At 45.9% G+C, this 135233-nt stretch overlaps 10 protein-coding genes across 13 annotated transcripts; 9 read left to right on the top strand and 1 right to left on the bottom strand.

The window, feature by feature from the left end:
* The first annotated feature begins 864 nt into the window (after positions 1-864).
* On the top strand, positions 865-10772 carry wdtc1 (WD and tetratricopeptide repeats 1). Of its 3 annotated transcripts, none has more exons than XM_015975916.3 (16): positions 865-1005; positions 1435-1510; positions 1580-1663; positions 1785-1831; positions 4294-4405; positions 4528-4715; positions 4835-5017; positions 5092-5186; positions 5897-6012; positions 6097-6172; positions 6255-6351; positions 6437-6607; positions 6689-6924; positions 7231-7399; positions 10064-10256; positions 10343-10772. In XM_015975916.3, exons 2-16 carry the CDS (start codon positions 1463-1465, stop codon positions 10538-10540), a joined length of 2013 nt encoding a protein of 670 aa, XP_015831402.3. In that variant the 5' UTR covers positions 865-1005; positions 1435-1462; the 3' UTR covers positions 10541-10772. The 3 variants fall into 3 exon arrangements, with proteins under 3 accessions (XP_015831402.3, XP_015831403.3, XP_015831401.3); XM_015975917.3 differs by having other exon boundaries at positions 867-1005; positions 1373-1510; positions 7234-7399; XM_015975915.3 differs by having other exon boundaries at positions 867-1005; positions 1373-1510.
* A 40925-nt stretch (positions 10773-51697) lies between these two features.
* LOC107378714 (transmembrane protein 222) lies at positions 51698-54998 on the top strand. Its single transcript, XM_015949066.3, has 6 exons — positions 51698-51863; positions 52038-52122; positions 53012-53043; positions 53127-53223; positions 53304-53434; positions 54043-54998. Exons 1-6 carry the CDS (start codon positions 51745-51747, stop codon positions 54125-54127), a joined length of 549 nt encoding a protein of 182 aa, XP_015804552.1. The 5' UTR covers positions 51698-51744; the 3' UTR covers positions 54128-54998.
* Positions 54983-57667, top strand: LOC107378713 (trophoblast glycoprotein). Its single transcript, XM_015949065.3, has 2 exons — positions 54983-55242; positions 55956-57667. Exons 1-2 carry the CDS (start codon positions 54983-54985, stop codon positions 56917-56919), a joined length of 1224 nt encoding a protein of 407 aa, XP_015804551.3. The 3' UTR covers positions 56920-57667.
* A 970-nt stretch (positions 57668-58637) lies between these two features.
* On the top strand, positions 58638-61847 carry kdf1a (keratinocyte differentiation factor 1a). The gene is made up of 4 exons (XM_015949062.3): positions 58638-58951; positions 59139-60169; positions 60541-60615; positions 61221-61847. The coding sequence occupies exons 2-4, from the start codon at positions 59158-59160 to the stop codon at positions 61304-61306; spliced, it is 1173 nt and encodes a 390-aa protein (XP_015804548.1). The 5' UTR covers positions 58638-58951; positions 59139-59157; the 3' UTR covers positions 61307-61847.
* Positions 61848-62971: 1124 nt separating this feature from the next.
* On the bottom strand, positions 62972-64498 carry nr0b2a (nuclear receptor subfamily 0, group B, member 2a). Its single transcript, XM_015949064.3, has 2 exons — positions 63525-64498; positions 62972-63439 (listed from the first exon to the last, which is right to left on the bottom strand). Exons 1-2 carry the CDS (start codon positions 64057-64059, stop codon positions 63174-63176), a joined length of 801 nt encoding a protein of 266 aa, XP_015804550.1. The 5' UTR covers positions 64060-64498; the 3' UTR covers positions 62972-63173.
* A 7257-nt stretch (positions 64499-71755) lies between these two features.
* On the top strand, positions 71756-79915 carry gpatch3 (G patch domain containing 3). Its single transcript, XM_015949060.3, has 7 exons — positions 71756-72165; positions 77575-78032; positions 78116-78293; positions 78668-78727; positions 78802-78923; positions 79438-79565; positions 79654-79915. Exons 1-7 carry the CDS (start codon positions 71781-71783, stop codon positions 79835-79837), a joined length of 1515 nt encoding a protein of 504 aa, XP_015804546.1. The 5' UTR covers positions 71756-71780; the 3' UTR covers positions 79838-79915.
* A 251-nt stretch (positions 79916-80166) lies between these two features.
* Positions 80167-83067, top strand: gpn2 (GPN-loop GTPase 2). The gene is made up of 5 exons (XM_015949061.3): positions 80167-80925; positions 80995-81151; positions 81292-81452; positions 82422-82552; positions 82741-83067. The coding sequence occupies exons 1-5, from the start codon at positions 80506-80508 to the stop codon at positions 82811-82813; spliced, it is 942 nt and encodes a 313-aa protein (XP_015804547.3). The 5' UTR covers positions 80167-80505; the 3' UTR covers positions 82814-83067.
* A 3573-nt stretch (positions 83068-86640) lies between these two features.
* On the top strand, positions 86641-101476 carry arid1aa (AT-rich interaction domain 1Aa). Of its 2 annotated transcripts, none has more exons than XM_015949059.3 (20): positions 86641-87604; positions 89548-89766; positions 89846-90439; positions 90518-90613; positions 91309-91558; positions 92477-92566; positions 92642-92815; positions 93318-93630; positions 93708-93853; positions 93938-94023; positions 94113-94322; positions 94425-94629; positions 94754-94889; positions 94973-95142; positions 95223-95397; positions 97348-97473; positions 97922-98012; positions 98216-99059; positions 99179-99309; positions 99397-101476. In XM_015949059.3, exons 1-20 carry the CDS (start codon positions 86708-86710, stop codon positions 101242-101244), a joined length of 6801 nt encoding a protein of 2266 aa, XP_015804545.3. In that variant the 5' UTR covers positions 86641-86707; the 3' UTR covers positions 101245-101476. The 2 variants fall into 2 exon arrangements, with proteins under 2 accessions (XP_015804545.3, XP_015804544.3); XM_015949058.3 differs by having other exon boundaries at positions 94736-94889.
* Positions 101477-103797: 2321 nt separating this feature from the next.
* On the top strand, positions 103798-106113 carry pigv (phosphatidylinositol glycan anchor biosynthesis, class V). Its single transcript, XM_015949057.3, has 3 exons — positions 103798-104003; positions 104143-105309; positions 105383-106113. Exons 1-3 carry the CDS (start codon positions 103935-103937, stop codon positions 105668-105670), a joined length of 1524 nt encoding a protein of 507 aa, XP_015804543.3. The 5' UTR covers positions 103798-103934; the 3' UTR covers positions 105671-106113.
* A 1073-nt stretch (positions 106114-107186) lies between these two features.
* Positions 107187-117124, top strand: zdhhc18a (zinc finger DHHC-type palmitoyltransferase 18a). Its single transcript, XM_054740457.2, has 9 exons — positions 107187-107633; positions 107763-107923; positions 108187-108336; positions 109952-110089; positions 110176-110227; positions 111831-111933; positions 112003-112115; positions 112190-112298; positions 116598-117124. Exons 1-9 carry the CDS (start codon positions 107401-107403, stop codon positions 116928-116930), a joined length of 1392 nt encoding a protein of 463 aa, XP_054596432.2. The 5' UTR covers positions 107187-107400; the 3' UTR covers positions 116931-117124.
* The last annotated feature ends 18109 nt before the right edge of the window (positions 117125-135233 follow it).

Genomic DNA, 135233 nt, shown 5'->3' with positions numbered 1-135233 from the left:
GATTAACAAACAAATAAAAGGGAAGCAAATTATTTCAGCTGATAAGGAAACAATATTGTAAAACTAAAAATGTACAACAACGGGCACGTTTAAATGGTATTCAATCCTGCACTTTGAATGTTTCAGGTGTTAAAAATATTCTAATGTTCTTCAAAAATCACACAAAAATAATTATGATGAAATTATTGGTTAGGCTATACTAACCAGCTTTCGCAAATTTCTTTGAAAAAGGATTCGCAAACTTTCGGGTTAATCAGTCAGGATTTTTAATAGGTCCTTCATACATTTGACCTTTGTTACAAGAGTATGTTTAATTTTCTTTAATATAAAACAGTTTAAACAAATTAAATGTAACCTTAGGTGACCTGGTTCCAAATTTGTCATGTCCATGGGCTTCTACAGATATCACACATGGGTAAATATTGGTGTGCATAAAACTGTGCTATAACAGAAAATCCGTAGTTAACAACATTTAATCCAATTGCTATTTAAACGTAACAGGAAAATTTTAAATAATTAAGATTTTCCTAATATTAAGAAACAACATCTAAATAAATAAATACACCAGCAACTGTTTGGTGCAGTCCCTATCATTATTTACCCTTTTGCTGAATGAGGCATCATTAAAAATGAATAAACTTGGATAATATTTGGTCTGATAGTAGTTCATCTTTCTTTTCTTTCCTTTTTTCTTTTCCATCAATGTCTTTTCCTATACTGTTTCCATGTACTTCATAGTGGACATTGAGTCAGTTGTGTATCTTGGCTGTATTGTTAAATAACCAATATTCTAAATTAAAAAAAAAGTCTTTTATACTTTTATTATGAAACGACGACCCGGAAGTGTTTCTTGTGTTTTTGCTGGTATTTGTCTTTAGGGGGAGGAGGTTCGTTATTCAAGTTGAGTGTTTGCATGAATCTTGTCAACAAACTCAGAAAGTTGTATTTGCGAGTGTGGCCAGATGGACGTTTCTTGACAGAAGCATTCACACTTCGAGGAAAGCGGTGAGATTTATTTAGCTGTCACATATTCTAAAGGAATCGCTGCAGGTGTTTACGTAGCACGAAGTGGACGTTTTGTTTAGCTAGCGAGGTACCACCAGTACGCTAACGGCAGGTCTCTGAGGCCCGGTCGGTAGGCTGCTGAGGATTCAGGGAGGCTAGCATCGCGTTGACGTCTAGATAATTATTAGTTTTCTGGCAAACAGATAGTTGTTCTGACTAGCTGCTATGCTAACAGTGGCTAATCAGCTTGGGTGCACACTGGGGTGAGCAAACAGAAAAACTAACGTTTATGTTTTTACTCACAATCCAAGTGCTCATCATGTGTCACGGATGAAATATTCAGCTTTAATAATTTAAATGTCTTCAGAGCTGAGTCTCATAAGGTGGAGTAAATGTCATCTGAGCTGTGACCCCGCTGGATTCTTCCAGAACGGACTTTTTGTTTTGAAGTGAGGCCATGAGTGCTGTCAACATCACCAGAGAAATCCTACACAGGCAGATCAGGGTGAGGAAAGAAAGCACGGTGTGTCCATGAGAAGAGCTTCTGTGTATTGATCTTGGTTCACGTCTTCAGGACAAGAGAGCGTCTGGATTTCAAAGGTTCTACCATGTGACTGACCCTTTCATTAAGAGACTTGGGCTGGAAGCTGAGCTTCAGGTCAGTGATCACAGAGATTTATCCTTTTCCCTCTTCTTCCTCCCAAAATGTCTTAGTTCTGAGCAGTAATGAAGCTGTAAAATGATACTACTAGGGTCATTAACCGTAACTGTGTCCACAGGGCCATACCGGCTGTGTGAACTGTTTGGAATGGAACGAAAATGGAGAGTAAGTCTGAAGAGCCTAAAACTTTACTTTGGCCACATTATTGACCCTTTGCACCGATGTCACCTAATCACGTGGGTCCACCATGGTGGACGGCAAAAGCATGTAAACAGTGAGCGACACGATTACTAAACAAAGGGAAAAGTAGAGCCTGAAATTGTTTTTGCGATCAAAACAAAAACAAAACTCGTCCAGCATTCCTTCAACTAGTCCATGCCCAGTTCAGTTATCAGAAGAAGTTGCACATCTAGCGGGGGCTAATATGGGCCATTCCCATCTGTACCTGGTCGGCTTGGCCCGGATAGCATAGCTTGCTTACATTATCTTGGTGGCCTGCCTTTTTTCAGGGTGCAACAAGACTGTTTTTCAGCCCTCTTTCTGAGAGGGTCTGCTTCAGGCTGACCAGGGCCAACACTCCCCCTGCTGACAGCAAATTCACACCTTCCATTAGAGCAAGCCTCTGATTGGTGGGTCGAATCAGCCCACATGGGCTTAAGGCATGCTCAATTCATTATCATTCATTATCATGCTGATTACATAGAAGCTGAAAATGTCTCTGACTGCATTCCTTGCATACCTAAGCAAGGATGTGTGGAATCAACCGGGCCAGGCTGGGGCCGACTGGAGCTATCCGGGCAGGGCCGACCAGGTACAGATGGGAATGGCTCATAGAGAGCGGTATGTTAACTAGCTTACCAACGTTAGCTTACGTTCTCTCTGCAGCTGTTCATCGATTCAATTCAATTCAAAAATACTTTATTAACCCCAGAGGGAAATTGATTGTTGTAGTAGCTCAGAATAATAATAATAAAGTCATCAAAGAGTTGTTGTATATTACAATGGCTGTTGGCAGGAAGGATCTCCAGTAGCGGTCAGTGTTGCAGCGAAACTGAAGAAGCCTCTGACTGAAGACACTCTTCCGTTGTCGGACAGTCTTGTGAAGAGAGTGCTCAGGGTTGTCCATCATTTTCTTGATTCTCTGGAGAATCCTTCTTTGCATTATCTCCTCCAGTGGTTCCACAGTCGTCCCCAGAACAGAACCAGCCTTTTTATTAGGCTGTTGAGCCTTTTCAGGTCCCTGCTTCTGATGCCGCTACCCCAACAGACGATGGCTGAAGAGATTACACTCTCAACAACAGACTTGTAGAAGATCTGCAGCATCTTGCTACAGACACTGAAGGACCTAAGCGTCCTCAAGAAGTGCAGTCCGCTGTGTTCCTTCTTGTAAACGGCTTCGCTGTTCTCTCTCCAGTCTAGTCTGTTGTCCAGGTGAACTCCAAGGTATTTGTATTCCTCAACCACCTCCACTTCTTCTCCCATGATGGAAACACTGTTTGACTCCAGCCTGTTTCTTCTGAAGTCTAAAATCATCTCCTTTGTTTTGTTCACATGTTGCTGACTTTGCCTAAATTCGCCCCTCTGGATTTATAACTTTATGTTATAAACAGCGTTTCACTTTACACCAAAGCTGGTTGTTAAAAAGTCCGGATCCCTACCAGCTTCTGTTGCTGGTGGTGTTACCGGGTCCAGCTGCTGCTCTCACACCGGAATGAGAAGATCTCTGAATGCCGACGCTCATATAAATAAATAAATAAATAAATAACGTCATTTTAACACACGTAATCATACATCGGAGCTTTAATATTGTTAATAATTATCTCGCTTTACACTACAGAGGACGGAGCGCAGCCTCCATGGTGAAATACCCATCCATCAGGATTATCAATAACTAGTATAAACACATCATTTATCCTTGTCCCTGTCTTCCTCGTGAAATAAATGAACGTTAATCTTACCCGATAAAAACATGTTCGCTGCAAATCTGAGGCCTGCTAGTCCGCTTGATTGATCGCTGCAGTTCATCTCCGTCCTCAGTCTCCATCAAAGTTATTAAAAAGAAAAAACGAGTTGCGTTTACGTCCTTGTCTCTTAGTGCAGCCGACCACGCAGCAAGCTAAAACCATTTTACTGTCAAATCAACCAAATAAAAGCCATAAAGGCTACAAACTGGCTTGTTTAGACTAGCTTCACTGGAGTGTCTACGGGTGTAAACGGTCTTTTTGCCGTCCGTCATGGCGAAGGGGCGGTCTCATGAGTGGTGTGACGTCACGTGCAAAGGTCAATAGCATCCTGTGTTGCTTTACTTTTGCTGGGTTTGGTTTGGTTTGATTCTTCATAGATCGGTACACTTGATCAGTTATGGATTATCAGTTCTGATTGCCAACAAAAAATGTTAACAGTAGTGGGGGAAGTTGGTTTATAACACAGTAATCCAGTTAGTTAAAGTCAGGACAAACTATGTTTTTTTTTTTGTTTTTTGTTTTTTTTACACAGAATAAGATTTAAAATGCAACATTATTTTAGTTTGAGTTCAACCCTTGAATTATCTTATTAGTTCTAAAATAATATTCAACCAGTTGTTTTCAATGAGCTGAACTTGTGCTTGTAATCCTCTTTTTATTCAGTCTGCTGGCTTCGGGTTCAGACGACCAACATGCTATCATTTGGGATCCATTCAAACACAAGAAGCTTACGACTATGCACACAGGTCACGCTGCTAATATATTCTCTGTGAAGGTAAGGAGGAGGTTTTGGAGCATTGGGGTGATTTTGTTAGTGCGCTGTGAGTTAGACTGACGCCGTGACAGAAATAAAACGAATACTCGGAGGACTGTTTGTTTCTGTGTCTGTCCTCACAGTTCCTGCCACACTCTGGGGACAGGATCCTGATAACGGGTGCAGCCGACACCAAGGTCCACGTACATGACCTGACGGTGAAGGAAACCATCCACATGTTTTCAGATCATACCAACAGAGTTAAACGCATTGCCACCGCCCCCATGTGGCCCAACACCTTCTGGAGTGCTGCAGAGGACGGCATCATCAGGTGAGACCCCACTGCTGCCCATTGCCATGTTTTTTTTTTACACACAAGTATCACAAGTGATGCTGGTCGTGAGGATTTTGCTTCATGCTTATACCGTTTATTTTGCTTCCTACCCACAGACAGTACGACCTGCGGGAGAACAGTAAGCACTCTGAGGTGCTGATCGACCTGACGGAGTTCTGCGGTCAGCTAGTCGAGGCTAAGTGTCTAGCAGTCAACCCGCGGGATAATAACTACCTGGCTGTGGGAGCTAATGGCCCCTATGTCCGCCTCTATGACGTCAGGATGATTCACAACTACAGGTTGTCGTTCGTGACGTCGTACCAGTGTCATATTAACACTTCTGCGTTGTAAACCTGTTCTGCTCCTCACACAGAAAATCACTGAGTCAGAGCACGTCGGCTGCTGTGCACACCTTCTGTGAACGGCAGAAGCCCATCCCAGATGGAGCAGGGCAGTATTATGTAGCAGGTAAATGGCTTAGCTAACAGAAAGGTTTAAAAGTTAAGCCTGGTTCATGCTTCTCCGTCAGCTCCGCAAGGGAGAGACACGCACGGATTGACGGAAGCGTTTTGCTCTCATACTTCTCCGTCTCCTGGAGAGCGTTGCAAAGCAATTGCCCGGCAGGACAACAGAGGGCGTAGCGCTGTTCTGTGGTATCCTGTCATGTATCGGTCCAAGATCGTGTGTTTATATTGTGTTTTTTGTGTATATAAGAGACTTTTAACACGGACAATTTGTCTCTCATTCTCCCACCGCTTCATGCGCTCCCCACCTCTAAACCCACGTTTCCTGTCATTTCCGTCCACAAATAAAACGCTTGCTGCGCATCTTTTCACTCCTCCAGTCACGGGAGAATTAAACATTCATATTTTTAGGTTTTTTTCGCGAGGTATTCTTCAAGCTTCTCCGTGTCTGCTGCTAGTTATCCTCGGCTCTCTTTGCAATGGCGGCGCTGTAAACAACAGTGGCGTCCTGACCAATCACAAGCTTGCGTAATCTGTCTCGTTCGACGGATGTTTAAAAAAGTGGGCTCGACTCCGTACGTACTTGCGTGCCTGCCGGAGCCCTACGCAAGGACAGATAATGGCGTTGCGTGTCTCCGCACTGACGCAGACGGAGAAGCATAAATCAGGCTTTAGCCGAGAGGAGTGTCATCTTTTTGTGCATAAATTCTCCAGGGCACCTGCCCGTGAAGCTGAGAGACTACAACAACCGCCTGAGGGTCCTGGTGGCCACGTACGTGACCTTCAGTCCAGATGGCACCGAGCTGCTGGTGAACATGGGCGGGGAGCAGGTGAAGTCCCGCACGATGAGCAGATGAGGTTTTATCGTTTAACTCACAGCTGTAAAGTTGGATTTTTCTTTATCTTTCCTACAGGTGTATCTGTTTGACTTAACATTCAAGCAAAGACCGTATACCTTCTTCCTTCCTAAAAAATGCTCGCCGCCAACAGGTAACACTGCGCCACAATATTCAGATACTCTTGTTATTAGATCGTAGCGTGTTAGCTAATCCCTGTATCTGCGGCTCTTCAGGAGATGTGCAGAATGGGAAGACGACAAACGGCGTCTCCAATGGAGTTCATTTGCCAGCCAGCTATATTTGTTTTACTGGAAGCAAAGTACACTCGAGGTAGAAAGGATCCCTTTTCTGTGCCCGCTTGAATTTGGTCTGAGCAAAGTCACTGAAAAGGTTTTCTCCTGCTTCTCCTTTTTAGTTCTACTGAGCTTCCTCCTCACTTGGAGGTGATGAAGCAACAAGCTAACGACGCGTTTGCACGCCAGCAGTGGACGCAGGCCATCCAGCTGTACAGTTTAAGCATTCATCAGGCCAGCAGCAACGCCATGCTTTATGGAAACCGCGCGGCAGCCTACATGAAACGCAAGTGGTCGGTGTTTCTGATATTATTAGAGAAGCGATTTGTTGTCTTCTCCTGAAGGTTTTGAAATCGGCTGTTTGTGTTTGTCAGGGATGGAGACCATTACGACGCCCTGAGGGACTGTGTGAAGGCTCTCACACTGAACCCGGGGCATCTGAAAGCACATTTCAGGCTGGCGCGCTGTCTGTTTGAGCTGAAGTATGTGTCTGAGGCCCTCGAGTGTCTAGATGACTTCAAAGGAAAGTTTCCAGAACAGGCTCACAGCAGTGCCTGCGATGGCTTGGAGAAAGACATCAAGGCTGCACTTTTCTCCAAATCAGAATCAGGTGGGAGATGGGAAAGTCTAAATAAGTTGGGTCAGTTAATAAGGGGCGTTTGGAGCTTAAACACTGACCTGTGACACGCTTTTCTTAACGGAAACCAAACTAGTCAGCATTTATTTAAAAATAAATAAAAAGAACTAAACTACAAACAAGTGAATCGTGACCTAACTGTCATGAAATCAGTGGGAAACACAGAAGCAGTGAAACTGTACATTTGATAAGTAAGTTTGCTCTCTAGGTTGTTGATTTCATATTTTTCCAGAATGAAAGGAATAAATTAGGGTTCCTCTTGTTGTTTCTCGTCTCCAGCAGAGGACAAGAAGGGAAACAGCTCCATCAGGTTCCATTCGTTCAGTCGGAAAGAGTCCATCCCCGAGGACGAGGTCTGGTTGAGGGAGTGCAGTTTTGACTACAAGCACCGATACTGTGGCCACTGCAACACCACCACCGACATCAAGGAGGCCAACTTCTTTGGGAGGTCAGTCTGCTCCGGCCTCACTAGGGGGCAGTGTTCAGCTGAGAGGAGAAGTCACCTGATCTCAATCACAATGTAAACGAAACACAAAGGGCCTCGGCTAATAACCGGTGATTATGAGCTACCAGCTCCTGCCTGAAGACTGCATGAAGCATTCTCAGTGCTGCTGGGAAAACCGAGTGAACCCGCTGAACCGAATAACTGATCCTGGGATTTAACCTCACACCCACTTTGTGTCAGGCCCGGGTCAGTTTATTGAATTTAAGCCTCATCTTTATACTTTTTATTTGTTTCCTATTCAGAAATCAGTTTGAACTCCAAACGAATGGATGCATCACTTTAGAAGGAACGAGATTTGTTTTGTGTCTAAAAGGCAATTTTGTAGAAAAGGAGATGGAGCCATCATAAATCCCTGTGACGGTTTCAACAAGGAGGTGGAAACATCCTCCAGAGGTTCTGGTCCACATCAACATGACATCATCTTAGGGTTACATAGGGATGGGTACCGAATTCGGTACTTTTTGCAGGGTATCTGCGGGTCCTTAAAAAGTCTTAAATTAGCTTTTCCAAATTTAAGGCCTTAAAAATCCTTAAAAATTACAAATAATCCTTAAATACAATTTCCAAAGGTCTTAAATTAACAAAGACCCAATAAACAAAATTCTTTTATTTTTATAAAATTTTTGTGAATTTCTAGTTAGTGTTCAGCGTTTTTTGTGTACGATGTTGGCGTAAGCGGAACCGTACACATTCAGTTGGTTGTGAAAGGGGACTATTTTTAGATGAGCACATTAGCTGGTTAAGCTAGTGGGAACTTGCGCCATGGGAAAGTGCAAGTTTAATGGTAACTGGATGATTAATCCCACGTTCGCTACGTGGTTAGCACCGGTTCCAGGCAATAGCTGGAGATTATAGCTTAAATTTAATTTAAAAAAATAGCTTAAATTTGGTCAAAGTGGCCTTAAAAAAGGTCTTAAAAAGTCTTAAATTTGGCTCCCTTAAACCTGCAGATACCCTGTTTTAAGGTACCGACCGAATTCCATAGTACCGATCGAGCACTGATTCACGTCATTTCAAACGGTGCCTCGTTTCGGTACCCGTCCTTCATAACGAGAACTTGCCAAGACAGCTGCGCATGCGCAAGAGCGTTATGTCGTCGGTCGCTGCGAGCCAGTTGTAAACAGAGCAGCATGGTAGAAAGAACGCACGCTAAAGCTTGGGTCCACTTCACTAAATGTGATGGGTAACTGGGTGATGATGAAACCAGCGACAACGATCATGATGTTCCTCCACATCCCAAAGGTTCTGGACTGGACTCAGATCTGGTGACGGTGGAGTCCTGTGGAGTCACGGTCATGTCTTAGAAACCAGTACGACGATCTGAGCTTCGTGACATGGTGCACGATCCTTCTGCTGAAAGTAGCCATCAGAAGCTGGGTCCATGTAGTCCTAAAGGGATGGACAACTGGACTCGGGTTGTTCTTCATGGTGGTGTCACCAAATTCTGACCCGACCTTCTGAACTCTGCATCTTCAGCATTAGACCAGGAAACTTTTTTTCACAGGCTGCAGGCTGCGAGGCCAAACAATCTGGAGAATATCGGAGACTCCGCCCCTTAACCAATCAGTGATTGACAACCGTCTGATGTTGTATTTTCAGCACGGTGCACTCGGATACCGCTGAAGTTGGTTCTAAAACGGATGACACCACCATACCCCGAGCAGAGCCGGGCCGAGCCGCTCTGGTTCTGTTTAAACTAGTCCCGGTTTCCTGCTCCGAGACGACAGGTGCTGCTGGAGTCCATCAGGACCAGCATTCTGGGGTTCAGACATGCTGCTCTGCAGACCTTTGCAGGAACCAGTGGTTATTTGAAGCTAGAACCAGTCTGACCAGTCTCCTCTGACCTCTGACATTTTCATCCACTCAGCTGCTGCTCACTGGGTGTTTTCTCCTTCCCGACCGTCCTCTGTAGTCTCTAGAGATGGTTGTTGGTGAAAATCCCAGTAGATGAACAGTTTCTGGCACCACCGAGACTCAGTCTGGTGCTCGGTTTGACTTTCAGCACAGCTCCATGCTACCATCTGACTGGCTGACTTCCTGTCCGTTTAACAAGCTGTTAAACTGGCGTACCTAATGAAGCGGCTGCTGAGCGTGTCTGAGGTATTGGTTACAAATGCAACATCATCCTTCTGTGAGGTGGGGACTTTTACTGGGAAAGAACCAGACTTTGTTTAGGATTCAGGTTTTTACTTTTGACCCCATCGCTGTCGTTTCAAAAACCTCTTTCAGATTTATAATCAACATCTGTAACCATAACCCTGTAATTAAGTCAGAACGTGGATCAAATTAGGTGAAGTCATTAAAAACCGGTCCGTCCCGTCTTAAAGCCTTGTGTGTCACAAGGTGGTGGTTTTATCTTTACCTGATGGCTTTGTTTTAGTTCAGGATCGAGTTGATCTGTCTGTTTGACGAGAACTGCTCACCGTTGTTTCTGAACCTCATCTACCAGAATATCCTGCTCAGTCACTGTCTTTACTGGGAGCGTCCTCGACAGCATTCTCAAGCGAGGCTTGCAAACGTTTCCAAGTAAAGCAGCTCTGAGTAGGAGCTCCTTCTCCCAGGAACGGGAACCGAACGGTGGGTCTGAATGCTTCTCTTCCTTCTCAGCCAAGGCCAGTACATTGTGAGCGGCTCTGACGACGGCTCTTTCTTCATCTGGGAAAAGGAGACGGCTAATCTGGTGAGGATCCTTCAGGGGGATGAGTCAATAGTTAACTGCTTACAGCCACACCCCAGCTACTGCTTCCTGGCTACCAGTGGGATTGACCCCGTGGTTCGGCTATGGAACCCCAGACCGGAGGTAAACGCCGATATTTGTGGATTTTTACACAACTGCCGTGTCACTTGAGGTCATATTGACCCACCTGTGTGTTTTTCCTACTCCAGACCGATGGTGAGAACGGGCGAGTAGTGGAGGACATGGAGGGAGCTGCTCAGGCTAACCAGCGGCGTATGAACGCTGACCCACTGGAGGTAATGCTGCTAAACATGGGCTATCGCATCACGGGCCTGCGTGGGGTCGGCCCAGATGGTTCTGATGATGAAGACAGCTCAGAGGGACAAGTACAGTGCAGGCCGAGCTAAGCGGACAGTCTTCCATTCTGTAGACTGGCTCCAGGGCGTGAAGCACCCCCCTGCTCCTGTGTGACCCCCCCACCCCAGGCTGAACACTGAGTGAATGTCACGCCACACTATGTCACACTATGCATCACCCACCTGAGTACAGATCTGCTGGAGATGGTTTTTGGAGGATGGAGGAGGGTAGAGATGACGCCCTTCTCCCCTTTTTTCCAAAGCACCAACAGCACCTCCGCCTGTCCCCTCCCCGCGGCGGCACGGAGAGCACCTCCCACGTCACTGCCCAGGGTCTCACATAGGAGGAGGAGTCCAATTTAAACTGCTATTTTGGAGGTGTTGGACAGTCAGGTGACCTATTTTCAGGCCAGCATGTCCACGTTGAGCGAGACCAGAGGACGGAGCTGCATCTGCGGTCTGAGCAAACGCCGCAGCAACCGAGTCCCGAGTTTTCCGTTTTTTCACAGGAAGCCGAGCGCCAATCGTAACTTTTCTCTTCATATTCACGAGCCTTGTTTAATTTAGCCTGTCTAGGGAAAAGAATTTATTTTATGCCAAAGGTTGGCATCTATGATTTAAACAGCCAAGGATTAACGTTTGGTTTCTACTTTTCAGTCACGCCGTTTTTAGAGTCTGAATTATGGGCTGGTTGTTTACACATCAACAAAACCTAAGTAGGAACCACTTGTAACAAATCTTTTGTCCCACTTTCTTTGCACATGCTTGTTTGTGATGAAACGCTAAACTTTTCGGAGAATAAGTGGGACACAGATGATCGTTTGTGCAACATTATAACTGGTTGTGAAGTATTTGGAGGCCGTAGGGTTCCCAGCTGCATGGCTCCTACATTAGTCCTCCGCTGCAGGAGGTTCCTCTGAACAAAGCTGTGTGTGTGTGTGTGTGGGGGGGGGGTGTAACAGGCGTCAGAAGAAGAGCTAATTATTATTATTAATTTAAATGAAATCCAACTTTATGAATTGGCTCTTAGCAACATGAATCCAGAGGCTTCCATGTTTTACTTTGTTCATATAAAGGTGTCTATTTTGTTCTCTAAGGAATCATGTCGTCTTTGATGCAAACAATAATAAAAACACTGAATACCTTGCTGGTGTTTTCTTCCATCACTCACTAAGTCATCCCTGCTTTCACGTGAAGCCGAACAGACACAACACTAAGTAGGTTGGGAAGATAAACCGCCTGTGGAGCTGCGGTTCGCTCATCTATCAGCGTCTGCTCGTTTTGCTGACTCCAGCAGCAGATGGGAGGGGGGGGGGTCTGATGGCCTACATACTGAAGAAATGAGGGTACACCCGGCTTTGAAGAACAATGCGTTGTTGCTGACTGGCTAAAACCAGTTTTAAATGGACTCATTAAATTATTGCTGCAGCTATCTTACCTTTCACCCCCACAGATGTGATTTTGTGTGTTTTCCTAACTTTCTCAGCTGGAGGAAGCCACGCTAATGACCGTGACAGGAAAACCTGACTTTGGCTTCCCGCACAGCTGTGGACAAACATTTTGAGAACGACACCGGTTCTACTTCAGTGGTTTTAGATCAGTGGTCAGATGTCCCCACTGAAGTAGAATTATTTGTATTTCATATGTTTCAAAAGGTTTGGAGGTGTGATCAGCTGAGAAGTGGTCATAAGATCAGGAGAGTTCCTGGATCAGGGACTCAAAATCCAAAGGTTTATTTTTTTCTTGGGTCATTTGGTTCTGACCCCTTATGGTACGAGGCTCTATCACGCTAGAAAAGACATTGATCATCACCAAAGTGTTCTTGGACGGCCAAGAGGGGTTTCTCTTGGAGGATGTTTCCGTTTCAAACTTTTTATCTAATCTGGGACTAAACCTAAACTGTGGGGGAGGGAGTCCACTCCTCTCAGGAAGGTTCCTCAGGAGGATCACTGAGGAGCTCGTGTCCGTCTCCAGCAGACATCGAGTGTCAGAGGACACACTGACCTGGACAGGTCTCCACTCCATCACTGTCACACAAAGACCAAGTTGAAGCCAAAGCCATTTTCAAACTAGCATCGTTCTCGACTCGAGCCAACACCATCTTTGTAGTTTTTTTTTCTGTCGCAGCTCTAAGGCCGCTTAACAGAGCGCTGTGATTGGATGGCACTAAAATTGTTCAGGCCAATGGTAGACCTGCTAAGGCTGCAATCGGAGGATCTTTTGTGACGTCAATGTTTATATTTTTTGTATTGCATCACAGGATTGTGTTGCAAGAAACAGCAAAGTTTGCCTATAATTTGAGTGTTTTGCACATTTGGAGCTGGGATTTAGTGAAGCGGATGGATCCTTGCTGTGTGGTTGGATGTTTGGCCCATGGGAGGCTTGATAAGAAGATTTAGTGGAATTTCCTCAGTAAAGAACTGCAAAATATGAAAAACCGGGCGACCCGGACTGTCCAACGAAAGCCTGGATTCCTAAAGCAATGGACAGTTTGTGAGGCTCATGTTGTTTATGGTTAGTCCACGTGACGAATTATTTGTTAACTAGAGAAGCTGATTTCAAAAACATTGTGTATTTTTAAATCCAGAGTCACGTTGTTTTGGCGTTCTGATTCAGGTGTCTCAACCCACGATCATTATAATAATAAATAAGGACACTGACTAACGAAGATTAACCCAGCTTTGCAGTCGCTGAGGATGCATCTGTTTTCTTTGGCAATCACCCATAGGTGATGTAAATCACCTTTGGGTGATGTAAATAACGCTGTGACTGCTCGTCTGAGCCGACTCATGCTTTTAGCAGGACCACAGCTTTCTGTTTTTCTGAAAAGATCGGCCCAACTTTCCTTGAAATAATCGTAGGCCTCCAGAGTTTGGCAACCCTTTAAATTTAATTCTATTAAATGAAAATAAATCCCCAGCAGATTTGATGACAGAGGCGAGTCTGCCATACACAGGCGCCACCGGTCCCTACAAACACCTCTAGCAGGCACGGCGGGTTAAGGCCTAGTCCACACGTAGCCGGTTTTTTTAAAAACGAATATCCGCCCCTCCAAAAACTTGCATCCACACCACAGCGTTTAAAAAAAAAACTCTGTCCACACGTACCCGGATAAATACGTTGTTAAGGACATGCCAGACCTGTAGACGGCAGTACTTCCCCCGTTCTTAACCTCGTCCTTCGTCTGTGGTCTTCCGCAAGGAGCAGTAATTCCGCTTGCAAAAACAAACAAGCAGAAAGCGCTTGGACAATTGATGGATCGGGTAATGACAGAGCGCAGCTCTGAAGGCTTCCATGATGCCGGATAGTGTAAACACAGGTCGCACACGTGATGTCAGCATTTTTTTGTCACGGAAAGTGACGTTGCGGACCTCAAAACTCCGGTTTTGTCTGTCCACACGCAGACACCCGAAACGGAGAAAACGCAGATCTTCACTTTGGCCGGAGTTTTTAAAAAGATCCGTTTTCGTGTGAAAAAACTCCGTTTTCGTGTGGATGACAGGCCAAAACGTAGGAAAATATCTACGTTTTGGCAGATCCCCGGCTACGTGTGGACAGGGCCTAAGTGTCTTGCCCAAGGACACAACAGTGACGGACTGAGCAGGGCTCGAGCTTGCAACCTTACGATCACGGGCGAGCACTTAACTCCTGTGTCACTGTCGCCCCTAAAAAGTGCAGTTCTAGGAACAGCTAAGATAATGCACAGAACCCTCATGCTCCCAGGCCAAACATGCCAAATATTTGAGTTCTTGGAATCATTCTGAATCTTTGTGAATTGATTCTGAATCTTTACAATTAAGAATCCCGATTCAGACTTGAATCGATTTTTTTCAGCACCTCTGATATATATGGACTAAAAAAGAACAACCGCTATTATTTAATAATATATGAGACATTTAAGACACATCAGCACATGAAAAAAAGCTTTTTTAATGCCCCCTTCAGGAATTACTCCTGAAAATTTTACTGTCTAATGTACTCCCCAACAATGATGAGGGATTTTCGCCCCTGGGTGGTACAAGTCTGAAGAGGTGGGTTTTTAGTTTTTAATTAAAAAGAGGGAGAGAATGAGTGGTGAAGGTCAGGGGGAAGAGAATTCCGGAGGAGGAGAGCAGAACTGCAAAGACTGTGATTAACTGTAATTTAATTTATCTGATCATTCTTCATAAGTAATTAATCATAACCTGCAGTTTATTCAAGCAGTAATCACTATCAGTAAACAGGAAAAAAAATTCCATTCTCTAAACTTTTGTCTAAGACTGTACAGTCTCTATGACAAAACTGCCCATCTTTGTTCCCGGTCACTGAGAAAAAGCTTCTTTTTAGAAGACATCACTGTTTGTATCCCAGAGGGCGGTGTAGACTAGCCCCACATAAATGGGCATTTTAATTTGCTTCAAACAATTAAAACAACACAAATAGAACAAAAACACAGGGTTTATCCTCTGATTACGACATAAATATTTATCCACTTCAAACTTGTTGCTGTCTGTGTCTGGTTAAAACAATTAAAAATGTAACTCCCAAAACAAAAAATAACATCTCCAATTACACACAGACATTACCTGATGAGCTTGTGATTGGTGTCAATGTGCACCATATACTTTGGGCAAGGAACTGTGTACGTCCTTCTCACTACACATCCCAGATGTGTCATTCGAGCAAGTACACCCGCACTGTCCACACGATGCATGGATGCATACAGTCGGTCCCACTGTACTCTATGTCCCTGGGCAAGTAGAGCACCTCGGACTACCCTGTACCCAGCATCTGGCATGTTGCTCTTAATTACTGTGATAAAATAATCTAGTTCCTCATCACTGCATTTACTGTATGTGGCAGATACAAATATATAAATAAATATATTATTTTCAGACATCCGTCTAAATAGAGTTGCTCTGGATACACCAAGGAGTTTGGTAATGACACTTGTTGGCAGACCCATTTCCACAAGGTGTTCGAGAGCCTCTCGCGACACCGCCAATCGTTGACAGCCACGCGAACCTCTTTCAACGTGTACAGTTATTAATGTCTTTTGATTATCTCTTTCCTGCTGGATAATAGTATTCAGATCGGAAAGAGCAGAAAGTATATCCTCTCCCTCCCACATCAACAATGTCACCTAGAGCACCTAATAAAACTAAATAATGGTGACAAGCAAACTATAGCCCTTCTCCATCAACAGGTTGCCTCTCCAAGATGCTTGACAGTCGATCGTAAAACCTCTGAAGGATGTCACGCCTCAATGATTCCTAGAGGAAAAAAAACAAAAACAGAACAAACATGAATTGGATAACTGTTGGGTAATAGAAATAAAATAACAACTTCCAAATATCTCATGGCACTTTTATTTTTTTAACACTCCAGCTATGATAGTTTTAATAAAAAAAACATTGTTAAATAAGACCAACTGTAGATTCAAAGGTACATGAAAAGATGAAGCAGTATTTCTGTTTATTATGTGCCAGAGCTCATTGGCCAAAATTTAAAGATGTATTTTTTTTTTTAATAATATTTCTTTAACTATCGCACACCACCAGAAAATCTAACATTTATGCACCGGCTCAGCCAGTGTCTGTCTCCTTATTACTGCACGCACAGCCTAAAGCAGGGGTGTCAAACTCAAATTCACAATGGGACAAAATTAAAAACTGGGACAAAATTGCGGGCCAAACTCAATATTTGTTGAAAAGTTTATTTACAGATGTCTTGTTATTCAATTGGAAAGAAACTTATTTTTGCATCTGAACACAGAATCTGATATGACCAAATTACACACGAGCAAGTACATTTTAAATAAAACACATCACTCGTTACTTGTCTCAATTTTTATTTACTCTTTTTACTCCTTACAATGTGTACATATTCAGTATTTAGATTGTTTTACCTTTTGGATATTTTAAGTTTGTTTGTTTTATGTTTTCTTTTAGTTTACTCTTTATTATTATGTTTTACTCTCCTGTTTGGCTTCTGTAATGAACGTTATTGCTGCTGTGACATCACAGTTTCCCCACTGAGGGACAATAAAGGGATTTTCTATTCTATTCTTCAATTTGTAGTCTGTCCAGTTCCCATTTTAGAGTAAGTTGAATCTTTTTTTTTACAGGCCAACAACAAAAACCAAAAATAGCAATTATCTTCTATGAAAATATCTCAGTTATTAACTTTCATACTTTGGAGCAGAAAAAGTTCATGACAATTAAATGTTTCAAGCTCAGTTCTCTCCACTCTGATGGTCACCTGTTCCAGCCAGATACCTTCTTTCTAGGCGTTCAAAGTCGGAAACTCGCTGAGTAAACTGGGCGCTTAGAGGAGTATCTTCAGTTGTTTAAGACTGAGGGTAACGCTGCACACGCTGATTCTACTAGCATGGATGCTAATGATCGTAAACATAAAAGAGGGCTTGCTTCGTCTCGCGCGCTAACGCCGCAAAGCACTGTGGGATTAGTAGTCTTATCAGCAAAATCGCCCGGCGGGCCAGTTTTAATATTATATATTTGATATTTGATTTCGCGGGGCAAATAAAAATAGACCAAGGGCTTGAGTTTGACAACCGTGGCCTAAAAAAATGGTACCTAGACACGCTAACTAAACAAATGTTCGCTTGAGTTTAGCTTGATGTTAAACTAAATGAAGAATGGACCAGACTTCACGTAACGTCTGGACTGAATTGAACATAAAACATTTTACTTGATAATGAAGAACGCTTCTACTCATAATTCTATAACATTGCATCAATTACAATGACGGAATAAGATAAAACTGTTACTCACAGACAAGGGCGTCAGTTTGTTTTCAGAATTGCTGGGGACACTAACCATACACTTGAGTGGGGTTTAAAAATTGCTGGGGACAATATAGGCTAGCACAGGGGTCGGCGGCTCTGTAGCCGCATGCGGCTCTTCCATCCATCTGATGCGGCTCTCTGTGCTCTTAAAATAATGAATTGATATTTAAATAAAAACCTTTATATTTTACTGCATTAATTTTACATCTGTATGCTAATTCTAAATGTAAAGATTATCTGCGTAAACCTGAACAGTTCCGACCCGGTCTTACTGTGAGACCGGGTTGACGCGTCACGCTTGTGTGTAATCATATGCGCTTCCTGAGATGGAGGATGTCAGATTCTGGGCTTCTCCTCAGACGGCTCCTGGATGCGTCGCCACATTGGAGACAGGAACAAGCACTATTCAGCCAAAGTTTCATAATCAGGGAACATTTTCTAAGTGACAAGTCTCTGAGAGACAGGGTTTGGAAAACACTCGCTTCAGTGGGAGGAACCTTCTCACATGCGCTCTGGTTCTGAGAGCCTGGATTTGTATTCTGAACAGTCTAAACATGTTTTTAAAAGAAACGTATGACAAAAGTGGCACCTGCTCAGTAAAACCACCAACAGGGTGAAAAATATCAAAATACTGTAGGCAGAGACGGGCTACAACTTCTGGATCATCTTTATTCAAATCGTTTTATTGATTATCTTCTTATGAAAGATAACTTTGACGTACACGAGCGACCAGGCGCGTTGCAAGATTTTCAAAAGTGTGGGAGATGTTGTCTGTGCCTAAAATAATTTGATGTTATTCACCTTGTTAGTTTAATTTCCATAATAGTGGAGCAGGTGCGGATTTTAGACGCGTCACGCATGTCTCCGTTTTAAACATGTTTAAACTGTTCAGAATACAAATCCAGGCTCTGTCTCGTTAGATTGGTGTAACTAAAGTTTGTACTGAATGAAACTACATTAAACCATGTTGAAAAGAAAAGGATCCGATTAAATCATTTCCCCTCATTTACAGTCACGGAGTACAGCGCAGTGCACGTGGCTCTGGGGTTAATCAAGTTTAGTTGTTTCTCTTTGCAACAATCTTCACAGGAAGGCAAAACAGTTAAATGGCAGGTTACAGATATTTCCATTTGACTGTATTTTGATGGATAAACTCAAGGATGCTGGCTGTTTTGAAAGAATTACCCCGACGCACACTGATGCGCATGGATGAGCTTGGAAAAATGTTCTTTTTATGAAATTATGAAACTTTGGCTGAACAGCGCTTTTTCCCGTCTCTAATATGGAGACGCATGACGCATCCAGTCTGAGGCAGAATAGCAGCTCAGAAAGCACCTGTAGAGACATTTGATCACGCACAAAGTTTATGTGGAGCAGAAGCGGTCGGGCCACGGCAGGTGAAATGTTCCTAGCCTACATGAAGTGAAACTGTTTAATTGTAACATTAATATGTTACTGGACATGCTGGTCTGGTTGGTTAGACCAGTGTTGGAAGTGGAAAACACACACACACACACACACACGCACGCACGCACGCACGCACGCACGCACACATACCCATACACACACACACACACACACACACACACACACACACACACACACACACACACACACACACACACACACACACACACACACACACACACTCAAACACACACACACACACACACACACACACACACACACACACCAATTAAAATAATGCTGATAGCATGGACTAGAAGACAGGTGATGGTTTTATTTAAATGATGATCAGGCTGATGTAAAATGTAATCTCCATCCACATCCAGACGGATTGATCCTCTATTCTATTTGCTCTGCTCTTGTCCGGACTGATGTAGCTGACGGTGCGCGCGGCGCGCCTAACGGCTGTGGTGCACATTTTACGCATTTGGAGAGATGGGCTGGATCCTTTGCTTTTACTGGAAGATGGTCCACTTGAGGAGTGGTTGCGCCGTAGGATGGCAGCACCGACGAGAGCTCCCAGTCATCTCAGCAAAAATCTTATTATTTATTTTGTTCTGCTCTCTATTACTGTGCGCACAGCGCGATCATACACACGGTATGACAGACAAGCGCTTCTGGAGCTACGTTCATCAGCCAGTTCGGACTTTACAGCAGGTTTTGACTCCGTGGACGCTGTGCTGCCTGGGATCCTTTGTTTACTCGCACGACGTCGAGGGAAAACAAAGAGGGGAAAACGTGCTGGAGTTTTGTGCCGAACGCGACAGAGAAACAGCAAGCCACCTCTCCCCAGCATCCTGCTCGCGAATCTCCAGTCTCTGGACAACAAACTTGACGAGCTGCGTGCACGGATTAAACACCAGCAAGACATCAGGAACTGCTGCGTTCTGGCCTTCACGGAGACATGGCTGGAGCCCAGCGTCCCCGACTGCGCCATCACGCCGGATGGATTCACTGTTTACCGGGGAGACCGAACGAAGGACTCAGGCAAGAAGAGGGGAGGAGGGGTGTGCTTTATGGTTAACTCCTTGTGGGCCAGGGATGTGTGTATCTTAAAAACTTACTGCTCTCATAGCCTCGAGCTCCTGACCGTTAAAGTCAGGCCTTTTTACCTCCTGAGGGAGTTCAGCTCAGTTCTCCTCTCAGCTGTTTACATTCCACCACACGCTGATAAAGCCACGGCTATGGACGAACTGTATGACATCATCACTGGACTTGAGAACAAAAATCCAGAAGCTGCCTTTATTGTGCTGGGAGACTTCAACAGAGCCAACATGAAGAAGGTTCTCCCCAAATACTATCAGCACATCTCCTTCCCCACAAGAGGTGATCAAACATTGGACCATTGTTACACTCCATTCAAAGAGTGTTACAAACCCCTCCCCCGCCCAGCTTTTGGTAAGGCAGACCATTGTTCCATTCTGCTGCTGCCTGCATACAGACAAAGACTAAAACGGGAAAAACCAGCTTCCAGAGTTATTTACAAATGGGACAGTGAGGCTGAGGAGGTCCTGCAGGACTGCTTTGAGACAACTGACTGGCAGATATTTGTGGATGCAGCTGATGGCAACATCAATGAACTCACAGACTCTGTCATTGGATATATTGGGAAGTGCATGGATGATATCATCACAAAAACCACTGTCCGCATATACCCAAATCAGTAACCCTGGGTAAATAAAGACGTTCGCGCCAAGCTAAAAGCGCGAACCTCTGCCTTTAACTCTGGAGATGCTGACGCATATAAAGCAGCCAGGTATGACCTCCGAAAGTCCATAAAAAAGGCCAGAAAGGACTACAGGGACAAAATGGAGTCCGGCTACCACAGCTTTGACACCAGGCGACTGTGGAATGGACTGCGCTGCATCACTGACTACAAGAAGGTCAGCACAGTCAGTGTTCAGCCCACTGCATCTCTCGCAGACGAGCTGAACAACTTCTATGCTCGTTTTGATGCAGACAACAGAGAGGAGATCCTCTACCCTCAAGAGGACAGTGAGGCTGCAACTCTAACTCTGGAAACAGAAGCTGTGAGATGGGCCTTTAAAAAGGTCAATCCTCACAAAGCTCCAGGACCAGACGGCATCCCAGGCCGGCTACTCAGAGTGTGTGCAGACGAGCTGGCAGAGGTGTTTACCAACATCTTCAACCTCTCCCTGAGGCAGTCAGTGGTCCCGACGTCCCTCAAAGCATCCACCATCATTCCCGTTCCCAAAAAATCAGTGGTCTCCTGTCTGAATGACTACCGTCCTGTTGCACTGACATCCGTCATCATGAAGTGCCTGGAGCGGCTGGTCAAATGTCACATCTGCTCCTCCCTCCCTGACACACTGGATCCTCTTCAGTTTGCCTATCGGACAAACAGAGCCACAGAGGATGCCATCGCCCTGGCAACACACACCGCCCTCACTCACCTGGAGAAAGGGAATACATATGCAAGAATGCTCTTCATCGACTACAGCTCGGCATTTAACACCATCATCCCCTCAAGACTTGCCACGAAGCTCGTCGACCTTGGGCTGGGAACACCGATCTGCAGTTGGATTCTAAACTTCCTCACAGACAGGCCCCAGGTGGTGAGAGTTGGTAAGCACACTTCCTCATCACTCATCCTAAACACAGGTACGCCCCAGGGTTGTGTGCTTAGCCCCCTCCTATATTCCCTGTTCACAAACGACTGTGTTGCTAAACATGAGACCAACATCACCATCAAGTTTGCGGATGACACAACCATCATAGGCCTCATCACAGGGGATGATGAGACGGCCTATAGAGAGGAGGTGATGGCACTGTACGAGTGGTGCCTGGAAAATAACCTGACTCTCAACATCAGCAAAACCAGAGAAATGATAGTGGACTACCGGAAACGACCAGTCAGGGAACACCAACCCATCCGCATCAACGGGGTCGAGGTCGAAAGGGTCAGCAGCTTCAAGTTCCTTGGAGTCAACATCACTGAGGACTTCTCCTGGACCCTTCACACAGACACTACTATCAGGAAAGCTCGCCAGCGGCTTTACTTCCTGAGGAGGCTGAGGAAGTTTGGCGTGAGCGCCTGCTTCATCTCAAATTTCTACAGGTGTGCAATTGAGAGCTGCTGACGAGCTGCATCACAGTGTGGTACGGAAGCTGCTCTGCCAGCAGCCGTAAATCACTACAGAGGGTGGTGAAAGCAGCAGAGCACATCACTGGCATGAGGCTTCCTGCCATTCAGGACATTTATCTCCAACGATGCCTCCGGAAAGCATACAGCATCATCAAGGACCACAGCCACCCGGCACATCAGCTGTTCTCCTTGTTACCATCTGGCAGACGTTACAGGAGTCTGTCTGCTCGGACTACAAGACTTAAAAACAGTTTCTATCATCAAGCCATACGACACCTCAACCACAACACCTAAACACACACAACACAGGACTCAGAAGCTACCCTGCAGCTTCACAAGTACTATATTTAATCCGTACTGGTCACTTCACTTTATTGTTATTGTAATTTATATCCAAAGTGCAACACTGTAATCTATATCCTGCATAATTTATATCCTGCAATACTGTAATTTATATCTAAAGTGCAATACTGTAATTTTCTGCAGCTCATTCCTGTGCAATATCCCATCTGCCCTCCCGTCATATTTCTTTTCAGGATTTTCTTTATTGACACATATATATTTAGTCATCTTTTCCCTTTTACCATGTCTCTCTAATATTTTGCTCCTTACTATATTTTTTTGCTTTATTTTATTATATTTTTATTATATTTTATTATATTTTCTCCTGTATCATGTTGCTGAGAGACCGCTGCTCGTCATACACGTTTCATTGCAATGTTGACCCTGTGCTAACTTGCATATGACAAATAAACTAAAACTGAACTGAACTGAACTTAACACATGGGTGTAGACTACATATTAATGACAAATGAATGAAAATTAAATTGTGAGTTTTTACTTCATATTTTAGAAATAAAAATGACGGGGGAACACATTCATGACGTATTTTTAAACGAAATTTTCTAGCGCGACCTGCCTGCTTCACTTAAGTCACAGCTTATTAAGGTCCGTCCAAAAACCGTGGCCCACCCAAAAATGAAAACCTGGCGCCGCGCCAGTTATAAACCTCTGCAAATTGTTGTTCTTCACGTTATCAAACTCAGACTTTGTACAGCTAATGTCAAGATGTAAAATGATGAATTCAGTCGAGCTCTTCCGTCCCTCCCTCTCCTGCTCTCCTGGAAACCCGACATTGGCTGTCAGAAGCGGGAGGTGAAGAAGGAGATGAGGCAAACAGAGTGAGTGTGCGACATAAAGAAACCAGACTGGTGTGGAGGTGAGCAAAACAGCTGGAAAAGTGTGGGTGTTGAATCCCCCACGGGTGCGATGTCCATGCAAGCGACCGGTACCTGCTGCTGTCACCTGGTTGTGAGCAGCTCTCTGCTGTCTGAGGGTAGGCCCCGCCCACAACGCCGCGGCTGCTGCGGTGTTTTCTTTACTGGAAACGGGTAATAATGGCTCTTTGATGGGAACAGGTTGCCGACCCCTGGTATAAGATCTGAGCTGGTAAAACAAAAATCCTCATCAGCAGGCTTTTTTGAAAGTGGGGGGGACACAGCTGCCAATCACAAATGTTGCCGGGGACATGTCCCCGGCGTCCCCGTTTAAAATGACGCCTATGCTCACAGATTGTGACCGGTCCATCTCGCTCTGCCGTGTGAACTGCAATACGCATGCGCACAGCAGATCTGTTCCGTAACATAAGGAGCCATATGATTGGCTGAAAGCGAACAGCCCTGGCAGAATCATATATTTGATTGACAGATTCATTAGCCAATGGTGACGTTTGTTGATCTGCGACGTTAGGAGTGGCTCAAAATTCAGCACACCGATTTCTCTCACGAATGCAGGAAGGTTCATAAATGAGAAGCTGTTCGTGAATGCACCACACAGATTTCACTCACAAACGCAGGAAGGTAGGTTCACACATGAGAAGCTGTTCGTAAATGCACGTTCAGCAATTCGTATGATCTGTGAGTTTATATTACAAGTGTTCTTACAAATTATATTTGTGAACCACAGAGTGTGAACTTCAGAATTAGCGTGTGCATTTGTGGAAAATGTTGCGTGACTTATTTTTTGACATTATATTTATGAGTCAAAGAGTGTGTGCGCGCACACACACTAACACACACACACCTTTATGATGATCTCGCAAACGCTGAAAACGCACGTGGCGCTGCACGTGACGCTGCCTGTTTACGCTTTATTACGTCGCTTTGTTACGTCATCCTGCCAGCCTATAAATAGGGCGCTAGAACCCCTTTGTCAGTCAGTCAGCTAAGCTAAGCTTAGCTGGAAGGATGAGTGGATTCAGAGATCTCTTGTCAACTGTACACTCAGAAATTTCTGTAAATTTACTGCAGAATTCCAACAGTAACATACCATTTTTCCAAATTACGGTAGGATAATGTTAAATCTGATGTTTTTTCTGTTGAATAACGACAGCTGGAAAATTACGGCAAAAAACCGGTCTGGTCTAATACAGTATTTCCTTTGAAGCACATTTTTGAAGTTGTCAACTTGAACAGCCAGTTACGTTGAAGAAGAAGAAAAAGAAGACAATCACTCTTCATCCTCCAACTTGAAAGCTTCTGAAGGGTGAGTTTATCACTCTTAAGAATGTAAATCATGGTTTTGGTTAGTATTAAGTCAATATATAGATCACCAGAAACCCACTTGTCAAAGTTTAGCATACTTACAAAACATGACACGAAATGAAACATCACTTGCACCATAGTAATTTTAGGAGTTTTATGGTGGAAAGTTAAATATTTATTTTTAATGACTGGAATTTTAGATTTGTCATGTAGGACCACGTTTTCGTTTTTCATCTTTGTACATTCATGCTAGCGTTAGCATCTAAACTGGAGGCTCTTTAGTGAGATATTTCATTAATAACTATTAATGTCAGTGCCACTGCTGGGCTCTCTATCAGGCGTACCGTGGTTGGCGGACATTCTTTTTGGGCCAACAGTACCGACCATCAACATATATACTGGACAATTCATTTCCATAGGCTCCAATAACACATTTTTGTGCCAAAATGGGAGGTGGCCACCACCGCCATTTTGACCGTGTCACAGGTTCCGACAAGCCCAGACAATTCCACAAAAGGCAAGAGAGGTGGAGCTGAGGGTGGGGCTGTAAGGCTGGGATAAACTGACGACACCCGGTCGAACTAGCTACAAGCTAACCTGAAGCTAACCCACAGCTAACGCAGAGGTGGGAGCTAAGCTAACGAAGGTAGCAACCATCGACATATATGGTAGCAACCTAGCTACAACCGGAGTTAACTGTGCACAACACCAGAGCTTCTGAGTCAGAGATATGCTGGGCTGACCGCTGGGTAAAACCGGGTGGAACACAGTGGTCTTCCAAAAGCTGCTGAAAGCCGGCAGCCCCCGCAGCAGACAGAAGCCGCGATCAGATAGAGATGCGCCGAGCTGCGGGGAGGGGAGAACCACAAGCCAGCAGCCCGCGCAGTAGAGCCCTGCACTGAAGCCCTAGGCCCTCGGGTCGGCCTGGCCCGTGGGCCGGGCCTCGGGCCAACAGCTGTGTAATTACCTCGGACACGGGCCGGGCGCCTTTATTTTTAATCGAATTCATAAAAAAAAGTTGAAACACTTAAATGCAGCAGTAGAGCCCTGCGCGGGACTGTTTTCTTCATTCCTTTCCTGCCCGCTCCCGCTGGATTTCTGACCATTACCGCCCGCACCCGCAGCGTGCATGTCTACTCCTGCCCGCAACCGCAAAACTCGGAGAAATTATTACCTCACAATAAAAGAGATGTATTGAGTTTGCCTCCTCAACATGTCATTTTATAGGCAATACCGGGGGTCGGAAAACTGTTTTGTTTTCTTGTGAAAATAGATCAAATTAAACTTGATTAACACCAGAGCCAGGCGTACAGTGCAGTGCGCATGTTTCTGGGGTTAATCAGGTTTAGTTGTTTCTCTTTGCAACAATCTTCACAAGAAGGCAAAACAGTTAAATGGCAGGTTACAGATATTTCCATTTGACTGTTTATTTTGACGGATAAACTCAAGGATGTTGGTTGTTTTGAAAGAATTACCCCGACGCACACTGATGCGCATGGATGAGCTGACATTTTAATTGTTAACGCACATCGCGGAGGTAACTAAATCAAGAAAAGATTCACATCAGAGCTTTATACTGGACACTGTGTTCAGCGCGGCTCGGAGCGCCCACGGTGGACAGTGGGCTGATGATCTGTAGAGGGGTTCGCAGCGCAGAACCACGGTGCATGCGGTAAGATTTCCTCCCACTGAAGCGGTCTGGAAACCCGGTCTCTCTGAGGGATGTGTCACTTGGAAAAATGTTCTTTTTGTGAAATTATGAAACTTTGGCTGAACAGCGCTTGTTCCCGTCTCTAATATGGAGACGCATCCAGTCTGAGGCAGAATAGCCTCTTCAGCAGCTCAGAAAGCACCTGTAGAGACATTTGATTACGCACAAAGTTTATGTGGAGCAGAAGCGGTCAGGCCACGGCAGGTGAAACGTTCCTGGCCTACAAGAAGTGAAACTGTTTAATTGTAACATTAATATGTTACTGGACACGCTGGTCTGGTTGGTTAGACCAGTGTTTGAAGTAGAAAACACACACACACACACACACACACACACACACACACACACACACACACACACACACACACACACACACACACCAATTAAAATAATGCTGATAGCATGGACTAGAGGACATGTGATGGGTTACGTATTTAAATGATGATCAGGCTGCTGTAAAATGTAATCTCCATCCACATCCAGACACAATTATCCTCTATTCTTTCTCTAGTTGCTCTGCTCTTGTCTGGGCTGACGTAGCTGACGGTGCGCGCGGCGTGCCTAACTAGCGGCTGATGCACATTTTACGCATTTGGAGAGGTGGGCTGGATGCTTTGCTTTTACTGGAAGTTGGTCCACTTAACGCACGGGTGTAGACTACATATTAATGACAAATGAATGAAAATTAAATTGTGAGTTTTTACTTCATATTTTAGAAATAAAAATGACGGGGGAAAACATTTATGACGTCTTTTTAAACTAAATTTTCTAGTGCGACCCTGCCTGCTTCACTTAAGTCACTGCTTATTAAGGTCCGTCCAAAATTACCGTGGGAAATGGGTAATAATGGCTCTTTGATGGGAACAGGTTGCTGACCCCTGGTATAAGATCTGAGCTGGTAAAACAAAAATCCTCATCAGCAGGCTTTTTTGAAAGTGGGGGGGGGCACAGCTGCCAATCACAAATTTTGCCGGGGACATGTCCCCAGCGTCCCCAGTTAAAATGACGCCTATGATTCTATGTAAAGATTGTCTGCGTAAACCTGAACAGGTCCAACCCAGTCTTACTGTGAGACCGGGTTGACGAGTCACACTTGTGCGTAATCATAGCTGAAGAGGATGTGAGATTCTGGGCTTCTCCTCAGACGGCTCATGGATGTGTCGCCACATTGGAGACAGGAACAAGCACTATTCAGCCAAAGTTTCATAATCAGGGAACATTTTCTAAGTGACAAGTCTTTCTGAGAGACGGGGTTTGGAAAACACTCGCTTCAGTGGGAGGAAACTTCCCGCATGCGCTCTGGTTCTGCAACGCGCTCCAAGCCAATCTCCACAACTTCAGCTCGCTGTGCACATGTGCGCTGACAGCGAGCTGCGCTGAGCAGTGTCCAGCTCAGATGTTCAAATGGGAATCTTTTCTTGGGTGATTTAGCTACATCTGCGATGTGCGTAGAATAAAATGTCAGTTTGTCTTGCATGCGTCGGGGTAATTCTTTCTATTCTTTCTCCGTCAAAATAAATGGTCAAATACAGAAACTGTCCGGTAAACACAAGCCCTGCTTTAACTGTTCTGTTTTCTTGTGAAAATTGTTGGAAAGAGATAAAATTTAACTTGATTACCACCAGAGCCTGCGCTGTTATCTCCGTGTCGGTAAATGAGGGAAAAACAAATTGATCGGATCCTGCACGTCTTTTAACACATTGGTCAGGATTGACGCACTTTATTTTCATTTAGTTGGTTAAAAAAAGTTGGGCTCGGGTCAGGCCAGAGACTCCTGAAAACCTTTTCGGGCCGGGTCAGGCTGGGGCTCCACCCCCTCGAGCCGGGCCGAACACGGGCTCAGATTTTAGGCCCGTGCAGGGCTCTACCGCGCAGCAGACAGAAGCCGCGAGATGCGCGGAGCTGTGGGGAGGGGAGGACGGGTGGAAAACATCGGTCTCCCGAGAGCTCCACAAGCCGATAGTCGGAACCCAGCTCCACCAACATGTTATATTTCAACCCATTTTCTAAAGTGCAGCATTATGTTAAATGCACTGGGTTTTACCCTAATACATTTAAATTTCATGGTTAAACAGTACATGTTAAAATCTAAGCTCAGCTCGGCAGTGACCTAAAATACATAAATATAATTTTACTTACCGAAAAAAATGAAGTGGAGACTCCTTGGACGCTCTATTAGTGCAATTAATGCCACAGCAAGTCATTTTGTCCAACAATTGCACAAATAATATCCAAAAAAGAATACACAAACACAGAGACTCAAAATCCCAGAACAGTTTCCAGGCCAGACCGAGGCTCTACTGAGGCCTTTCCAAGGAGCTAGCTCTGTGGTCAAGTGTGTCGGATGCTCATTAATTATACAGAATTTTAGTCTTTTAATACACTTAAACAGAAGAGTGAGAAAAAAATTCACCCCCCTCAGAGTTGTCATGAGTGTAAACTAGATCATTTAAACCAAAAACATGTTTTGGTACCAGGCTGTAAACATGTTTATTTCTGCTGTGAAATTGGTATTTTTAACATGGGAGTCAATGAGGATTTGCTCGCTTCTGACACCAGCCCCTAGTGGATGAGGGTGGAACTGCAATTTTTGGTACTTCCGGGTTGGCCTCAATTTTTGAGCCGCATTGTGGGGGCTTGGTACCAACGCTTTTTATGCCGACTTCGGACTGGTCCATAATAGCAGTAAGCTATTAGTGGCCCTATTGCAGTTATTTCTATTGCTAAAACTCAAAAAGCAAAAATGAGGCACAGTTTTCACAACCTCTACTTCTGTTCCCAATCGCTTGACTCAGTTTATCACTACTTAAGATTTCCTTATCATATTTGAACTCTGATTTTCCTCCTTTAAACTCTGATGTCAATTTCACATTACCTTGCTGTCAAAACACAACACACAATTTTCAGGTTTACAAACACTTCTCACATAAATTCTCAAAGCTTCGATCAACAACACACAAATATTCAAATCTCTAAACTGTCGGGTCTGGCGAGCAATTTGCAATCAGGGACTGCAGCATAAAAGTAAGTTTCCACAAGGCTACCCAGGTGTATGAGTGGTTTCAGGACCACCCACGGTTTTCCATTTTATACCTTCCACCTTATTCCCCCTTCCTCAATCCCACTGGGGAGTTTTTATCAGCCTGGAGGTGGAAGGTGTACGAAAGGAATCCACAGAGCAAGGTCCCACTGCTTCAAGCCATGGAGGAGGCTTGTAGAGATGTGGCCTTTGAGGCCTGTCAGGGCTTCATGAGGCACTCGAGGCAGTACTTCCAGCGCTATTTGGACCAGGAGGACATCGCCTGTGATGTTGATGAGGCCCTCTGGCCAGACAGAGACAGGAGGCATGATGCCCATGATTATGCTTGAATGGGAGAGGGGGTGGGGTGGGGGGTTAACTGTAAAAATAAAATGTTTTGTTTCAAAATTTGTGTGATGTCTAATGTTTGTCTTAGGCCCTGTCCACACGTAGCCGGGGATCTGCCAAAACGTAGATATTTTTCTACGTTTTGGCCTGTCATCCACACGAAAACAGAGTTTTTTCACACGAAAATGGATCTTTTTAAAAACTCCAGCCAAAGTGAAGATCTGCGTTTTCTCTGTTTTGGGTGTCTGCGTGTGGACAGACAAAACCGGAGTTTTAAGGTCCGCAACGTCACTTTCCGCGACAGAAAAATGCTGACATCACGTGTGCGACCTGTGTTTACACTAGCCGACAGCATGGATGCCCTCAGAGCTGCGCTCGCTTTATCAATTGTCCAAGCGCTTTTTGCTTGTTTGTTTTTGCAAGCGGAATTACTGCTCCTTGCAGAAGACCACAGACGAAGGACGAGGTTAAGAACGGGGGAAGTACTGCCGCCTACAGGTCTGGCATGTCCGGCATGTCCTTTACAACGTATTTATCCGGGTACGTGTGGACAGAGTTTTTTTTTAAACGAGGTGGTGTGGATGCAAGTTTTTGGAGGGGCGGATATTCGTTTAAAAAAACCCGGCTACATGTGGACTAGGCCTCAGAGAAAAGTGGGCACTGTCATACATTCAGTGTGTAATTCATTGTGTTCCATTTAGACAATTGTGTTTTCAGTTTTGCTCTTCAGTGTTCTTTCCATGCTTGGTAGTGTTCACCCAAAGGCTACTTGTGTTTTAGCAATGAATGGTATGTATGTGTCATGTGAAAATGTGGCTGTGTTTACCAATGAAAACACGTGTTCCGTTTTGGGAACATGTTAAGAAAGGGAACATGTTGCAAAGGGAAGCCACGGTTTAGGAATTTGTGTGTTATGTTTGGGGTTTTGTGTGTGCAGTTTTGAAAAAAACGTACAGTTTTGAAAAACGTGTTTTAGCAATCGAAAAAAACTGTAACATTTGGACTGTCTCATTTTTCTAACCAAACCGTATTCGCTCTGGTCCTGCATTTTGTAAAAATAATAAAAAGATAGCAGCGTGATTGTGTCCGAATCACTTGCAAGTGGGGACCAACTGATATGTATGGATGTACAAGATTCCAGCCAGAACTTCCTCCAGAGGAAACTGATGACACAGTGGAGGAGAAACGTCTAAGATTACAGAGCACTCACAGCAAGTATGGCATTAACAGACAGGATAGACCCGAAGTGACTGATTTGATGAACACCACATTTAGCCTTCAGCGCAAACATATAAACAGGATCCCTGCTCCCTCCTTAACTGATCTGCAAACCATCTGGCCATACCTGTTTACACAACATGGAATTTTTTCTCACTTTGAGTTGCTGACTGATGTTGCCATCCTCCGTGCCTTGGAACTGTCAATTGAGGAGTTTGTTAATGCCAATGTGGAGTACTTCCGCACTAAAGTCAAGACTGCTAATGTCCAGACAATCCTGGCACAAGAAGAAACGTTGGTTACGTATTGTAACCCCAGATTCTATGAGTCTAGTCGCAGCCCTTAAGCGAGCTGCTATTGGAAGGATGATCTCCGCATCAGCCAATCATGAAGAGCTTAAATGTACGCCCACCAATAGTGGGCCCCCTCGTATATAACCGCAGTGACCCCACTGCTCGCCTCCAATGGCTCTTATTCCATCATAACCAGTGAGGCCAAGTGGCTTAAGGGCTGCCACTAGACTCATAGAATCTGGGGTTACAATACGTAACCAACGTTCTATTTCGTCTAGTCTTAGCCCTTAAGCGAGCTGCTATTGGAAAAAAGCGCAGCTGGATGGGTTTACGCCACACTGGTTAACACAACCAATGGACACACCCAATCAATCTCCTTTAGTGAGGGACGTTCAGCCTCAGACCAGGCTTAAAGACTGAGGCAGCCACGATAAGAGAGGGGCCCTCACTAAAAAAACATCATCCACGAGAGGATGACATCCATCTCAGCAAGGCCAATGAGGTGCCATAAGCATTCATTCAGCCTGCTGGGGTCCAAGCACTGAACGAGTGATGGAACCTGAAGACACATCTCGTAAATAATAACGAGTAAAGGAACAGGATGAAGCCCATGAAGCAGCCTGACAAATGTCTTCCATCGACACACCACTGTGGAGCGCCATCGAAGAGGAAATCCCCCTGGCTGAGTGAGCCCTGAGTGCCTCAGGGGAATCCTGCCCCGATGACGTGTAAGCGAGGGAAATGGCTTCACACAGCCAGTGCGAAAGACGCTGGGTCGACAGCGCCTGACCAAGGGAAGACTCCCTGTAGTGCACAAACAGGTTTTGTGAACGACGAATCTCCGAAGTGCGTGACACATACCGTACAAGCGCGCGCACCGGGCAGAGAAGGTGAGAAGCCGCTTCCTCCTCAGAATTATGGGGAGGAGGAAAAAGTCCAGCCAATGAAATTGACCTGGATTTGAAGGAAGCATTAATGCTTTTGGGCACAAAGGCTGGATTGGGGCATAAAACAGCAGACCCGCCATCTTCCCGGATCCTGAGGCATGCGGGAGCCACTGAAAGGGCGGTCAGGTCACTCACTCTCTTAACTGATGCTAGCGCTAGCAGCAATGCAGTTTTAAGTGACAGGAACTTGAGTGAGACCTGGTCCAAGGGTTCAAATGGGGCTTTGGATAAGCCGTGCAGAACCACCGTTAGATCCCACTGGGGAAAAAGCGGGCGGGACACAGGTCTGTTCCTCCTGACACCTTTTAGAAAACGTTTTGTGAGGGGATGATTGAAAACAGATCTATCTCCAAACCCTTGGTGACAGGATGAGATAGCTGCAGCATATGTTTTAATAGTGCTGAAGGCGAGGCCCCTGTCCATCAGTATCTGCAGAAACGATAGGACATCCGCCAGCTGGCAGGAGAGCGCTTGAACATTCCGCTCTGTGCACCATTTCTGGAAAGCTGCCCATTTAGCAGCGTAAGACGCAATGGTAGAGGGCGCCCGCGCACTCTGAATCGTGGTGACCACATCATGCGGCAGCCCAGAAGCCTCTAAGCGTGACCGCTCAGCGGCCAGACCCACAACCGTTGGCGTATTTCCGGAGGATGTTTGATTATTCCATCCGCCTGGAGAAGGGCGTCCGCCCTCCACGGGAGCCTCCACGGGGAGCCGGACACTAGCGCTTGCAGGTCCGGAAACCATGACGCGGACAAGCGCCTGGGAGCCACCAGAATCACAGAGAGCCGTTCCGACCGAATTCGGTCTAAGAGACGGGGAATCAGAGGGACTGGCGGAAACGCATAAAGGAGCGCTCGAGGCCAGGGCTGGTGTGAGAAGGCGTCCGCCCCGAGCGGAGGTCCGTCCCGGGGACTCAGGGAAAACCACAGGCGACACTGAGCGTTTTCGCGAGCCGCAAACAGATCCACAGACGGTTCCCCGAACCTGATCCAGATCTGTGATATCAGTGCGGGATGCAGACGCCAGTCGGAGTCGCGGGGTCCCCCTCTCGACAGGATGTCTGCCGCTACATTCAGGACCCCCGGAATGTAGATGGCTCTGATGGACAGCAGGTGGACATGTGTCCAACACAGTAAATCTGTGGCGACACGCAACAGAGGGAGGGATCGAACTCCCCCTTGGCGATTTATGTAGGCTGCCGCCACCTGGTTGTCTGTGTGAACTTCGACATGACGGCCCTCGAGAAGGGCAGCAAAGTGTCTGATCACATTCCTCACTGTCATAAGCTCCAACACATTTATGTGCTCGTGCGTGTGGGAGGGCCAACGATCTGCCACCGTATGGGACAAGCACGTGCCCCCCCACCCCGACAGTGACGCATCCGTAAACACAGATACGTGTGATGCAGGACGTCCGATGGGAACCCCGCGTGAGAGGATGCAGGGGTTCCCCCAGTGAGCGAGGTCCCCGCCCACTGAAGGGGGAATCCTCAACATACGTCTCTTCTGACGTATCAGGTGCACCCGGAGGCGGGTGAACCAACGTTGCAAGCGCCTCGTGTGCAGCAAGCCTAGCGGCACCACCGAATGGGCTGCGGACATCATGCCCAGGAGTTTCATGACTAACAGGGCTCTCACGATCTTGCGGGGTTGTACACGGGAGATCACCGTGGAGAGATTTGCCGCTCTTGCAGGCGACAAACGTGCTCTCATTAGGGAGGCGTCCAACTCCACCCCGAGATACACAATCGACTGGGATGGAAGAACGGAGCTCTTTTCCCAGTTTATAGAAAACCCCAGGGTCGACAGATGCTCTGTTAACCTCCTGGTTTGCCGTGACGCCTCGTCCTTGGACCGAGCACACAGGAGAAGATCGTCCAAGTAAAATAAAACCCTCATTCCCTCCGTGCGCAGTGGCTGCAGCGCGGTCTCCAGACATTTGGAGAAGGTGCGCGGGGCTAGTGAGTAGCCGAAAGGGAGGCGATTGAACTGATATTGAACTCCCTTGAACGAAAAACGCAGAAACTTCCGGTGATTTGGAATTACTGGTATGTGGAAGTATGCGTCTTTCAGGTCGATTGACGTGAACCAATCCCCGGGGCGCACATATTCCAGGACTTGTCTCATCGTTAACATGCGGAAATGCATTACTGCTATGGAGCAGTTGAACAGGGACAGGTCGAGAATCGGTCTCATTCCTCCCGACTTCTTCGGTACTATGAAGTAGCGGGAGTAGAAGCCCGAGAGCTCTTGTCCGCGAGGGACTCGTGAAATAGCGTCCTTGGACAGAAGTTCCCGCAACTCCAGCTCTAGGGCCTGAGACTGTACTTGCGATGTGAACGTCGTCTCCACGATCCCGTTGAAGGGAGGTGGAGTGACCTGAAAATGAAGTGTGTGACCGCAGTGAATGGTGTCCGAAATCCATTTGCTCATGATACAAAGGCGGCGCCACTCGTGCGCGCGTTCCGACAGTGGACGCGTGTGTGCGGTCGCGTGAGCAACGACTGAGGGTTGTGCATGCGCCCTTACCGCCGTCGCCCATACCAGAGAACTGGGGGCGACCCATGGAGGGCTGCGCTCGAAAGGGCGTGTGCGAAACAGCTGGAACAGGCTGGTCCGCACCGCGGAGCATGGAGTCCGAGAGTGAAGGACGAGTGGGAGCCGAGCCTGTGCACGGGGGCGACAGAGTGCCCGCGGATGAAGCCGCGCACTGTGCCGCCGCGCGTGGTCGAGACAGCGACCTGACATCTCGCCCCACCCGACGATGTAGTGAGAGCTGGGAGAGTTGGGCCCGGCCGGATGCTGGGGCCGGAGCGCAAATGGAGCGCACCCTTACGGTTGGCCGTATATTATGACTGCCTGCAGGAACATGTATGCGTGCAGCAGTGCTTGGTGTGGGGAACATGTGTGAGAACTCGGCAGAGGATTCTGCGGAGGACTGTAGGATTGTGCTCTTTGAGTGACATGTTTTGGGTTTTATTTCAAAACCAACATCAACATCATTACAATCATGTATACACACATTCCCCCCAAAGAGTCACTTCCGTGGCTGTTTTCGGCGAGGCTCGTGCACCTGGGACTGCCAAGACGGCGTCTGCTGGCCCCGCCGGAACCGTTGCCCGCCATCTCGCTGGTCCCGCTGATGCGGAGCCGAAGCGGGAGGCCGGCTCCGTGGAGCGGACGGTGCAGCTGGGCGTTTGAAGCTTCCGCGCCGTTCGTCCCATCCTCTGGCAGAACGGCCGGAGTGCGAGGCTGACCGAGGGTGAACCAGGTCTCGTACCGTAGCCGATAGTTCGGCCGTCTTCTGAGCCCTCTCAATGACGCCCCTAAGATGGGGACCAAACAGAACATCGGTGGTGATGGGGCCGTCCAGCATCTCCCTTTGCAGATGTTCCGGAATGGAGGGCAGGGCCTTGAGCCAGATCGCTCGCTGGATGAGGGTCTGCCAGGCAGCGATGCGAGCAGAACCGGTGAGCACAGCAGCACACAAATTGAGGATAGCATCAGCAGTCTTAGTAATGACGGCTTTCGACTCCTCGGGGGCTTCCAGCTCCTCCATCATCCTCGAGACGCCGAAGGCAAGGAGGGCGATGTTATTCCCTGCAGCGCCGGTCTGAAAGGCACACTGATGTGTGCGGTCGGTGAGCCGCGTCAGCAGCTGGTCATGTTTTGAAGCGGGAACAGCTCGCGGGCCAGCGAGGTGGTTCTTGGCGCCAAACAGCGAGGCCAAGTCCGGCTCTAGCGGAGGAACGGACGGCCAGCCTTGGTCGGAAAACCCCTCGACCTTGGTGATGGGCGCTTAGGTGGAGACTGGCGCCTTGAGCTTGGCAGGCTCGGAGAAGGCGGCAGACCAGCAGCTCATAGCAGCGGGAAAGCGCGGCCAAATAGGGTCTAGACAGCGTGTCTGAGTTGCCCCGATTCCCGCCAAATCATCCGCTTCAGGCGGGGCTGGTTCTGGCACAGCTAGCCCCTTGTGGGCTGCTGCCGCAGAAATGATGGCGGGCAGCTCCTGGAGCAGTGCTCTTACTGCTGGCAGGGAGGAGCGAGAAGCCACTGGGACAGAAGGACCCGCTGGGCGGAGCTCATCGACCTCCGTTTTGTCTAGGAGGGATGCCGCCTCGTCGTAGTTCTCGCTGTCGGTGACGTCATCCAGCCGGTTGAAGCCAGCCGGCTCCTGACCGGCGTCGAAGAAATCCAACGCCTTGTCCAGCGGGTACGAGTCAGCCACCGGAAATTCTTCGTCGGCGGCGGGAGTGAAGTACTCGACCCGGCGAATCTTCTCTGCCACGGGCAGAGCGGCACAGAACGGGCACGAGGCCTGCGGGGTCAAGGCCAGGCCAGCGTGGTGAGCCCCGAGACAGACCTCACACTTAGTGTGCAGGTCTCCGCTGGAAATGGAGCCCGACTGGCAGGTCGGGCAGGGTCTGGCGTCGCTGGACATGGCTGGTAAGTCTTCTCGGATAATCTTGCTCTTTCTGGATAAATTTGCTCTTTAAGAAGCTCTCAGCTTGGCATGAAGAGAAAAAGGAGGCGAGCAGTGGGGTCACTGCGGTTATATACCACGAGGGGGCCCACTATTGGTGGGCGTACATTTAAGCTCTTCATGATTGGCTGATGCGGAGATCATCCTTCCAATAGCAGCTCGCTTAAGGGCTAAGACTAGACGAAATAGAACTGATGATCTAACATTCCTTGTTGTCCAGCTTTTTATGGCTCACTTCAAGGAGTCCCCTGATGGGCTGATTCTGACTACTGATGTAGGCTTATCGCACATAAATATTATGAGCTTCGTCCATTTTTGTATGTATATGCATACTGTCTTGCTACTTGTCCATGTTTTACAGGAGTTTGCAACGGCAGCGGATGTTGAAACCAGCCTAAGTTTGCCGGCCAGCCCTCGTCTGATTTTGAGTGAGTTCAGAACTGATTAGCACTATTCACATGTTTCGCTTAAAGTTGCTTAATATGTATATATGTAAAAAGAATATAAACACTTGTAAAAAAGGAGATCCAAAGGTACTTGCCCAACATTGTTAAAAAGCCTTTACTAGAATAGAATTGTCTTGCTGACCTTAAATGAAGTTCTGATGTTTTAAAATATTGTGTGGATAAAAATTTGAGAGAAAATGTAACAAAAACGTTCATCTTTGTCCACCACAGATGGCAATGAGCAAAAACTGAGTGGATGGATGGTCAGTGCTGAAGGCCGTGTCATCTTTGAGGGGGTCCTGCCAACATTTTCAACAGGGCTTGCAGCAGTGTTTGCCACATTTTACATCTTCAGCCTGCAATATCAAGATGAGGCAGCAAAGACTTTGGAGTTTGTGCAACGGTAAAATGATCCTGTGAAATTATTTATTTTGAAAACACGGCGCTGTAGAAAAAAACAGCAATGCCAAGACTTCAAAACTATCAATCTGGTCATAATAAAAAGTTGGCAAATTTGTTGATGGGGTTTCAATATATTTAAAGGGATGCTCCACCCCTAAGTGAAATTTGGTCTATTTCCATATTCCCCACAGTTTAATAAGTATGAAAAAAGCAGTTAGTAACCAACGCAGTAATTCTCCTGATCTGGAAGCAGTCCATTTGCTTTAGCTTAGCATAAACAATGGAAGTGAATAGCAAAAGTTAGCATTTTGTGTGCAAATGTGATTAAAATTACTCAATAATGATACCAATTATTCTTGGTGACCTCAATAATCATGTTGACTGCAAATAAAAACTAGGAAATAACACAAAGGACTTGCAGGAGCCAATTTAGACTTGGGACTACTTTTCGACAAAGCACCACTGTAACCACTGCTGAATGGCGCATGGATATAACACAGCGGTCAAAAATTACGTGTGATTTGCACGGTATTTTTTTTCTTAGTTTATTACACAGGTGTAATACAAGAAAAAGCCTTACTTATGTAGCAAAGGGATGTGAAAACGAGCCAAACACATACAGCTGCAGCGTATTTCACGTTATTCCCACAGATGTTTGTTTACAGAAGCCGGAGGTTTTTTGGACCGCTGTGTTATATCCATACGCCATGCAGCGGCAGGTTACAGTGGTGCTTTGTCGTAATGTAGTTCCAAGTCTAAATCGGCTCCTGCAAATCCTTCGTGTTACTTTTTACTTTATATTTTCCATCGACACGATTATTGAGCTCACCAAGAACAATTTGCATTGACTATTTTTAATCACTTTTGCACACAAATGCTAGTATCTGTCATTCACTGTTGATGCTAAGCTAAAAAGCAGACGTACTGCTGCCAGATCAGGAGAATTTCTGTGCTGGTTACTAAATGCTTTTTCTCACTTTTCTAACTGTGGGGAAAATGGAAGTAGACCAAACTTCACTTAGGGGTGGAATATCCCTTTTAAAAGCATGATAATTTCTCCAAAATACAGTACATTCAGAAAATATTCAGAGAACATCACTTTTCTCTCATTTTGTTATATTACAGCCTTATACCAAAATAGTCTAAATTCCACACACAACACCCATAATGATGATTTGAATATATTTTTATTCATTAAAATAAAGATCACTGAGAAGTATCGTGTACATTAATATTCACAGCCTTTGCCATCAAGCTCTAAATGTTGTCTTGTTGCATCCTGTTTCCACTGATCCTCCTTCAGATGTTTCTGAAGTTTAAAGCCATACTTTGCCAATTTTTCATATTTTTAAATCATTTTCTTGACCCAGTATGTGCTAAAATGACCCTTTACAGGTTTAATGAAATGCCACTCAGACTCCCATTGCCCTCTGTGGCCAAAATACCGCACTTGCAACTTTAGAGTGTTGGGCCACTCCCCGCTGGACTTAGAAAAAGGAGCTGACATACCTGTCGCTGCAGTCTGCTTCCAGCTTCTTGCATGTTTTAGATCATGAACATAGCTGATTTGTTTTATTTAGTGATGAATCACTCCTGCAGACACTAATGAAAGTACATTTCAGCTGTTAGATTAAGGTGTCTTCGTCTTCGTCTTCGTCTTCCTCCGCTTATCCGGGTCCGGGTCGCGGGGGCAGCATCCCAATTAGGGAGCTCCAGGCCGTCCTCTCCCCGGCCTTGTCCACCAGCTCCTCCGGCAGGACCCCAAGGCGTTCCCGGACCAGATTGGAGATGTAACCTCTCCAACGTGTCCTGGGTCGACCCTGGGGCCTTCTGCCGGCAGGACATGCCCGAAACACCTCCCCGGGGAGGCGTCCAGGAGGCATCCTGACCAGATGCCAAAACCACCTCAACTGGCTCCTTTCGATCCGGAGGAGCAGCGGTTCTACTCCGAGTCCCTCCCGAATGTCCGAGCTCCTCACCCTATCTCTAAGGCTGAGCCCGGCCACCCTACGGAGGAAACTCATTTCGGCCGCTTGTATCCGCGATCTCGTTCTTTCGGTCATTACCCAAAGCTCATGACCATAGGTGAGGATTGGGACGTAGATCGACCGGTAAATCGAGAGCCTGGCTTTCTGGCTCAGCTCCCTCTTCCCCACGACAGATCGGCTCAGCGTCCGCATCACTGCAGACGCCGAACCAATCCGCCTGTCGATCTCCCGATCCCTCCTACCCTCACTCGTGAACAAGACCCCGAGATACTTAAACTCCTCCACTTGAGGTAGGACCTCTCCCCCGACCTGGAGGTGGCAAGCCACCCTTTTCCGGTCAAGAACCATGGTCTCAGATTTGGAGGTGCTGATCCTCATCCCAGCCGCTTCACATTCGGCCGCGAACCTACCCAGCAAGAGCTGAAGGTCAGAGCTGGATGAAGCTAGGAGGACCACATCATCCGCAAAAAGCAGAGACGAGATTCTCCTGCCACCAAACTCGACACACTCCACACCACGGCTGCGTCTAGAAATTCTGTCCATAAAAGTGATGAACAGAACCGGTGACAAAGGGCAGCCCTGGCGGAGTCCAACCCTCACTGGGAACAGGTCCGACTTACTACCGGCTATGCGGACCAAACTCACGCTCCTCTGGTAAAGGGACTGAATGGCCCTTAACAGAAAGCCACCCACCCCATACTCCTGGAGCGTCCCCCACAGGGTGCCCCTGGGGACACGGTCATAAGCCTTCTCCAAATCCACAAAGCACATGTGGATTGGTTGGGCAAACTCCCATGCCCCCTCCATCACCCTTGCAAGGGTATAGAGCTGGTCCACAGTTCCACGGCCAGGACGAAAACCACATTGCTCCTCCTCTATCTGAGATTCAACTATCGATCGGACCCTCCTCTCCAGTACCTTGGCGTAGACCTTTCCAGGGAGGCTGAGGAGTGTGATCCCCCTATAGTTGGAACACACCCTCAGGTCACCCTTCTTAAAGATGGGGACCACCACCCCGGTCTGCCACTCCCTAGGAACTGCCCCCGATGACCACGCAATGTTGTAGAGACGTGTCAACCATGACAGCCCTACAACATCCATAGCCTTGAGATACCCAGGACGAACCTCATCCGCCCCCGGGGCTCCGCCGCTGTGTAGTTGTTTGACTACCTCAGCAACTTCTGCCCCCGAGATCGGACAGTCCATCCCCAGGCATCCCAGCTCTGGTTCCTCCTCGGAATGCGCATTGGTGGGATTGAGGAGCTCCTCAAAGTATTCCTTCCACCGTCCGACTATAGCCTCAGTTGACGTCAGCAGCTCCCCATCCCCACTGTAAACAGTGTGAGCGAGTTGCTGCCTTCCTCTCCTGAGGCGCCGGACAGTTTGCCAGAACCTCTTTGGAGCCGATCGATAGTCTTTCTCCATGGCCTCACCAAACTCCTCCCACGCCCGAGATTTTGCCTCGGCAACTGCCACTGCTGCACCCCGCTTGGCTATCCGGTACCTGTCTGCTGCCTCCGGAGACCCACAGACCAGCCACGCCCTGTAGGCCTCCTTCTTCAGCCTGACGGCTCCCCGAACCTCTGGTGTCCACCAGCGGGTACGGGGGTTGCCACCACGACTGGCACCGGCCACCTTACGACCACAGCTAGCAACAGCCGCCTCGACAATCGCAGAGTGGAACAAGGCCCACTCGGACTCAATGTCCCCCACTGCTCTCGGGACGTGGTCAAAGCTCTGCCGGAGGTGGGAGTTGAAGACCGTCTTGACAGGTTCTTCTGCCAGGCGTTCCCAGCAGACCCTCACTATGCGTTTGGGTCTGCCAGGTCTACGCGGCATGTTCCCTTGCCATCTGATCCAACTCACCACCAGGTGGTGATCAGTTGACAGCTCCGCCCCTCTCTTCACTCGGGTGTCCAAAACATACGGCCGCAGGTCAGATGATACGACTACAAAATCTATCATCGACCTGTGACCTAGGCTGCCCTGGTACCAAGTGTACCGGTGGGCATCCTTATGTTCGAACATGGTGTTCGTTATGGCCAAACTGCGGCTTGCACAGAAGTCCAATAACAAAACACCGCTCGAGTTCAGATTAGGTGGGCCGTTCCTCCCAATCACACCCCTCCAGGTCAAGCTGTCATTGCCCACGTGAGCATTGAAGTCCCCCAGCAGGACAATGGAGTCCCCTGATGGAGCACTATCTAGCACTCGTCCCAGGGTCTCCAAAAAGGGTGGGTACTCTGAACTGATATTTGGCCCATAAGCACAAACAACAGTCAGGACCCGTTCCCCGACCCGAAGGCGCAAGGAAGCTACCCTCTTGTCCCCCAGGGTAAACCCCAACACACAGGCAGAGAGTCTCGGGGCTAACAAAAAGCCAACCCCAGCCCTCCGCCTCTCACCCGGAGCAACTCCAGCAAAGTAGAGTGTCCAACCCCTCTCCAGGTCTCGGGTTCCAGAGCCAATGCAATGTGTCGAGGTGAGTCCGACTATATCTAGCCGGTACCGCTCAACCTCTGCCACAAGCTCCGGCTCCTTCCCCGCCAGCGAGGTGACGTTCCATGTCCCAAAAACTAGTTTTCTTGTCCGGGGATTGGACCGCCAAGGCTCCCGCCTTGGTCTGCCACCCGATTCGCATTGCACCGGACCCTTCATGTTCCTCCTGCGGGTGGTGGGTCCACAGTTGGACGAGCCCATGTATCCGGTTCGGGCTGGGCCCGGCCGGGCCCCATTGGCGAAAGCCCGGCCACCAGGCGCTCGCTCACGGGCCCCAACCCCAGGCCTGGCTCCAGGGTGGGACCCCGGTAACCCTCCGGGCCGGGTACTCCGACTCTTCGTTTTATCCGCCATGAAAGATCCTTCGAACCGTTCTTTGTCTCACCCTTCACCTAAGACCAATTTGTCATGGGAGACCCTACCAGGGGCACTAAGTGCCCCAGACAACATAGCTCCTAGGATCATTAGGGCACTCAAACTCCTCCACCACGATAAGGTGACGGTTCAAGGAGGAGATTAAGGTGTTAAAATAAAAATACGAACGCACAGCGAGGAGATAAGTTTTACGTTTGGTTTCACTAACGGACACTAGGGGGTGCTAAAACAAGCCTAAACTGCCAAGTGTTCCTTCAACGGGAGTCATCCTGTGGTAAATTCAGTTGGTTGTGTCACACCCTGTCCTGTCTCCCCTTATGGTTTAGTCATGTGTCTCTGTTAATTGCTCCCACCTGCCTCTCATTTTCCAATCACCCAAGTTCCCAACCTCTTGTATTTAAACCCCTTCAGTTCTTTGTCTCGTGTTGGATCATTGTTTCTGTCAGACGCGTGCCGGTGAGTGAAGCTGAGGCAGGATCCACACGCGGGTGCAAAGGCAGGCAGGCAGACAAGCAGGAATGGTTTAAAGGCTTTAATACAAAACACAGTGATTGGAAAATGAGAGGCAGGTGGGAGCAATTAACAGTGACACATGACTAAACCATAAGGGGAGACAGGACAGGGTGTGACAGATTGGACATGACGATCCTTGACAGTACATGTCAGAGCATAAAACAATCAAAAACTCAAAGAAATACGGCCATGTTTGCCATTACTGGGTTGGTAGCAGGTGCTTTGATTATTAAAGCGGTTAGAAACGCTTATAAATACTTTTATGGAGACGCAGAAAAAGAGGATTTATCCTCTTTAGAACAACCGGAGTCTGATTTTAATAGCCTTGGACCCGGAAAATCAACACGTCTTTATCTTGATCCACTGATTTCCAGTGTTGGGAGTACCGCGGTACAAAAGTAATTAATTACTGTAATGCATTGCTTTTTGCTGTAATGTGGTAATGTAAGGCATTACAGGGAAAGAAAATGGTAATATTTACTCAGTACAATTGTCAGTAACGCAGTAATTACAATGCATTTTTAAATCCAGAATCAAGATGTGGGTTTCCTAAAAATTAAAATTGCGGAAAGCCCAAAATAAAGATCCGGTATCTACATATATGACGTCATTTATGGACTCAGCTTTGTGGGCATTCTATGAGCAGAGAGGACGCAGCGGTAATGGCTCAAATACTCCAGCTGTGTCCTGCGCGCGGCCGCTGTTATATTCACAAAATCGCTCCACCAAAACAAAGTCATTCACTTGCGATCGTTCATATTCTCTGTACTTTCTGTACATTTTTGACGTGCTTTGCTTCAGCTGAGTTCATAATCTGTGCCCTCGCTCGGTGATTTCGACTCATTGCTGCGGGAGCGCAGCGCATATTAAGCTTTTTTTTGCGTTCGGTAGATCCCTTTGGCTGATTAGAAATCTAGGAAACTGTTTTTCTGGAAGACGGTGAAAACATGCAGCATGCAGGAAGGTTAGAGAGAGAAAGGGCCGGAAATTATTCAAATAAAGTCAAGAAAACAAAACAAAGAGCTTGAAAAGAAAAAAGTAGGTAGATTTATCCCCAATACACATTTTTACCAGTGAAAAGCAATAATAAATAAGCATTTAATATTTATACATGTGATAGAATCAGATCACCCCAGAAGTCAGTCCCACATCCAGGGCCGAATCAAGGCATTTGGGGACCAAAGCAAAATAGGCTTGGAGCCCCCACCACCTCACTCCCTGCTCAGTTAATCTAAGATGGCAGCGTGCTGAGAGTACAGATTGTTGTTGCTTTTATTTAATAAACAATCATTTTAAAGCACTGAGCGTCACATTACCAAATTCATATTGAAGTTGTTTTGGTGAAAGTAACTTAAAGTAATGCCAAAGTAGTGTAATGCCTTACATTTTAAAATCAGTAATATTGTAATGTAATCAATTACATTAAAATGAGGGTAACAAGTAATAAATAATGCATTACAGTTTTGAAGTAACTTGCCCAACACTGCTGATTTCCCTCTTTGCTGTTCACTCTTTCTTGACATTTTTTAATCACAATTGCCAATTTTTGCTCATTTTAAATATGTATTTTAAACATTTTCTAAATGCTTTTTTATATTTTTACATTTTGTGCTTTTGAGAAGCGCCTCATGATTTTTATCTTGAGAGGCGCTATAGAAATGATACTTTCTTCTTCTTTACAGAGACATCGACCCATCGGTTACAGACGATGAAGGGACGAATCGTCTCTCTCTGAAAGCTGACAGAACTGATGTTGAACATTCTTACGGAGAAACAGAAGACAGTTTATCCACTTTGCGAAAACCAGAATATGAAAGCAGCGATGGTTTTGGCCTGGAGATAGCAACTAGTCTACTCAGAGACGTCGAACAATCGGTTTTCCATGAAGAGGATTCTGGATCCCAAACAAATCTCTCTGTGGCCCATGAAGACGCAGAACCACTGACTGAAAAATCTTTCTTTTTCTTTTTTTCTTTTTTTTTTTTTTACCGTGTCCTGTCTGGCTGTGAAGCAAACAGAATTGATGTCTGAATGCTGGTAACAAGCCTTACAGATTTAGTCTCAGGTGGAGCATCTTTCTGGTTTTACGTCAGATGAAGTAACTACGTCAGATTTGGATGTGTTTGACTTAAGAGACTCTGGCTCTAAAGCTCCCAGTGAGCTGAAAGAATTAGAGGCTTTATGGAAGGAGAAGCGAAAACATCTCCGGTTTCAGCGGAAGATTGGCCTGGAGATAGAAACTAGTCTACTCAGAGACGTCGAACAATCGGTTTTCTATGAAGAGGATTCTGGATCCCAAACAAGTCTCTCTGTGGCCCATGAAGACGCAGAACCACTGACTGAAAAATCTTTCTTTTTCTTTTCTTTATTTTTATTTTATTTTTTTTACCGTGTCCTGTCTGGCTGTGAAGCAAACAGAATTGATGTCTGAATGCTGGTAACAAGCCTTACAGATTTAGTCTCAGGTGGAGCATCTTTCTGATTTTTCGTCAGATGAAGTAACTACGTCAGATTTGGATGTGTTTGACTCAATGGGGGGAGGACGCTGGTCTGTCTCTGACTACAGAGAGGGATATTTGGGAGAATCAGGCTGGTCTTTCCACAATTATGGAGGAGAACTTTGGGGAGAATGATGAAATATCACTTTCTTTAGAAGAAAAGGAGGAAATGTCTCCTACTGATGAAGAATTAGAGGAAATAGACAGTGACACATCTGTTTTTTAGAGGAAGAACTGATTCAGGGCGACACATGTGCGCTCCAGAGGGCCCTCAGTCGACGCGCAGGTGCAGTCATAGAGATCGGGGTAGGCCGGTGGTGGTGCGGGGGGCGTTCGGCCACCCCGTCGGTGGGTGACTCGCCGGCTCGGCTGGGGGTCACGGGCGCCGGCTGTAGTGGAGTGGGGTCGGTGATGTTGTCGACCCCCCCTTTCGGCGGGTGGCGTCCCCACCGCAAGGTACTGGGCTTCGGCTGGAGTCTCAGCGCCACCATCAACTCCCCCTTCGGCAGGTGGTGTTCCCACTCCAGGGTGCGGAGTCTCAAGCCTGATTCATGCTTCTCCGTCAGCTCCGCAAGGGACAGACGCGTACGGATTGACGGAAGCGTTTTGCCCTCATACTTCTCCGTCTCCTGGAGAGTGTTGCAAAGCAATTGCCCGGCAGGACAACAGAGGGCGTAGCGCTGTTCTGTGGTATCCTGTCATGTATCGGTCCAAGATAGTGCGTTTATATTGTGTTTTTTGTATATAAGAGACTTTTTAACGCAGACAAATTTGTCTCTCATCCTCCTCCACCTCTTCATGCGCTCACCACCTCTAAACCCACGTTTCCTGTCATTTCCGTCCACAAATAAAACGCTTGCTGTGTATCTTTTCACTCCTCCAGTCACGGGTGAATTAAACGTTCATGCTTTAGAGTTAAGTCGCGATGTATTCTTCAAGCTTTTCCGTGTCTGCCGCTAGTTATCCTCGGCTCTGTTTATGCTTTTGAGGGCGCAATGGCAGCGGTGTAGACAACAGCGGCGTCCTGACCAATCACAAGCTTGCGTTGTCCGTCTCGACTGACGGATGTTTAGAAAAGAGAGCTCGACTCCGTCCGTCCTTGCGGAGCTCTCCGGCAGGCCCGCAAGGACGTTGCGTGTCTCGCACTGACGCAGACGGAGAAGCATGAATCAGGCTTCAGGTGCAGTGCCACTGCAACTGTCAACCTCCCTCCCCTAGGGCAGGTGGGTTTCCCACCCCTGGGTGAAATAATCCTGCTGCAGAGACGACACAGACTCTGTGGGTGTCATTGACCTTGGAGGTATTGGACAGACTGGTCACCCTGGCGGCGCCGTTGTAGTTAACAACACCCAAAGAGGGAATGACATGCAGCAACAGGCCACGCGTGCATGGCTCAGTCTACTCGAAAGGCACATCCTCAGACTGAGCAGCAACGGCAGGCCATGTACGACCTGAAGGTCGCATTATGCTCAGCTCGGTGCCTGGCGCTTCCTGATTGTGACAAAGAGTTCCACCTTGAGGTCGTGTTCTCATCTAACTGCTTCAGTGTCGGTCTTTATCAAGTATATGACTGTGACAGGCGTGTCGTAGCATATGCTAGTAAGCTCTTGTCCGGTCCTGAGTTTAAATACTCTTGACTGTGAAAAGCTTTGCTTTCCACCATGTGGGCAGTTAAACACGTTTCCAGCTACATTGGTGGACAGAAAATCATCGTCATTGAAACACAACATCGGCCAGTGACCTTCTTTCCGCTTCCGGTCGGTAACAAGATGGCGCCTGTGCTTGGCTTAGCTGCAGTCACCGGCCACTTTTTCAAACTTTTCTCCACTAACCTCCTCTTTTCCACCTTGCTCCTGTCTGCGATACTCTTCAGTAGTGTCCCTGCTGCCATCTCCTATGATCGCCAGACTCTTTTGTCCTTCCGTTTGTTCACGATCGCCCACGATATTCTGGTCTGGTTGAACTCTGCCCGAGTGGTAATTCTTTTCTTAGCCAGCCCCAGGGTTCTGGTCGTGGTGGAGGCCTAGCTGTTGTTTACAGAGACCATCTTCCACGTAGCTCTACAACCTCTGGTCACTTTGCTTCCTTTGAACTGCAGCTGAGTAAAGTCGGGTGTAAGGACCCGTTCTACTGTGCTGTGGTCTATCGTCCACCTGGTCCAAACACTTCTTTCCTTCAGGAGTTTAGTAACTTTCTATCCTCCACTGTGAAGCTGTCCAGACTGGTGATTGTTGGTGACTTTAACATCCACGTTGATGATCCCTCCCATCACTTTGCCATGAATTTCTCCAGCACTATGGACTCCTTCAGCTTTACCCATCATGTTTCTGGCCCCACACACACCAGGGGGCACACTCTGGACCTTGTTTTTACTTCTGATCACCATTGCATTTTCTTTAACTTGTCAGTTTCTGCGTCCCCACCTCCTGCTCGCCGTATGGTTAGTTCTCGTTTTCTTAATGAGAGCACAGCTAGCAATTTTTCTGCTGCTTTTGATCCACCCTGTTCTTCTGATAACGACCCAGATTCCTTACCTTCTCAGTCTAACGATCACTGCCTCTCCATTCTGGACAATATCTGTCCTGTCAGAACCAGATTAGTTCCTGCAGTGAACCCTACTCCCTGGTTTCATGACAGCCTTCGCAGCCTAAAGTGCCAATGCAGAAAAATTGAGCGTTTGTGGAAGAAAACTCATCTCCACGTCCATCTGCTGCACCTAAAAGATCTTCTGACATCCTTTAACTCTGCAGTCAGAGACGCTAGGGTTTCCTATTTTTCCAACCTGGTGTCCCAGAGCAAAGGGAACCCCAAGGTGCTGTTTAACACCATCAGCAGCATCGTCTCTCCTGCCTCTCCTACAGCCTCCATCCACTCTGTTGCAAACTGTGAGAACTTTCTGTCTTTCTTTGTGGACAAGTCAATAAGGTTAGATCTAGCATCTCTCCTTCAGCCTTATCACTGCCTCTCCTGACTCCAACCAGGCCCATCATCCTAGATAGCTTTGCTCCTGTTTCTTTGCCTGAGTTAACCAAACTAGTTAACTCTATGAAGACCTCTGCATGCCCCCTCCACATCTTACCCTCATCTTTGTTTAAAAATGCTTTTCAGTCCATCGGTCCCAGCGTGCTCTCTATAATTAATGCTTCTCTGGTTTCTGGTCAGGTCCCTGCTTACTTTAAGAACGCTGTAATCCACCCGCTTCTTAAAAAAATGAGTCTTGACCCCTCTCTCCATAGCAGCTTCAGACCCTTCTCTAAACTTCCGTTCATCTCCAAGATCTTAGAAAAGGTTGTGGCTAAACAACTCACAGCTGCTCTTGATGAACATAACATCTATGATAGCTTCCAGTCAGGTTTTCGTAGAGCTCATTCTACTGAAACAGCTCTCCTTAGGGTCTCTAATGACCTTCTGACTCAGTGATGCAGGGGACTGTTCTGTTCTGGTCCTGCTGGACCTGACTGCAGCTTTTGACACTGTTGACCATCACCTGCAACTGGAGAGGCTGAGAGACTGGGTAGTTCTATCAGGAACGGCTCTGGAGTGGTTCTCCTCCTATCTTTCTGAGCGTTCCTTTTCTGTGGCCGTCTCCAAGTTTAGGTCCTCCACCACCTCCCTTACCTTCTTGGAAAATTAACGGGTTCTTAACCTCTAACCGGAAGCCCGTTAAGCATCAAGACCTCTTCATGGCTTGTGATAACCCTAGCGACATCACATGACATGCAGATCTATTGGCGTGAAGTCAAAGGTCTTTCTCGTGTACCCGGAACTGATAAGGATCTGATTGCAGACTCTCTTGCCAAACAAGGTGCAGCTGTTGGTACCCCATGGTCCTTTAACCCCTTGTGGCTCCCTGACAGTGTGTCTTCTCGGTCAAACCCACCCCGTGTGTGTGTCGTGACTTGAGCTCAGGCCGTTAACGCGTCCACCTCTCGACCGTCCGATGGTTTTGAGTCTGTTCTTCTTGTCTTTTCTGAAAACAACCTTGTCAGTCTTCAGTCCCAGGACTCTGATATTAGCAGGATGATCCTGTACCTTTCTGATCCGACAGCTCATCTGCCTTCTCCTGTCAAGCTTGACTCCGTTCCTGAGCTATGGGCTCTCTTTCGTGTTCGTGTCATTCCCTCTCTAGGTGTTGTTAACTACAACGGCGCTGTCAGAGTGACCAGTCGATCCACAGCCTCCAAGGTCAGTGACACCCACAGAGTCTGTGTCGTCTCTGCAGCAAGATTGCTTCACTCGGGGGTGGGAAAACCACCTAAAGCTTGGTTTATGCTTGACGCATTCACTTTCCATTTGGTGATGCGGCTCGCAGATGGAACGCGCTTCACAACTTGCAGCGTTTATAGGTTCATGCGGCTTGTCTCTGCGGTGAGCTAATATTCTCTCAAACTGTAGGGGGCAGCATAGAGCTCTACGGCATGCATCCAACACTACACCATAGTAGAAGTAAAAATTACTGTTTACAACATGGCATTCCAGCATGTTTTAACAGCGTCCTCGTCTTTTCCGACAGTGCGAGCTATTTCTCTCCAAGAATTATTAACAACGTGTTGATCGCGGTGATCTTTGAGAGCTGAATCATACAAATGTCTGTATTTACGAACCTCTGCCATACTAGTTCTTGCCAGTCCTCCATGTTTTTCCGCGTCCGACCGTCCGCATGGTTAGAAAATTTCCTAGGTGCGCGGTGCGGAAATTTTGGGCCGTGCGGAGGCGCTGTGGAGGGGCGTGGTTGTTAAAATGACGCAACCTCGCGGATGCGTCAAGCATAAACAACATTAACTTAGGGGAGTTTGCAGTGGCACTGCACCTGAGACTCCGCACGCTGGAGTGGGAACACCACCTGCCGAAGGGGGAGTTGATGGTGGCGCCGAGACTCCAGCTGAAGCCCAGTACCTTGCGGTGGGGATGCCACCTGCCGAAGGGGGGGGCTGACAACATCACTGACCCTACTCCTACAGCTGGTGCTAGTGACCTCTAGACCTGACGTTGGTGACTCGCCTACCACAGGGGGAAGGTTGAATGCCACCCTGTGACCACACTGGCTGACCCTGATCTCTGACTGCACCTGCGAGTTGTAACGTCAATAAACCATTACGCTACAGCGTCGACCGAGGGCCCTCCAGAGAACACACCTGTGCCAGACACGTTCTGAGACATTGCATTCACCTGCAAACAAACACTTCATATTAGATTCATCCAAACACAGGGTTGCTTTTTTAATACCAAAGTCTTTTTAATATCAAAGTCTTTTATAAATTGTCATGTTTTATAATTGTTTAGTAATAAATTTCTTAACCTTCTTAAACTTGACTCTTTCTTGAAATAAACACAGAGTGGGTGTACATTGATCACTGAACAGGCAAAGATCTTTAGATCTTCTGAATTAACAAATAATCTTTGCTATTAAATTAAATCTTTAAAAATAAATATTATAATCTTTTGATTAAACATAGACCAAGCAAGTTGGTGTATGAATTTATATCTATTATATTTATATATCCATATATAATCTCATTCATCAATTTGTTTGATCTTAGGAATTAAAATATAAGCTGATAGCAACAGCCTTTAATTCCTATGTTTAGGTCATTAACCCTACAGTAACATTGAATCATCTCTGGTTTCGGTGTTTAACTGGCTTATGCAACATGTGGTGATCTCTCCTCACATCAGCATGGAGCCATAAAAACTCTTCCAGACAGAACATCACTTTATTTAGAAGTAGGAAATATAAAAACATAGATGGAGTAAACTAAGGAAAGATGGGCAAAGCGGGCAGATCTAAAGGCTCCTTATGCTAAATAAATGGGACTTGTGGTATAGCTAGTTTGTGCTGACACGCAGCGGTCAGGGTTGTACAACAGCTCGTATCTATAGAGGGGAAGCCAACATACTCACACTGCTTGTAAACTTCATTGACATTTGAGAAATCATTGATGTCAGCGAGAAGCACGGTGGTTTTAACAACTGCCAGAAATAAAAGTACACTGCATGAAGAACATCTGCAGAACAATGGCTTCTACACAGAGGATCGCCTCACCGTTCTCATAAGTGCATCCTGCATGTGCAGCTCGGGGGTGACGATGGCTGAATATATCGCGTTAGCGTTCACACTTGTTTAATTTTCTATTTTAATTCTGGTGCCTGTTAGCAGCTGAAACACATCATCACGTGCTTGTGGATATCAAATATTCTATATGAAGACATGACTGTAATAATAAGTGTAGCAGGATGAGGTAATCTGCTCCTGATTTTAATAAATAACACCTGGTATTAAAGTCAGGAGCAGATTACCTCATCCTGCTACATAAGTAAAGGTTAGCTGCTGTAATTTTAGTGTGCTCATAGAAAACGTGACAAAAGAACACAAAACATATTTCTCTTTATGACCTATATAGTTGTCATCAACATAACATGATTTACAGAATACATGTGACCAACTAACTTCATGTTCTATCACCGGATGTTTGGATCATAGACTGTCTGACACGGACCATGAACGCAACAACTCGTGTCGGATTCACGGACACATCCGTCTGTCGGAATTCATGGCTCCGCCTCCACCCTGCCTCTTTACGTCATCTGTCATTCCTGACCACAGACGGTGATGGCGGAGGTTGACGAATCCGACATAATGATGAACTACCACGGTGATTTCTCAAAGACAGAGAGGAGGAGCTGCCGCTATCCTTACTGCGTTGTCTGGACACCTATTCCAATTTTATCGTAAGAAGCTAACGCATTCCAGCGATTTGCTAGTTTAACGCAACGTGTTATCCCTGAACATAATACGGATTAGTTGTGGCTGGGTGGTGTTTTGATATATTTCATGGTTATGTTCAATATATTCTGTGTTGTGTTGCACAACCAAACACATGAGGTGGCTCATTGATCATGCAGGTGGGTGCTTCCCTTCGTCGGTCACATGGGCATTTGCACCTCAGCGGGAGTCATCAGAGATTTCGCAGGATCTTATTTTGTCTCGGTGAGTTCTAAATTGTATGGCACGTCGTTTTAACATATAAGTATACAACATGATGAATGTCGACTTTCGATCAAAATTATAATTATCAGAATTTACATTAATATACATCTAATTTGACATTCCTACTAATAAATCGTAGACAGGTTTAACGTTTCCTTTAAAAATAAAACATTATTTAATTAATGTTAAATAAAAAAGACACTTCCGATTTACAGGACTTTTTTTATCAGTACTTTTTTTGAAAATTACTTATACCACGAACATTCTTTCATTACAGGAATAATTCACCCGTAGGGATCAGGAGCCTAAAGCAAACATACAAATACTCTGAATACAATTTATTACATAGACAGGAGATGTTTCTGATATTTGAAATGTTTATGGATAGGATTAATTCTGGATGACTGAAATATGTTCTTTATTTTGGACTTGTCCATCAGTTTAAATGCATCGTTTCCTTTGCTGTTTCAACAGCAGAGAGTAGCTGCAGTGTCAGGTTTATTTAGGGCTGCTCAAGAAAATTGCTGTGGCTTTCAAAATAAAAGCTGACTTCAAATTAAAAGTAGCGTAATTTATATTAGCAACTGTGTTTTTAGAGTTTAGTGGTTTATCATTTAGTTTATCTTAAATATTTGGTAAGTCTAGGTAATAATTAGTGTGCTCTACAAAAATCAGATCTTTATTTTCAGAGGGCAAAGTTAGATTTAGGAGTGCTCAAGCAAATAGCCTAAAATCACCACTATTTATCATGCAAGCATTTCACATGCTGCAGCACTGATGCTACCCCGATGGCCATTTATGATTTAGTCACAATCACAACATACTCTTCAGCAATAAACTCACTCAGCTTCATAAACTTGAAATGTTACATTTTGTTCTTGCTGTCCAGGAGGACAACATGGGGTTTGGCCGGCCAACAAAGTAAGTTAAATAATACGATTCTTGCCTGTGTTTTTTCTGAAGGAGGGTTGAAGTGAGCACACTGATGGTAGCTATTGTTGCAGGTACTGGAAACTGGACGTGGACAAGGTTTGTGGCAACGGCGCCGCCACATGGGACCAAGCAGTGCACGATGCATCCGAGGAATACAAATGCAGGCCGGTATGACTTCGTTCAGGAGCTTTTATTACTGCCTGTTACCACATCGATATTAACATTATGCTTTTTTTTAATTATTGAAGCACAATTTGTGCCTGGATAACTGCCACTCCCACGTTGCCTTGGCCCTAAACCTGATGCGATACAACAACAGCACCTCCTGGAACATGGTGAACCTGTGCATGCTGTCGTTTATTCATGGGAAACACGTGAGGTAAGTGTTGCTTTGCTTTGAGGACGCTGAAGGCTAAATGAAGTGACATCACCTGGTTTTTGGTACCGAAGTGAAGAAGCTTGACCAGGCCACGTTATTCAGCAAACTGACGGTTTTGAAAACGTGACATTTACAATCTCCAAAGAGCTTCTTTAAACTAAACAGGAATAAAGCTGAGCTCCGAATCCATCCTCTGAGGTAGAAAACTATTTATGGAAGAAAGATAACTGCATCATCTGGAAAATAAGTTTGATATTTAATATTCTCCCTGTCTCTTCATTGGAATAAGTCCGTGCCGTGGCTGGGTTATCGTTGCAATGAGAGAGAGCAACCCCCCTTCATTATTCTCCACTGACCCACATAGAGAACAGTGCAGCCAGGGTGTGCGGCGTCTTCGTATACACTCCCACGGCTCAGGAGGCGAGTTGTGTAATTAATCACCGACAGCAGCGCTCCCCGACTGCACCGCCGCTGGAGGTCACCGCTCTGCTGGAGCTCCCTGCGCCGGCGGGCGGGGTGGACAGCGGCACTTGGTGTGGGCTTGTGGGAGTTAAAGTTTTTCCTTTGCTTACTTTTAATTCCTCTTACTCTCTGTTTTTGTTCCCCAGCTGGGCAGCTTTCCTGAAAACCTGGCTGCCCTTCGTCATGCTGTCCGGAGTCCTCACCACCTTCATCCTGACGCTCAGCCTGTAGCGGCGCAGACGGCTTTGCACACTTGCTGGTACGAGCGGTGTTCGGACTGAGCAAACATTGGGACAGAACACGCCAGACAAAGGACTGCAACGTCTCATTGAGAGCAAAGCTTTTTTTTTTTTGCCGTTTAGTTTAAGTGAGGAACACTACCAGTGCTTCCTTCCTTTTCACACAATGGTCTTTTATTTTGAAAATATCAAAACTCCCCTCCATGGGATTGAGATTTCAGCGGGATGCAGTTTTCATGAATGAAGGTTTAGATTGGGAGTTTTTGGAGGTCTAATCTTAATTCTATTGAGGATTTAAACTAAAATGGATAAAATAATCTCAAAGCCGTGAGTCCTAATTGATTGTTAATCCAGAAGATTTGAGTCGCCACCAGAGATAGAATGATGAGAGACTCGCATGTAAAAAGTTGTGTTGTTGTTATTTGAATCTGTTTTATTTTTATTTTTTTCAGACAAACTGAATGTTTTCCAACTGTACAATCTCATGCTGGATTATCATCTTGTTTTTAAATCTGCGTGATAAATAATCTAATTTATTGTTGTGCATTTTACTCAATTTCCAATAGTTTGGTGAGTTTAATGAGGTTGCTGCCCTGCCTCCTCAGGCAGACGGTGATCGCCCTTATTGTCCTCTGTATCTTTAAGGGAACCACATACCTTTTTTTTTTATCTCACAGATTCTGTGTGATATGAAGCACCATCAGGTTATAGGAACCTTTATACCCACAGCGAAGCCGACTAGGAGAGTCAGCCGCAGAAACGAGCAGCATTAAATTTGTTCACTTTTGCTCCTGTGCTGTAGTTTGATTTCTTTTTTAGCTTATTACCGTTTGGCTGCAGATTAAAGATGTGCATTTTTGCAACGCGTTTGTTTTTGGGAGTTCTCTTTTGTGCACCCTACCAGTGCTCGGGGTGTCCGCTTGGCTGCGAGTGTTTCGCCGTCACTCACACTGTGAAGTGTGTGTCCAAGTCTCTGCTCAGAGTGCCACAAAACATTCCGGGGTATGCCCGGACTGTCGTCATCACTGGGAATAACATCCATCAGATTGGAGCGGAGTCGTTCTCAGAGCTGGAGAATGTCACAAACGTCATTTTGAGCAACAACAGGTGAGAACTTCAGCGTTTTGCTTCACTTGTGTACATTAAGCATGTCTGACTTTAGAAATAAAGGTTATGTCTGTGAACGTGGCTTCTGAGGCAAATTACTTCATGTTGATATAGTGAGAAATCGGGATACCGATACCAGTACCGATATCGGTAAAAGTGAACCGATACCAGTATCGATATCGGTAAAAGTGAACCGATACCAGTATCGATGTCGGTAAAAGTGAACCGATACCAATGCAGTAGCTTGAAAGTGGCTTCACTGTAACTTGTCATTTCTGTTCACCAATTATTTTAGTTTTGTGATCATTTCTATTAATATGTATATTTTTATCTACCTCACAGTCTTTTCCTCATGAAAGCAGAGAAGAAAATAAAACCTGCATTCCGATTCATAGCATGTTTTTGTGTGGTAGAAGTATCAGTAATCGGTATCGACGAGTACTCAGATCCAAGTAACAGTTTGGAGAGAAGTGGTATCGTTGCATCCCTAGCGAGAAATGAATCCGGATGCTCCCAGCTCTTCGCGTGTTTTGACACGTTGGGATGTCATCCTATAAATCAGACGAAGGCATCAAGAGCAGCACAGAGTCACGATACTGATACTGTGGTAGTTAAGGATGTATTGAACAAAACCATGTTAGATGAATTTCCAAGCAAAGGAAACCACCTGCTGTGTCTTTAAGGAGGTTTCACAGTGTCGATCATCTTCTCAGGATCACAGAGCTGGCGGCCCACACCTTCTCTGCCCTCATCAACCTGAGCTTCCTGGACCTCAGTGGGAACCAGCTAGCCCTCATCCATCCAGAGGCTCTCAGCATCCCTGGAAGTCCTCTCCAAGAGCTCGACCTGAGCTGTTCTCTGTTCAACTTCACCGCCCTGACAGACCTCGCCACGGCTCTGCGCTGGGGTGGCCTCTGGGGGCTCCTCCGCCTTGACCTCTCTGGAAACCGTCTGGCCCTGCTTCCACCTGGGATGTTCTCCCACGTCCCCAGTCTACAGCAGCTCCTTCTGTCCAACAACTCGCTGGTGGCTGTCTACAGCGGGACCTTCTCTGGCATGGATCACCTGGAGACCCTGGATCTGACACACAATGCCTTTGGGACTTTCAGGAATGATGCTCTACAAGAGCTGGAGAGGCTCGGGAATGTCAGAATCCTTCTCGGTGACAATCCGTACACCTGCTCTTGTGAGATCCGAGAGTTTGTCACGTGGCTGAATGACTCCAGAGCCCAGGTGGATGTGGATGCCGTCAGATGTGTGTCACCAGCAGGTGTAACCAATGTCCGGCTGCAGGGACTCACTGTCCAGGCCATTGGTTGTGTCTCTCCAGTTCTCCCTGAGGTGACTGACCTCACGCTGCAGACGTCGTACGTCTTCCTGGGTCTGGTTCTAGGCCTCGTGGGCATGATTTTCCTGTTTGTGCTTTACCTGAATCGCAACGGCATGAAGAAATGGATCATAGAAACGAGAGATGCCTGCAGGGACGTTCTAGAGGGGTACCACTACCGGTATGAGATCGACTCAGATCCTCGGCTGGGGCGCATTGCAGCCGACAGCAGCAGGCCGCAGAAGCATGGAGGACTGGCCCCGTCTCAGCAGCTGCCTAATGACACCTGCGTTGTCCAGGACCCCACAGAAACACACGTGAAACGGGCAACTACCTCCCCATCAAATTGACTTCTGATGTTTGAGTGTAATTAGTTAACAAAATTTGATTTTCTGTGAATTTGACACAGTTCCAACCTTTAAAACCCTTGTTGAAAGTGCCTTTGTGATCGTAAGGCAAGTTTTCTCATTGAATTGAGCTTCTTCCTGTTTGTTGTTTCATCATTAGAGTTTGGGGTGGATTTTTAATCAAATGAAACCATTAATTAAACAATTGTGCTAAATAAAAACTCCACGAATAAGCCATCCCATGTCCATATTATTGAATTTTAAACCAGCTGAAGATTAAAAATGTGTTTTCTGCCGAAACAAAAATGATTTTCAAGAAGTCACAATTGTTTGTAACCCCAAACAGCTGCTAGAAATTAAAAATGCAAACCAAACAAGAGCAACGCTCTTAGGTTATTTATTTGATTAACCCCATCTTTTAATTAACTCATCAGTTTGATCAAAAGGTTTACATAAAACTGAATTAACTTGGATGATTTTGCAACCAGTTACTAACTCAAACTAATCGGAATTTTAATCATTAATATTTATATTATATTAATACAACCCATCGTTTAAAGGCAGCCTTGAAATCAGGGGCGTGTCCAGGGAGTGGCCTGGGGTAGCACATGCCACCCTTGGAATCTGATTGGCCACCCCAGGTGCCACCACACTAAGTTCCAGTTTAAATTGACTTTACATTGTCGACAAAAGGCTTGGGTTGTAAACTCCAAAATAGTGTGTGGTTGCATGCACCTTTCACCTTGTTTTCTAGCCCAGGTATGCAGTATTAATATTATTTAATATTTTTCATATTCACATACATAATATTTAGAGTCCCACTCAACTCCAGTTGGTGGCAGTAATGACAAGAAGTGACTTGCTAACCACCACAAAAGTAGAAGATGAAGAGGGGGAAAAAATTGTGATTGTGCAACGTGACACTCAAAAATTCACTAGAAAGTAAATAAATAAACGATTTGTGTAAATAAATAAATAAGCATAACCATTGGTGCCACCCATGGGCCACCCCATTTTAAAAGTCCTGGACACGGCTCTGCTTGAAATGTGTCTTTTTTTTAGTCAAACCAGTAAAGTTTACACTGTGCTTGTTTAGCCACATTTTAAATAGCTTAAATTATAATTTTATCTCTTTTTGCATTAGTAGTCAATGATTGTACACACACACACACACACACACACACACACACACACACACACACACACACACACACACACACACACACACACACACACACACAGCACATAAAATATTAGTATTTGCTGTGGTGAAACGATTATTTATTACTATTATTGTTTACCCAGTTAGTGCCCCTAATTTCGCATATATTAGCAGGCCTATAGATTGTTGTTGGATGACGATAAACATGTTAATTCTGAATAAACTCTGGATTTAATTGTTCTTTGCCCTCTTTCTGTGACTCTGCTGGGCGCTGTGCTTTCCTGCAGGTGAGGCGAGTGTGATTAAGTGTGGGCAGACAGTGAAAATGGGGCAAAATGAAATATAATGTTTGGAAACACACCTGCTGCTGCTGCCTGTGCAGCTGTGCGCATGTCAGCCCTGCCCTTTCAAAGCATGCTCAATCATTTTAAAAAGTGAAAATCTGTTAAATTGAATGCTAAATGTTTTTGCGTCACGAACTACTGCGCCAAAATAAAAATCGAAAGGTAACCCTTCTGAATTCCCCTTCCGCTCATATCCGCTCGGCGTGACGTCACGACTCACCTGTGGGTGGGTGTTTAGGATCTGGGATTAGCTGTAGCCGCAGGTAATAGCCAAACATTGGGAGAGACTCGGGTTTTTAACCAGCGACGAGGCGAATGAGCGGGCGCGCGTGTCCCGGTCGCGGCTCCGGACTGCGGGCTTTAGGTTGGGAAAGTCGGTCGTTTTGGAGTTTTAAACAACAACTCACCTGGAAGTCTGCGAGGTTTCAACCTCCGTCTCGTTTTCTCTCGGTTTGAAGCGCGAGCAGGAGTCTGAGACTTCCGCGGTTCGTTCGCTGGGAGACGAGCACAGCTGTTCCCTCTTTATGCGGTAAGTCCAGCAGAGCAGCTCAGGGATGAAAGCGGAGCTGAGGAAGGGCCTGGCCAGTCAGGACGAGCCGATGATGAGTAGTGCTCAGTGCTATTTCTCTGAATACTCTCGAGTCCGCAGGTTAAGTGGTTCTGCAGGTTGTTTTGAGCTGACACGGCTTTAACCTGTAAACATTCCTCTTCCTCAGGTCCCAGGTCCTTTGAGCCATGCCTGGCCACAACAGGGGAGCTCCCCAGGCACCCAGCCACCACCATCCCCACACCTCAGGGTCCAGGACTGACAAGTACAGGCAAACCCGGCCCGCATACCGGGACGGGGCTGCTAAGCACGACTTCTACAGGGATCATCATGGAGATCATCAGCACAACGAGCGCCCCCGGTATGCAGAGAACAAGTACGGTCACGGCAGAGGACACCCACGGAACGGCACGGCCCGGAGCTCAGAGACTATAGGATTTATTCCAGGGTCAGCAGACAGCGTGCCCACCAGCAGGCCCACCTGTGGCTCCTGCGCTTCAAGGGGCTGGAATAGCTGCAAGGCTCTCCTCTGTTGTTTGCTGACCTGTGGCTTTTACGGCAGCCGGGAGCCCTGTCTGCCTGTTAATGAAAGCTCCACCGACCACCCACATAAAATGGGCAGTGAGCCTCCTAATGGCATGGCCTTGAGCAACCCAACACGTGACATCACCTTGGAACCCAAAAAACACTCCAATTTACCTGCAAATGAAAGCTTCCGATACCAAGATGTTCGCTTCAGGGGGGAGATCGTAAGTTACCCGGTGAACGCCCCCAAACGGACCCGTGCACCTGCTAAGGGGGAGAGCCAGCGACCGGTCAGCAACACCAGCCTGCTGTCCAACGACTACTACGATCTGGACGACCCGTGCGACAGCACGGATGTGGACTCTCTCATCACCAAGAAGCTGCTGGAGCTCTACGCATTGCATCAGATCGAAGAGCTTGCCAAGTGCACATCCGACCAGTCCTTCTCCCGCAAAACCAACGAGATCAGCGAGCTCATCTACAGCATCGCCCAGAACTACAACCTGGAGGAGCAGGAGGCCGAGTGCAAGCTGGTGCACGGGGTCATCCGCATCAGCACGAGGAAGACGAAGAAAAACCCCAGCCACAAACAAGCGGCGCAGCGTCCCAACGGCAGGAACGACGGGACGCTCCCCGACAGCGGCACCGAGACCATGACCTTCATGAGCAGCGACTGTAAGAGTTGCATGACACCGTTTTTGTCTCGCAGTAATAATCGGTGCAGTAGACTTTTCCACTTGTCTTGTTCAGCAGAAGGCCAGAAATAACAAACATCTGACCCGTTTCCCCTTCGGTGACTCATCGTGTCTGCTGGGACTCTGCTGTCTTTGTTTATAAACCCTCAAACACAAAGCAGTTTACAGGCCTATTAAACAATCTGCTAATCCGAGGCAAGTTGATACAAGTGCGGAAAACCCAAAACCTTGTGAGAGCAGATGACCGGACTATTGATCACACTGGAGCTTATTGAGGGCCCTTAAGAGGCCCTCTGTGTTTGCTTTGCCACATTTCATTTCTGCGTCTATTTAGTTCTAATTGTGTTACAGATCCGGAGGTGAAAGTGTCTGAGCGGACGCCGTCGGATGAGCTGGCCAGGAAGATGAGACCTTACAGTGGGAGAAGTGAGTGCACCTGGGAGTTTTCCATGACGGGTGTACTGACCCGTTTTTTGTCTGGAGAAATTCGGGTGTAAAATTTAGCGTTCCTCCGTCTGTGATTGTCTGCATGGTGAGGCTCCCATCTCCCCTAACCATTGTGCCGTCTGCAGCTGCAGGCTTTCTCTCACCTCCTCCCTACTTTCCAGCAGCACACTTCTCTAACAAACAGCATTCCTTCTCCTTTTTCTTCGCACATTACAGTCCCACCTAATGCCGTGCCGGTCTTCCAGGCTCTTTTATCCCCCCCACCCCAGCTCAGCGGTCATGCTACACCTCCCGCTAAAGCAGCAGATCGAGTCACATCAAATCTACACCTTGTAACGTTACGTCATGTTAGCAAACAACTTGGGTTACTAATAAATTACAGTGCAACTGGCTTTTTTTTCTCCCTTCAAACTTGCTTTTTAGCAAACAGGCAGTTTAAAGGTGTCTGGTTACACGCCTCTGAATGAGGGTACAGCACGTTGTGTTTCTGCAGCTTTCTCACTGCACGAACCCTCCCCGTGCAGATGATGTAGAGCCCTCGCTGTTTGAGTTGTTTAATTGTACAAATGTTGCTTCTCCACCAGCGTATTCCTCCAGCACCGCCACGGTCTCCTCGCCGTACCATCACGACACAGGAAGTCACTCGTCAGGAGCTCCTCTGCTCATCTGAAGAGACTTGATGTGCTTTTACTGCAGAAGGGTGTCACCCGACTGCTGTTGCTACTGCCATGGATGCTGTTACTGAGCAGAGCACCGTTCTCTAGATGGTTACAGTTCTCCAGTGAGAGGAGAAGACACTTTTTGCTATGAATTGTCCCCCTGAACAAAGGTGTGTACGTTGTTTTTTGATGTTTAGGTAAACCTGTGATCAGTGTTCTAAAGATTTAGACTTCTCTGAAAACATCAGTCAGCCGTCAGAAAGCCACAGGATCAAACCCCGTGGTAGGTCATAACCGTCCTCCTTCCTTTTTTAGTTTTACAAGCGTTGTGTTGTCTGAGCTGATCTGTTACCGTTTCTTTAACCTGAGATGTTTTTTTTTTTTTTTTTTTTTTTTTTTGCTGCTGCTGCTGATGTTTAAGCAGCAGAACTGTGCTGAAGCCATAACTGTTCTTGAAATGATGTTGCATTGTGCCGTTTGGTGTCTTTTTTTATATTACCCAAAAAGTTGTATTTTAAAAAAATAAACTAAATTCTTGTGTTTTTTATTGCATATTTAAGTGTGTTTATGTTCTCTTGCAGCCACAAGTGGAATACTGGCATATTAGTGTAGCTTTCATACACCAAGAAATCATTTTTCATTCGAGTTTCTTCCTCTCCAGCTCACTTTTCCTTTTTTTTCCGAATCTGGGATTGTTGCAGGCTCGTCTCCGAGGTCAGCGTTCTAGCAGGTAGAGGCTTTTTCCGCCCTCAGCAAAAGGAGGAACTCGTTTGGCTGGTTCTGACAGAAAGGAAATAAAATCCCGAGGTTTGTCTTTGTCATTCATGGAAAAAGGAAAGAAGCAATTCCGATAACTAGACTTGCTGCAGGAGCCTGAAGAGAATGAAGAGTTTGGTTTCTGGTTCTAATCTGTTTTAGGACGCGTTGATCGTTGTTTCACGTTTTCTTGTTTCTGCTCAAATGAAGATGTTCAGTTTGAATGCACCGGGTTCTAAGTTTTCAGTAAATCTAGCAGATTACAGCCACCTTATCCTAACAACTCCAACATTTGGATGATTTCATATCTGCTGAAAAGAAAAATTGCTGCAGCAACAAAAATGTGTAGTTTTTTTCCACTTTGCACTCGATTTGAAGCATTTTGGACTCTCCTTTTGTCTTGTTTGTGTTGCCGTTTCCACGCGTAACCCCATTTCCACCGGCTCACCGCCCCCACCAGCACATTCCTGTTTTACCTGTACGAGTTGTCATGTAAAGACAGGGTTTCACAACTAACATACCACAAAGTAGGATGACTAAGCCTGATTTCTCAAATAACTACATGCAGACAGTGTTTTTTTATACTGCGCTGAGTTTAGCGTTCGTGCCATTCTGTCCCTTTTTGTGACGATGGGGTGGGGGGATCTTGATGCTGTGGTTTTGTGAGAAATGCAAAAGTAAGAAAATATTTGCCGCTAGTCTTCTGAGAAAAAAAAACTTCCACCAAACGTCCTCTAGAGGGAGACACAGCACAGCAGTACAGGCAGAAAAAAGGTTTTCTGTTCCATTTGAAGCCACAAATGTGTGTTTTCATTCTAATTTTAGATTCTCTCCTTTAACGCGCAGGCTTACGCTTGACTTTCTGAAAAGTTTGCTGAGCACAACATGTAATGGAGGATGGATCCACGGATCGGACTCAGTCGTGTACAAAAATATATTTATTCAAGTTTTCTGGAAATGCAGATGCTTATTTACAGCAGAGGAGCTCATCGACACGTAGGATCAAAACTCAAAAACCTCTCAGGAGTTCTGCTCAGACGGTGAAGTGACCTCAGCTTCAGCGGACGAAAGTCAAAACCCTAGTGTGCTTTATAGAAGCCTCTAAAGCACGCTGCATGGAGGTCACCATCCCGAGGACCACCCCTCCCATCGGCTGAAGAGCATGTCGACCAGCAGCTCCAGCAGGTTGGCCTGGCCTATCACAGGCCTGAAGAAGAGTTCGGTGATGAGGCTGGGTGTGATGCCCTGCAGCATGGAGGCTGTGAGGAGGATCCGAGCAAAGCGCTCCTGGTTGCCAGGGTGAAGCAGCTGGACCACCTCGCTCAGGGCGTGCTGAGCTTCCTGCTGCAAGCCTTCGACAAACAGGCCTGCCTTCAAATCTGGTACATCTGTTTGAGAGAAAACCAGAATTGTTGCTTGACAAACGAGTCCTTGGATTATCTGTTGTCTGAATCCAGTTAACGCAGTACATACCTGGATTAAATATCGTGGTCCCTTTCAGGTAAGCGTACTCCTTTGGGCTCACATCTAGACTCCAGAACTTTTTGAGACACGACTTGAGTTTGCTGATGCCTGCCATGGTTGGCTGCTCCCGCTCTGTTTCAGGGCTCTCCTGGCAGTTCAGGAGAATCTTCTTCAGCATGCTGTCAGCAGGGACGTCCGCCACCTCAAAGTCCACGCGCTCCTGGGCCAAACCCAAAATAAAAAGTGGCACCCAGCTGCTTTTAAGTAGTGCAAACTGGTCACTGGGTGGCAGCTGGTTAAACGCTGGCAAGTTCTTCATGAAGTGGACGGTTTTCACCAGAACTGCAGACGCCTCTTTGCAGACCACAGACGGCCTTTTTAAGCACACTCTCCGCCGCGTCTCACAGTTGCATCTGTGAGGAACGGAACTGTGGCTGGAGGTGTCTGGAGTCGGTCTACCGCTGTCCATCTGGCTCAAGATGTTGTAGAGGATCGGGTTTAACTGCCTTTGTTTGTTAGCGGAACACTGGCATCTGTTATCCATCTTTCTTCGATGCGGCTGCTCCTCTGAACCTCTTCTCTGCCACGACGGGCTCCGTCTGAGCTTCTGAGAGCTGCTGCTTCCTCCAGTCTTATTTATAAGGCCAACCCTCCCTTCTTAGTGGACCTTGAAATGTCAATACACCCAATGTGAAAAACAACCGCGCGCTCTGCCAGGTGACTGCTGGAATAACCCTGGGAAACAGATAAGCTTTTCTCATTGAGAAGTAGCTGCTGGAGTCACACATGGATATCAAGTGGGATTGGCCTTATCTGGAAGGCAGTGTCATCAACCCAGGCAGTACCAAGCTACCAAGGACTGCAGAGGTAATCAGCCCCACGCTGTGTCACTGCACCCGCCAGCTCACACCTGTAGTGCTGGAAGGAGGCCAGACCACAAAGGAGGCCGTTGACCTTCACATCGTGTTCTCATCAAACGTAGTTTAGTTTAGACAAACGTTTCCAAACCGGGAACAGTGGGAATTATGCTTCAATTTTAGGGAAACAGTAGTAGTAGCATAAAACCACCAAATAATTCCCGACCACAGCTGCAGTTCTCCGCTCCCCACGGGGATGGGTCAAATGCGGAGATGAATTTCAACAGTGTGTGATGACTAAAGGAACTATTGAAATGATTCCAAATGACTTCGGGAAGAATATAAAACAAGTTCATCGCTGTAGCGAGCCCCCTAGGGGCAAGTTGCATTGATAGCTTAACCTGTAACTCTGGGGTGGGAACAAACGGTAAAATGTACACTTAATGCATCTAATCCTCAGAAGTCCCAAAGCATACTTCAACCTTATAACCACTTCACCTACTAACCTTTAAAATCGGACCGGCTAGCAGCAACGCGACTCTACCACTGACTCTGTTTGCTCTTCAACGTTGATGTTTTCTCTCCACAAATAACACGAGCCTGGAGGAGGTCTGCTGTGTGGTGGAGTTGCTTGTGCTAACGTTAGCTTCTACTACCTCTCTGCTGTTTCCTGGATGCTAAGCCAACAACAGCCGCGAGTCAAGGAGGGTGAGTCCATGAATGTTAGGTGACAGCGTGGCGTAGATCTGTCAGGCTTTTCAAATCCTAGGTGTAGGAGACTATTTTCATGTTCAGCATGAACGAAACACTCGGAGACCGATTATAATCAGAAATAATAATTAAAACTTTTTTTCAGTGTTCCACACCGTTAATGGATATCCATCAAGATTTGCGTTTTAATTCTGCCTTTTCGATCTTTAACACGATTATTACACAGAAGATTAAAAGGTTGTTTGTGTGATCGTAAGGGTCGTGTGTAAGACCAGTTTTTCATTTGAAACATGCACAGAAGTGTTTGTTAGTGATCTGGAACGTAATTAACCCGTTTTACAAATGTCTGCTTCTATAGTTTCTTTGTTTGCATTTGCTTTTGCCCAGTTCCTGAGTAACAGCTGCATTTACGTAGAAGTTTTTGAACATGTTTATTTTGCTGTCAACACATTTGAAATGAAATGAGGCATTCTAACTGCAGATGTTCCGTTTGTGAGACAAACTTATCTAAAAAAGCATCTTGATCAAAAAAGAAATAGTGTTATTGTTTTTACAAATGTTACATTCTCTTGTTGTTGGCCATTTCACAACTAATCTCAATAATGTACATGTTTTTCTTCAGTTCAGATTATTTATATAGCTCCTAACTCAGCAGACGGCATCGAGTCACTGACTAGGTCTTTGCAGCAATCCTCAAAAGCAAGTGTGTAGCGACAGTGGGGATTGGGAAGTCAGCGCAAACACACACACACACACACACACACACACACACACACACACACACACACACACACACACACACACACACACACACACACACACACACACACACACACACACACACACACACACACACACCAAGTGGTGTTCCTATGGCTAGATTGTGATTTCTTATTAAATATTCTATTTAGTGAGAAATAAACTTTATTGTCTTTATCTGGGTGAATCTAATGGGCCATTCCCATCTGTACCGGGTCGGCCCGGGCCGGGTAGCCCCAGTCGGCCCCAGCCTGGCCCGGTTGATTCCACACATCCTTGCCTTAAGCCCATGTGGGCTGATTCTACCCACCAATCAGAGGCTTGCTCTAATGGAAGGTGTGAATTTGCTGTCAGCAGTGGGTGTGTTGGCCCTGGTCGGCCTGAAGCAGACCCCCTTGAGAAGAGGGCTGAGAATGAGCCTTGGTTGGCCCGGAAAAATACCAGGCCACCCAGATATGTAAACAACCTACGCTACCCGGCCCGGGCCGACCCGGTACAGATGGGAATGGCCCATATAACTGATTCAACAGGTGAACTAGTAGTAGCACATACAACGTTAAAGAGAGTAAAATGTTATTAATAAGAGAGGGAGTATGTTAAGTAGTTAGCAGCAGCATGCTAGCCGGCGGCCCGCTCCATGAGGCCACCACAGCTCAGCAGAACACCGGTGCTCTGCGTTAAGTTGCATCCATGTGCAATCAACCATAACAAATCATTGGATGGCCCAAACACACAAAGGATGTTTGCATCAACCTCAGTTTAGCCAAGTCTTCTATAAGAACATAACAAAAGGGACAGAAAATTAAGCATAGCTTAATAAACATAACAGCATGAACATAAGATGTATTTATTGCCACTACATCACCTTCTGCAGGGCAAACATGAAACATGAATTGTACAAAAGGGTGGTGCAAAGTTCTCAGCTATGAACATACACGTACAACGAAAGGGACAAAAAGAGATTTTAAATGTGGTTGGTTGATACGCAGGTGTGGGTTATTCCTGGGGAAGAAGTTGAGTGGTCTAATGGGATCTGAGATGTTTGTCAGGCTTATGCCGCCTTCGGTTTTATATTATACAGGTAAACCGGCAGGAAAATAAAGATCTAACCAACGATGTTACAAACGGGAAATGCTACAGATAGCTGATTCTCCTTCAAATGCAAATGACAGTAAACTTTGTTAAAAGTTGTGTTGTGCAAAACTTAAAACATTGCAAAGCCTTATAAAATAATCTTTGCATAAAACTTATTTCTTTAACTTTGCGTTGTTTTAAAGTCTCTTTCCGGAGTATTTCTCTTATCCGATGGCACCATCTAGTGGCCGACAAGCATATGACACAAAAACTCTCGCTCTGTTTTTTTTTAGATGGCGATTTCCCGTTTCCGTTTATAAATGTGCTTCTGTAGCCGACAAACAGCTGAAACGTGTTGTTTTACGAGTATTATTCTCATGTCAGGCTGTGTTCTCATTTATTTATATTTTAAAGTCTTACTTGTCCGTGAAAAGTTCATCAAATCTGCATCAGCCGAAGTATTCCTTAAATTTGAAGCAAGTAAGCGCTCGTCTAACGCTATTGGTTAGTTCTGGTCGGCGCTCAGTTTCCTATCGCACGGAGCTCTGCGGGGCGGGGGGCGTGCTTACATTATATCACAGTACATGATCAGATAATCACTTTTACAGATTTCTGACAAATCATACATCATTTCTGAAAGGGGAAAACTCTGGAAAGCAGCTTTAAGTATTTAATAAACTAGCTGTTAGCCTAACAGTCTGGTCAGGAATCGTCTCTATTGTTCCACACAGAAGATCTGAACTTTCTGAATCACGTTTGACTTTAAAAACCGCTCAGGCCACTGGGAGCTTGTAGTGTTTGTTCTTTGTAGAGCAGGTTTTATGTCATGATTTTATTCTGTTGGAGTGTCAAGGAGTCGGAGTCACGGCGTCTGTAACGGGCAGTACAACGTTTCGCCATCCTTCTCCGTGCCTGGCACAGAGGTTCCAGACTGATAAGGAAATGACTTTATTACGGTCGCAAATAAACACAACTGTCAAATAAAAGAGATCTTTGAGTTGTAAAAGGGATCACCGCATTCATAAGTCATAACGTAAACCATGGAACTGCTGTTTTTATTTGACACGAACCGTTAAAGTATCCGAGACTCGGAGGAGGTGACCCGTCGAGCGCTGGAGTCAAGGACAGTTTCCAAGTGTATGACTGCAATAAAGAGATTAGACACCAGACACAACTGGCAGCACCAGTCACCGAATCTTAGTTTTATTGCATCATTCCATTTACTCATTCCTTGAAAAATTCCTCTGGAAAATGTTTCCTAGTCTCCTTTTCTGTTCCCGAATTATCCTCGTGGCCAATAATGCGAGATCTGAAACAAGTCAGGATGAGGCACGAGAGCTTCAGTAAAACACAAAATCATCACGAATGTGAGACTTTCTCCAGAGTTGACCTACAAAACACTCTGCAGCCCTCAAGCGTTGTGAAGCGCGATGACAGCTGTAAAGTCCTGCGATAAGGCCCGAGTTTATGGAGGTGAGGAGCAGGCGGAGACAAGCACGGAGGACACCAGCTTATCTCTGCTGCCAAAGAGAAAATAAAATGTCCTTCATACTGTAAGAGGAACAATCTGCAATCAAGGAAGCAAACGTGATGTAACTCCTTAATTCAGAATCGAATTTCCACTCCTGTGAAAATATTTACAGTTCAAGCAGAACTATCGGTGAATCCCACTGACACTCAGTTTGTTGTCCCAAAACGTCTCCTGAGCAAAGGCTGCTGTGTATTCCCACTGGGTCAGTGAACTCACCATGCGACCAAATGTGTGTGTGTGTGTGTGTGTGTGTGTGTGTGTGTGTGTGTGTGTGTGTGTGTGTGTGTGTGTGTGTGTGTGATGACCGTCAGATGTAGAACAGGACTCTGTCTGGCTCCTGTTTTACCGGGTCATCACCACAAAGATCAGTTATTTAACCTGGAAGCTCAATTCATAGAATTGAATCCACACTTACATATCTACTTCTGAGCATGTTTGTGTCAAATTACAATGATTTATTAAGGACTCAGTTATCAGTATGCTAGTGAAGGTTTTCAGTCATCCAGTGTGATGGATGTCCAAAGGGTTCAAATGAAGGCAACTGGACTTCTTTGGTTTCTTGAAGATGTTTTGCCTCTCATCCAAGGAGCTTTGTCATTTCTGAGGGTCAAGCTTAACCCTCCCACTGTCCTAATGGGTGTGACCCCGCAAGGAAAGTTGACCATTGAGCAGAACTGATGGTTTATCCCTTGAGGTCCACGTGGCAGGGGTGAGGTGGTGCTCACTCCTCACCCCTGCCACTTGTACCTCAAGGAATAAACCATCAGTTCTGCTCAATGGTCAACTTTCCTCGCGGGGTCACACCCATTAGGACAGTGGGAGGGTTAAAAACTGTAGCTGTCTACAAGCTGAACTACCTAGACGTGTCCATCCTCACTACCCCATGAGGAGTCATTTATGTCGTTATGTGTTATGATGGTTGTTTTGGAATTGGGTTTAAAGCTGCACTGTAGGTTCCACCCTTCCAGCACCTACAATGCAGCTCTAAACCCAATTCCAAAACAGTTTCAGCTCGTCAGGCAACAGACAGTTTCTAAACTTCCCAGGGGGAAATAACCACCTCAAGAAAACAGGAAAAATTAAAAGTGCAGAGGAAGAATTAAAAAATGAACGAGAAAAGGTAGTCAGGATCAAAGACAGAATTGGCAGAAACAGCTTGAAGAGGAAGTAGTCAGGAAGAATCCACAGGAGGTCACACCAAACCAGCTTGAACAAGTGAGTCTTCAGCTGCTTTTTAAAGGAGACCACTGAGTCCACTGATCTCAGGCTCAGGGGGAGAGATGTCCAGAGTCTGGGGGCCACAACAGCAAATGATCTGTCACCTTTGACCTTTAGGCTGGTGCTGCACAACCAGTAGGCTTTGATCACTGGACCTCAGGGACCTGCTGGGGGTGTAGGGACTAAGAAGATCACCAATGTAAGATGGTGCTTGTCCATGTAAGGCCCTATAGACCAGAACCAGGATCTTGAAATGAACCCTGAAGTTGACTGGCAGCCAGTGAAGCTGGAGGAGAAGCGGGGTGATGTGGGTGTGTTTGGAGGACTTGGTCAGAAGCCGAGCACTTTTAAAGCATTCTTTCACTATTAGTTAATTAATTGCACATACGAGTTTGTACAAACCAGAATGACCATGACGCTGTAACCTGTGTAATATAATGTGTAGAAATGATGTCAGGGTCCAGACTCCTGAGTTTAGTTTTACAGCCCATTACTAACAAGACGCAACGATAAAAGCTGAGTTGAAGGCCACAGTTAAAGCTGTCCTCTGGGTCAATGAACTCGGACTGAGCAGATTTCATCACTGCCTCTGGGACTGTGTTTTAAAATGAAACAAGAATCTCCTCCAGATCTGACTTCATATTTTAGTGAATTTAAACATGATTCAACACCTAATTTGGCAATTTGCTGGCAATTCAAATAAAAAAGAAAAGAAAAAGTTATTTAGGGGGGCTGCTCTGGGTGAGAGGGGGTGGGCTTGGGTGGGTTTCTTATTATAAAATTATTTATTATTGTTCAATTATTTATATGTGGTTAAAATACACTGTCCATCCCCAAAAAAGTCACCACCTGGATTTAAATAAGCAAAGATGAGCCTCCTAATGAGTAATTACTGCATGGCAACAAGTTATTTAACCCTAACTGGAGGGGTTGCTTCTCATTTCCTCCACAAACATGTGGAAAGACACATCTGGTGGTCGTGGAAAAGATGTTCGTCTGTGTGAGAAGGGTCAGGTCATCGGCATCAAGCAGAGAAAACATCTAATGAGACGCAGAAATGACTAAAACTGGGTTAAGAACTGTCCAACACTTCATTAAAAACTGGTCTGATGAGTCCAGATGGACCCTGTTCCAGAGTGATGGTGCATCAGGGTAAGAAGAGAGGCAGATGAAGTGATGCACCCATCATGCCTAGTGCCTACTCTACAAGCCTGTGGGGGCAGTGCTATGATCTGGGCTTGCTGCAGGTGGTCAGGTCTAGGTTCAGCAACAGGATGTGCTCCAAGAATGAGGTCAGCTGACTACCTGAATATCCTGAATGACAATGCCAGGATTCATCGGGCTCAAATAGTGAAAGAGTGGTTCAGGGAGCATGAGACATCATTTTCACACATGGATCGGCCACCACAGAGTCCAGACCTTCACCCCAATGAGAGTCTTTGGGATGTGCTGGAGAAGGCTTTGTGCTGCGATCAGACTTCCATCATCAATGCAAGATGTTAGTGAAACATTAATGCAACACTGGATTTTGAGTTTGTTTTATATATGAAGTTCAATGAATATTAAAAGATGTGTTGACTTGTTTAATTTATATTGCACACAGTGAGTGTTCAGTTGTCTTTCACAATCAATGTTCTGCTCTGGATGCTACAACCTCCATCCATCCATTGTCTGAACCCGCTTGTCCATATAGGGTCGCGGGGGGGCTGGTGCCTATCTCCAGCGGTCAATTGGCAATCAAGCGTGATACACCCTGGACAGAGTGCCAGTCCATCGCTACAACATTAAATATATACCAGCAACAAAATACTTTAAAAAATCTGTATCGGCATCGGCCTTAAAAAAAATCATATCGGTCAGCCTCTAAACACTGCAAAAGTTCACTATGAGGATTATTCGTAATAGAACATACCGACCCATTGTTAGCTCATTCTAAAATATTAAAATGCAAAGATGCAATAGAACTAAATACAGCTGCATTTATGTACAAAGTACATTACCAGAACCAAAGTACTCCGGATGTTTGGTCACCTTCGATTTCACTGGCAACGCAAAGGAAGCGGATGTTACGTCAAGCCGTGCGTCGTGTTTGTTGCTGACGTTTGACAGACAAACATGGCGGACTGCGACTCTGAGCCTCTTGCGTATGTAGCGATAAGTAACATCCCCGCTGCTTTCCGTTCAGCAGACCTGAGAAATTACTTCAGCCAGTTCATAGAAAGCGGTGGTTTTTGTTGTTTTCACTATCGACATCGGCCGGAAGTTCTCAGAGAGCCTGAAAGAACCGAAACCACGGTGTGTGGAGACGGAGAGAGCTCCGGTGTTAGCAGCTCTGAGCCAAAGCGGGCGGTGAAGTCCAAGTGCTGTATCGCATCAGTCGGTGCTAAAGATGCTGACCGCTTCATCCACATGTACGCGGGAAACCACTGGATCGACTCGAAGGGGAGCTGGCTCTCCAGGCGCTGCGTTATCAGGAGAGTTAAAGTTTCACAAGACAAAGGTACGGCACTCTAGTCTTAAATAAGACCTTAGGGGAACAATAGTTACTACTGAAAAAGAACTTCAGATAAAATGAACGATATCATTTATTAGTGGCAGGGGCGGACTGGGACGGGAATTTGCAGCCATCCCAGGCCACCACCACCCGATAGGCCTTGTGGTCACCGGTGGTCACACGTGATTACGCATAGCATTCTGGGATGTAAACAAACCGTGAAACAAAAGGTGCTGTCGCAGAGAAGGAGCAGATTTGGGTGAAAGAAAATGTTAAACATTATACATACCCCAAAAGGATGCGGAATATACAGGGATACATTAAATAAAGACGAAGTGAGCATAATAAATGATTTTGATCCATATGAACGGCCCAAGGTCGGATCATCACACCATACCATACCACCTTTATTTATTAAGCACTTTAAAAACACAGCCATATGGCTGACCAAAGTGCTGAACAGTCGCACAATAATAGAGATTAAAAAAACTTAAAACAGTACTATAAAATACAGCAGACAAAAAAAAGTACCATTAAAACCAATGAAACCTTACAATGGACAATAAAATAAGAGTAGTAAAAGCCAAACTAACAGCTAACTGTTAAAAGCAAGGGTAAAATAGTGTGTCTTTAGTCTAGACTTAAAATCTGCCAAGGTGGGTGCCAGTCGAACTGTGACTGGAAGTTCGTTCCACAGTTTAGGAACGGCAACAGAGAAAGCTCTTTGTCCACATGATTTGTGACACGCTTTCGGGACCTCGAGGAACAACAGGCTGGAGGACCTGAGTGTGCGACCGGGAGTATAAATTGAAAGAAGGTCCGATAAGTACACGGGGGCAAGACCATGGAGGGATTTGAAAACAAAAAGTAGCAGTTAGTATATTGTACCCTGAAAGTGATGGGCAACCAATGAAGGAATTTGAGAACTGGTGTGATATGCTGGCGCCTGTCAGTACGTGTAGGAATTTAGCAGCTGCGTTTTGAACGAGTTGAAGTCGGGCAAGGGTTGACTTATTGACACCCAGCAAAACTGCGTTTGAGTAGTCGGGCCTAGATGCGATGAAGGCATGAACAACTGATTCCAAATTTTTTCTAGATAAAACGGCTCTTAATTTGGACAGATGGTGGAGTTGGAAAAAACAAGATTTTACAGTGGCATTGACCTGGGCGCTCACCCTTACAGATGAATCCATCTTCACACCCAGGTTTGTCACAACGGTTTTTAGATTTTGAGAAATAGATGAAAGATCTGGGGTTTGGAATGAGCTAGATCTGACCGGATTAAACAGGATCAGTTCAGTCTTGGAATCATTGAGATGCAGAAAATTTGTGGCCAGCCAACATTTCACATCACGTAGGCAGTCTAGAAGAGGCTGGATGACATATCGTTGCTGCTGCAGTTCTGCATAACTAACATTCAGGTTATCCGCGGGTCCTTAAAAAGTTTTAAATTTGCTTTTCAAAATTTAAGGCCTTAAAAATCCTTAAAAAGTACAAATAATCCTTAAATACAGTTTCCAAAGGTCTTAAATTACCAAAGGCCCAATAAACAAGATTCTTTTATATCTATAAAATTTTCATGAATTTCTAGTTAGTGTTCAGCATTTCTCGTGTGTGATAATGGTGTAAGCAAAACCGTACACATTCAGTTGGTTGTGAAAGGGGGCTATTTTTAGATGAGCACATTAGCTGGTTAAGCTAGTGAGAGCTTGCGCCATGGGGAATTGCAAGTTTAATGGTAACTGGATGGCTAATCCCACGTTCGCGATGTGGTTAGCACCTGTTAAGCTTAAATTCAACTTTTAAAAAAAGTTTAAATTTGGTCAAAGTGGCCTTGAAAAACGTCTTAAAAAGCCTTAAATTTGGCTCCCTTAAACCTGCCGATACCCTGAACATTTTCGGCTATCTTGTTTGTGCTGTGAGCGGATGCAAACATCTGGATGAAAAGTAAACGTTTTATTTGTTGGGTTTTCCAGTAAAACAGTCAAAATTGTCTTTCCACAGAACAAGGGTAGGAAGAGAAGCTGTGTAGTATGTCAGTGCACCTGCATTAGCTTACCGGTTTGTGTGTGTAGCCTCTGTGTGTGTGTGTATGTCATGGTTGAAGGAAAGAAACAATTAGGGCTGCAACTAACGATTATTTTCATAATCGATTAATCTGTCGATTATTTTTTCGATTAATCGGTTTGTTATTGTTTAGCTATTTAACCTATACAAGTGATGAATACATTTCAGTAAGAAACAGAAAAACATAGGAGAATTGTGCAGTTGACTGCAATCTATTTTATTGCACATGAACACAGTCAGTGGTGTAAAATGAGCTAAACAGTGCAAAATATCAGTCCAGAATAATTTTTTGGCATCAAAATATAAGAGGTAAATTCCATAAAAAATAATGTAGAATCTAGAATAGAGTTTGTAAGTGTTATGCATTGCTGAGGGGTGAGTGTCTCTTTTCCCATGTAGTTGTCCATCGTTGCTTGTTTTTTTTCTGCATAAGAAACACAAATAGACTGAAATAAGTACACATATAAAATAAAGCAGCACAGACACTACAACTCTAAATCAATATTATATTATTTTAATTGATTAACAATATACAGTGATCATTTATTTTGACAAAAATGTGTTGTGAGGCGTTTTACAGCATTAGATAGTAAAACAGCCTTTTAATAGTAAAGAAAAAGACTTTCTGAATTTCTCCTGTACTTAAAAATTGAAAGCGTTCAACTATGTCGCATTATATTCACCTGGACACAGCTCGTCTGTATATTTTTCTCCGCGGAGTTTCCTTTTTTGAATGAGGAACATAGTTATGGGTTTGTGCCGTTTTTCTCTTAACGAGAACATTCGTATAAACAGACGTGCTAAATTTGGCAAGCGCATGATTCACAACACGGAGGAGATTCACGATTGCATTTAGTCAATCAGAAGTAGAACACCGTAAACTGATGCGGCAAAAAAAAAAAAAACATGTTTAACATCCACTATAACGAACTCAGCTAAAACACTAAGTCCCAAATTTGATCGGCATGTAGTGATGGATCATTAGCTTGTTTATTTTCTGTTACTTACCGAGCTGGCTCTTACTCTGCTGCATCAGCCCCCACATGTTTTCGTCTCAAATGTTCACTTAGGGACGTCGTGATTCCGTGCCATGCTAGATGGTTTTTGCATATTTTGCAGGTCACCCGTCTTTTCATGACATCTAGAGTGAAGTGCTCCCATACTCATGAGGTTTTTGTCCGGGGTTTCTCTTCAGTATTGTCGCTTCTATTTTTCTTCCGTGTTTCTTCTTGTTCCGCCATCTCTCACAGCAAGATGCGCGTCAGTAAAGTGATACGTCATGAAAACCGAGGGCACTTATTGGCTCGTTTCTTCTTCTACGGCTCCACTGGTAGATCAGTGGCTCATTACTGCCACACACTGGCGGCAAATTGAACAGATTGTGGTAAAAATAGACTTTATGCTGTAAAATGTGATTATTAAACAACTAATCGATGACTAAAAAAGTTGTTAACTATTTTAATAATCGATTAGAATCGATTAAATCGATTAGTTGTTTCAGCTCTAGAAACAATGTATAAAAACGTACACCATCTGTAACTTACCAGAATGAAAATACCCTGGAAGGTGGTGTTTGGTCGCCTTATAGTAGCAATCCAAGTGAGCCGACGAGACTTTCCTCTTCCCCAGAAAATCTGACCTATTTATTTTTCACCTAATTATTCCTCATTATCTGAGTTTCAGAAGTGTGTTGGATCATGAACCAAGCTTTGTTTAAGACAGAAAATACTAAAACATTAACAAATAATAAACATTCAATTAAAATGTTGGGTGTTTAGTTTATATTTGCTGATAATGATAACAGTAGGTGTCTGTGGGCTGAATTAGGATTTAATTATAGCCAACTAGCTGATGGATCTCCATGACTAACCAATTTATATTCATACATTTACTTTAAGTGTGTCAGATTTGGTTAATTGTGTGTGGCTTCATCTAATCTGAATTATTTACTCATCATCTTCAGCAGCTATCCCTCATTAAACTGTGATTTCCTCCAACAGACTCACTGTTTCTCTCCTGGGGCGCTGGGAAACGTACCCCTGAACTGCAGCTAGACTACCAATCATATTTTGTTGCTAGGGAGAACTGGGGAATTTGGGGCCAGTCAGCATCCGTGAATTTAATGCCTCTGGGGCGCTGGCTGACAGCTCACAAAAAACAACTAGCTAGCATGATAGAAGGAGCTGGATCTAATTTCCACTCACTCTGTCACTTCCTCATTTACATAAACTCACTGTTGGTTTAATATAGGACTGCAGTCATATCTGTTGCTGTAAACTGTGTTTATTTGTTCTCATTTTATGGGAATATATTGTTTAAAACCATCAACATGCATAAAACAGCATATCTAATTTAATTTGTATGTGGTGTGTTACTGCCACCTACTGGCCAAGATGAGTATTGTGCTCTGAGGTGCGCCTCAGAGCAGATGATTGAGACACCGGATTAGGCTCACACCTTAGTCCTGCATATTTATTTGAGTAGCATAGCAATCACAGTCTACTTTAGCTGTACGTTTTAAATTTGGCTTCATCTGACACTGCTTTTTAGGAGGAGGGGAATGATTTGTTGTTTTGGAATTGTAGTTCATTTTCAACTGTTCATTTAACACTTATTATGGACTAAGATGGGATATATTTCACCAATAGCACGCCCAAGAATTTCTTTCACCAGCTCTCGCTGCTAAGTCAATGTCCTTAGGTGTCATTTTGACTTTTATCTCCTGATGTTCATCGTGTCTGAGGGAGCAGGTATGGAAAACAAGAACACTTCCTCCCGGTTGTCTTAAAGTTGAGTTTAACATGATTCAATATCACTGCAGCCCGTGAAATAAAATAATAAAGTTTGGCCAGAACTTCTACAGGCTGACAGCAGCATGTTTTTATTACTTCCTGTGCCTAAAACAATCAGTTCCTGACACTCAGCTTGTGTCATCCTACCCCTTCTACCGACATGACCACATAGTTGAAAATGTTCATTGTGCATTTCTACGACTACAACACGTCGTTGTGGGTGCTCCTGTCTTTATTGGGTCTTTCATATGGATCCAAACCATTTTTAATGCTGATTTGGTTCATTAACCAGTCCCTGGTTTCCATATTTACCGTGTCCCTGTGTATTTTGCGTCCTTTTTGGAATTTAAACCTATTTATTAGTTTCTTTCTCCCAACTCTGCCTTTTCTCTTTGATGTACAGTTTGTTTCTACGGTTTGTTTACACTCGTGAGGCCATCAACGTGGCTGCCACGTGCCAGAATGCAACGCGTGATCCCAAGCCCTACTGACGATCGGTGATTTATTTGTGACGTGACAGATTGTTGTCTATAGCACTGTCTTTCTGTTGTTTCAGGTGAAGGATCATTCCCTTATAAAACCAAGTACGAGCTGCGTCATCGCGTCTCCTTAACTGAGCAGTTCACGGAGGCCGACCTGAGGAGCTTACCTGAGCTGAACCCACCTTCGCTGATGCAGAACGGGAACGTGGGTACACCTGTGAAGGTCTTCCTCCAGCTCATCCAGTCCTGTCGCCTGCCCCCTCGTCTCATTCGCAAGTTAGGTCTCACTTTCCCGAAGACCAGCTCTAGTCGTCGCTATGGAAACGTGCCTTTCCAGTACCACAATACCTGCACCCTCCCAGCCACAGAAGAGACTGTCTTAACAGCTACTGGGCATGAAATAACTGGACTGAGGACTGGGACGGCTCGATCTTCAAGATCAAAACTCCTGACTGATGACAGACAAGAAGCAAAGGCTGAGGAGATACAGAACGGAGATGAAGAGGAGGATGTTCAGTCAAATGCAGATGATGTGGGTTTAGATGAATATTTATCTGTAGCTGTCAGAAGTCAAATAAGTGTTGCTGTTGTCTGATCAAGCGTGATTGGTTGCAGGATGATGACTACTGTGAAGAATGGGAGCGCCACGAGGCTCTGCATGAAGATGTGACGAGCCAGGAGAGAACAAAGGAGAGACTGTATGAAGAAGAGATTGAGTTGAAGTGGGAGAAGGGAGGTCCAGGTCTGGTGTTCTACACAGACGCTCAGTACTGGCAGGAAGAGGAAGAAGGAGGTAACGCTAAAAAATTCAGATCAGTCTGACTCGCCATGCTAGCACCGTTTTTTTATAGCATGGCTCTGGAGGTGGCGCATCTTCATTAGATCTTTCTCAGCTAAAAAAAGATTCCTTTAAAGAGCAAGTCACTCCCAAATAAACTTATAAAGCCTTTGTGTTTTGATGTTCCCCCATGCTGCACCAGCTCCGTAGCGCACGGTGCAGGACATGCTTTATAAAAAATGGCTCTCAGGCGGAGTGCATTTTAGCAATGCTTGGAAAAAATGAAAGGCATGCTTATTATTTTAGTACTTTTATGATTTATAGGTTTTCAGCCTTATTATCTTTGGGTTTTTAAATAATCATATTTTCATGTGTTTTCTTCCTTCTAGATTTTGATGAGCAAACGGCAGACGACTGGGATGTTGACATGAGTGTTTACTATGAAAAAGGTATGTGGGCAGCTTAAACCCTAAAAGAAAATCAGTGTGTAGATGCAGCCGTATCATTAACCCTCGTCTCTCAGATGGAGGAGACATGGACGCTCGGGACTACGTCAGCATGCGATATGAAAAGAGACTTAGGGATGGTCTTGAAGATGGATCAGGGCACAATCAGTCGATTGGAAGATTTGAGAGGTTCTCTAAGGTAAGGGCAAGATGCTGTTGTGGTTGTGTTTGAGGTCCACCGTGGGCTGAACTTGGAGGAACAGTTTGTCCGACGCGTGCCCGGTCAATAATACCAGCCGCTTCTTTCCAACATTATTCATTTAATCCGTTCTTTCTTCGTTCAATCCCGATTCATTCATCAGACTGAGACACAGGCTGACCAGGTACAAGTAGTGGGAGGTTAACCTTGATCATTTAACACGGTCAACAAAACAAAACATGGCATCCCCCAGCTCACCCCACTTCCACATTCCTACATAAATACCCACACGTCTATGGACATAACCTTTATATACCATGACATAACACACTCACACACCTACAGCAACGCCCCTCACCAGTCATTGCTGAGTATTCACCAGACATCCAGAATCAGTTCATTTACACTGATTTGGTGCGTGCACACAAATATTTCTCTGCATTCTTGTGTGCTCTTTTGATGAGAATTTTTTTATTTTGTAATAATAATTTAGAGTAAATGTTATTTGGTTTAGGGTTTTGGTCGACGCATAATGGAAAGGCAGGGCTGGAAAGATGGCGAGGGACTGGGAGACAGCCAGGTTGGGATTTCTGAAGCTCTGGAGAATGAGGGTCAACATCCCAAATGCAAGAGGGGCTTTGGGTCAGTTAAAACACGGAAACACAATCAGTCAACAGCTGGGAGCAAACAAAACGATCGGATACTGATGTTTTGTTTTGTTTTCTTGCAGGTATCATGGAGAAAAACTGTTATTGCATCCATTAAAAAAGGCCAAAACAAACCATCTCATATGTACAGTGTACGATAAACCTAAAGACATTGATAAAGGTGACACCTTACTGAGACGCCAACCTAACACCAGCATGAAGTACAGAGGATGGACACCAGGGGGAGTCATTGGTTTAAAAAGATGACTGGTTCTGTTTGATAAAATCTGTATATTAACCTGTTTGATATTTGTATCAAGTTTGTATTAAAGCATTTTTAACTTACTCAGATTATTTGAGAATCGTTTTTATTAATTCAGTCAGAGAAACCTAATGTTCCATTAAGCATTGTTTTTTGTATTCAAATATTGTTTAGAGCAAATAATAAAGTGATACAAAGTAGCGATAAAGTAAACTAAAGTGCTCTCAAAATTAACCGGGTTTCTTCATTCGAGCTGCGCTGCTACGTAAAGTGCTTTTATTTTGACAAGCGTGACCTTTAACCCGGACGTATTTCCTGTTAGCTTAAGCTAGCATTTGTTATGTGTTGATTCATTTGTACGCAACGTGTGGCTCGCATTGGTGTTTATGAACAAATCCGTGCAGCTACAGCGCATTTCTGTTCGTTTGAGGTTGTGTTTTGGATCAAAGAGTCGCACGTTTATAAAGTTGTAGAACTTAGTTGGGTGTAGCGACTCGCTTAAAACTCATTTAGTGCGTTACAACGTTCACGCGGGAAGCTAAACTGACCTGAGCCCTTTTTAACGCCACATCAGCACGTCTTTTGTTGTTGTTGTTGTTGTTGTTGTTCCTTTTACATCTTCTGGTCTCATCCGATGTGAACTCCCTCAGCCTGATGAGAGCATTTCTAAACCATGACCTCTGAGACCGGAGGAAAGCCCCAACTGCGTTTCGGTCAGGTTGTCATCGGACCCCCGGGCTCAGGTAAAACCACTTACTGCCAGGGCATGCAGCAGTTCCTAACTAGTCTGGGACGCAAGGTGGTCGTGGTGAACATGGACCCAGCTAATGAAGGAAAACCGTGCTCCTGCGCGGTGGACATCTCAGATCTGGTCACTCTGGATGATGTTATGGAGAATCTGAAGCTTGGACCCAACGGGGGACTTCTCTATTGTATGGAGTATGTGGAGACGAACCTGGACTGGCTGGAGAGCAAGCTGGCACAATACAGAGACTGTTACTTTTTGTTTGACTGTCCCGGTCAGGTGGAGCTTTACACACACCAACATTCAGTAAAGAACATTTTCTCACAGCTGGCCAAGTGGAATTTCAGGGTAAGTTGGGATCATTCTTCACCCTAGATGCTCATGATGGTGATGATTTTCCACTAATCGTCTCCTTAGCTGACAGCGGTGCACCTTGTGGACTCTCACTACTGCGCTGACCCAGCCAAGTTCATCTCTGTGCTGTGCACGTCTCTTTCCACCATGCTGCACGTGGAGCTGCCCCACGTCAATGTCCTCTCTAAGATGGATTTGATTGAGCAGTATGGAAAACTAGGTAAAACCAAGAGCTGCTAGCTGTAACTAAATACAAAATAAACAGGAAACACAATATAAATGTGGCTTGTTTCTCTCGAATGACACGCATAGTTTTCTAACTTGTACACCAAGCATTCAACTTATTGTCCTTATTTACAGCCTTCAACCTGGATTTTTACACCGAAGTTTTGGACCTGACCTTTCTCCTCGATCACTTGGCTGCAGATCCGTTCTTTAAAAAGTTTCGCCGCCTTAATGAGAAGTTGGCCGAAGTTATACAAGATTACAGCCTGGTCTCCTTTGTCCCTCTCAGTGTGCAGGTATCACTGCGGGTTTTAGTTGTGCAGTTGTGGCTTTTTAAAGGTTCACACTTCCGCTTCCTGTTGCCTGAGCTGTAAAACCACACAAGTGGATATTTATTACGTACGTTTGCATTTCATTTGAGATTAGTTTTGTACCAAAGGTGCTCTAGTACACTCAGAGGTCTGAGCACCAAGTTCTTTGGTGCGTTTTTGCTCGTAGATTTTACAAAGACGGAGTTCCCACAGAACGTCCGTAGAAATCACTTTAAGGTCTGACGTTGGCTTTCTAACTGTTCAGAGAAATCACAGGTCACTCACCTCCTATTTCTCAGTTCAAACCAGACCATCATGAATTGCTTTTAGCATTTGAACCTGAAGATTGGCGCAGTTATCCTCCGATGGAACGGACAGTTAACATGAAACACCACATTTGTCCCTGACATTACTTTTAACTGGAAAACTGTTTGATTACTCTAAGAGACCCACACAATAGACACAGCGGCTCTAGTGGTGAGGATGGGAATGCCCCAGCCAGCCTATGCAGCCACTTGTTACCTAGGTAACCTCAGGTATTTAGCACAGATTTAAAAAGCAAGAAAGCCTACCTTTTGACCCTGAGAGTATATTTTTTTGAAAGATTGACCTTGTGTCAAAGACCTTTACTACTTGTGGTTTTGTGTGCAGCTTATCTCCCAGAACCAAACCTTGATTAACAAAAACACGGGAGGCTGTGGAGTCACCGCGTTTCCAAGAAGGCTTCAGAAATCCTTGGAAGGAGATAAACGCAACTGGGTTAAGATGAAACTAGATTTGAAAAGTTTAGCGGATACTGAGATTACCTGCTGTTATAAGTCAGGAAAAGAACAAATACAAAGGACCTCCAACAGGATTTTGTCAGGTTTTTGGTCGACTAATTTAAATAGTTTCAGAGAATTTTTACGAGGAAATCCCAGATGACGTGCTTTTGTTTTGTTTTTTTCTCTCCAGGACAAAGAGAGCATGATTCAGGTCTTGCGAGCGGTGGACAAGGCCAACGGCTACTGCTTTGGTGACTTGGAGGAGAGAAATCTGCAGGCGATGATGTCAGCTGCAGTGGGAGCAGACTTCCAGTTCAGCTCGTATCCTTTCCCCAACTCTGATGACTCATCTGTTTTCACTTCAGACCTGAAGCCACTTTTACCACTTAGCACTTAATTAGGATTCTATTTCATCACTGACATATTAGTTAATGACCCTACCAGCATGGTTATATAAATAGACCATTCACTCATCTTGTTTGGGTTTTTCTTGACGTTCCACCCTGCAGTGCTCTTGGTGTGCAAGAGAAGTACGTTGAAACCAGTGCAAAGACTGTGGAGGAGGAAATAATGCAGCTTTAAAACAGAAAGCTCAGACTTACCTGTTCAGACTTGGCAACATCGCTCTTGGCCGTCCTGAATTTATCCGTGGTACAAGAGAGCTGGATAGACGGGAACTAAATTTGGCTGCCGCACAGTAAAATAGTTTCACCACACCTCGGAGGAACCACAACGAGGAACGCAGAAGAGAGCAACGGCTGAGCTTTGTTTAGCAGCGCCATTACTTTGTTTTTGTTTTTTACTTTTACTACAATAAATACAGAAACTGTTTTTTTATAATAGATGTTCTAAGGTAGTCTTGTTGTTTGTGTATTTCTACTTGCTTAAAAAGATGTTCAACATCTTTAAATGAAAAAGAATATTTTTGTCATTTTAATTTGTGCAGCTGTGAACAATTAGATCAGAACAGATGCATGAGGAAATAATAAAGACTTGTAATGAATGTGGAAAGCAACATGAGATGTGTGCATCTTAGAGGTGTTGGGGTAAAATAACTAAAAGGATGGATTTCTGTAAGAACACGTGGGTTCTCAGCGTTGGCATGCAGGTTTTCATCTAACAGCAAGTGTGTTTGCTGCAGAATGTGTCTACATGCCTCGTTACGTTTGCATCACCGGAGTCTTTTCTATATCTATTCTACAACCATTGAATGTGTAATTTTATCAACCCAATTTGAGAGTTGGGTAGGAGACACGTGCCTGTAGTTTGTGTTCGGACCAGCAGGTGGCGCCGGCGCGTTCACCATCTCCTTCCTGATCCACTAAAATCTGTTCCGGTTCTTTCAAACGACCAGAGCAGAAAAATGAAGTCAGGCGGGGAGAGGAAGCCACATTAAATCTGTGTTTCTGCACAACTGGGCCTGTGTCTGCTCTTTGGGATGGAAGATATTCTCTCTTTGTAAATTAAACCCTGTTTCTGCTCCTCCTGTACGCGGCTTTACTCATTTGAAGCAAAATGTTAATCCACACTTACACCTTACATCAGCTAATAAAACTTATCAAAGATGCACTTGGTACGATTTTTATTCCTCTGTCTCTCCCTCCTGAGTTTCAGTTTGACTAAAATAAAAAGCGTGATCCAGTTTGTGAGCCTGGCCTGCACCGATGTGGGAAATCACATTAACCCTGTGTGGTGTGGACATCTTCCTGCCTTTAAAGCTGTGTGTGTGTGCGCGCGCGCGTATTAGGGGGTGTGTCAGGCAGAATGTTAAATTGTGTTTCGATGTTTGTACATGTGATCGACTATGCCTCATCGGTGGTACTTCCTGCCTTCCCCCCTAGAGGTAGATAGATGTGTGTTTGTGTGTGAGAAGAGAGAGCAGGGACGGTTCGCGCCGGCGCGCGCGCGCGTGAGGAAAAGAAACCGAAAGATCCTGCCTTGGCCCACTTACACACCAATTTAATGACATAAGACACTATAATAGCTCCTGTAATAAATTGTATTAATTTCCCACAATAAACCAAACCAAAACTCTGAGCTTACTTTTCATTCTGATTCCACCCTGCACAATGCAGTACACACACCCTTGTGTGTGTGTGTGTGTGTGTGTGTGTGTGTGTGTGTGTGTGTGTGTGTGTGTGTGTGTGTGTGTGTGTGTGTGTGTGTGTGTGTGTGTGTGTGTGTGTGTGTGTGAAGAAAAAAACACCGTCTGCCTCATTTTGCTTGTGACGAATGGAGCTCAAATGTTCATTTTTATTTTTTCTAACACTTGCGAGACTTTGAAACTGTCCTTGTGTGTTCTTTCTGCTAGATAAAGTCTCTCTTCTTCTCCCCCTGTTTGGTTTAATGTTAGCAGGCTGAGAGCGCCCATCCCCCCACGCTCAGCAGAGAGTGTTTCTGCCGGAGTGAGATACAGACAGAGGAGAGAGGAGAGGGGGTGGTAGAGGAGAGCAGACAGGCAGGGGAGGGAAGAACAGGGAATGTGCATTGGTAATGCTGCAAGGCTTCCTCCCTCTGCCGTGGAAAAACCTGTGTGTGCTGCCTAAATAGCTGTCAGAAACACCAGCAAGCAAAGACAGGGACATTTAACCAGAAACAGTCCCAAGCTTTCTTTGGTTTTTAATAAAATGATGTTTAGAGAGTCCGGAACATTTTTAAAAGGCTCTCAGCATGTGTTTGTCAGACATAGATCACTAAAAAAAATCCCACTAAAAAGCTGTCGTGAAATAAATTAATGCTATTATTTAAAGAGCAAGTCACCCCCAAATCCACTTCTTTTTTGCTGATTAGCTACATAAATGCAGTCAATCATTTGGCACTTAAGTGCATCTTAGTTAAAATTTAAATATTCTGCCTAAAACTGTCATTGTTGCACAGTTGTCAGGTAAAAACTCTGCATTGCATTTAAATTTAATCTGCCATTGCTATAGGCCAAGAAGTACACTATGATGTCAGCTGGTACATTATGAGGTCACAATGTCGTGTGTGTGTGTGTGTGTGTGTATTTGTTAGTGGCTCCGCCCTTTCAGTCTGCCAGGCAACATTTTTTGCATTTTTCAAACAGGAAGTGGGAGTGGAGTAAGACTCTGGCAGGGGGTGACTTGTTCTTTAAGTTTAATTACAAATGTAATGTGAATGATTTGATTTCGCACAAATAAATGAAGACAGTGCCCAGCCACACAGAAAACTATATGAGCAAGAAAAAGTGCAATTATTGTACAAATTAAAGGCAGAATATGTATTGAAGGCAGAGTTTTAAATAGAGATCAGCTCATGTTGAGAAAAGAGGAAGTTGTAGCTGCTTTTATCAAATGTTGAGATTACCATTATTGCAAAATCTCTCAGATTAAAAGCACACATTTTAGCTCAGCATAAATTTTGAGTTATTTTGAACAGAACTTTATTGCAGATGATGATGCACAACAGTATCAACCAGCTTTTGTTTGGGTATTTTAGTGCAAACAGAATAAATTGGAGGGGGGAATAAAAACGGCAGTAAAACAACATCTAGAATGCAAAAATGTTTGTGCACAAAAATGAAAATAAATTTGTGTTTAACAAGGTGAGTGAGCTAAGGCGGGCATCTTTATTTGGGTAAGTAATCCTATTTTGAGAGTTTCATTCAAGTCTGTCCAGTGGGTCCTCAAATGCTTTCAGACAGGAATAAACATTAGCACCCGTGCACCATCTTTTTGTGCCAGGGAATTCAAAATGAGCTTAAATAAGAGAAAATTTGACCAAAAATTGATTCAAAAATGAAAAACAAGTTAGGCACAAAGTGAGATGTGATGAAAACACAGGTAATAAGACACACAGACAATTAAAACTGCTTATTTGTGTGTTTTTGTCCCTATGTAGGCAACTTAATTACCAGGAGCTTCGTGTCTCATATGGTGTAATAAACACCTGTAGATGTTTCATCCATATAGAAAAAAGCTATGAATAAACAGCATACATAAAATCCATGGCGTCTTTACTTTTCGTGTTGCTTCTGAGTTAAATACACAAAAATACTCGTCGTAGGTAGAAAATATTCCATATAAGATGTAAAAAAAAAAAAAAAAAAAAAAAAACAGCCAACATGATTTAGTTGGAGAAAACGGTTCAGTCCGGCTCTGAGCGGAGCCGCTCCGTGTTTTGCTGCCGTCCGCGCGGCTCGGTAAAATGGCAGTATGTAGCGGAGCCTCGTGTTGGTTGGGCTAGCTCCCTCTACCCGGGCTCAGTAACACAACTCCCACAACAATTTCTGTCGCTTCTCATCGCGTTGTATGGAGCCTCCATCATCTCTCTAACCCATTTACGGAGCCGGAACCGGAGGGATGGCCACCGGGTTCGGTCCGGAATAAGGGTGGGAATGAACCGACACAAGGATTACTGGTTCTAAACAATTATTAATATTCAATGCTAGCGTTTGATTGTGACTGACTCGCTGAGAGAGGGAGAGAGGTGGTGGTGGTGGTGGTGGGGGGGTATATCATGGCCGCTCAGGTCGCCAGCGCCGCCACTCTTAACACTAGCCCGCCTTCTGAACTTAAAAAGCCGGATCGAGTGCCAAAGGAAGACTCGGGTCCGGGAGAGAAGCAGTCCGACAAAAAGCAGACGGGTTTGGACAGCGGATCGCCGGGCCGGGGGGAGCTGCAGGACGGAACTGATGGTGGAAATGCAGGGGGAGGAGGGGAACCTGAGATGAAGAACGGGAATGGGAACCCGCCCAGGGTGAACAATAATACGCCGAATGACTCCGTAGGACCGGAGGGAAATAACCATCCCGGTTTTGCGCATCACCACGGTCCCGCTTTCCCCCCACCTTCCTACGGATACAGTCATCACTACGGTCGGGCCGCTTTTCATCAATATGGCGGACAACAAAGCCCTGGCATGGCAGCTGCTGCGGGTCCGGGTGTGCAGTCGAGCAACATGATGGACCCGTATCAACCCAATTCACACGAACATGGCTTTTCGAACCACCAGTTTAATAATTACAATCCATTCCCGAACAGGACTCCGTATCCCGGCCAGGCGTACGCCATGAACTCTCCTCGCAGCGCTCAAGCGCCGACAGCTGGGGGGCAGCCAGCTAAGCAACAGCCACCACCGGGAGGACCCACGGCGATGGCTGGATCTTACAGTAATCAGAGATATAACATTGGGAACCCTCAACCAACATCCACGCCGACTCTCAACAAGCTCCTAACTTCACCCAGCGCTACGAGGGGTTACCAAAACTACCCGTCTGGCGACTACAGTAGCCAGGAAGGAGCTAGTAAGGGACCAGCGGAGTACGGAGGGAGCAACCCGAGTTGGCAACAAAGAAGCCTTCACCCGTCGCCAATGAGCCCGGGAAGTGCTGGACAACCGCTCGCTAGAAGCCAGGTAAAGTAGATTTATTACTAAAACAAGGACCCGAGCGTGTTTCCTTCCTTCTTACTATTAGCTAGTTCTCAACGTAGCAGGCCAGCCATTGTCTGGTACTAGTTCGCAAAGACTCTAAAATGGCTGCCTGTCGTGTGTATTTTTTTCTCTTTATAACAAACCGTTGAATATGTGACGCTTCATTGTGTTTACTGAAGCCTATAACGACGAAAGAGCGGCGCCTGGGTAAGACAAAAGTTGAAGAAACGATGTTCCGGTGGCTAAGAAAGGCCCGACTTTGAGAAGGGGGCAAAAAAATAAGAGCTGCGGCTCTTTTTAATGTATCTTTGCTGTACTCTATTATAGAGTGGGATTACATTGCCTTTTGTTACTAAAACGGCTTCAGTACGCAAGCATAACACGTTTATTTTCGTATTCATAAGAGAATGTCACTCGTCTAGCGTTTGTACGGTTTCGTCGTCTGCTGGGATGTAATTTTGTGGCCATGACGGAAGGAATGCGTCGCGTGCCGAATGAGCCCTCCTCGGTTAGCTGAACGGCTCGTGGACGCCAGGTTAAAACTGTTTATTTGTCTCGTGAGATGTCACTCAAGTTCGTAAACTGCCAGATATTTGATAACTTGTATTGATTAGATGCGCTTCCGCGCCGCGGTGAGTTTTCTGGGCCAACCCCGTCAACAGTCGGCTTTTCCTGATGAGCGTCTGAGTCGCAGATTGCAGTGGGATTTGAATTGTGGAGGTAAAATCCTCTGTCAGAGCCAGGAGATAGTTGGTCTTGGGTTGACACGCTAGCTGAGATCTGATTGGCTCGTCATCCGCTTGCTCATGGCCATTTATAATTACATGTGATGCGAGGCAACAGTGGCTGATAAGAACGCGCTGCGTTAGCTCAACACGCGTCTTTCAGCTTCTCGGTTCAAGTCTTTTATTATTGTAAATACTGATTAATGATGGGATCAAATGTGTTATCTGGTGTGCTTTAATAAACAATTAGATTTTACTGAACCTCAGAGCGTATCATAGTGATATTAGAGCATCTTTATATAATATGATACAAATAAATTGTTTACAATATAAATGGTTGTAGGGATGTTATGATCTTGCATTGTTGGTATTTCTTGAATAAATTCCTCCCTTTTCACTATTTGTTAAACAGCATCAACAATCTCAGGCCTGTGTCTGGGAGGGTGTGTGGCAGCTATGTCTGGCATGCCACACAAGTCTGACCTTAAAGAATTCCCCCCCATCCTCCCCCCTACAAGCCAATCAGAAAGCGGTCCACCATCTCTCACCCACCAAGGGAGTTTCCTCTCTTGTCTTATGCAGATTAGCCATGTGCCGAGTTTATTTATTTCACCTCATTATCTTGGATTTACAGTTGGGCACATAAGGCATGTTGCGTTGCAGAGTGACAGTGCGCACTCAGCTAAGTGCACACGTGGGAAATGATTATAAGTAACACCAGAGGTCTGTTTTTTCTCTCGTTGCAGAGGTTTTAGAGAATGTGTACGTTTCAGTCTTTGAAGCTGTTGTTGTTGTAGTACCTCCCTTATGTCTGGTGTCATTCATTCAAAGCCAAAAATGCCTTCTTGTGGGGAGGGAAGAAAAAAACCTACTTGGACCAAGTTCAAAACAGGAGCACAGCTGGGATATGTTTAGGATTGGGCAGACTGCCCTCTATTCCAAAGTAGATATATATAGCTCTGACTTCCGAAACTATGGCAAAGTGAAGTGAAAAAAAAAAATCTGGGTAATGACCGTGGGAAGTAAGGTGGGGGTGGGGGGGATCACAGTTTGTCCATTCATTGAAGTGTTTTCACAGTTGAGCTCTGAACAGAATCCAAACGACAGCCGAGGATTTGAACAGAAACGACCCGATGTTTGAGAGGGGGTGACTTTAAATTATATTTTGTGAGTATTGAGCTGTGTTTTTCCCACAACTAGCCTCCCGGTCCCATGGATCCTATGGGAAAAATGAGAGGGCAGCCATATGGATCAGGCAGTCCATACAGCCAGCAGTCACAGCAGGGGCCTCCTGCAGGTCCTCAACCTGGGCCGGGGTACCCAGGTCAGGCTTATGGCCCCCCAGCTCCTCAACGATACCCAGTGGGAATGCAAGGGCGTTCCCCAGGAGGCATGGGTGCTATGCCTTATGGTCCACAGGTATCTGAATTTAAATCTAGATTGTTTTTCCTGGATTTTCTTTCTTCTGTTTTGAGTCTAGATGTTTTACTTTATTCAGATGGGAGCGTACGGACAGCCGGGACCAGGGGGGTATAGCTCTCAGGGCCAGGCACCGTATTACAGCCAGCCAGGCCAGACTCCTCACCCAGGTCAGCAGCAAACCCTTTACCCCCAGCCCTCACCTGGACAAGCTGGAAGGCAGTCGCCTTACCCGGGGCAGCCCCACCCTCCCACTTCAGCTCCACACAACCAAGGAGGACCAGCCTATCAACAGCCCCACATGCCCCCACAGTCTCAGGGGCCACTGCCAGGCCCGTCTCAAGGCCCCCCCCAGTCTCAGCCGCCCTACTCTCAAGCGTCAGCGCCACAGTCCAGCCAGTCTCCCTACGCCCAGCAGCAGGGGCCTCCCAGTCAGACCCCGCAACAGTCAAGTTCCCAGGCTCCCCCCGGATCTCAAGGCCAAACCAACTACCCAGGGTCCACACAGGGCCCCCCGCAGCCCCCCTCACAGCAACAGCAGACGTCGTCTCATCCACAGCAGCCCCCGGGACACAGCCAACACCCACAGGGGCAGTCTGCAGCGTACCCTCAGAACACCCAGCAGCAAGCACAGCAGTCACCTTATCAGCGTTTTCCTCCTCCACAGCAGCAGGTACTCCCCCTGTTGGGACCACACTCATCCACCAGGGTGTTCCTTTACTGTGGTTTGACTCTTCTGGTTGTTTGTTAGGAGATCTCCCAGGACTCGTTTCAGTCCAACGCTCCTCCATCCACCCAGCCCAAACCTGGTCCAGAGGACAGTCAGGGCCGCCCATCCAGCCTTCCGGTCAGTCAAAAACCTTGTTTTTGTTTGTGACGGAGAAAAAGTAAGAATCTGTGGAGCTGCACTGAGGTGGTTGATTTGAACAAGTACACGAGAATGCCACTGGAAAATATGAGTGTCTTGTCGGCTTTAGGTTTACGACACCTGAAGCAGACGGACCTCCCCTCGTCTTTGCTCGTTTATCAGTATTCAGGAGAACGTTGGTTGTGAAAACCTTTCATCTAGAGTCACTTTGTGTTTCCTCAGAGAACACCTTAGACCAGCCCGGCGTGACTAACAATGCTACGTGGCTTAAAATAAAGTTGTTATAAGTTGAACCGACTGTTTTCCTCTGGAGGGTTAACTGTTAGAGAAGCTCCGACATCACGTGGCTCAGCTGCTGCTTCATGCTGACTCTGCTGCTTACATCCTACAAACCTTCGTAACCATGACAACCTCTGGCAATAATGCACACTCACTTTCTCAGTGAAAAGGATAAATAAGGACAAAGGCCTCAGGGGATGTGTGTGTGTGTGTGTGTGTTTGAATCTATGCCACTCATGTCCTAGCACACACAGAAGGAATTACATCACGCTGTTGGAGCCCACGCTTGAAGTGGATCGTGTAATACCACCTGGAAATCAGAACGCTTCAGCCGGCACAACCTTTGTGTAAGTCTCTGACTGGTGTTGACCGTGTCTTCCTGTTGGTGTTTGCAGGACCTATCAGGGTCCATTGACGACCTGCCCACAGGCACAGAGGGGCCAGAGGGCGCCCTGAGTCCCGGCGTGAGCACATCTGGTGTGTCGAGCAGCCAGGGCGAGCAGAGTAACCCCGCTCAGTCGCCCTTCTCCCCTCACACATCCCCCCATCTCCCAGGCATCCGAGGGCCCTCTCCTTCCCCTGCCGGCTCCCCAGCCAGCGCCAGCACGCCCCGAACAGGACCACTATCACCCGCCAACATGCCAGGTGAGCCAATAGCTACTGGACGTTAACACCCCAGGCCTCAGCTGCGTGTTGCTACTGGGGCTTTGAAGTGGATCAGAACACTTTAATCATGACTTCATCAGTTGATGTTGTTGAAAATTGAAAAAGTTGTTTTAGTTTTTGTCATTTATTCTGTTATTCTTCATTGTTTGGGCATCACTGTGGTGTTATCTGGAGAACGGCCTGATGAAGCAGAGGTTTTTACTTCAGCCGAGTTTGGTTCAACAACGTAAAAGAGGGAACTTTGTGTTTGGATAACGTACATGTTTGAGCTGCATTTGGGACTTTTTAGAGTATTTTATATTATTTTTCAGATGTGTCTGGAGAGTTCCTTAAGAGCTCGTCTAGAGTTTGCGTTTATAGGTTTGTGATGTGTTCCTGCTCTTCTGGAACGTCTAGCTATTCTCGCCGACACTTTAAACAAGTCATCTGGAAACCTGAGGTCTGCGTGGCACCTAAAAGGAGAACACCCTGTCAGTGTCAGGAGACAGAAAAACAAGCGGGCATGGATTTAAAGGATACGGTGCATCATGAGAACTTAATTGAACATCACTTGTTAAGCAGATTCTACAATAAAACTGGATGCAAAAGTAAAAACAACAAAGTGTAGTACTGAGAAAAACAAACGAGTTAAATCCCAGATAGTCAGAAAAACTCTGATTCCCAGTTTGTCAGCCGCCTCTGATCATTTACACGAGCAAACATGCGGTTGAGTAAATGAAATACACGCTGGTGGTTCAGAGAGAAGACACTTGGCTACGCTGCGTGTTGCAGCGTGGTGAAAGAAACCGTCTTTTAAACCTTTTGTGATTGATCTTCTTTATTTCCTCAAACCTGAATAACACTAATAAACTCATTAAGTTGAACGCAGACTAAACAAACTCTGTTGTCCCCGTTTAGGGACCCAGATGCCTCCCAGACCGTCGAGCGTGCACTCCGATGGGAACCTGCACCCCGGCATGAGCCAGTCCCCCATGGCGCAGGACAGAGGTGCGCTGCTGGTCTCGGCGATGAAGCGGCTTGTTTTTGCTTTACAGTCTTAAGCAACATCTCTGTTTTTGTTAGTTCCAGGGTTCATGCCCAGAAACCCGCAGATGCCCCCCTATGGCTCCCCCCAGTCAGCCTCTGCGCTGTCGCCCCGCCAGTCCTCCGGAGGACAGATTCATCCTGGGATGGCGCCATTTCAGAACAGCTCTATGAGTGGCTATGGGCCGCAGGGAGGACAGTACGGCCCCCAAGGTTTGCACTTAACATTCACTTTGTAGAAGTAATGGAATCGTCTCGTAACAAACCAACAGAGAGGGCGCTCGGTTCGACGGATTTCTATAAGCATTTCACATATTTTATTTGTTAGGGAGATCTTATGGAAATAAGCTATTAGACAACCCCGTGGAGTACGTTTCCCTGCCTGGTATGAAGACCGTGACATCGCTGGTCCCTCCCTCTGACTCTACTGCGGCTATTTATAGCTGTGAAGCAGAGAGTCAGCTGATGTAGCACTGCCTCCTGCCAGCAGAGCCGAAACCGTGACAAAGCCGTGTGGCTCTCGGTGCACGCTTCTCTCTGCGAGCAGACTGAAAGGAAAAGTTTGTCTTGCAGCTTTTTAAAGAAGTGCAGCAGCTTTAACTTCTTCATGAATGCGAGCCGCTATCTCTGTCCTGCAGCAGGAAATTTCCTGCCCTTGCGACCTCTTGAGTTTGATCTCGTGTGTTTCTTTGTGTGTTTTATTTGATATCATCAGTGGGTTACCCCCGGCAGCCTGCTTATGGAAACATGCCCAACGCCAACTACCCAGGACCAGCAATGGGCTCCATGAACCCCATGGCAGGACAGGGTGGAGGGCCGCCATACGCTGGCATGCCTCCAGGAAGGATGCCTCCTAATCAGATGGGCGCACGTCCTTACGGTCCCAACATGGGGCCGAACATGCCTCCTAACATGGGCAACATGCCTCCACAGGTAGGCTCAGGAATGTGCCCGCCTCCAGGAATGAACAGGAAGCCCCAGGACCCGACGGCCATGCAGCATCCTTCCTCCAACTCCATGCTGAACAGGTGAGCTCACAGCTGACCCTGGTGTGGGCGTGTCTTTGCACACGGCTCTACTCAGTTACCCGATGTCCTTCTTCCAGGATGCCCGGTTATCCCAATATGTCTCAAGGCATGATGGGTTCTGGTCCACCATACAGCCAACCAATGAACAGCATGCCTGGAATGATGAACACTCCAGGTGGCTCACCCTATCCCATGGGGCCAAACATGGCCAACAACACAAGCGGTGAGTTACGCCGGTGTGACCGAGGGCTTGTTTTTGTTTGTGGTTACCTGACGGCTGATTCCACTCATTTTCCTTGTTGAGTAGGGATGGCTGCAAGTCCAGAGATGAACAATAAGATGAATAACAAGGTGGATGGCAGTGGAACTCCCAAGCCAGAATCCAAATCTAAGGTAACTCACTTTCAGCGACACCTGAAGCACGGCTGGTTGAGCCTTTTTGGATTCTCTTGTTTTATTTTTATTTCTTTTTCACGAAACAGAAGTCCAACTCTTCCACGACCACAAGTGAGAAGATCACACGCCTGTATGAGCTGGGACCAGAGCCTGACAGGAAGCTTTGGGTCGACCGTTACTTGGCTTTCGTTGAAGAGAAAGCCATGGGCATGACCAACCTGCCGGCCGTCGGACGCAAGCCCCTCGACCTCTTCCGGTTGTATATGTCCGTGAAGGAGATCGGGGGAATGACGCAGGTTAATATTGTGTTTAGACACCGTGATGGGTTCCAGAGATGCCCACCCCGAGCGGTTTGGCCGTAGTTATTTTCTGATGATGTGATTTTGCGTTTGCTACAGGTGAATAAGAATAAGAAGTGGCGTGATCTGGCCACTGCTCTGAATGTGGGCACGTCCAGCAGTGCTGCCAGTTCTTTGAAAAAACAGTACATCCAGTGTCTGTACGCCTTTGAGTGTAAAATTGAGCGTGGTGAAGACCCTCCCCCTGAGATTTTCACAGACAACAAGAAGAACCAGGCGGCTAAGGTGCAGCCACCCTCACCAGGTTAGAGCCTCACTCCTCTTTTCGTTGCCTTGCTCTAAAAACGACTCGTTTCCTGATTAAAGACATGAACCGTGTCTGTTTGCTCCCCTCTTGTTTCACACTGAAGCGTCCCTCTGCTCCACAGCTGGGTCGGGCTCTCTGCAGGGTCCTCAGACACCCCAGTCCACGAGCAGTTCCATGGCTGAGGGGGGGGACCTTAAACCGCCCACTCCAGCCTCCACTCCTCACACACAAATGCCCCCCATGCCACCTGGGTCCAGGTGATTCCCACAGATTTACCTCACCAAGCTTAACTTGTTCCAAACACCATGAGTAGTAAAGTTAACATTTTTGTCTGTTCTAGGAGCAGCGTGAACCTGCAGGATCCCTTCTCCGATGGCAACGACCCTGCCTTCCCCAGGAAGAACATGACCCCCAACGCAACCTACCCGTCTGGCATGAACACACCGGACATGCAAGGCCGCATGGGACCCTACGAACCCAACAAGGACCCCTTTAGTAACATGCGGAAAGGTGGGAGCACCGAACAAACTCGGTTAAGTCTAGCGCTAAGAGGCTGGATCCGAGTGTTCTGTAACTGAATGTGTTTGCAGTGGGGGAGCAGTTTCTACCTGCCAGCCAGGGTCCCAACAGCATGGTGGGTGACCAGCAGCAGCAGCAGCCACCACAGCAACAGCCTCCTTTCAGCAGAGGACCACCTGGGGCCATGGGCACAATGCCGATGGGGCCCCGGCAGCAGTATCCTTATGCACCAGGCTACGACAGGAGGTGAGAGTTAAAGAACGGTGTAAAGAATTAGATGAATTCCCATTTGAACTGATTTGGTTTTACTCCACTAACAACTCCACTGGCTCCCAGTTCGATACCGAATTCAATACAAACTGCCCCTCATCACCTATAAATCTCTCAATAACCTTGCCCCCCCCCCAATCTAACCAACCTTCACCGTCGTTCTCCTGCTCGCAACCTCCGTTCGGCCGACTCCAATCTTCTTTCTCCCTTAAGTACTCCATACCACACCCTGGGAGATCAAGCCTTACGCCGGGGACACACCGGCCACCGAAGCGCAGCGAAAAGGGGACCGCCTTCATTCGGCACCCTTGTTATCCTATTCTATAGATCACATGGGCCGCTGAAGCGCCGCACGCCGGGCCCGCTCTGTTTTTCATGAGCCGCGGGTGGACCGCGTTAATTCTGGCAGGAAGTCAAACCCAGACATAAGAGGCGGGCCGGTAAATGTAACAAAATAAAGCATTTCAAAATACAATTCCGCGATAGTCAAATGTGTTCGTAAACAGACACTGCATAAAAACCACACACACACACACACACATTCGCTGTGTGTGTGACCACGTGAAGGGGGTGCTGTTTTGGGTGTCTTTCAACCGGAGCAAAAGGATAGAGAGGCAGAAAGTCGTAGGCCGTAGAAAGTCGTATTAACAACTGGTTCACACACACACACACACAGCAAGGGGGGTGTAAGTAAGTAAGTAAAAGTGTATTTACTCTGAGATATCTGGAGGGGGAGCTGGTTCTGCGGGGTTAGCCGCTTGGTCAGATGATTCTGTCATGTTCTGGTTTAAGTAAGTAAGTAAAGTTTATTTATATGGCGCCTTTCACAGATATAAATCACAAAGCGCTGTACAACATGAGTAACATCAGGGCAAATACCTCAAACCAATAAAAACATCATAAAAACAATAGCAGTGACAACAATAGTAACCAAAATCAGGAGTAAAAACAAAGTCAAGGTGTGAACAAGAACAAAGCCATCTTTTAGAATATTTAGCGGGGGAACGCCTGGATGAAAAGGTGAGTTTTAAGATGTTTTTTGAAGACCTCTACAGATTTCAAGAGACGGAGATTTGAAGGTGGACTGTTCCAAAGTCTGGGGGCAATAGACTGAAAGGCCCTGTCCCCTTTGGTTTTTAGTCTGGTTCGAGGAACAGCCAGGAGGTTTTCAGATGTGGATCGGAAGTGGTGTGTGGGGATAAAAGCTCAGATAGGTAGCTTGGAGCCTGGTTGTTAAGAGCTCTATAGGTCAGGACTAAAACTTTAAACTGTACTCTAAATTCTACCGGGAGCCAGTGGAGGAAAAGAGCAGAGAAAAGGCAGAGAGGAAATGGAGGACACCAAGTGGTTAAAAGAAAAACTAGGAGGCACGCCTGAACTGAGGAGCAGCGAGCAGCAGCCGAATTTCGTGAGCGCTTCGCTTCCCGGCGCTTCGGCGGCCGGTGTGTCCCCGGCCTTAGTCACCGCCGCCCCAACTATCAGGTCCCTCCACACCTTTAAAGCACTGCTCAAAACTCCTCTTTTCAAACTGGCCTTCCCCTAACATCCTCTGCAGCAGGCTGCTCGTATTTATTAGTGTTATTTTTCCCGTGTTTGTAAAGCGTCTCTGAGTGACCTTAAAAGCGTTAAATAAGTCTGACTGAAACATTAAACTCTTATGGGATTTTCTCACTGTAAAATTCTCATTATTCTTACATACTGCACCTTTAATGGAATTATTCACTCCCTTCATGTTTCCCTGACTGGCAGGGCTAGTTGTGTTTAATGAGAGAGAAAAAGAGCATCAGTCAATAGAAATGTAAATGATGAAAGAATGTATTCAAACCTTTGTTTGCCTTTTGCTGCTGGTGTTGAGCTCATAATACTCTGTGCAGTAAAATATTTTAATAAAAAAAAAATTCACGAGTTTTCTGTCACCTCCCCTAGACCGGAGCAGGGGATGGGCCCCGAGGCTAACATGGGATCAGGTGCTCCTCAGCCAAACCCGATGATGCCCGCCAACGCCGACGCTGGGATGTATTCACCAAACCGCTTCCCGCCGCAGCAGCCACGGTCAGTCCTCCACTCAGCCTTCCCCCACTTCAGCTGTCTGTAAATGAAAAAGGATTACTTTCATCTGGTCAATTTAAAAGCTTTAGAAGTGGAAACTCGTCGGTTTTGTGACAAACTTGTCAAAATTCAGGGCGCGTTTCATTTTGGTGGTCGTTGTCTTGATATGAAAACATTAGCTCTAGTTTAAGCTGACAATTTTATTTGACTTTAATATATTAAGATGGACGGTTTTTATTTGATCCAAGTTGTCATTGGAATTAAAAATTCTGACGGCGAATAACTGAAGGAAAAAAAAGTTGTTTATATTTTCTACCTAAACATTTATTATTTGGAAAAATCAAAACTTGGTACAACAAAATTGTTTACACATTAAGTTTCTTCTGGTCTAGCGTGGATGCTTCTGGACATCAGAAGGCTGGTTCTAACCGCTTATTATTAACATGTGCAGGCATGATTCCTATGGTAATCAGTATCCCGGGCAGGGGACGCCCTCTACTGGCTCCTACCCAAACCAGCAGCCTGGAAGTTACCCTCAGCAGGTAAATGATCCATCTGCACCACATCAGCTTTAGGCTGGGCTCAGATCCAGTCCGAGTTTTTATGTCTAAAGTGCCTAGAAGTTAAAATGTACCCACCATTTTAATGATTAGAAAACATTAGAATATTTTTTAACTTAAGTTTAGTCTGTAGAGTTGTTTTGAGTATTTGTGTAATACATTTAATTCTGCATTTTTTTGTCTAGAGTTACAAACGTTCCATAGAAGGAGTGTTCCCTCCATCAAAACGTCATGAGACGGAGTACAGCGGTTCCTTCCCCGGAGGGCAGCAAGCACCACAGCAGCAGCAGCAAGGTGGCGCCTCTGCACCTCCTTCGGGACAGCAGGAGTCATTCAATCAGTACGGCGTAGGGAGCGGGCCGTACCCTGGCCCTGACCGCCGTCCCCCCGGACCCGGCAATCAATTCCCATTTCCCTTTGGTCGTGAACGAATGCAAGGAGCCTCCGGGCCAAATGCGCAGCCCAACATGCCCCCTCAGATGATGCAGCCAGGTGCTGAGGGCGCTCAGGGCGGCATGTGGCAAGGGCCTCGAGACATTAACTATCACAACTACCCTAACCGGCAGGGTGGGCCTGGTGGCCAACCACACGGTCCCGGGTATCCTGGTATGAACCGCTCAGAGGATATGATGTCATCAGAACAACGCATGAATCACGATGGCCAGTGGGGGGGTCAAATAGGCCCTCGGCAGCCTTCTTACGGTCCAGCTGGGCCTGGACAGCCTATGCCCCGTTCAGTTCAGTCCAACTACCAGCCCCCTCAGGGTGTGCAGAACCACATTCCACAGGTGCCCAGCCCGGCGTCCATACCCCGCCCCCTGGAAAACCGGACATCGCCTAATAAATCTCCTTTCATCCACGGAGTAATGAAGATGCAGAAGGCCGGACCCCCGGTGCCTGCATCCCACGTAGTTCCGCCTCCTGTGCAGTCGCCTCTAATAAGGAGAGACATGCCTTTTCCCCCTGGCTCTGTGGAAGCTTCACTTCCTGTTCTCAAACCACGACGAAGACTCACCTTGAAAGAAATCGGTAAGATCAGAAATTAGAAATCCAGATTTGTTCTAACCACAGTTCTGTCTGTTTGTTTGTTTGTTTGTTAATCTAACTTGTCGTTGTACTTGGTGATATTTTTTTCTCTCATGATCTAGGAACTCCAGAGGCCTGGAGAGTCATGATGTCGTTAAAGTCTGGTTTACTGGCTGAAAGTACATGGGCTCTAGATACCATCAACATCCTCCTGTATGATGACAACAGCATCGCCACCTTCGATCTCAACACGGTAGGGCGTAATGTCGATTCCTTTCGTGGTGATACGTCACCGTGTTGATCTCGTCTCATATTTGACCTACTTGTGTTTTTGACACAGCTGCCTGGCCTGCTGGAGTTGGTGGTTGAGTATTTCAGGCGTTGCCTCATTGAAATCTTTGGCATTCTGCGAGAGTATGAAGTTGGAGACCCTGGCCAGCGGACGCTGCTTGATCCGGATGCCTTGAAGCAAGACTTGGACAGCGTGGAAGTAGATGAACAACATCTTGAGGATATGGAACAGGAGGAAGCGGATGATGAAGATGAGGAGGAAACTGTGCGACCGCCTCATGTGAAAGAGGAGGAGCATCAAGTGCAGTGCTCTCGGGGTCGAGATGGGAAGACGGAAGACGACGAAAGGAAGAGCAAAGTTTCTTTATCTGACCAGGCGGCTTCATCGCTATGCCTACCTGCCCATGACAAACCCAAACAGGCCAGCAAGTTTGACAAGTTTCCCCTGAAGGTGGTACGAAAGAAGGACCCGTTTGTGGCTGCCCAGTCCAAAAATCACGGCAAAGTGCAAGAGTTTGACAGTGGGCTGCTTCACTGGAGCGCTGGAGGTGGAGACTCAACAGAACACATCCAGACTCTCTTTGAGCCACGCAAAGACTTCTTGGAATCACGAGAACGAATACCTTTGTCTACAGCCCTACTGATGCGGCGGGTCCCAGAAGGGGACGTACGGGAAAACGGTTTACCTACTGAGGAGGAAAATACGAAACCTGAAGAAGAAGAAGAGGGACAAAAACAGACAGACTTGGAGAAAAATGGCTCCGTAGGGAGCAGCGACGAGGAGAGGCAATCAGATTCAGACGCAAAGCTTGCTGTAGGAGGTCCTACGAGTAATCAGGAGAATAGACCCATTCTTTCCTCTGGAAGTGTTTTAGCCCAAAAGGCACAGCCGTTTGGTACCATATTGGAGGATGAGCCCCACAGTAAGGATGAAGGGCCGCTTGTTACACTGGCCACCTGGCAGGATTCATTAGCGCGTCGCTGCGTTTGTGTCTCAAATATTATCCGCAGCCTCTCCTTTGTGCCGGGAAATGACCACGAAATGTCCAAACACCCTGGGCTGCTGCTAATGCTCGGGCGATTGATTCTTTTGCACCACTGGCACCCTGAGCGCAAACAGGCCCCCCTCACCTATGAAAAAGACGAGGATTCAGAAGAGGGAATGGGCCAGAAGGATGAGTGGTGGTGGGACTGCTTGGAGCTTCTGAGAGAAAACACGTTGGTCACATTGGCAAACATTTCAGGCCAACTAGACCTCTCTCTCTACTCAGAAAGCATCTGCTTGCCCCTGCTGGATGGCCTTCTGCACTGGGCAGTCTGTCCTTCAGCAGAGGCCCAGGACCCGTTCCCTACCCTGGGACCCCATAGTTCTTTGTCGCCCCAGAGACTGGTTCTGGAGACGTTAAGCAAGCTAAGCATCCAAGACAACAACGTGGACCTCATCTTGGCCACGCCACCCTTCGGTCGATTAGAGAAGCTCTATGGGAACCTGGTGCGGTTAATCGGTGACAGGAAGGTTGCGGTCTGCAGGGAGATGGCCGTAGTTTTACTTGCCAACTTGGCCCAGGGTGACACGATGGCAGCCCGAGCTATCGCTGTTCAGAAAGGCAGTGTGGGCAATTTGCTCGGCTTCCTGGAAGACAGTCTGGCTGCCACACAGCTTCAACAGAGCCAGAGCTCTCTTCTGCACCTACAAGGAATGCCCTTCGAGCCCACCAGCCCGGACATGATGCGGCGAGCTGCCCGGGCCCTGCTCGCCCTATCCAAGGTGGAGGAGAACCACTCAGAGTTCACACTACACGAGTCCCGACTACTCGACCTGTCCGTGTCTCCGCTAATGAACTCGCTGGTGTCTCATGTTATCTGTGATGTACTCTTTTTGATCGGCCAGTCATGACAGCTATGGGGAGCTGTGGCTCCACTTCTTGAGCAAGGGGATTTTTCCCAATCCCCCCTCCCCCTGGTAAATCTGGCTTGTGCTTGTGTCCAAAACAGGGCGAGGAAAGTTCAAAAGACTGGCTTTAATTTATGAAAATCCTTCAGAGTACGTTCTGTGCGCCCTCCACCGGGCCAGCCTTCCTCGGGGAGGGCCGTCACAGATGGACGGTGGATCGCCACACCGACAAAGACTACTTACAATGCCAACTGGACGACACAGCAGAGCACCGATGTTGGGAGACTGTTCCGCACTTGGGGCGGGGAGGGGTGAGGGAGAAAGTACTTTTTAATAAAGATAAATAAATGAATAAACAAATAGCTGAAAAACAAAAACTGTAACCAAAGTTGCTGTTTCGTTTACAGTGAGTTTGGGAGACAGTGTGCCCTAGCTCTCCCTGTGAGGGCACAGTGAGTCTGTAACGGAGGTGACGCAGACTGACAAGTGACCTACTGGTTTTAGTTGCTGTAGCTGGATCCTCACCAGTCAGCCCGACAGTGCTGTCGATAAACACCTTCACCGGGGAGGCCTGTGCAGTGTGCAGTAGATTGTAGGACATTTTCTGTACCGTACTGCTCTTGAAGTGTAAGCATTCTGTAAAACTTGTTTCTCACAGAAGCTGATGATGCAGCTCTAGAGTTTTGAGGTCATTTTAGTTTGGTGTTAAACAGAAAATGGCTTTCTTCCCCAAAGTATCAAGAACCTACAACACCCTTACCTCCTCTTATCCCTTGATTGTATGAATACCCTTATGAAAAGAAATCACCTCTTAGGACTGGTTTTCAACTTCAGATACAGCTTTGCTGTGGTGTATATATAATGTTGTACATTATACTTCCTTCCTCTGTGTCTGTCTCTGTCTGTGTCACTATTCTCACACTTGAGATGGAGGCTAACGTGTTAGCTTGTCCTCGACCTCCAGACCCCACCAATATTAGGCCCTCACCTCTGGTCTCTTCACAGCCCCGTAGTATGGCAGACACACACGACTCGAACTTGTAATATCCTGGTACAAACAAAAATAAACTAGATGAAGTACACATTTGACAAATTTTCTCCAGTCATGGACTCTGCATATTTGTATTTCAGACTATGTAGCTAAGACAACATGTAAATTCCTCCCCTTCCCCCTTTTTTTGGCTCAAGGAATATCATTTATTCAGTATGAAATCTTTATACTATATGTTCCACGTGGTAAGAATAAATGTACATCAAATCTTCCTAAGCTGTTTGATGGTTTTTGTTCCTTTGGGATGTTTAGTTCTTGTCGGAGAAATTAGGAATTTACACTGCATAGATTTTCTGTTTTAATTTGACCTTTTTTCCAGTGGAGTTGCTGCAAAGTTACAAAAGCATAACAGCACTAACATCCAAGAGGATGTATAACATGAGATCTGAAATTGTAGAGTACACAGATTTTTACATTACACAAGAAAAGCAGTGTTACTGCAACCAAAGCAATCATTTGCTTTTCATTTCTCCAAAAGGACGAACAAACAAAGATAGATATAGAACTTCTTATTAACGTAGAGATTTAAAACATTTTAAGTGTTTATAAAAGTGTGTGTGGGGGGGGGGGGGGGGAGTTAAAATTACTATGAAATACTATTTTTTGTAAGGTGTGAATCATATTAATATTTGTGAAAATAATCGGTCACTCTGTGTGTTTCAGGCAGGTTGAACATGAAAATAGTCTCCTACACCTATCTCCTGCATTAACTTCTGACAGGAAATAGATGTGAAACTCCAGGATTAGAAAAACCTGACAGATCTACGTCACACTGTCACTTAACATTCATGGACTCACCCATCTTGGCTCCTGATGGGTCTGTTTTAGTGTCCAGGAAACAGCAGAGAATGTCTCGGCTTGTAGAAGCTAACCGTTAGCAACTCCACCACGCAGCAGAACTCCTCCAGGTTTGTGTTATTTGGAGATTTAAAAAATCCACGTTGCTAGTCAGTCGTAGAGTTATGTTGCTGTTATCCAGTCCAAGGCAAAATGTCCAAATATCTGGAAACAAGAGTCCAACTTCTTTCATCTGAAGCTAACCTGCAATGTGGCTCTTCTCATTCCTGAAAATTGTGCACCAGTGTTTTTCTTCCCCAGAGTATGACTTACAAGGCATTCATTCCTACTAGAGACCACAGGAAATGTATTGATCAAACAAGTCTTGAACACCATTATTGGGGAGGCGACAACGATGTGTCTGAAATCACCAGTTGTGTCCAGCGCCCCCTGCAGGAGATAAACAAGTTTAAAATAAATATTTCACAACCTGAAGAAAAATAATCCTAGTAACCACTAAAAAACGTAAACGCTACGTTTGTTAACGTTGTTGTTTTTTTTTTTCACGGAAGGATTTCAGCCCATGAGCTTTCAGTCCATGAGTGAGCTTTTATTTTGAAGTCACTACAACGGAAGTAAACGAGAAAGGCTGCATCCTGCGGCAGGATGAGGACAAAAAGATTACTGCTGAGCCACAATCAATAACCGCTTGAAGACGAATGTCCTGGAGGTAATGAATGCTCACAGGCAGGATCGTTTTGCAGTGATGTCGTATGGCTGTTTGAGCGCCAAGTGCCTCGTGAGAGCGGCGGAAGTGCGCGTGGCTGAACCGAACCGGTTCCTCCACCTTTAGTCCGTCTCATCAATGACCATGGATGTCAGAGCAGTTCTGGAGTTTGCCACATTAACCAGGGTTCTCTCTCTTGTTTTACAGGTAAGTTTTATCGCCTTTTTTTGTTTAGAACATTTCTATCAGTCACGTTTGGCCGTAACACGTCATTATTTCGTGTGACGTATAAACGGGTCGGTTGTGTTTGAGGTTTGATGGCATTATTGTTTCCGTTCTTTTCCAGGCTGTTCTGAATGCGGCAATCCCTGACCATGACGCGGACGCCTTCAGGCCGCCTCGGACAGAGGAGCACTTGTACCTGGACTCAGTGGTGGAGTGGCTGTTCGGTGGCCTCTCACACTGGGATGCGGAGCACTACCTCTTCATTGCAGAGAGAGGATACCTGTATGAGCACAACTTCGCGTTTTTCCCGCTGTTCCCCGTGGTGCTGCGCGGGCTGGTGGAGACGCTGCTGCGGCCCCTCAGCAGCTGGCTGAGCGTGCGGGGGCGGCTGCTGCTGGCTGTGGCCGTGGGCAACAGCGCCCTCTTCCTGCTGAGCGCGGTGGCCCTGTACGCCCTCAGCAGAGCGGTTCTGCAGGACAGGCGTCTGGCTCTGCTCTCCAGCTTCCTGTACTGCATCACGCCCGCCAATGTTTTCATGACAGCTGGGTACTCGGAGAGTCTGTTTGCTGCACTCACATACGGCGGTCTGTTGCTGCTGGAGAAAGGCTTCACCTTCACAGCCTGCTTGGCCCTCAGCATAGCCACTGCAGCGCGCTCTAACGGACTCGTTAACATTGGCTTTCTGCTGTATCTCCCGGCACTGCGTGCCATTTCACAGATCCGCGTTTATCGTACGACGACGACAGGCTACAGTAAAGTCCTGCGCTACATCTGGGTCACCCTCCGTCTCCTGCTGACCTCTCTCTTAGGCACGGCTGTTATTGCCCTCCCCTTCTGTGCTTTCCAGTACTATGGCTATAGGACGTTCTGCACCCCGTCCACCTCCCTGGAGCAGATCCACCCTTCCCTCCTGTCACTGGCCGAGAAGAGGAGTTACCGGGTTCCTAATGAAAACGGGCCCCCTCCTCTGTGGTGTATGCGACCCCTCCCTTTGCTGTATTCACACATCCAGGATGTTTACTGGGATGTGGGCTTTCTCCGGTACTTTGAGCTCAGACAAATACCAAACTTTATTTTGGCTTTGCCTATGGCTACACTTGGCATCGTGGCTGTTTATGCCTACTTTCAAGCTAATTCAGAACTCTGTCTGAGACTTGGACTTTGGGAGACGAGTTCAAAGAAAGGACTGGACAAGCCCATACCGGGCTTCTTCAACCCGAAAGTCTTTGTGTACATCGTGCATTCTGCAGTGCTCCTCGTCTTTGGAACTCTGTGCATGCATGTTCAGGTAAGAAAACCGTCTCACGAACAACCAAATTCATCTTTTTTTTTTTACATTGTTTAATCTGCCTTTTTTAAAGGTTCTAACCAGATTCATGGCTTCCTCGTCTCCTGTGCCATTCTGGATCAGCGCTCACCTGCTCCTCCTCAATGAGCCGCTTCTTCACCGACGGAAAACTTCCAGCTCCACGGTGCAGCTGCACACCGATTTCAGAAATTGTTGCAAGCACACTACTCAGAACCCCATCGTTGCACTGCTGCCCCACTTCAAAGCCTGTTCTCCGACCACCCAGTGCATCCTGGGATACTTCCTCTCCTACTGGCTGCTGGGCCTTGCACTGCATTGTAATTTCTTGCCTTGGACTTGACTTTATATTTTACTTTGAGGATTAAATTAGACATTTCTGTGTAGAACTGGGCTAAATATGTCACATTATACGTAACGTACACAAAGCTCCTCACTAATAGAAATGTTTATGTTCCAATAAGACTTGGACAACAAATTTAACATATTGTCATTGTGTATTTATTTTAGGAAAATCACTTGAAAAGCTGTTTCACGCATCCACTTTGCTTTGTCCAGTTCCACACAGAATGTCACAGCAAGATTTTATTTATTATTTTTATATGCAAGCTTGATTTGCATGTATTTTTTATCTGTTGCATGTTTGTACTTGAACATTTTTTCTAATTGTTGAAATTTGGAAAAGCTTTAAATGTTCTGGTCTAATTTACTGAAATGCATGTTTAAGAGAATTATTCAAAGATACTGACTTTTTAACTGAATGAAAAATAAACTTCTTCTAAGGAACATTTTTTGACACACACACACACACACACCCACCCAAATGCTCATTTTATTCTGGAATGATTAAATAACTAGAATTAGGGCACATTAGTCCTGAGGTTTGAGTAAATAATTGAAAAATTCCATAAAATTAAGCACAAATAAACTTGTATTTTCATTGAATTAAAAAGACAAAATAATTCTAAATGACTTGATGAAAAACTAAATTATTGAATATTTTGTTAACAGTAGCTAAATAGTCATTGTAGCTAGAACTGTGTAGGTGAACTGGCCAAGAGCCAATTGAAGAAATTAACAGGCATTTTAAACCAGTAGTGTTCCCTTCTGTTTGATCAATATTCATCCATATTTACACACAGACACAAATACAGCAGCACTCTGGCACATTGTGGGTACCCTGGAATAAAAGTCATTTAGGGGTCATTAACCCTTACAAACTTCTCTAGTATTCTTTACAATACTGACTGATTCTCAGTATCATAAAAGTTTTCTAGCCTAATTTTTTTTTACAACAGATTACAACTTTTTGCGAGTTGGGAAGTAATAAATATAATGAAAAGGACATTTTTTAGAATAATTTTAAACTATCAACCCCCCCCCTAAAGTTTCCCAATTAAATACATTTTTTGTGGATTTTTACGATTACTTACGAAAACACCATTCACTTTATTTTTGGAATACGAATATTTTTTTTACATTTCATTAAATCGTTTTTTCAGATTTTATGAGTTATCGCAGTTGATGACAACCTTTTATATAATTACTACAAATATACGTAAATGTGTTTACTGGATAATTAATTTCACTCGTAAAAAACGAAATATTGTTTTAAGGCCTTTTTTTACCGATTTTCTAAAATCAACTGTTTAGTATTATATATTAGAACGGCTTTCTATACTATTATATATTAGAACGGCTTTCTATACTCCTATTTTTTTTGCGTGCGACGTCATCTTAACGCGATGGCATACATTAGCTGACAGTAGTAAGCTTGCTCCGTTGTTTTTGAGTTTCTCTTCGTTCTTTTAAAAATTCGGATTCGTTTCGAACTGAATCGGAACAAACGTGCAGCTGCGACGTAACTACCGAACATGGTGGTTAACCCCGCGTCCACTCGTGAACTGACCGAGCTCGTAAAACTGACCTACGGAGGAGAATGCCTTTGTTGGTTCGCTAGCTTTGGTGGATAGCTGACCGCTAAAAGAAGAAGCAGTACATAAATGTCCAGTGGGTGAATCTCGAGAGGAATTCTTTAAGGACTGTTTTTTAGTGTCGGCTCTGTTGTGCCCGATGAAGAATTGTGAGTACCAGCAGATCGACCCACAGGCTCTGACCGTCTCGCCGCTGTCGGTGCAGAACCACACCGAGAAGAAAGCCCAACGGCCGCGGAGGAAATGGGAAGTGTTCCCGGGGAAGAACAGGTTTTTCTGCGATGGAAGGCTGATCCTAGCCCGGCAGAGTGGTGTCCTCCCTCTGACACTGGGCCTCATCGTTGTCACATGTGGCCTTTTCTTTGCGTTCGAGTGAGTAACTTGAGATGTTTTCTTGTTCCGATTCTTGTCGTGGTCCCTAAACGCACCACGAGTGTTGTTTTTGTTGTCACTTTATGGAAACACACGAGCAAAGGTGTTTGTGTACTTTTCTGTCCGTAGTTGCCCGTTCTTGGTGGAGCATCTGACCATCTTTATACCGCTGGTCGGAGGGCTTCTCTTCTTGTTTGTGGTCCTCTCGCTGCTGAGAACCAGCTTCACAGATCCAGGGATCCTACCCAGGGCCACAGCAGACGAAGCTGCAGACATAGAGAAGCAAATAGGTAAAACATGTACCCACAGTGAGACAGATGGGGTCAGACAGCTTTGCCATATGGAGGATTTGTTTATTGGGAAGCCACAGACCCATTAGACCTAAGCAGCTTATTCTATGTTATGGCTGAGGGGCACAAAAGTTAACCGTAACATGAAGCTCTGTGTTTAGAGATCCGTTGTTGATTGTTTAGTTTTCTTGTTTTTTTTTTTTTTTTTTAACAATTTTTGGTCAAATATAAGCAACCTAATGAGTGACTCCTCCTATTTTAAGATACCTCAGGATCATCGACGTATCGCCCCCCTCCTCGAACCAAGGAGATCCTCATCAACCAGCAGGTGGTGAAGCTCAAATACTGCTTCACCTGTAAGATGTTCCGCCCTCCTCGGACCTCCCACTGTAGCCTGTGTGACAACTGTGTTGGTAATCAACATTCATCACATTGAACCCCACTCTCTAAGTCAGCTGTAATCTGTCATAATGCCTAATGACATTTGCGTCACATCGATACGTTAAAGTCAACATGGATTTTGGCCAATTCATGCCAAATGCCACATTCCTTTGAGCAAACACAGGATTTTCCATTCTTTATTGTGTGCAAGCTACTGAACATGTTGGTGTGAATTTGCTGCTGCAAGGGTCCTGCAGGAGTCAACATCACCGAGGTGGACACAAACAGCTAGGTTGTGTTTTCCATAGAGAACATAATTATTATGGATATAAGAAGAAACTATTGATGCACTGAAAAACGGGATGTATCATGTTATGATGCTGATTAGATATTTGAAAGCAGTGTATCGACTGTTGGTGAGAATTTACATTCAAACGTTTCTGGTCTTGATTCGGAAAAGGGTAGAATGCCTCCTCTGGGTCAGGGACGAGGTCCTGCCCCAAGTGGAGGAATTTAAGTATCTCGGGGTCTTGTTCACGAGTGAGGGAAAACTGGAGCGCGAGATCGATAGGTGGATTGGTGCTGCGTCGATGCGGTCGTTATACCGATCTGTCGTGGTGAAGAGAGAGCTGAGCTGGAAGACGAAGCTCTCGATTTACAGATTGAGCTACGTTCCTACCCTCCCCTGTGGTCACGAGCGTTGGGTAGGGACCGACAGAACGAGATCGCAGATACAAGCGGCCGAAATGAGTTTTCTTCTCAGGGTGACTGGGCCCTCCCTTAGAGATGGGGTCAGAAGCTCCGTCATCTGGGAGGGGCTTGGAGTAGATTCGCTGCTCCACATTCCAGAGGAGCCAGCTGAGGTGGCTCGGGCATCTGGTCAGGATGCCTCCTGGACGCCTCCCTGATGAGGTTTTTCAGGCAATGTCCAACTGGGAGGAGACCTAAAGGAAGACCCGGGACACGCTGTTGTCTCCCCGCTGGCCAGGGAACGCCTTGGTTCCCCTGGAGGAGCTGGCCCAAGGGGCTGTGGAGAGGGAAGTCTGGGTTGTAAAATTTCGTGTGAAAAAATAAAAATATGAGTCTCGTCAAGCATAAAGAAGATTTACCAGCGTCAGTCATTTATAAACACACACACACACACACACACACACACACACACACACACACACACACACACACACACACACACACACACGCACACACTAACTCTCCCTTTGAGTGACCTAATCGCCTGATTTTCCACCACGTCTGTTTCTTTTTGAAATCCTTACGTTTCGTTGTGCCGCTCTCTCACTGGGTCCGCTCCTTATCGGTGTGCCGGCACACGACCCGGGCACGGCTGCAGTCTCGTTATTTTGGTTCTTCTGGATCACAGCAAACCGGAAACAAGTCAAGCAAACTTATATTTTTACGAGTATGCTGCTGATGTAAGTGCCGTGTTGTCATAATTATTATCAGTCGGAACTATTTTTGTTGTTTGGTTGTCGTTCAGGCCCTCGAAGCCGTTGCAGTAATGAAGTTACAAGCTTTTAATTTTCTTTAAAACGAGAAATCGTTCCACTTTTAAAATGTATTTATGTGATCATGTGAAGCTCCACGCCCTAATCTCTGGTATGTGTTTGTTTATTTCCTGTTTCTCATCAGAGCGCTTTGATCACCACTGCCCATGGGTGGGGAACTGTGTGGGAAAACGCAATTACCGCTTTTTCTACAGCTTCATCATCTCCCTGTCCTTTCTGACTTCCTTCATATTTGGATGCGTCATCACACACATCACCCTGCGTGAGTACTCCCGCCGTCACGTGTGACGCAAACGCTCAGTCATTGCATCGTTTTAGTGTCTAACCAGCTGGAGTTTCTGATTTCAGGTTCTCAGACAGGCAAAAGCATCGTACAAGCTTTTCAGGAGAGTCCTGCCAGATATCCTTTCACCATACGTAAAATCCTCCACTTGTGTTGGATAAATCCCAGTTTTTACGTGTCATTTGTGTGTATTTAGTTTCAAAAGGCCACAGCTGTAATGCTAATTCCTTTGAAGTCCTCCTGAGGCCCAGAGAGAGAAGCTTTTAGTGAAATTACAATCTCTGTCTTTTAATCCTTCTGAGCAAGTGACGAACCTGGGTGTGATTTTTGACTCTGAGCTGACTTTTCTCTCACACATTAAAAACATCACAAAAATAGGTTTTTATCATCTAAAGAACATTGCCAGAGCCCGCCCCATTCTCTCCCGGGCCAATACAGAGATGCTGATGCATGATTTTATCACCAGTAGGATAGATTACTGTAATGCCCTGCTTTCTGGTCTTCCCAAAAAGAGCATCTCAGGTTTACAACTTCTACAAAATTCAGCAGCACGTGTCCTGGCGAAGACCAGGAGGCGAGTGCACATTACACCGGTTTTATCATTGCATTGTCTCCCCGTATGTTTCAGGATCAATTTTAAGGTTCTTCTAATGGCTTTTAAGTGTCTTACTGGTCTGGGGCCTTTTTATATCTCAGAACTGCTTTTACCATATGAACCCTCACGGCCTCTGCGCTCCTCTGGCAGGTGTCTCCTGGCCATCCCTAAAGTCAAGACACACTCACGGCGAGTCGTCCTTCCAGTTTTACGGCCCTCGCCTCTGTAACAAGTTGCCAGAGGACCTCAGGGCTGCAGAGAACGTTCATGTTTTTAAGTCCAGGCTGAAGACCCACCTATTTAGTAGAGGTGGGAGAAATGATCGATTCTAAGATGCATCGCGATTCAGCCGTGCATGATTCCGCATCGATGCAGCAACGTGACATAATGAGATTCTCTCCCTATGTCTATGTCGGGGGTCGGCAACCGCGGCTCTGGAGCCGCATGCGGCTCTTCCATCCATCTGATGCGGCTCTCTGTGCTTGTAAAATAATGAATGGATATTTAAATAAAATGCTTTATATTTTACTGCATTAATTTTACATCTGTATGCCAATTCTAAATGTAAAGATTGTCTGCGTAAACCTGAACAGGTCCAACCCGGTCTTACTGTGAGACCGGGTTGACGGGTCACGCTTGTGCATAATCATATGCGCTTTATGAGCTGACGAGGATGTGAGATTCTGGGCTTCTCCTCAGACCCCCACCTATAGAGCGCCCAGGAAGCTACAGTCGACCACCGCTCACTGAGCGCCCTGACATAGTGTGGAAGACCTGATGCTGCCGGGGCAGACGGCTCCTCTGATGGCGTTTCCTTGCCTTACCTTACTTGACTCATCTGGACTCAGCCAAATGTAATTTTTAAGTGTGTGTGTGTGCGCGCTTGCATATGTCTGTTAACGTTTTTAACCTGTTATGGAATCTGGGGTCATTTTGTAAAGCACTTTGTTTGAAAAGCGCTTTATAAATAAATCTGATTGATTGACTGATTGATTGAGGATGCATGAAGAGATGAAGCTGATCTGAGAACAGCTGATCAGTGACTTTGGGAAGAAAACAGAAATGTAATTTTCTTTTAGTGATCATTGAAGAGGTTATATCACACCTTGACTCATCCTGGTGCACCGTGGTGGAGCTAGTGATCTGTTTCTTCTCCATCTGGTCGATTTTGGGCCTCTCAGGCTTCCACACGTACTTAATAGCCTCCAACCTCACCACAAATGAAGACGTAAGTCCAGCGTGACCAGCGGAATGGGTCGATTAACCTCCACTGCTGATCAGGTCTGGTTATTTCTAGATTAAAGGTTCCTGGTCGAGTAAAAGGGGAGCGGAGGATTCTGGGAACCCGTACAGTTACAACAACATCATAACCAACTGCTGCGTGACGCTGTGTGGCCCCATGCCTCCAAGGTGAGGGCGGGACAGCCTCGTCCGCTTACGTGTTTTATTTTTGACCATAACAAACGTGCTGCTGTGTGTTTTAGTCTGATCGACCGAAGAGGTATGGTTCCTCCAGACGAGGCGCTCCCCGCCGCCGCTGCAGCCTCTGACGTGGAGCTGCCGCCCTTCACGGCCAAGAACGAAGTGAACATGGTAGGATGAAAGCAGCTTGCGGTCCCGACTGTCCTGTAGTTGCTGTGTGCTCGTCACCCCCTCCCCCCACGTGTCCCCTTCTGCATCCTCCAGACTTCCTGCTTCAGTCCCTCACCCGATCACTCGCCGTCTCCCCGTGATGTTCTGGATTTATTTAGTTTGTGGAAGATCTATGAAGATCTAGGTTTTTTCTCTCCCTGCTAAAGCACAAAGAACCTCTCGGCAGAGAGAATGACCAGCCTGAACAGAATCAGGCCCTTTTTGTTTACTTCATGTGTGTTTTGTTGTTTTTAGACTCTGAGGAATTCGACCCGTTGCGGTTTCGTGCTTATTTAGCTGTTACCGCTCTTTAATAACGCACTTTATCAGAAACCGTCACGTTTCCCTTCGTGTTGTCGACATATTCGGTGTGTAAGCTGTTTAATGAATTTTTACTTTTACATGCAAACCAGGATTTCTCATATGTGTTAAATAAACATTATTTTTTTGTATTTTGTTGTTTTTGGGTGACTTTTTTTCGCACCTGAATGTTTGCAGGCTTGAATGTGGTTTTGACCTTTTTGTTGGAGTCTGTCGATGTAACTCACCACATGAAGCTGTTAGCTTTATTCTGTATTTATCCCACCCGCCAGGAGGAGAATTGTCAGGACTTTTCTTTGTCCTGCACAGCCTGACGTCCGCACTGCTGCATGCAGACGGTTGATGGTAAGACTAGGGCTTGGCGTGCTGCCCGTCGCATCCCTCCACTTCACCGTTCCTCTTCATAACTAACAGCTTTTGCCAGACTTTTCTGTTTTCATGCAGCTTGTGCAGATTTTTTGTTGATGATGTGGTATCTGCATGTCTCACGCCGGTCATTCTCTCTCTCTCTCTCTCTCTCATTAACGTCTGCTCTCTCACCCAAAGGGCCGATCACTTCTGTCTTCTAGTTGAATAAAAAACGCTTTTCTGCATGTTTGGTGACAGAAGCAAGGAAACCAGCTGATTCATTATCGCTACACGGAGTAGATAAACACTCAGTAGAGCTGCTCAGAAACACCCTCAGGTTGTAATGTTGAATATCACAATGACATTAGTTTCTTCTGTCATCGTGACAAAACACCGCACGTGGTTTCAAACCGATCCCACTGGGCCTTGATGCAGAGACAAAAAATGAGAAGAAGTCAGCTGAGCTTCATTTGGAGCGAGTATAATTGGTGCGCAAGTCACTTTGCATGCGTCAAAACTTCACATAAATTATGACATTTGCAGAAATTTAGTGCAAACTGTCTTTTAGTGGTTAGATTTCAGTGTCCTGATGTGCTATTGTGAGTTATTTTCTAAACGATCATGAAAACTATGAACATTTGTCGATTTATTATTTTTTTTGCACAAATACAGAAAAAAGCGGTTTGCGAATCTCTGCTAGAGATCCCAGTGAAATTCTGGATTTGGCACGTTCACCATTGTCTTCTAGATCAGATGTGGACATGCAGTTAGTGTCTGAAGTTATTTTTTTGCCAAGGGAAATTTCAAATATGGCACACATTCCTATTGTGACATTTTCTAAATTGTAGCATAAATCCTTTTTTTAGTCACCGTCCGGATGTGAGGAAAATAGTTTTCAGTGACCGGTTTTTATATTTTTGACTAATTAATTTGAAATCAGCCCCATTCTTTACACTTTTTACACAATTTATTTTGCGAGCTGAGGGCACTGGTTTGTTGCAGGATTCTTTATCTGACGGACACTCAGAGGTGATGCTTGGGCTTCTTGAATAAGCCACACTCCTTATGGATACGTCAGCGGACGCTGTTGAGTCATTTCCACATAATCTTTCCCAACCCAAATGTCTATTGTCCACATTTTTCTCATCTGACTGATGTCACTGGCAGAGCAGCCAGTGCGCTCAAAAGGTCTGCACATTTCACCAGGGGCGGTCCTAGGAGGGGTCCTGGGTGGGGCAGTGCCACCCCTTGCCCCTCTGCTGATTTTTGAACTGAGTAAGCTGGTATCAGGACAGAAGCCATCAGACTCTTCTGTGGACATTCTGCCACCCCGCCTCTGCAAGGAGGCTTTTTCAGTCCTGGGCCCATTTCTTGGTGCCATTATAAATAGCCTGAGCTCTGGGGTTGTTCCATCCTCATTGAAATCCGTAGTGGTGCGGCCGATCCTCAAAAAAACTGGTGCTGGTGATTCAGTGCTGGACAATTATAGGCCCATCTCCACCCTCCCTTTCCCCTCTAAAATTTTGGAGAAGAATGTTTACCAGCAGCTGGTGTCTCGCTTATCTGACTCTGATGTATTTGAGGTTTTTCAGTCTGGATTTAGGCCTGGACACAGCACTGAATCGGCCCTGCTAAGGGTCTTGAATGACATTTATATATCTTTGGGTTTTTCTGTGGCACTTCTTTTATTGGACCTTACGGAAGCGTTTGACACGGTGGACTATGATACACTGCTTGATCGCCTGGAACTATGTTTAGAGATCACTGGGTCTGCCCTTGAATGGTTTTTCTTCTACCTACATGGTAGGAGGTTCTGTGTGAGATTGGGGTAAGCTCTTTCTTCTTGGGAGGCTCTGCACCGGGGGGATTCCGCAGGGCTCAATTCTCAGACCACTGCTTTTTGCAATTTATTGTTGCCATTGGGGTCCATCTTCAGCAGACATGGCATTAAGTTCCACTTATACGCTGATGACTGCCAGATCTATTCTTCACTGTCTCTGGGGAAGGGAGCTTTTTTTTTAAACCTTGAGACCTGTGTAAATGAGGTCAAGCCATGGCTTGCAGCTAATTTCCTGTACGTTAAAGGACCTAAACAGAATTTATCGTGTTTCACCCAAGCTGCAGCTCAGATTCAGGTTCTGCAGAAGCCAGTTTTCACTAGCCTGGGGGTGAGACTTGATTGTGCTTTTTTCAGTTACGTCACCTTACCAAACTCGAGCATATTCTTTCCAGAATTCACTTGGAGCATGTACTCCATGCGTTTGTGATCTCTAGGCTTGACAATTGACTCCCTATGCTGGGTTGGGTCAGACTATTGTGCATCACCTGCAATTAGTTCCGAACAGTGCAGCTAGGTTTTTGACTGGAACTAAAAGGGACCACATTTCTCCATTGTTGGCCTCCCTTCACTGGCTACCAGTCTCCTATCGGGCACAGTTAAAAATTCTGCTTTTTGTGTTGAAGTTTTTCCAAGGCAGTGCCCCCACCTACTTAGCGGAGCTCTTAATTAAGGTAATTGCGGTCCGCTGACCAGAAATTGCATATTGTCCCTCACACCCGATTTAAGACTCGTGGTAATCGGCTTTTCAAGTCCTTGCACCCTCTCTCTGGAACCAACTCCTGCTCACAATCAAACAGTCCCCATCACTGGCAGTCTTTAAGAGCAAGACTCGTGTTTATAGGACGGCTTTCTCCTAAAGCTTTTGGTTTCTGGGTTTTATGTTTTTGTTCTTAGCTTTCTTTTAACTAATTTTCTTTTATCTAAATTTGATCTCATTTGCATTTTATTGTTCTCAGTAATGTCTTATGTTCTTATTTTTGTTTTTAGTGTTTTTATGACTTGCTACCACTTTTTGTCTTTTCCCGTTCAGCACCTTGGGCCCCCTTTGAGGGTGGTGGAAAGCGCTCTATAAATAAAGATTGATTGATTGATTGATTGTGATTATTTAGCCTAATGCAGGTTGTAGAACTAAAGCATGTGAATGCATTTATAGTTAATTGAAAAGAGATGCTGAGAAAAATAGTTTGTTTTCACTGATATAAATAACTTGGATTACACATTTTTGCTGAATATTTTAAATTAACGAGCAGCTTTTTAAAAAAATCTAAAGTAACGGACTTATTTGTTATAGTTATGTGTTATATTGTTGTAATTACCCACCAAAATCTGTGCCCCTCTAACGGACCCCCGTTTAGTCTAGCACCTCCCCTGTATTTCACTGATTCCTCCTCTTTATCTCATTGCCGTAAACCCTCCTTCACCTTGTTTCTTCAGATTGTCTCAAACATTAAATCCATGATTTTTCAAATTGCATTTATTTGTTGGTACACTCAAAATCATTCCTCTTCTACATGTTTCTTAAAGTTTATATGAGGTTTTGTTGCATCTTGGGGAAACTTCCCAGCGTTCCCAGGAACAGGGTTTGCATGCATGTTCTGATCGGCAGTAACTGAATCACTTCATGCTTCTGTGTGAACCTTTGACAGTGTTGTCTTCAGGCCTCTCCTCTCTTTCTCTCTGTGAGAATGAGTTACTCTTGAAACCACTCCTGCTGTCCTCCCTGACCTCTCTCTCTCTCTCCCTCCACACAGTGCACTCAGAGCACAAAGGACATGCTGGAGAGGATGGTCAACTCCTCTGACCTTCATGGCCTGTGCCCTGCAGGGACCCCGAAGACCATCCCTCTGGTCCTGGAGGTTTCCAGCGCCCTGGCAGAGCCGTCGGTCTCCCCTGGCTGCTCACGGCAGCATGACCGCCGGGCCGCGGCTAACCCCTCCTGTCCCCCGTTCAGCAAACGCAGAAACAGGGACTCCCTGCACTCGATCAACCCAGCCTTCCGCCTGGCTTCTCCATCACCGTCGCTCAGCCGCAGCACCCTGGTTCTGGGTGATCCACCAGACACTGGTTTCATCGCTCTGCACTGAGGAAAACCAGAGAAAAGAGGAACGTTCGACTCTTTTATGACCCAGAAATGGTTCTGGATACAGAAGGACCTTCACAAGCATGATGATAGTCACGTCACATGAAAGCACAACTGAGATGTTTCCCCTCACCTCCTGCAGAGCCTTGGTGTTTAAGTTGCAGCAGATACTTGTTATGCAAGGAAAAGGAACACTGTGGGAACATGACAGCCATCTTAAATTATCATTTCAGGAGCAAGCCTTATGACGCAGAGGAAAATGAGTTAAACAGCGGAAAGTATTGAGACACCGTCAATTTTTCACTTTTTTATATTGCAGCTATTTGATTAAATCAATAAAATTCATTTTCCCTCATTAATGCACACACAGCACACATTAAAACACAGAATTTAAGACATTTCTGCAGATTTATTGACAAAGACAAACTGAAATATCACATGGTCCTAAGTATTCAGACCCTTTGCTGTGGCACTCATAAATTTATCTCAGGTGCTTTCCATTTCTTTTGCTTGTCCTTCAGATGGTCCTACATCTTCATGAGTCCAGTTGTGTTTGTTACACTGGTTGGACTTGATTAGGAAAGCCACACGCCTGTCTATATAAGACCTTACAGCTCACCATGATGTCAGAGCGAATGAGAATCCTGCCTGAAGAGAGACAACTGTAGCAAGGCACAGATCTGGCCAAGGTCACAAAAACGTCTCTGCTGGACTAAAGGGTCCTAAGAGCGCAGTGACCTCCATAATCCTTAAATGGCAGCCGTTTGGGACGACCAGAACTCTTCCTAGAGCCGTCCATCTGGCCAAACTGAGCTACCGGGGGCAGAAAGCCTTGGTGAGAGAGATAAAGAAGAACCCAAAGATCACTGTGTCTGAGCTCCAGAGATGCAGTCAGGAGATGAGAGAAAGTTGTAGAAAGTCAACCATCCCTGCAGCCCTCCACCAGTCAGGGCTTTATGACAGAGCCGCCTGTCGGAAGCCTCTCCTCAGAGCAAGACACGAAAGCCTGCGTGGAGTTTGCTTAAAGACACCTGAAGGACCCTGAGATGGTGAGAAATAAGAGTCTCTGGTCTGATGAGACCAAGATAAAACTTTTGGCCTTAATTCTAAGCGGTATATCATCACTTGTCCAATACAGTCCCCACAGTGAAGCATGGCGGTGGCAGCATCATGCTGTAGGGGTGTATTTCAGCTGCAGGGACAGGACGACTGGTTGCAATCGAGGGAACGAAGAGTGTTCCAAGTACAGGGGTATCCTGGACAAGAACCTTCTCCAGAGTGCTCAGGACCTCCGACTGGGCCGAAGGTTTACCGTCCAAAATGACAACGACCCTACGCACACGGCTAAAATAACGAAGGAGTGGCTTCACAGCAGCTCTGTGACTGTTCTTGAATGGCCCAGCCAGAGCCGGCCTGAGGATCCCCAAACCCAGGTGTAAGAGACTTGTTGCATCTCTACCAAGAAGACTCGTGGCTGTTAGCTCAAAGGTGCTTCCACTAAATCCTGAGTAAAGGGTCTGAATACTTAGGACCATGTGATGTTTCAGTTCGTCTTTTTTTAATAAATCTACAGGAATGTCTCATTTTTTTCTGTCCACATGGGTGCTGTTTGTACATTAATGCAGAAAAAAGAATTTAACTGATTTTAGCTAACGGCTGCAACATAAAGTGTGAGAAATTGACAAGTGTCTGAATACTTTCTGTACCCACTGTAGTTGCTCTTTCATTTGTACTTTCTTGTCAGCGTTGCGTGTTGGAGGATGTCTCACAGTGATGCATCAGGAAACTATAACTGGATTTAAAATGATTTAAAGAACAACTTTGGTCATTCTTGTATTTTTTAAATGTGAAGTGAAATTAAGGTAATGTCAGAAATAATATTTCAGCGTTTTATATATTTCCTTTTATATTTTGGACATTAAAACGATGTCCTGAAGCCACATTTAGCTCTGTTGTTGGTTTGTGTTTATCACACATGTTTAATGTGATCTGCTGCAAATTTTCTCAGATTAATATTTTGTGATGTCACAGAGGTCTTTCAGGATATTATTCTTTCAGGGCTTCATCCTGAGAGTCAGCAGTGAGGCCGGTACACCAGGGGGCAGCATGGGTCTTAGCGCTGTGGCAGAAATGCCTTGTTTTGTGTGTCCTGTTTATATTTTTGTATGTAGATGGTGGGTTTGCTGTAGGTTGTGTCAGTGATTAAAGCAGCAGACATGTTTGTAATTTGTAGTTTAACAGGGAAACTGGAACGTCTGTTCAATAAATCTGATCAGATTTGATGACTTTGGCTCTTTTGTCTTCCTATAACCTTCGCTTAAAAGTGAATGTCTGAAGATTGTTTTTCTTTTACTAAATCACAGTGACCAGAAACAGACCAGCGCCAGGGGCAAATCCAAGTTTTAAAACGGTAACGTTTCATTCCTAAATTTGTGATTTGGAGCAGTGGTTAGTCACTTTTAAAATGCACAAGTGCATCATAAAAGGTGTTTTTATCTAACAGAAGCAGAAAAAGGAGAGCTGATGTTGAATTTTCTGGTAAAAATTATTTTATAGTCGGGTATTTTCAGCTGAATGGACTAAAGAAAAGTCACTGGTGTTAGTGTCCGAGTCGAGCACCAAGTACTTGGTTCAAAGTCATCAGAATGGTAAACTGAAACAACTCGGAGTAACTTTTGGATAGATCAGCCCATGATCGGTCTTCATCTGGGAGTGTGGTGATATTTTAATTAACCACAGTTTTATGTAAGTGCAAAGAAAACAAACTTAATAAAGAATTGTTACAGCTGCAGCCAGTGGTTCATTCATGTCACCATGGTAACTTTACACTGACAAAAACAGACACTTTTGGTTTTAAAGGGATACTTTCTCATGTTTTTAAATCATTGTCTTGAGCCAATATGTGCTAAAATGACCCGTTACTGGGTTAAAGGAAGGCAACCCAGCCCCTATCGCCCCCAGTGGCCAGGATATTCCACTTGCAACTTCCGAGTTACCAATCTTGTTTGTTGGGACTTAAAAAAATGGAGCTGACATACCTAGCACTGCAGTCTGGTTCCAGCACATTTCACGCACTGCTGATTGGTGTAATTCAGTGATGAATCACTCCTGTAGACACTGAGAAATGCTGGGGAGATATTTCAGCTGTCAGATTAGGAAGTTAAAAAGACAAATGCACAGTGAGATAGGTTTTGCTTTTGGTTCTACAAACGGACTCTAGGGGGTGCGTAAAGCAAGCCAAAACGGTTTAGTCTCCCTATGAGGACATCTTGAATGTTGGCGAGTGAACAGATTTGAACATTCTGTGGCAAAATTGCTAAATTAAAAACTAAACTTAGAGCCTGATTGTGATAAAACCATAAAATATGTCAAAGTACCGTCTCACTCAGGTGCGTAGATAGGGCGGGGGATGGGGGGATCCGTCCCCCCCCCCCAGATTCAGATTGACTCCGATCCTCCCCCGAGTTAATTAGTTGATTCAGATGATTGGGTTAAAAGCTCGTTTAGAGAAACTTTTCATGATATGCTAATTTTTTGAGATCGGAATTTTGGGGTTTCATGAGCTGTATGCCAAAATCATCAATGTTAGAAACAATAAAAGGCTTGAACTACTTCATTTGTGTGTAATGAATCTAATATATATGAAAGTCTAATGTTTATCAGTACATTACAGACAATAATGAACTTTATCACAATATGCTAATTTTTTTAGAAGGACCTGTAAAATAGTGTTAGTTTTTTTGTAAACCATTGGATGAAATTACACAAACTGACTGAACCCTGGTTAAGGCTCTTGCAATTGTTTGTGTATGTGTACGTGCGTGCGTGTGCGTATGTGTTTGGGGGAGGGTACATTGGAACCTTGTCCCCCCCCCCCCCCCCCCCCAGTTTGAAAATCCTATCTGCGCCCTTGATCTCAGTCATATAAAGTCAAACTTTTTATGTCCCACTAAAACTTTAAATGATGTCTCTACAGTGAAACCTGTCTGAGGAATAGAACTTCACAACAGGTCCCGCTTTCTTGTGTTTTCCAAAAGTAAATTTAAATTGATGGAAAACTGCTTTTGCACGTTTCGAGTACATCACGTGTACAGTAGTACTCTAGTGATCACACAATAGGGTGGTTTTAGCGTTTACTGATGTTTGCAGGATGACGGTTTGACTCGTTTCAAGACTTTAGCTGATTGTTGACAAAATGATTCACAGACATTACTGTCTGAGAGGCTTTCAGAGGAAGACTATAACAAATAGATGATTATAATAATGATAATATCTAAAAACATAAATGCTCGGATATGAACGTCAGTCTCAGAAGAGAAATGAACTAGGTAGTCTAAGAAAGGTGGATTTATTCCCATTGATTCATTCATTTAAAATGATTTAATGCTTGCCTTACTTAGAAGCAGCCTTGGCTTGTGGATCACCTGAGTCCTCCTGCAGGTGTTTTCTGATCTTCAACCAGAGTTGTTTGATGTTTTAAAGTTTTCAAAATGTAAAGATGTGGCTAACAGAAAAACAATAATAAAATAATAATAATTTCTGATTATAATCAGTCACTCTGAGTTTTCACGAAGGCTGGACATGAAAATAGTCTCCTACACCAACCTCCTGCATTAGCTTCTGCAAGAAAACAAACGGTGAAACTCTAGGGTATGAAAATCTCTTAACGTTCATGGACTCACCCTTCTTGACCCGTGACGGGGAAGGTTGTTGTTGGTTTAGCGCTCCGGAAAAGACTAGCCCAGCTAGTAAAAGCTAACCGTTAGCATTAGCAACTTCACCACATGCCAGAACTCCTCCAGACGTGTGTATTTGTAAAGATAAAACACCCACGATACAAGTCAGCGGTAGAGTGTTATCCAATCTGAGGCGAGATGTCCACATATCAGGAAAAAAGACTCCAACACCTGCCACCTGCTGCCACTCTGCAGCAGCAGACTTGTCCGTGCTAATCCAAGCGATTCTGGGCTTTATTTTGCCCCGGTTTGGTTTGCAAGGCAGTCATTCCTACCAGAGACCACTGCAAATGTATTGATTCAATGGGTTTCCCACAGCTTTAAACAACAGCTTTAATTTACTCTATGAATGCTTTGCTATTAGAAATAAATCTAACTAAAATGGACAGATTTTTTTCTTTGAACGCTTTTTACTTGAAGCGATGAAATTCAAACTCCTTCAGAGGCATAATCTAGCGAGGTTGTGACTCACGACACCTTCCTTCCTGTTAGCTGAATCCCTTTTGGCCGTGCTGTCATGTCTGCAGCCGCGTGTCTGTTTCTCACCGCTCTTTCATCCGGCCAGAGCAGAAATGGAGAACCTCAGGTGACTCACAGTCAGAGCCGCTGTTGTCACTTCTTGGTTAAAACAGAGTTTCTGTGCCGTTGGATGTACTTAACCAGTAATGAGTGATGGTGAAAGATTCAGCGCTGAATTTGCGTTTAGACTGTAAACTCAAGCTGCTAAACCTCACCAGCAGGCTGCACCTTTCTCTCCCAGCTTTAAGACAGAAAACGTTACCTCGGGTAATCCCAGATGGAGTCCACGTGTGCTAATCTGCATATTTGTGCAATGCTTTACAGGGAATTTGTTTGGGTGTAACATGGGTGTGTGTTTTTGGGCACAGTGGCTTGTGTCAGCTTCACCTTGGAGCCTTGTTTAAAGAAGAGAGAATGGTCAAACAATCATTGCATGGCCACACTCGGACTGTGCACATCTTATCTCAGGCTGAAAGGTGAGCGTGATCCTTTTAGGCACTTTTTTTCATTCTTGATGCATTCAAGCCACGGTTTTCCACGCATGCTTTTTCAAAAACACATCAGACAAATGTGGATTGTCTCAACTTTTCCACTAAACGATTTCAGCCGCTCGTTTTTCTGTGCAGCGTAAAGGCTGGATGAGTGGACAATTAAACGGATGTGAGAGATCAGCAGCCCTGCAGTGGAAAGATGTTGGTTCTGTGTTGTGAAGTGGAAAGAGCTCGCCATGGAAACCTGAATATGTGCCATGAAAGTGGATTAGCGTAGCACAGTATCAAAGGGGGCAGACCTTATCACCGTAGACATCACAACAACCTGTTGGATACACTCTTTGGTTGCTGCTCATTATTGCTGTCTTATTTATATTGTTTATTTCTTTTTGTTATTTTTAGCCCAGATGGCTCCTGTATTCATCAACACTACTTTATAAACCTGGACCAGAAATTTTGGATTACACGGTCACGGCTACAGCACCTGGGAGTGTGAATAGACACGCTTCCTTGGAAAACCCAAATCCTTTAATGTGTATGCGATAAATGCTGCGGGTGGAATGGTTTATCAGTCCGTGGCGACAGGTGCTGCAGCTCGCTGGAGGGGCAGCACCAGTGCCTCAGAAGCCTACTGGTTGATTGGTCAGAGCCTGGAGACATTTAAGTCAGTGAGACAGAATGTCACTGCACAAACTTCTCATCTAAACCTGTTTAGGGCAGCAACAAACCCCTTTGGTGCTGACCAGTGCTCATCACTGGAAAAAGTAACTAGTTACATTCACTTGTTACCTTCTTCAGCAAGTAACTCAGTTACTTACTGCAAAAAGTAATGCATTACTATTAAAGTAACTTTTTAGTATACCCTTTTAGAAGAACATTCTTAAAGAGACAATGTGTAGTTTTTACCATTAATCTCTGGAAATATCCATCAAAATGTTGGTGAAAATGAATGAAATGATGCCCAGTTGTTGAAAAATATTGGCGGCTTCGTAACATGTAACCATAAAAATCTGGTCTAAAATACATGGGAGCAGGTTTAAGTCTCTGGGCGGCGCCATATTAGATGCCATATTTCCTCCTACGGGAGCCCGTGAGGTCAAAATGCGTTTACTGGTTTGTAACAAACGGTTACCAAATTTTCACCATTCACAAATGTTGTTTTACACATTTTCCTCTTTACTTGTTGCCAGTGATGAAAGGGAATCTGATGTGCTCGTTATTTTGCTGAAGTTTGCAGTCCCCAGGTGTTTTTGACCCTAATGGGCATCCATAAGGTCTTACACCAACACCAAAATACTACTTACCTGCAGTGATTTAGGTACCTACTGCCCCCATTGCCAGGAAAAATACACACTGTCACTTTTAAATGTGTCCATTAATGTACCTGTAATCTAAATTCATTTTTGTCCGTCCATCCATTTTCAGCCACTTATCCATTGGAGTCGGGTCAAGAGGGTAGCAGCCTAAGCCGATAAGCCCAAACTTACCTCTCCCCAGCAATTTGGGCCACCTCCTCCTGGGGAATCCCAAGGCATTCACTGGCTAGCTGAGAGACATAGTTCCTCCAGCGTGTCCTGGGTCTCCTTCCAGTTGAACGTGCCTAGAAAACCAGGGAGGCGTCCAGGAGGCATCCTGACCAGATGCCCGGGCCACCTCAACTGGCTCCTCTCAATGTGGAGGAGCAGCGAATCTACTCGACTGAGCTTCTCATCTCATCTCTAAAGGAGAGCCCAGACACCCTGTGGAGAACGGTCATTTCAGCTGCTTGTACCCGTGATCTTGTTGTTTCGGTCACTACCCAAAGTTCGTGAGCATAGGTGAGGGTAGGAACGTAGATCGACCGGTAAATCGAGAGCTTTGCCTTCCGGCTCAGCTCTCTCTTCACCACGACAGACCTGTACAACGCCCGCATTGCTGCAGCCACAGCACCAATCCGCCTATCGATCTCACGCTCCATCTTTCCCTCACTCGTGAACAAGAACCAGAGATACTTAAACTCTTCCACTTGAGAAGGAGTTTAGAAAGATGAAATGTTCCTGGGTCAATAATATCAGAGAACCAGTGTAACCCACCAGATTAATAGTCACAGGGCGACACAGTAATGTGTAACAAAACAACACTGGTCTTGGCTCTGCTTGTACTAGCCATTAGCTTATCAGTCTTCTCAAAACTAACCTGTTTTTCCAAACTGAGGTTGTTTAGTGAGCTTTCTACAAAGTGTAATACATGAAATGTTTGTAACTTTTACAAAGAAACCTTCTTCAAAACTTTTAAACTATTTGTTTAATGCTCTGGTTCTCCTGCTGACATGTTAGCAGTGAGTTACTGCTGCTGTATTAACCCGTGCATTGAGTAATGCTAGTTATTTTATTAAAACTAGCTGGTTTTATCATGAATATTGGATTAGATGTGCTATAGGAGGACGTAGCAGCAGCAGGGTCGTTTTTGTAGAGGTTGGGCAATAACTAGAAGAGACCTCTGAGCCTGCTGTACCTGGTCATAGCCCGGGTTTATGTAGCAACGGTTGTAAAGTTAGAGGAGGATGGCTAGATAGCAGCTGCTGAGTCACCGTAGAGGCATGAGCAGACCTATTCCTGGTAATACGGACTTGCAGTAAAGGGACCTTTGAAAGAGAAAGACTGGGATCCTTCTGCCAAATTTTCTCCAAATTTCATTTTGTGTTCACATTTTATTAAAGCAGAAGTCCTTTTCAGGAAAGAGGACGAGAAACTGATAGATAAAGAGATGCCACATAAAGATGATTTAAACGTGACGCCAGCTGTTAGATGAAGTAGTTTGTTTATTTTAATATGGAGCAGTAGCTCTCCTGAGAGGCCGGGCCTCTGCAGAATGTAACTCCATATGTGCAGCATAACAACCTGCCTGCTTCTAGTTACAGCACGCCATAAATCTCAAGCCTTCAGCCAAGAAACCTCAAGAGTCTTTTAAATTGCAAGCCACTTTTGTTTTTGTTCAAACGCTCGTCGTGTCAGAATTCATAAACGCCTCTTAATCCGGTGCTTCCCCCGTTCTGATTTTTGAGACTTCCAGCTGGGAAGACTTGATTTGGGGTTGGATCAGACCTGTAAAGCCGCCTCTGATGTTTTCAGATCTCAGATCATTTCCGCGTAGATGTCCAGCCAGTAGACGCAAACGCCTCCTGTCATTTCCACCCATTCAACATCGTGCATCTATCGGCTACTGGAAAGAGACCACAAGTGGGATTTCTGGGAAAAAAATCAGAGCTCTCTGCTTAAATAGGCCTCCCCCTCACTTCTGGTAAATGCTCCTGAGAGCCAACCAACGCAGCCAGTTCTTTTCCCTGGTACACCAAAGTCCACATGCACCAGGCACATGTGTTGAGAAAATTACAGCACAGGACTCCTTTTACGTGCCCTCATGGGTCAGATTTGTTATTTCAGCAGGATCTGCACATTGTAAGCAGCTGTCAGCTTGCTTCTGCGCTCCTGAAGCAACAGTTTGCCTCATCTGATCAGCGGAGAAATGATCATTTATAACAAAGAAAATAAATAATAACAAGGAAGTGAAGCTAAAGTTTCAAGATGTGAAGTGAGTTTGGAGGATTTAAGCTCCAGACATGCAGAAGGAGGTGTTTAATCACTGTGTTTCCTCCTAAACACAAGCTTCTCAGTAGGCAGGGGGACACCAGCACCTGTCTGAGGACCAAATAAAAAACAAACGTCACCCAGAGGAATCTAGATCTGGTTTTATTGTTTATTTTTACACAAATCTGAATTTAAGAACTCAGCATGTGCTACCGTTTTTCCCCAATCACCGATTCACAGAAGTAAAGTGAGACAAGCCTTACATAATAGTCTATATTTGACCGTTGAGCTTCAGAGCACTCCAGCTACGCAGCTGCCTCTGCTGGGGTAACCCTGGAGCTGCAAATTTATCTGCTCACGCAGAACAGAAAGCTTCACAAACAGAAACTTTATATTACGGAAACACTGTCGGCTCGTTGTGATCTTAAATCGGGGGTAAAACGAGTCAAAACTCATCTCGTTTTGGGTTTTAAAACCCCGGAGCTGATTTCTCCTGGCAGCAGCGGCGCCCGCGTTCACACTGCACCTACTCCATATGCCACTTGAATCTTTGCCGTGTTTTTTTTTTCACTTATCACTTCTCCATGGCACTACAGCAATAAATCAAGCAGGAAGTGAATGGAGTCTGACGTCAGCAGCTCGGCTGCTTGCGTAATCTCGCCCTGTTGTCCCGTTTGTCATATGGAACGATCTGAAGAGGTAAACGCACTTTTATCACATCACCTAACGTCCAGGCTCTCTGCTCGTGTATCTGCCCAGTTGGGAACCTGAAAGCAAACACTCAGCGTTAAATCATTCACAAAATCAATGAAGACAACTTTTAATGACGTCACGGCGGCAGCTGCGTCTTTATTTTAGCCATGACAGCAGCAACGTTCCAGAGATACAACATGATCTCTAATTATAGCAAACGCTCGGGCTTCTCGTGTGACCGTGTCAAATGGACGGCGTCTTTCTGGGGGGGGAATCCTTCAGAGTAAGAGAAGAAGAAAACGATCGAGCTTCCTGTCTCATCTGGTGTGACAGACGGAGCCTGGTCTGTCCCCAGCCACACCTGACAGCCCGCGTGTTTGGCAACATCCATCCAGAGTGCTGCTGCTCCATCAGGGTGATGGATGCAACAACACAACCTGCTGCTTCATCCGAACGTAGACTAAATAGGAAATGCTTTCATGCTGTTGTTTATTATGGGAAATGAATATTATTGACTCAAGACAGATGGCTGGATGTTGTTTGTTCGCAGGCATGGCTGGAACAGAAGTTGGACTAAAGTATTGTTTATTTAAGGTGTGTTTAAACACGGGTCGCCTCCCCACGCCTTCAAGGCTCACAGTCTTGGTTGTCTTAGCAGGATGTTTCCTGGAGAGGATCAACAGAGCAGCTGGTTTAAACCAACAGAGGTAGAGCTTTTCACTCCGAGTGTTCCCGTCTCTCCCCTCTGCCACGGCGCTGTGAGGGAACCTGAGAATGTCAAGCCAGCTGACATTTATCCGCCTCCCCATTTCCTCTCATCCCCCAACTGTTTCACATTCAGGTAAACACCGAGGACGCACAGCTGCCTCACAGCCTGGTTATTTATAGCCGCGTGACGCAGATGTGCCTCATCTGTACCAGGCAGGACCTTCAGCCGGAGGAGCCGCCGCCCTCCCCGGCTTTCTCACAAACGCGGATGCTGTTGCCATAGAAACCGGGGCAGTGTTGACTTGATGCTTGGCGACCTTATCCTGATCACCCAGCTGACCCCGTCAGAGGTGTTTGAGATGCGTTTGCCTGCAGCTGTAGGTTAAAACGTGTCGTTGTTTTGGTAAATCATGCTGGTGAGCTCCACACTTCCACTTGCCTTCACACAGATCAGTCCACATGAACTTCACCCTCTTGTAAAGGTTTTACAGGTGCTGACGAGTGTAGGAAGCTGTAAATGATACGACCTGAAAGAGCAAACAGGAAAAGTTTTCACCCAAAGAGAAATCTTCTCCCTGAAGGAGAAGGCTGTGGCTAACGTCTCTGATTGTGTGAAGTTCATCATTAGGAGACGGTAAAGCCGTAGCAGGCCTCACACAGGACAGGCTGAGACAAAAGGAGGTCAGGCTTCGATCTGGGACTTATTCACCCTCTTTGCCTTGTAGCAGAGGAACATCGCTGTTGGCATCGGAACAAACATCAACACAAGCTGTTCTGCAAATAAGGAAATGCAGTACATTAATGTTTTAAGAAAACACCCTCATGAACACATGAAGATGTGGAGGACCGATCCGTGTGAATCCCATAGAAAATCACTGTTTAGTTACTGACAAGCAGCTTCTTGATGAGTCAACAAAAGATGTTTAAACTCAAGTCAAACATGTTTATAAACCTCTTTACAGCACGAGGGCTGGCCAAAGTACAGAAATACGTTTAAATGCACACAAACGATACAACCCAGAAAATCAGGTGAAACCCTTCTGTGTTTGCCCCCTCTCCGTCCTCTTGGACCCAATGGCCACCGCTAGAAAACCCTAACACATAACTCTAGCAGCACCTTGTGAAACATCATATCTACCTTGTTTTTAAAACTCTGAACCGCTTACAAAACCTTAATTCCCTCCGACAAGGTCAAACAAAACAACGTTTCGATTTCGCCATGGAACAGAACGCGTCGACGGCTTCGCCGCTGGCCGCTGCCGCGAATCACCTTCCGTGTTTCAGGTAATAAAAGCGACAGCGACAAATTTCGCTGATTGCGGTCATTTGTCGCCTCCCGTGTGTCGAGCCCATTATGTTTAAAATGGCTGCCACATGTAACTTGCTTTGATTTGAACAGTTGTTTTGCGTGTGCCCCGAAATGAACGTGACGCGTTCAAGCACTGCAGTATAAGAGTAACCAGTAGGTGGCGTTGACAAAAGGAGTGAGATTCTCTCACCATTGTGACTCCGTCTCTGGTTTAGAGGTCTTTCAAACTATCTACGATACCGCTGCAGTCGTTTTTTTATTATTATTGTGATCCCATAATTAACCAGTTACTGGTCTCTTCTATTGACACCATGTTTGTTTTGGTTGGACCCACAAACCCGGCTCTCTATCTGGTCTGAGTTCTCTTCTGCACCCCCTAGTGGAACATTCCAGTACTACACGCAGTACAGCCGCAAGTATGCCAACAAAGACGCAGCCTTCTGACTGTGCCAGCGCAAGGTTAAGAAGAAAGTATGTTACTGTCAAAGCTGCGACAGAGAAGACCTGCAAAGATGGCATCGGTTCAGGAATGCCACTCAACTGAAACTGTTTAGCCTTCAACTTGGACGAGTTGGGTTTGTTGAAGCAATTTAGTTTATTATAGGCTTAAGTGATAGACTAGTTTATTTTCTTATTTAATGCTAAAGTTAATTTGTTTGTTTTGCATTATGCTTTTTATTTATTATTTTGTTTAATTAGTTTATTGTTTATTGGTCAGGTGTGGGTGATTATTGTATAAATAGGTCAAGGTGGGTGGAGCAGCCAGGGCTGCGAGGGAACATGGTTTTTTACCACACACACAAAGAGAGACAGAGAGGACACAAAAATCTGTGCTCTTGCTGCTTGAGTGAATAAACCACCACCATTTTTTTCCCCGTGCGTAAAGCCTAACCCTTGACGTAGCCCAGTGGCCATTTGAAAGTATTTGATTATTTTTTGTTTAAGTTTTATGGACAAATAGCTACTACAAGGTTTATACTGAGCCAGGATCCTCTGGAGGTTTTTTCCTGTTAAAAGGGAGTTTTCCTCTCCACTGTCGCTAAATGCTTGCTTAGTCTGAGGATTGCTGTACATTGATTGATGAAATTTGCTGGGTTCCTTATATAGGAAACTTTTTTCTGATTGGCTTAATGACCTGACCTGTATTGGTATGTTTATTGTGTGAAGTGCCTTAAGACTGCTCTTGTCGTGATTTGGCGCTATATAAATAAACTTGAATTGAATTGAATTAGACTTGGGCTTTTCTTTGAGGCATGAGCAGGTATGGGTACATTTTTAAAAATATTATGTACTTGCTTTTACTTCTGCTTCTTTGATTGTGTATGGCGGACTGCCCCATTCACTGATTTCCATAGTGATTAAAACATCATGATGTTCGACGCTCTGACTGGTCCTTGCTCGGTCCAATTGCGTGTGGAGACAGTTTGAAGGACAACCGTAGATTCCGCCCCATGACTGAGTCACAGGCAGATCATATATACAAACATAGGATGCATGCTAGGCTATGATTATTTTGCTTTTGCACAGAAATTGAGACTATTCTCTCTTCAGGCAGAAGATGGATCATCTTGTAAAATGAAGTTAGATAAATTAAAGAGACAATGTGTAGTTTTTACCAATATTTTCTGGAAATATCCATCAAAATGTTGCTGAGAATTAATTAAATGACGCTCCTCCTTGAACCGTCACCTTATCGTGGTGGAGGAGTTTGAGTGCCCTAATGATCCTAGGAGCTATGTTGTCTGGGGCACTTAGTGCCCCTGGTAGGGTCTCCCATGACAAATTGGTCTTAGGTGAAGGGTGAGACAAAGAACGGTTCGAAGGATCTTTCATGGCGGTTAAAACGAAGAGTCGGAGTACCCGGCCCGGAGGGTTACCGGGGTCCCACCCTGGAGCCAGGCCTGGGGTTGGGGCCCGTGAGCGAGCGCCTGGTGGCCGGGCTGTCGCCCATGGGGCCCGGCCGGGCCCAGCCCGAACCGGATACATGGGCTCGTCCAACTGTGGACCCACCACCCGCAGGAGGAACATGAAGGGTCCGGTGCAATGCGAATCGGGTGGCAGACCAAGGCAGGAGCCTTGGCGGTCCAATCCCCGGACAAGAAAACTAGTTTTTGGGACATGGAACGTCACCTCGCTGGCGGGGAAGGAGCCGGAGCTTGTGGCAGAGGTTGAGCGGTACCGGCTAGATATAGTCGGACTCACCTCGACACATTGCATTGGCTCTGGAACCCGAGACCTGGAGAGGGGTTGGACACTCTACTTTGCTGGAGTTGCTCCGGGTGAGAGGCGGAGGGCTGGGGTTGGCTTTTTGTTAGCCCCGAGACTCTCTGCCTGTGTGTTGGGGTTTACCCCGGGGGACAAGAGGGTAGCTTCCTTGCGCCTTCGGGTCGGGGAACGGGTCCTGACTGTTGTTTGTGCTTATGGGCCAAATATCAGTTCAGAGTACCCACCCTTTTTGGAGTCCCTGGGACGAGTGCTAGATAGTGCTCCATCAGGGGACTCCATTGTCCTGCTGGGGGACTTCAATGCTCACGTGGGCAATGACAGCTTGACCTGGAGGGGTGTGATTGGGAGGAACGGCCCACCTAATCTGAACTCGAGCGGTGTTTTGTTATTGGACTTCTGTGCAAGCCGCAGTTTGGCCATAACGAACACCATGTTCGAACATAAGGATGCCCACCGGTACACTTGGTACCAGGGCAGCCTAGGTCACAGGTCGATGATAGATTTTGTAGTCGTATCATCTGACCTGCGGCCGTATGTTTTGGACACCCGAGTGAAGAGAGGAGCGGAGCTGTCAGCTGATCACCACCTGGTGGTGAGTTGGATCAGATGGCAAGGGAACATGCCGCGTAGATCTGGCAGACCCAAACGCATAGTGAGGGTCTGCTGGGAACGCCTGGCAGAAGAACCTGTCAAGACGGTCTTCAACTCCCACCTCCGGCAGAGCTTTGACCACGTCCCGAGAGCAGTGGGGGACATTGAGTACGAGTGGGCCTTGTTCCACTCTGCGATTGTCGAGGCGGCTGTTGTTAGCTGTGGTCGTAAGGTGGCCGGTGCCAGTCGTGGTGGCAACCCCCGTACCCGCTGGTGGACACCAGAGGTTCGGGGAGCCGTCAGGCTGAAGAAGGAGGCCTACAGGGCGTGGCTGGTCTGTGGGTCTCCGGAGGCAGCAGACAGGTACCGGATAGCCAAGCGGGGTGCAGCAGTGGCAGTTGCCGAGGCAAAATCTCGGGCGTGGGAGGAGTTTGGTGAGGCCATGGAGAAAGACTATCGATCGGCTCCAAAGAGGTTCTGGCAAACTGTCCGGCGCCTCAGGAGAGGAAGGCAGCAACTCGCTCACACTGTTTACAGTGGGCATGGGGAGCTGCTGACGTCAACTGAGGCTATAGTCGGACGGTGGAAGGAATACTTTGAGGAGCTCCTCAATCCCACCAATGCGCATTCCGAGGAGGAACCAGAGCTGGGAGGCCTGGGGATGGACTGTCCGATCTCGGGGGCAGAAGTTGCTGAGGTAGTCAAACAACTACACAGCGGTGGAGCCCCGGGGGTGGATGAGGTTCGTCCTGGGTATCTCAAGGCTATGGATGTTGTAGGGCTGTCATGGTTGACACGTCTCTACAACATTGCGTGGTCATCGGGGGCAGTTCCTAGGGAGTGGCAGACCGGGGTGGTGGTCCCCATCTTTAAGAAGGGTGACCTGAGGGTGTGTTCCAACTATAGGGGGATCACACTCCTCAGCCTCCCTGGAAAGGTCTACGCCAAGGTACTGGAGAGGAGGGTCCGATCGATAGTTGAATCTCAGATAGAGGAGGAGCAATGTGGTTTTCGTCCTGGCCGTGGAACTGTGGACCAACTCTATACCCTTGCAAGGGTGATGGAGGGGGCATGGGAGTTTGCCCAACCAATCCACATGTGCTTTGTGGATTTGGAGAAGGCTTATGACCGTGTCCCCAGGGGCACCCTGTGGGGGACGCTCCAGGAGTATGGGGTGGGTGGCTTTCTGTTAAGGGCCATTCAGTCCCTTTACCAGAGGAGCGTGAGTTTGGTCCGCATAGCCGGTAGTTAGTCGGACCTGTTCCCAGTGAGGGTTGGACTCCGCCAGGGCTGCCCTTTGTCACCGGTTCTGTTCATCACTTTTATGGACAGAATTTCTAGACGCAGCCGTGGTGTGGAGTGTGTCGAGTTTGGTGGCAGGAGAATCTCGTCTCTGCGTTTTGCAGATGATGTGGTCCTCCTAGCTTCATCCAGCTCTGACCTTCAGCTCTTGCTGGGTAGGTTCGCGGCCGAATGTGAAGCGGCTGGGATGAGGATCAGCACCTCCAAATCTGAGACCATGGTTCTTGACCGGAAAAGCGTGGCTTGCCACCTCCGGGTCGGGGGAGAGGTCCTACCTCAAGTGGAGGAGTTTAAGTATCTCGGGGTCTTGTTCACGAGTGAGGGTAGGAGGGATCGGGAGATCGACAGGCGGATTGGTTCGGCGTCTGCAGTGATGCGGACGCTGAGCCGATCTGTCGTGGGGAAGAGGGAGCTGAGCCAGAAAGCCAGGCTCTCGATTTACCGGTCGATCTACGTCCCAATCCTCACCTATGGTCATGAGCTTTGGGTAATGACCGAAAGAACGAGATTGCGGATACAAGCGGCCGAAATGAGTTTCCTCCGTAGGGTGGCCGGGCTCAGCCTTAGAGATAGGGTGAGGAGCTCGGACATTCGGGAGGGACTCGGAGTAGAACCGCTGCTCCTCCGGATCGAAAGGAGCCAGTTGAGGTGGTTTGGGCATCTGGTCAGGATGCCTCCTGGACGCCTCCCCGGGGAGGTGTTTCGGGCATGTCCTGCCGGCAGAAGGCCCCCGGGTCGACCCAGGACACGTTGGAGAGGTTACATCTCCAATCTGGTCCGGGAACGCCTTGGGGTCCTGCCGGAGGAGCTGGTGGACAAGGCCGGGGAGAGGACGGCCTGGAGCTCCCTAATTGGGATGCTGCCCCCGCGACCCGGACCCGGATAAGCGGAGGAAGACAAAGACGACGAAGACGAAGACGCCCAGTTGTTGAAAAATATTGGCGGCTTCGTACATATAACCATAAAAATCAGGTCAAAAATACACGGGAGCGGGTCTAAGGCTGTGTCTCAATTCAGGGTCTGCATCCTATGTCGGCCGGATTCGTCGGCCGGTTACGTCACAGCGCCGCGACTAGGCCTGTCCCAATTCGAAGACTCCTTCAAATGCGGTCGACGAATGCGGCCTTCTTTTCGCCTGAATGAAGGATGGGTCGGGTGTATCCTTCAATAGGTAGCATTTCCCAAGATGCCTTGTGGGCCGGCCGGCAGAAAAACTTAAAAACAATGGCGGACAGTGAAGCGGGAGCTGTCGGAGAGGATTGCGCATATAAATGTCAGTATAAACTTGAAAACTGTTAGGTTAAGGACTTTTTGTGATACACGAACGTTATTTTAGTTAGAAATGTTACAGTAAAAGTGCTTGTATTGCGGTCTCGGCTCGTATGTTCGGCCGCGCTCGGTGTCGTACTTCTCCCGCTACGTTTCCCCCTGCTTTTAATAGAAGTTTGTATTTTAGGGACAAAAGAGAAAACCAGGGAATTTATTAAGCTTAGGGCGGAGGTGGACCACATGATCACCGGAGCAAAGTATTCGGCGGCTGTGGCATGGAGGTACAATAACATCTCATATTTTAAAAAACTCGTTTGAGCTTATTTTTTCTGCGAAAACATGAAAGGAATAACCCGTTGTCCTCTTTTCTCTATCTGTTGTTTTCTTACATGTTTGTTAAGACTATTCTGGAGAAGATGGGCATCCAGGGGAAGGTGACAGCGATGACCAGCTTCTGGAGCTGATCTGGGAGGACATGAGGCTGCAGAGGGCACAGGAGAGAAGGACGAACTTTGGCAGCTTTTTACTTTGCTAGAAAAAAATGGTTAAGGAAGATTAAACATGTACATATAAAAGAAATATCTAAATAAAATCAGTTCTGCATTAAACTCTTGAATTTTATTTTTGTTTACAAATGAGAATTGTTTACTAGAGGGTATCCTGCTGGGTCTTGAAAAGTCTTAAAAGGTGATAAATCAGTTTTGGTCAAATTAAGACCCTTAGAAAGTATTAAAAACTATTATCACATCTTTGCTCAGGCTCAGCTTGTCTAAAGTATTTTCTCTGAATTAGCTCTCCAACAGTCAAGGAAATGATTAACCCCCAGAGACCCACGGTTGTAATATTACAACATCAGATTTAAGTCCACAAAAATAAACCTTCCCCATTTTTTTTTCT

This window comes from Nothobranchius furzeri, chromosome 5, assembly GCF_043380555.1.
Source record: "Nothobranchius furzeri strain GRZ-AD chromosome 5, NfurGRZ-RIMD1, whole genome shotgun sequence".
Lineage (NCBI taxonomy): Eukaryota > Metazoa > Chordata > Actinopteri > Cyprinodontiformes > Nothobranchiidae > Nothobranchius > Nothobranchius furzeri.
Note: the sequence above shows the minus strand (reverse complement) of the source record. Positions and strands in the feature narration are given on the sequence as shown.

Coding starts and splice junctions, on each gene's coding strand:
- LOC107378714 (XM_015949066.3), top strand. CDS start 51,745: ATGGCGGAGGTTGACGAATCCGACATAATGATGAACTACCACGGTGAT. Junction 51,864..52,037: donor ACACCTATTCCAATTTTATC/GTAAGAAGCTAA, acceptor TTGATCATGCAG/GTGGGTGCTTCCCTTCGTCG. Junction 53,435..54,042: donor ATTCATGGGAAACACGTGAG/GTAAGTGTTGCT, acceptor TTTGTTCCCCAG/CTGGGCAGCTTTCCTGAAAA.
- arid1aa (XM_015949058.3), top strand. CDS start 86,708: ATGGCCGCTCAGGTCGCCAGCGCCGCCACTCTTAACACTAGCCCGCCT. Junction 90,440..90,517: donor TTCCTCCTCCACAGCAGCAG/GTACTCCCCCTG, acceptor GTTGTTTGTTAG/GAGATCTCCCAGGACTCGTT. Junction 99,060..99,178: donor ACTCACCTTGAAAGAAATCG/GTAAGATCAGAA, acceptor CTCATGATCTAG/GAACTCCAGAGGCCTGGAGA.
- gpatch3 (XM_015949060.3), top strand. CDS start 71,781: ATGGCGGACTGCGACTCTGAGCCTCTTGCGTATGTAGCGATAAGTAAC. Junction 78,728..78,801: donor GAGTGTTTACTATGAAAAAG/GTATGTGGGCAG, acceptor CTCGTCTCTCAG/ATGGAGGAGACATGGACGCT. Junction 79,566..79,653: donor AAATGCAAGAGGGGCTTTGG/GTCAGTTAAAAC, acceptor GTTTTCTTGCAG/GTATCATGGAGAAAAACTGT.
- nr0b2a (XM_015949064.3), bottom strand. CDS start 64,059: ATGGATAACAGATGCCAGTGTTCCGCTAACAAACAAAGGCAGTTAAAC. Junction 63,440..63,524: donor GACCACGATATTTAATCCAG/GTATGTACTGCG, acceptor TCTCTCAAACAG/ATGTACCAGATTTGAAGGCA.
- gpn2 (XM_015949061.3), top strand. CDS start 80,506: ATGACCTCTGAGACCGGAGGAAAGCCCCAACTGCGTTTCGGTCAGGTT. Junction 80,926..80,994: donor TGGCCAAGTGGAATTTCAGG/GTAAGTTGGGAT, acceptor TCGTCTCCTTAG/CTGACAGCGGTGCACCTTGT. Junction 81,453..82,421: donor TTGTCCCTCTCAGTGTGCAG/GTATCACTGCGG, acceptor TTTTCTCTCCAG/GACAAAGAGAGCATGATTCA.
- zdhhc18a (XM_054740457.2), top strand. CDS start 107,401: ATGAAGAATTGTGAGTACCAGCAGATCGACCCACAGGCTCTGACCGTC. Junction 110,090..110,175: donor CATCACACACATCACCCTGC/GTGAGTACTCCC, acceptor TTCTGATTTCAG/GTTCTCAGACAGGCAAAAGC. Junction 112,116..112,189: donor TGTGGCCCCATGCCTCCAAG/GTGAGGGCGGGA, acceptor TGTGTGTTTTAG/TCTGATCGACCGAAGAGGTA.
- wdtc1 (XM_015975916.3), top strand. CDS start 1,463: ATGAGTGCTGTCAACATCACCAGAGAAATCCTACACAGGCAGATCAGG. Junction 1,664..1,784: donor GGCTGGAAGCTGAGCTTCAG/GTCAGTGATCAC, acceptor CTGTGTCCACAG/GGCCATACCGGCTGTGTGAA. Junction 6,608..6,688: donor GCCTACATGAAACGCAAGTG/GTCGGTGTTTCT, acceptor TGTGTTTGTCAG/GGATGGAGACCATTACGACG.
- pigv (XM_015949057.3), top strand. CDS start 103,935: ATGACCATGGATGTCAGAGCAGTTCTGGAGTTTGCCACATTAACCAGG. Junction 104,004..104,142: donor TTCTCTCTCTTGTTTTACAG/GTAAGTTTTATC, acceptor GTTCTTTTCCAG/GCTGTTCTGAATGCGGCAAT. Junction 105,310..105,382: donor CTCTGTGCATGCATGTTCAG/GTAAGAAAACCG, acceptor CCTTTTTTAAAG/GTTCTAACCAGATTCATGGC.
- kdf1a (XM_015949062.3), top strand. CDS start 59,158: ATGCCTGGCCACAACAGGGGAGCTCCCCAGGCACCCAGCCACCACCAT. Junction 60,170..60,540: donor GACCTTCATGAGCAGCGACT/GTAAGAGTTGCA, acceptor ATTGTGTTACAG/ATCCGGAGGTGAAAGTGTCT. Junction 60,616..61,220: donor GAGACCTTACAGTGGGAGAA/GTGAGTGCACCT, acceptor CTTCTCCACCAG/CGTATTCCTCCAGCACCGCC.
- LOC107378713 (XM_015949065.3), top strand. CDS start 54,983: ATGTGCATTTTTGCAACGCGTTTGTTTTTGGGAGTTCTCTTTTGTGCA. Junction 55,243..55,955: donor GTCATTTTGAGCAACAACAG/GTGAGAACTTCA, acceptor TCATCTTCTCAG/GATCACAGAGCTGGCGGCCC.